Below are 124,927 nucleotides of genomic sequence, written 5' to 3'. Positions count from 1 at the left end.
AATAAAATGAATAAATAAATAAATAGAGTAATAAATATGTACAAACATATATACATATATACAGGTGCTGTGGGGAAGGGAAGGAGGTAAGATGGGGGGATGGAGAGGGGATGATGGCTACTAGTTGATGATCATCATCATCAATCGTATTTATCGAGCGCTTACTGTGTGCAGAGCACTGTACTAAGCGCTTGGGAAGTACAAATTGGCAACATATAGAGACAGTCCCTACCCAACAGTGGGCTCACAGTCTAGAAGGGGGAGACAGAGAACAAAACCAAACATACTAACAAAATAAAATAAATAGAATAGATGTGTACGAATAAAATGAATAAATAAATAAATAGAATAATAAATATGTACAAACATATATACATATATACAGGTGCTGTGGGGAAAGGAAGGAGGTAAGATGGGGGGGATGGAGAGGGGATGATGGTTACTAGTTGATGATCATCATCATCAATCGTATTTATCGAGCGCTTACTGTGTGCAGAGCACTGTACTAAGCGCTTGGGAAGTACAAATTGGCAACATATAGAGACAGTCCCTACCCAACAGTGGGCTCACAGTCTAGAAGGGGGAGACAGAGAACAAAACCAAACATACTAACAAAATAAAATAGAATAGATATGTACGAATAAAATGAATAAATAAATAAATAGAGAAATATGTACAAACATATATACATATATACAGGTGCTGTGGGGAAAGGAAGGAGGTAAGATGGGGGGATGGAGAGGGGATGATGGCTACTAGTTGATGATCATCATCATCAATCGTATTTATCGAGCGCTTACTGTGTGCAGAGCACTGTACTAAGCGCTTGGGAAGTACAAATTGGCAACATATAGAGACAGTCCCTACCCAACAGTGGGCTCACAGTCTAGAAGGGGGAGACAGAGAACAAAACCAAACATACTAACAAAATAAAATAGAATAGATATGTACGAATAAAATGAATAAATAAATAAATAGAATAATAAATATGTACAAACATATATACATATATACAGGTGCTGTGGGGAAAGGAAGGAGGTAAGATGGGGGGGGATGGAGAGGGGATGATGGTTACTAGTTGATGATCATCATCATCAATCGTATTTATCGAGCGCTTACTGTGTGCAGAGCACTGTACTAAGCGCTTGGGAAGTACAAATTGGCAACATATAGAGACAGTCCCTACCCAACAGTGGGCTCACAGTCTAGAAGGGGGGAGACAGAGAACAAAACCAAACATACTAACAAAATAAAATAGAATAGATATGTACGAATAAAATGAATAAATAAATAAATAGAGAAATATGTACAAACATATATACATATATACAGGTGCTGTGGGGAAAGGAAGGAGGTAAGATGGGGGGATGGAGAGGGGATGATGGTTACTAGTTGATGATCATCATCATCAATCGTATTTATCGAGCGCTTACTGTGTGCAGAGCACTGTACTAAGCGCTTGGGAAGTACAAATTGGCAACATATAGAGACAGTCCCTACCCAACAGTGGGCTCACAGTCTAGAAGGGGGAGACAGAGAACAAAACCAAACATACTAACAAAATAAAATAGAATAGATATGTACGAATAAAATGAATAAATAAATAAATAGAGAAATATGTACAAACATATATACATATATACAGGTGCTGTGGGGAAAGGAAGGAGGTAAGATGGGGGGATGGAGAGGGGATGATGGTTACTAGTTGATGATCATCATCATCAATCGTATTTATCGAGCGCTTACTGTGTGCAGAGCACTGTACTAAGCACTTGGGAAGTACAAATTGGCAACATATAGAGACAGTCCCTACCCAACAGTGGGCTCACAGTCTAGAAGGGGGAGACAGAGAACAAAACCAAACATACTAACAAAATAAAATAAATAGAATAGATGTGTACGAATAAAATGAATAAATAAATAAATAGAGTAATAAATATGTACAAACATATATACAGGTGCTGTGGGGAAGGGAAGGAGGCAAGATGGGGGGGATGGAGGGGGATGATGGTTACTAGTTGATGATCATCATCATCAATCGTATTTATTGAGCGCTTACTGTGTGCAGAGCACTGTGCTAAGCGCTTGGGAAGTACACATTGGCAACATATAGAGACAGCCCCTACCCAACAGTGGGCTCACAGTCTGAAAGGGGGAGACGAAACCAAACATACTACAAAATAAAATAGAATAGATATGTACAAGTAAAATAAATAAATAGAGTAATAAATATGTACAAACATATAGACATATATACAGGTGCTGTGGGGAAGGGAAGGAGGAAAGATGGGGGGATGGAGAGGGGATGATGGTGGATGATGATGATGGCATTTGTTAAGCGCTTACTATGTGCAAAGCACTGTTCTAAACGCTGGCCCTACTGAGAGCTCACCTCCTCCAGACCGAGCCCGTCTCTGTACGTTGCCAACTTGGACTTCCCAAGCGCTTAGTACAGTGCTCTGCACACAGTAAAGCGCTCAATAAAGACGATTGAATTGAATGAATATGTTGCCAACTTGGACTTCCCAAGCGCTTAGTACAGTGCTCTGCACACAGTAAGCGCTCAATAAATATGAATGAATGAATGAGCCCCCTCCTTCCCTTTCCCACAGCACCTGTATATATGTTTGTACATATTTATTTCTCTATTTATTTGTTTATTTTACTTGTACATATCTATTCTATTTATTTTATTTTGTTAATATGTTTGGCTTTGTTCTCTGTCGCCCCCTTCTAGACTGTGAGCCCACTGTTGGGTAGGGACTGTCTGTATATGTTGCCAACTTGTATTTCCCAAGCGCTTAGTACAGTGCTCTGCACACAGTAAGCGCTCAATAAATACGATTGATTGATTGATTGATTGAGAACTCACCTCCTCCAGACTGAGCCCCCTCCTTCGTCTCCCCCTCCTCCCCCTCCGCCTTACCTCCTTCCCTTCCCTACAGCACCAGTATATATGTTTGTACATATTTATTACTCTGTGTATTTATTTATTTTACTTGTACATATCTATTCTATTTATTTTATTTTGTTAATATGTTTGGTTTTGTTGTCTGTCTCCCCCTTCTAGACTGTGAGCCCACTGTTGGGTAGGGACTGTCTCTAGTTGCCAACTTGTACTTCCCAAGCGCTTACTACAGTGCTCTGCACACAGTAAGCGCTCAATAAATACGATTGATTGATTGATTGATTGATTGTTTGATTGAGAGCTCACCTCCTCCAGACCAAGCTCCCTACTTCCCCTCCGCCAGTCTTACCAAGGCCGTCTGGTTGGCTGGCTCTATGCCATGACTGCATTCTCCCCGTTCTTCATGGCTGTTCCCATCCCCATTCCCACGGAATCACCCTCTCCTACCCACCTGCCAGAGGCCTTCAGAACTGGGGGAGGTGAAAAAGAAGGGGGGTGAAAAGAGGGAAATCAGCAATCCCATGGCTCCACAGTCCAGCCAGCCCCCGAAATGTTTTCCTTGGATGGGGAGCAAGAGAGGGAGGATTAGGAGGAGGGAGCCAGGAGGCGCAAGGTGAAGGGGGATTGGGAAGATCACTGGGGAACACCAGATGGAGAAACTTTCCTAAGATACCTACCGTGAAGGAACTGCATCAGAGGGGGCAGAAAGAAGGACGGGATAGGATCCCGTGAGCCGTAACAGCAGCCTCTGCCCCCTCTGGCTTTGCATCTCTGGAAAGATGATGAGCACCAGTCACCATCTTGGGTCAGGAGCTATACAGCCACCACTATGTGCCAAGCACCACCCCAAAGCAACCCTTAAAGACTAACCTCCCTTAATCATCAATCATCACCATCAATTGGGAAGCAGCGTGGCTCAGTGGAAAGAGCCCGGGCTTTGGAGTCAGAGGTCATCGGTTCAAATCCCGGCTCTGCCACTTGTCGGCTGTGTGACTTCGGGCAAGTCGCTTAACTTCTCTGGGCCTCGGTTACCTCATCTGTAAAATGGGGATGAAGACTGTGAGCCCCACGTGGGACAGCCTGATCACCCTGGAAACTCTCCAGCACTTAGAACAGTGCTTCACACATAATAAGTGCTTAATAAATGCCATCATTATTATTATTATTACCAAAACCAACCGTGGAAAGGGCCTCACTTTGGGAAGTAGCTAAACAAAGAGGCCCTTTCATCTTACAGCAAGACTCTCTCCCTGCATGTATCCTGTAGCAATGCACTAAATAGTCTATGCCCTAGTGGTCTGAAATTTAATCTCTCAAAACTGATAGTATACCACCTAAGAATGAACAGGTACTAACGAATCCCTTTAAGTAACTGTTCTTTGATTTTTTTCTTCATGCATTGCCTAACACAATGCACCACACACAGTATGCGTTCTATAAGTACTATTGGCTGACTGCAGTGTGTATCGATTTCCTAAATTATAGCAAAGAATAGTTTTCAAAAGCCCCAAGTATTTAAATTCCTTTAATGAGATATGGAACCCATTAGGCCGGTCTGGTTTTCAGCCAGAGCATCCCCCGTCCCAAAAGAATATCAGATGCTTTTATGTGCCTGGTATCATTTTTCAGCTTTTGTTCTTGCTGCCAAATTTTGCTTCTCCAAAGTGACATCCATGTCCTGGGGACCTGGGAAGGAAACGCATCAGCTCTAGGGCAAGTGATCACCTGGTCAGGAGCGAGCCCTCCCGCTCAGAAATGTTTTAAGTTTGGGGTAATTCGGTGCGCTTCCCCAAAATGGGAGCATTCGATGTCATGGTGTTACACTGCCTTTCTGTGACATCAGATGTCCCATATATGTGACATCGTGTACATCTCAAGGTCTGCCAGTCAAGTACCATCAGTTGCTGCTCTAATTGTACTGGATACGCTGCACTACCTGATAGTCAAAGCACATATGAGAGGCCCATAGAGATACAACAATAATAACAATAATACAACTAAATTTTGGTATTTGTCACACACAATGTGCCGAGCGTTGTACTAGGCACTGGGATGTATAAAGCTCAGACACAGTCCCTGTCCCCCCCCATTAGTCCCACAGCCTAAACAGGAGGGAGAACAAGTACTGAATCTCCATTTCACAGGTGAAGAAACTGAGGCACAGGGAAGTGAAGTGACTTGCCCAAGGACACACAGCCAGCAAAGTGGCAGAGCCAGGATTAGAATTCAGGTCCTCTGACTCTTGCCCCTATGCCACATTGCTTCTCTATGAAGAGAAGTACATTACAAGAGTGCTTGCGAGCAAAAAGAGTTAGCTAAAAATACCTCGGTGTCAGAAAACATATTTGGGCACTGGCAAAACTGGACATAGCGTTTTTAATCTCAGACCAGTCTTCAATTAATCAACTGTAATTATCAAGCACTTACTGTGTGCAAAGCATTGCACTAGATTCATTCATTCAATTGTATTTATTGAGCGCTTACTGTGTGAAGAGCACTGTACTAAGTGCTTGGGAAGTACAAATTGGCAACATATAGAGACGGTCCCTACCCAACAGTGGGCACTTGGGAGAGTACAATATAACAGAGTTAGCGGACACATTCCCTGCCCACAATGAGTTTATAGTCTAGAATGGGGAGATAGGTGTTAATAGAAGTAAATTACTGATACGTACATAAGTGCTGTGGGGCTGAGGGGGGTGAATAAAGGGAGCAAATCCAAGTACAAGGGTGACAACAAAGGGAGTGGGAGAAACGGAAGTGAGGGCTTAGTCAGGGAAGGCCTCTTGGAGAATTGAGCCTTCAATAAGGCTTAGGTGGTGGGGAGAGTAATTGTCTGTAGGATAATTAAGCGCTTACTACGTGTCAAGCACTGTTCTAAGCGCTGGGATAGATGCAGGGTAATTAGGTTGTCCCACATGGGGCTCACAGTCTTAATCCCCATTTTATAGATCAATCAATCATATTTATTGAGCGCTTACTGTGTGCAGAGCACTGTACTAAGCGCTTGGGAAGTACAAGTTGGCAACACATAGATGAGGTAACTGAGGCCCAAAGAAGTGAAGCGACTTGTCCAGTCACACAGCTGATAAGTGGCAGAGCCGGAATTAGAACCCACGACCTCTGACTCCCAAGCCCGGGCTCTTTTCACTAGGCAGGGTGAGTGCTCTAGGCCAGTAGCAGGACATGGGTGAGAGGTACATATCTATTCTATTTATTTTGTTGGTATGTTTGGTTTTGTTCTCTGTCTCCCCACTTTTAGACTGTGAGCCCACTGTTGGGTAGGGACTGTCTCTATATGTTGCCAATTTGTACTTCCCAAGCGCTTAGTACAGTGCTCTGCACATAGTAAGCGCTCAATAAATACGATTGATGATGATGATGATGATGATGAGGTGAGCAGTGAGATGGACGAGACTGCGGTATAGTGAGGAGGTTAGCATTAGAGGGGCAAAGTATGTGGGCTGGGTTGTAGTGGGAGAGCGGCAAGGGAAGAGAGGAGGGGGCAAGGCGATTGAGTTCTTTAAAGGGCATGATAAAGAATTTCTGTTTGATGTGGAGGTGGATGGGCAACCATCGGAGGTGCTCGAGGAGTTGGGACACGTGGACTGAATGTCTCTGTAGAAAACAATCTGGGCAGCAGAGTAAAGTAAGGAGTAGAGTGGGGAGAGACAGAAAAGGGACGACAGCAAGGCAGCTGATACAGTAATCAAGGCAGGGTAAGTGCATGTAATTAGAGCACAGCAAACATATCATAGTTTGTACCAACTACATAATTTTGATATACAAAGATTCTGTTTATTACATTGACAATGTACAACCATTACTATTTACAATGCCCCCAAAGTATATAAATCACAATTTAACATTCCACTACTCACAGCCACTATAGTTGAGGAGGTAGCTTTTATTAATGAAATAAACTGAAGCCACATTTCCCATCAGGTGTGTCCTATCAAATAATTTACAAAGCAAAGATAAAAATTCATTGTATGCACAGTATGTACAGTTTTTATTCTTAAAATGGCCATCTAGCTTACAACTTCTAAAAACGAATATTTCCAGAATTCCTGGTACGGCAGTGGATTTGCTGCTGGTTGAATATACTGTTAGACAAAAGTCCGGAAACATTTATAGATTTTACAAAGGAGACTTCCTGTGGTGTCCAGACCAAAAGGTTTAATTTTCCGTTTTTTCCATTTTCCTTTTTTTTTCCATATACTTCCCCCACCACCTACCCTTTATGAATTGTCCCCGACCATCTTCTGGCCAGTGGAGCCCATGAACACGGCCCAGGTTCAACCTGGAACCTTCCGAAGCTGGAAAATCCACCCATTCTGTGGCGATTGGTAAATGACTGCTGCAGTCCCCTGTGACATCTGTTAACAGCTCTAAAATTGCTAAGTTTCCATCCTGGGAGTAGTTTAGGCACTATGTCAGAATAGGAAAATGTTTTGAGTTCTCAGGAAAAGCGCTATATAAAAATCAAAGTTATTATAAGATTAAACTATAATTACTCCCAATTCCACCCAAGTACATGAAATTATTCCTCACAATGAACTTTTGCTTTCAGCATAACGCAAAATGCAGTTGGATTGTGCAGAGGTGTCTTTTCCATCCACTTCTGGATACAAAATCACAACTGGGCCAAAGATACTGTGAAATTTCCGTTCTGAATGCATAAAGTTGAAGAGTCTCTCTACACATTTAAAAAAAGTCCTCCTTCAGAGCTAAATCCATAGAACATCGAGGCCTCGCTATTCTCCGGGAATGGGTCTATCACACAATACTGGAAAAAAGTTACCGCGGTTTCAACCTAAACAATGTGCGACTACCAAAAATGAATTTGGTTCTACTATTTCTGACAGCTGTTAATTTCCCTGTTTCACGTACACAGATACCAGGGTTCATAGATTGCTGAAATAAAGTTCGTTACCCTAGCAGATCAAATCTAGAGAAAGAAAAATACACATCCGTAAATATAGGTTATGACTCCATCACTCTCACAGTTCTATTTGGGGAACTAATCCCTCTTTTGGCCCTGCAGTAAGATTCCTGAGATCAATAATGCTGAATTACTATACAGACCTAGCAAGAGATTTTTTTAGTCTTCAATTGCAGAAAGTCACATTTAAAAATAAATTTCTCTATTAACAGCTGTCCTTTATATTGTGCTTCACTGGGAAAAGTGGAAAACTTGCTTCTCACAGACCAGATGAAGCAAAGTACAACAGAGTACAACACGAAAGCCTTGAAGAAAACTTTTCAAAAGAAATGACACACGGCACGGCTTAGCAAGGATAAATATACGAGGCTGTACGTTTTTCTTCTACCCAATTTCAATTTAGACACCTATCCTCTGAAAACCCACGTCTGGAAAAGTTTACTGCCCACTTCTCTTCTTTCAGGGGACACCAGGCAGCAAGGAACTACAGAAGGGTCTCTGGATGACAATTCAGAAGGAGTAACCTCGGAAGCATTATACTTAAAAAACAAAAGAGAGTGGGTGAAAGGAATAATTTAACAACAAATCTTTTCAGTCTTTAACTCTTGGTATATTGTAAGCATAGCGGACCAGAGGAAATCCTCGACTCTGATAGAAGCAGGCACGCCCACAAGCTTGCACTTGGTCCGAACTGTCCGAAACAAAGGAGTCCTCCTCGTCCGCGTAATCAGAATGAGCGGACTGGGTCCCGCAGTCAGACCAATAGCCATCTGATCTTTGGCAAGGTACCACTGCTAGCGCAGGGCAGCTGTGTGACTTTATTAAGTGTCTGCAAGATACCGGCTTTGTTAAAAGAAACGATTCGCAGCAGTCACACACAGTCAGGTTGCCCTGCAGGTGCGAATACACGCCGCAGTCGTAGTAGAAATCCTGCGTCACACACCCGCCGTGGCTGTTGACGGAAACCGCCACTGATCCGTTTCTCTTGGTGATATGGCGCTTCAGTAATTTCCAGTCTTCCTTGAACTTGGGGTTGAAGAAGACGTAGAGGACCGGGTTCAGGCAAGCCGGCAATGGGAAAAATATCAGAGTGACAGACTTCATTATCTCAGGGCTGATAGAGATCGCAGTGATCAGTGGCGCAAATGAAAAAAACGCCACGGGGCAGAAAAAGATGCAGTTGGTGAAGATGAGCCAGGCAACATGCTTAATCACGCTGGACTGCGAGTTCTCGGAGAGGTCCTCTTTTTCCAAGTTGCAATAAAGTTTAGTGTAGATGATGGCCATTAGCAAAAACGCTAACGAGTTTAGAAGTACCAAGGTGACCGTAAAGCCCAAGGAAGGGGTCTCTCCGGTGGGGAAGGGCAAGCAGAGGGGGGAGGCCGAATATTCCCCTCTGTGGAAGAGCGGCAAGCAACCTGCTACTGTGGCACAGAGAAAAGCAAACATGGCAGCGATCTGGAATTGCTTAAGACGGTTGCTTTTCCCCTTCTGGAAGATCTCCCTCGCAGACAAGCTCCGTTCGATGGCTGCCAGCATCAGCAAAAATATGGCACTTTCGGATGAGAACACCGCAAGAAACCCAGCAACTTTGCAGCCGCCGCCAGTCTCCCACCAAATGCCGAATTCGGCAAATCGTCCCCAGGAGACGGCATCCAGGAAAGTTAATATGCCGGTGTAGATGCCCATGAATAAATTAGACACGGAAATCAGGCCTACGAACAGTTTGGATGAAGGCAGTGGAGTACGTGTCGCAAATATAGTTAAAATGACAAGCAGGTTGAACGACAGAGCAACTAGGAAAATAAACCAGACAGTGAGACGGATCATCCAACTGCCCAGTAAATAGTCACAAGGCTTAAATGCACCTAAATAGAAAAAAAGGAGAAAGAAAGGACCATTTAAAAACTAACAGTGTTGCATCTGAACAAATAACTTACCAAAAGATCAAACCCATTTCATGTGGAACAAACAATACTCAACTGAATGACCCAACACGGCGACTGAAATTGACTGTGGTTTCTAAATATCTCAGTTCTGAATTGTGCTAGATTTAGTTTGGATATTTTCCTCATTGATATTTTGTATATAACTAATGATTTTTGCATAATGTCTCCTTCTCTACACTTCCAATCTGAATTGTGCACAAAGCGTTTCTTTTCCAGTATCCAATTTGCTCTGTGATAGTAAATGAAGAATAAGGGTCACATCTTGTTTATTTAAAACTTCACAAGATAGAAACAAGACTTTTGAAGGGCCACAAAATAAAGTGCTGCAGTACAGTTACTGTGTAATACAAAATCAGTTTTTTTAAAATCTTTGATCTTTAAGTCAGTAAATTGGCCAGCCTTGGTTTTCACCTGACTTTATGGAGTTAGATAAGCTATGCAAATACACTAACCTGTGAGGGAGAACAGTTCTTCACAGAAATGATCAAAGATCAAGGTAAAAGCTTTCCAGGCCTAAAAAACCTGCTCTGACTTAAGGACTCGGAATCATTTGAGTACTAACTTAAGGGCCAGAAAAATAAACATTTCTTTTCTTTAAATTAAATTATTTTTTTCCTAGATTAACAGATATACCACACGTCATTTGTATGAACAGTGGGGTTCTGGTTCTTAGAAGTTTTTCCTACAACTGAATCCAACACTAAAATTTATTCCATAAAATTTATATTAGGACTTTATACAGTCTAACTCGGAGGGGATTCCTGGGGAACTGAGTCTATACCTCTCTGAGATCTATTTAGATGGTTAAAGAGGTTGACTTAAGTATCCAAACCTTGGCTTTAGGACATTAACTTTTTCTGTCATCTATTAACGGATCAGCATATCAAAGTAGAAAGAAAAGGAATGTGACATTAAAAAAAAAGAATTCAAACTTCATTTGCCAAGCAACTAAGGAAAATTTCCCACATTTATTTGTTTGCTCAAACTGAAAATTTTGCCACTTGGTGTTACCTGTTGAGGGGACGCAATGAATTATTGTTTGACTGTGCTCTTCATTTTCCACACTGATTGTGATATCAGTGGCATCAACTGAACCTGAGTATATAAAACATGCATGCTTTCAGTAAAGGAGACTAAGACTGAATTTTAAAATACACTCAATTTCATTTGCTGGTAAAGTATGCAGAAAACCTTGATTTTCCCTATCTTTATAAAACAAAATTGTCCGTATTCAACCACAGGAGAACTGCTATAAAACTAAAGTGATAACACCTTTGCCCCACATAATCCCATACTTAGAGGTTTACATACTCTCCAAAATAAGGGAGAGAGAATTAAATAAAGACAAACAGGATTTGTGCATACTTAAACACCTTTATGTATTTTAAACTACATGTTCTAGGTATGGAAAATACATATAAAATTACATTGCCTTATAGACTTAAAGCCAAACTTCATCCTTTTATTTCATTAATACATGCTGTTACACATTTCCAAAGAAAAACTGGACTTTCCTTCTTCTTCAGGAACATGAGCATGGATTAATGGCATTTTAGAAAACATTCCTCATTTTTGAGTTTTATCAAGTACTTGCCTTTATCATGGCTTAGGGACGCATTATGATCCCGGAGGCTGACATCTCCTGTGTTTGAATTCAAATACGAGTTGCAATCCCAAAAGGCACAGCACTGATAGGCATACGGAACAGCTAAAGACCTAGAATATGGTTAAATAAAAACACATAAGGACCTTTTGAAAGAAGTATGAAATATTAAAAAATACTAAAGATTCTACGTACGACTGCTTCATTCATTCACAAGTACCGTTAGGGCTTTTCACTTCTCTTTCCGCCGTTTTTTCCATCACGATCATTTTCATAATCAAATATAAAGGTTCAACTATGTACACAAACGTCTTTATTAAGTGACCCCTTCAGAGACTTTTGGATGTTCAAGGTATAATGCAAAAGCTATGCATGAACCTTTAAATATGCATTTTTTAGAATTCCCCCATTAACAGTGGTGTTTGTTAAGCCCTTAATACGTGTCAAGCATTGGGGTAGATTTAAGATAATTCAGGTCGGATACCGTCTCTCCCAAATAGGGTTCACGCCTCTCAACCATGTCGTGCCTCTGGCCTGGGAATGCCTTCCCACTTCATATCCGACAATCAATTTCCCCACCTTCAACTATATGTATATACGTTTGTACATATTTATTACTCTATTTATTTATTTTACTTGTACATATCTATTCTATTTATTTTATTTTGTTAGTATGTTGGTTTTGTTCTCTGTCTCCCCCTTCTAGACTGTAAGCCCACTGTTGGGTAGCGACTGTCTCTATATGTTGCCAACTTGTACTTCCCAAGCACTTAGTACAGTGCTCTGCACACAGTAAGCGCTCAATAAATACGATTGATTGACTGATTGATTACTGAAGGTACATCTCCTCCAAGAGGCCTTCCCCAACCAAGTTCTCATTTCCTCTTCTCCCACTCCTGTGTCACCCCTGCACTTGGATTTGCTCCTATTTTTTGCCCTTCTCTTTGCCCTACAGCACTTACGTTCATATCCGTAATTTATTTATTTACATTAATGTCAGTCTCTCCCTTTAGACTGTAAGCTCTTTGTCGTCAGGGAACGCATCTACAAGCTCTGGTATATGGTTCTCGTCCAAATGCTTAGTACAGTGCTCTGCACACAGTACGAGCTCAATAAATACAATGGATTGACTGAGGGAGAACAGGTACTAAATCCCCATTTTACAGAAGAGAAACAGAGTCACAGAAAAGCCAAGATCACATAGCAGAGGCAGGGTTAGAACCCAAGTCCTTTGTCTCCCAAGCACATGTTCTTTCCACTAGGCTACACGGCTTCCCCTTCCACCTATAGCTTAGGTGCTGACAACAAATTCTCTGCAGACGACAAAAAGATTCCCCAAATTCTGCTCTCTATACACATCAGCTTTTTTGAAGGAATAATCATTTTGACTCCTTTTCTCAAAGTCCCAGGCCACTCTGCTGTAGCGTGGAGTCAGGTCTAAAAATGCTCAAGGATGGCAGCTTCCAGGAAACAGACAAAGCAGAGTCTGTCTGATGCTGTTTTTTTGCGGTTTGGGAGCATTTGGTAACTTTCTTGGCAAAAAAAAATGACCTCCAAAACAACAAAAACAACAAAAAAACACATACAACAAACCTCACAACATACCTGAGATTCACAAAGTCCTTTGCAGCCAAAGGTTCCTTCAACTGAAAGTTGCCAGCAAGTTTTAACTGGTTTAGCCCATTTAATCCTTCCGTGGGAAATGAAGTCAATTCATTGAAACTTAAGTCTCTGAAAATGTGAATTTGAAACCAGAGGTTAATATTCCAACATGTTTTCATAAGTAAAACATCTGAAAGATACCATCAAGGATTTAGACATTTAAATGAAGTTCGGGGTACACGAGAGACTTAAGTCACCAAGCCCCCTTGCTCACCAGAAGCAGCTACTGAACAGTTTCGCAAACTAGAAATCAATGCAGCTTATTCAGCTGAGCGGAATGCCATTTACCCTTCTCATTAACAAAAAAGGGAAATATTTTGACAGAGCCTTCGCAGCCAAGAGGCACAAGCGTGACAGTATTTCAGTTTGTAATTACTTTAAGTTGTTATTGCTGTATGAAAGTGCCTACTTACAAGTTAGTTATTGAACCAAGTTTGGTGAATGCCTGACTGTGAACTTCGTGGATCCGGTTTCGACTAAGATCGCTGCAATTATAAAAAATGTTACGTTAGTCTTCCCCTCTAAGATTTCAGGATGTCAGCTATTTGGACAGCTTTAGAGTTGGAAATAGTCTCTGAATAACCTGATAAAGTAGCAAAACTTCCATCTTGATTAATACCATTTTGGGGAACACACCCTTTAAAATAGTTTATTTCCAAGTAATGTACTCCAGACAGCAATTATTTTAGCTGGCTTCAGAACAATTATTAATTTCCTGCACTGTAGAAACTGTTCGAATGGAAAGGATACAATCTGTGGTGGGTGAGGAGGCCGCCTTACAAGTAAGGTGAAAATATGACAAGATTTATATTTTTAACTTATTAAGGCCTAGATAAATGGCAGGCAACCTAAGAAAACCCTTCATAAATATAGGGAGTCTAAAAGATTGCAATTTACATTCAGTTTTCAAGATGGGAAATTAAAAAGACTAGCATTCTTTCTGCCGTGCCTTTTATTACAAGATGAAGCAATGTCCAGAAAGTGTCAGCTTTTTCCTTTCTAAAATCAGATGTTAACAAACCCCTTCCACCTCCAAATTACAGTGACTGTGCCCTACCTAGGCTATTATATCATGCTATCAAACTTGCATCTTAATTTAAATGCCACAAATCAAGCCCAAGTACAACTTTTGAAGTACACCACAGAAATACAACCAGAAGCTTAGTGTACAACATGGCCTAGTGGAAAGAGCAAGGGCCTGGATTCTAATCCCAATTCCACCACATGTCTGCTATGTGAGCTTGGGCAAGTCATTTCACTTTTCTGTACCTCAGTTTCCTCATCTGTGAAATGGGGATTAAGACTGTGGGCCTCATGTGGGAAAGGGGCCGTGTCCAACCCAATTATCCTGTGCCTAACACAGTGCTTAGTACAGTGCCTGGAACATAGTAAGCACTTAACGACCACCACAATTATTATTATTAGCAGTATTATTACTATTAAGTCCCCATCATACAAAACTGTATTTACCTACAACAGTAGGTAAAAGTATCAGTAGGTAAGCCACAACATTCTAAAAGTGGATTATTTTTTAAATGTACTTAAAATTTGAATGCCCAAATCAACCATGTTCTATCTTGGGGTATCATATATTTCCATTCATTCAATCGTATTTATTGAGGACTTACTGTGTGCAGAGCACTGAACTAAGCACTTGGAAAGTACAATTCAGCAACAAATAGAGACAATCCCTACCCAACAGCGGGCTCACAGTCTAGAACATTTTCAGAGTAAAAATGGAATCTAAAGCTTCCAGCACATCTCTAAAAATTTGAAAAGATCTGACCACTTTATGATCTTATAGCCCACTGAATTACTTATGGTTGCCATTTTCATAAGATACCACCAACTTACAGGATACGGAGGGAAATCAGTCCCTGAAAGGTCCCTTCCTTGATTTCACTGATCTGATTATGTTGAAAGGAGCTAAAATAAGAGAAAAAAAACAGATGCATTATGTTGTTTCCAAAGCAGTTTACGATAGCGACCGAGGCATTTATTATTTATTTACATTTATTATGAATGGTAGGTAAGTTCAGCTCTGCAAAGCTAAATGAAGTTAAGGGGTAGCAAGACCATGAGACCATGGGCTGATCTTGTCCCTACCCAAGTGTTTAGTACAGGAATTGGTACATAGTAAGAACTTAAATGCCACAATCATTATTATTATTATTTTTATTATTAGGAAAATAACAAATGGTTAACTCAATTCACAATTTCAGTCAAACGCATCTGACGTTTGCCTGTTCAGTGCCCTAATACTGATTTACAATTACTAAAAAAAGAGGCAGACACTAGACACAGCAGTAAAAATGGACTGGATTATTTGTTCTTATTCCATTTACCACTACAGGAGTCTTCTCAAACAGCCATACCCGTACCATACCGAGAGGCTCTTTAAGAGATTTCTCTCCCCCAAGCACGATAGTCAAATGTATTAACCAGATGGTGAGAGAAAGGTCCAATTTCAAAGCACTTTTAATAGAGGTCTACTAATCAGTTTTGAGACGAATTCCATGGCATTTAATTAAAGAATTCTCCCTCTAGTTTCTTCACGCCATTTAAAAGAGGGAAAAATAAAAAAATTATTTTTTTTTCCTCTGCCTGGAAACAATCTCCTTCTGTACCATACCACATTTCCTAGCTATTAAGATTTCCCTATCCCCTGGCTCATAAATGGTATGGTGCAAATACAATAAGAAGTCAGAAAGAAGACATGGTGAAAATGGATATGCTTCATAATATAAAACAGATCTAATGGATGCCATTGATATATATGTAATAGGCACACCAGAAATAACAAGCCTGTAGCACAAATAACAATGGCATCCTTTAGCACTGTTTTGCATCTGAAATTTTCTCAGTTACATAGGACAGGAATCTGGCCCACCACAATATTAAGAAATCTGTGACTCACTGAGACAAGTTTAAGTTTTCAAAATGTCTCCCGAGCATATATGACACACAACTATATAAAAACAAAACAAGAGAACCGAAGGAAGATTCAATGAGCTAGAGGTTCATCACAACCAACGGCTAAGATCGTGTACACAAACTTCAACTTACATTTCCTCCAAGGCACTGCAGCCGTTAAAACTTGGAAGCTCCTTTATTTCATTGTATGACAAGTCTCTTAAAAAAAAGGAGAAGAAAAAGAAAGGTGAGGGAAGAGTAGGAGAATACTCTTGTTGGAGTGCTATTTTGAACGCTGAAGATGAAAAGCAGTATGAGATCATACTGCTATCGCTGCCCAAGAAAAACAAATCAATGAGTTCTCTCCTCTCCTCTCCCGTGCTTCAACCTGCCCTTTTGAATCTATGGCAGGAAAAACACCCTCCCTCGGCCTCATCCCCTTCCTAGAAAGAGGCCTAGCACACTGAAGAAAACATTAAGGTGGCTAGCTGTTTAAAAACATGTGGTAAAATGCAGCATCCTAGTGATCCAAGAGAATCTCAACACGACAACTTACAAGGTCCTAAGCATCTTCTGCTTCTGGCACAAATTATTGGGAATACTGCTGATCTTGGTACCCGTCAAGGTCCTGTGTGTGTAAAAACATTTCTCAGGTGAGAAGACTCAAAAGTCAATAATGGGTTTAAAACACATATACACACAACACGCTTCGGTCAGAAAGGCAAATGTATACTTTTTTTTGTAGACACTGGGCTCTAAACTCCCTCTTGGAAGATTGCTATAACTAGACTACTTTGCCAGTGCCACTTTGGCTTATCTTTTGGTGTTTGATGTCTTATCTGAAACCTCTCCTGGCACCCCTGTTGTGTTTGTTAATTACACCTAGGATTACCTGTTTGACAACCTTGATTTTTTGCAGTCACTGAAGAGTAGGCAACTGAAGGTGTAGGTGGTGAACCACGCCCACAGAAACCCCCGAAAATTGTGTTTGTTGCTTTGAAAGTTCTTATAAGTGAAAATGGTTCCAAGCCACACATATGGTACAGACATGTACAAACCCAACTACAATTTTGAGTGCCCAAACATCATAATAATAATAATAATAATAATAATGTTCTTTGTTAAGTGCTTATTATGTGACAAGCCCTGTACTAAGCGCTGAAGCGGATACAAGACAATTAGGTTGGACCCGGTCTCTGTCCCACGTGGGCTCACAATCTGTTTCTAGCCCCCTTCTGACTGTCGCACTATCTTTACTCCATGATGGCAGCTCAATCACCAGTCCTGGGGAAAGCAGATATGCTTCATAATATAAAGCAGATCTAATAAATACCACAAATGTGCTTGGAACAGGAGCACCAGAAATAGCAGCCTGTGTCCCAATACACATGAGAACCTTCAGCCCATAAGGAACTTGAAACAAGTAAATGATCCAGTAACTCTGCAGGACTACACTGAAAAGATGCTGGGTTTCCCCTCTCCCCCTTTAGGAGTGGGTGCTCTGTTTTGGCACACTTGGCTTGTAGGGCTTGGATCTTCCCCCAAAGCTGGGGGGAAATGAAAGCCCCCAGGAAGTGGAACAATTGCCATCTGGTGACCTGCAAACAATTGTTTGGGTTATCCCTTGGTTTTCTGCTTTCGATGAAAATCTTGTGACCAAATATTTCTGTAAAGCAAGACTTACACTCTCCTTCAGTCTTTTGGGGAGGGAAATTTGGGCTATAAGAGCCTCTTGTGTAGGATATACCTAGAGACATTTCTCAGTGACCTCATATCACCATTCACTTGTACAAATGGCACAACACAAACGGCTCAGTGCAACTGGTCACTACTACCAGAAAAAGAAATTGAGCCAAATCCTGCCCTTCACAGAAGGAAACTTGGAATCACTTAATGGCCAGAGATGAAAAGTCATGGAAGACTAGCCTCCAGTTTTGCACACATCAATCAATCAATCAATCAATCGTATTTATTGAGTGCTTACTGTGTGCAGAGCACTATACTAAGCGCTTGGGAAGTACAAGTTGGCAACATATAGAGACAGTCCCTACCCAACAGTAGGCTCACAGTCTAGAAGGGGGACACACATGCTACAGATGCGTCTCACTCCCACAATAGATTTATATAAACGCCTCCTCTAGACTTTAAGCTCCTTGGACGCAGGAAACATGTCTACCAAATCTGTTTTACTATACTCTCCCAAGTGTTTAGTACAGTGCTCTGCACAAAGTAAAGGTTCAATAAATTTGATTGTTTCACTGATTGGTAAGTCTTTCCCTACATTCAGCCAAGAGGAGAGTGACTTGGGCCACATCTGAGAGCATGGGGACTTCCATCTTTTCTAGGCCACACCATGTGGCTCTCAGCGAAGAGGAAATCCTGAGCTAGAGAAAATTATGCTGTTCTCTCCCACCCTGCAGTCATGAGAGTGGCTCATAGGAGTGGCCAAAGCACTGAGCCCTTCCCTGGGAATAGGTTTTGGGTGGAGAGAATAAAGCACTAAGGGGATTGAAGGAGATCCTTCTCCTGCTGGCTCACAAGAATGACAATCTTGGCATGTCTGACAGAAGAGAGTCCTTTAAGTCTGTGACTTATTGATAAGTAGAACAGCCATAGAAATCCTAGATGGGCAAGTAGCCAAGGATATTTGATCAACTGTTGCTGAAAGGCCGTGGTATTCTCACTAGCAGCCTATTTATAAATAGCGCAACACACCTCCAGCCCTCAATTAAGGGGTTTGACAGCAGAGACTCGAAACACCACCACTCTCAAATCCAATAAACACCCTCATGGATCTGTGCCCGTTGATTTAAACACTTCCATGAGTGATATAATCTTCTACATCTAAGATCACCAAAAAAACCATATGCTAAGTAGGAGGTCACCATACTAGTAGTATCTGCCATACTAGGCTGAAACCATTTTTATAGTGTACTTCTTTTCAAGGATGAAGTCAATGAACACAAAAGCTTCTTTTCAATGGAGGATCTGAAAACATAAGTATCCCCCAGACCTAATGAAATAGGTATTTTATTTATTTGCATAATTATGAAACATGATACAGTAAAAGGATTTAACACTTACAGGCTTTCCAAATTAAGAGTTCCAGTCAAATTGGGAAACCACTGTACCATGCTTGCACCCCGAATGACTCTAAAGAGATGAGAATTTACTTTCAATTAATTAACGTTCTTCCTCCAAATATCATGCATAACATTATAATTCCTGCATATTTGGGGTGATAGCCTAGACTCATATATACTTGTCAATTTTATATAATCAATATAGTTTTAATCTAGTCTCTCTAGTTTGATAGTAAGTTATACAGATTCCAAACTTAATTCTAACAGATTCACCCACTTTATAACTTGAAAGTAAGACACCCCACAATACCTGTCAAAGACAATAGCAAAAAATCTATTCACAAGATAATATGATTACTATTTCAATTTTTTTCCTGCCAGTTCATCAATACATCATATTTCCTTTTACAGAAAATCTTGTTTTTTTAAGAAAATGCAAACTCTAGAAAATCCCGTGATTGATTTATTACTCCAAAAATTGATTTTATTGAAACTAGCTAGGCTTAGTTTAGGAACACATATAGACAAACCCATTTGCTTTTTCAAATTTTATTGTTGTGAGTTTGTTAAAATGAGACTGGAAATTATTTTATTTTCAATGAAAACATGAACTACTTACAGTGAATGCAAATCAGATAAATTGTGAAATGCTGAGTTCCCAACAAAAGATAAAGGATTGTCGTACAGATGTCTGTAAAAAGGTGAAAAAATACTAGAGCTTTAAAGCATGTTCCTCAAAAACCGTTCAATAATTATAAAAATCATTAAAAATACTTACATGGTTCGTAAGAGTGGATTTCCAACAAATGCTCCATCAGGAATTATAGAAATATAATTACTATGAAATCCCCTGTTAAAACAAAAGTATTTCAAATTTCATTTTTCCAATATAAAATAATCTAAAATTGTATACAATTATGATTTCATTTTCTTGTAAAACACAGTTGATAATGGCAAGTTATACATCTGAACTGATGGAGGAAAAAGAAATCTAATTCTATTTCGTCTGTTTAGATTGAAAGCCTGCTGGTCACTTGTCTCATCCCATTCTGTTAGGATTCTGGGTTGATCTAGGACAACTGGGGCACGGAATGGACATTTCCACTGAAAGTCAATTGTTCAAATTAAGACCACAGGCTGTTTAGACAAGTCAACACATTTAGTTGTAGCTATATGAAAGGAGCACTTGAACAATTCTGTCTTCTATTTCCAAGGGGTTTTCGTTTGTTTGTTTTGTAATTACCTGAGCAAACTAGGTTCAAAACATTAGTCTATTTGGATAAACAAACACTTGAGTAAATAGGCTTTATAGGACACTCCCCACCACAATCAACAAGATTTGTTTTTTGATGGTATTTTTCACCTTTATTATTTCACGGAAGATATTTTCAAGGGTTGCAATGCTAGCCAATAGCTCTGCCAATCCTTAGGGTTTAAAAGTTTAAAAGAGTGGTAAAAATGCCAGAGCTACAATCTTTACAGATCTTTGAATTAGGGCAATACATCACTTAGATAAGATATTTCTAAACTGAAGACGGCTAATGCCATTCTGACACTCATTTTACGTTCTATATGCCTGGAAAAAAAACCCCAAAACAATTTAATGCCATTTTGACACAGTTAAATCTCTACAGTGCTGGCTCAACTAACATCTCTAATTATGCAATTATAAAGGGTATTTTGGTTCCCACAGGTTGTTTCCCACCCTGCTGACTGTGCATTTGATGGTTGAGCAATGATTCCCAAGTAGTAATAGTTGATGGTCATCAAGAGCTCCGTTTTATATCACTAGGTAATGAGTCGAGCCAAATACACTTAAACTTGGTTTGGGAGCCTAGGGAGTCAAGAAAACAAGTAAGTCACAAATACAGAAACACTTACAGCTCTTTTAGGCTTCGGAGGGCTTTAATAGCTTGAGACAACTCTCCCATATTGTTATAACTCAAGTCCCTTGAAGAAATAGAGAAACACAATGATAAAGTAAGGAAGGGTATTCATTCATTCATTCAATTGTATTTATTGAGCGCTTACTGTGTGCAGAGCACTGTACTAAGTGCTTGGGAAGTACCAGTTGGAAGGGTACTGGTTGCAAGTACAGTAGAAAGAGAACCTCTATACCCCATCAGATTATTGTAGTCATCATTATCATCATCATCAATCGTATTTATTGAGCGCTTACTGTGTGTAGAGCACTGTACTAAGTGCTTGGGAAGTACAAGTTGGCAACGTATAGAGACAGTCCCTACCCAACAGTGGGCTCACAGTCTGCCAAGTGCTTAGTTCAAAGCTCTTCAGATTGATCCCAAGCGCTTAGTACAGTGCTCTGTACACAGTAAGCGCTCAATAAATATGATTGAATGAATGAATGATCAGATTATGTAGACTTCTTGATTAAGATCAATATTAGAGGTTTTAACCCCCAAATAAAAAGGTTTTTTTATTAAATGATATAGGAAGATGACTTCAGTATTTGAGGAATTCACAAAATCATTTAAACTAGTCTTACAGATGGATTTAAAAAAATCTCTGGTTTGAACAACAACAAAAAAATGTTTTGCCAGTGTTCGGGCACTTCCACACTTGTTGGCATTAACGCAGTAAGGCATTAAACATCAGTGAGCACTGATGTTAGTAAGGTTGCCACCTCCCAGTGAACATCCTGTTCTCAGACAGCCCAGAAATTCACGGTGCTGTCTTGTGTGTAGAGTAGCCTCCTGAAAGTCTGGAAAGGCAGCTGCTTTGCCTTCTCTTCCGGAGCTGTCTTCAAGATGGCAGTGGCCATGACTGTGGCAGCCAAAACAGCTTTAGCCCCTCAAGCCCAGACTATACCACCTGAGGAGAAGGGTGTGTGGCATTTTTTACCTCTCTTTTTTCAGGTTAGCAAAGATGGCAACCCTAACCAATAGCTGTAATAATGCTGAGGGTTGACATTTTTTAGTTTTTAAAGAATACACCTATCTAAAACCTGCTCTTTTTTCTTTTTTGGTTTGGCTTTTTTTTTTTTTTTGAGGCAAAACAATTCTTTTTGCCCCAAGATTCTAAGGCTTATTTACGTGTACTTAAAACAATTCAATAAATAAATGCCCTCCCTCCCAACATCCGCCAAGCTAGCTCTGTTCCTCCCTTCAAGGCCCTAACATATCTATTCTATTTATTTTGTTATTATGTTTGGTTTTGTTCTCTGTCTCCCCCTTCTAGCCTGTGAGCCCACTGTTGGGTAGGGACTGCCTCTATATGTTGCCAACTTGGACTTCCCAAGCGCTTAGTACAGGGCTCTGCACACAGTAAATGCTCAATAAATACGACTGATGATGATGATGATGACTTAGTACAGTGCTCTGCACACAGTAAGCACTCAATAAATACGATTGATTGATTGATATGATGCTGCCACATTCTCTTCAACCCTCTTCACTGCGACTGAGGCAAGCACCTGCGGTAACTGTTCCTTTCTCTTCAATCAATGAGGACCTCTGATTTCAGAGAAGCAGCAGGGCTCAGTGGAAAGAGCACGGGCTTTGGAGTCAGAGGTCATGGGTTTGAATCCCGGCTCCGCCGCATGTCTGCTGTGTGACCTTGGGCAAATCACTTAACTTCTCTGAGCCTCAGTTACCTCATCTGGAAAATGGGGATTAAGACTGTGAGCCCCACGTGGGACAACCTGATCACCTTGTATTCCCCCCCACAGCACTCAGAACAGTGCTCTGCACATAGTAAGCGCTTAACAAATGTCATTATTTATTATTATTATTATGGTACCCTAATTGTGCTCGCCGGACCAGAGATAAAAAACACTGCCATGTGCTCTTGGCATCCCCCCTACCAGACAGCCAGCTACACTGCCTCCCCCAAACCATCCCTCCTCTGTGCTATCAAGGAGAATCAGTGTGGCCTGGTGGATAGAGCTCGGCCTGCAAGTCAGAACGACCTGGGTTCTAACCTCAGCTCTGGCACATGTCTGCTGTGTGACCTTGGACAAGTTACTTCACTTCTCTGGGCTTGAGTTACCTCATCTGCAAAATGGGGATTAAGGCTGTGAAACCCATGTGGGATAGGTACTCTGCCCAACATAATTTGCTTATATCCAGCTCAACACTTCAGTGCCTGGCACATAATAAGTGCTTAACAAATACCACAGTTATCATCATTATTATTAAAATTATTAAGGAGACTCCATCACCCCCTGCCTCCACTACCCCAAGGGAAAAATCCCCAGAGCATAAAAAGGCCTCTGCAACTCCTCAGGAAGGCTGGTGGCAGCAGCAGTGATTGCTGTGGTTACAACTGTGCCGTGGACTTGGACACCCAAAATTCTAATTCTTCTCCTCTAGTGACAACACACCACTGATTTTGTCTTATTTAGTGTATAACTCTGATGCGTTTCATTATTTAACTGTTCCCGATGTGCCCGTCTCCAGTCCCTTCTTCCCACTTCTATTCCTAGAATGTGAGCTCCCTGAGGGACAGGGACCAGGTCTAATTCTCCCCTGTGTATTCTCTCCCAGAGCTTAATACAGTAGTCTGCACACAGTAAATGCTTATTACTACTACTACTACTACTAATATGGTATGGTAATAATAATAATTGCATTTATCAAGCGCTTACTATCTGCAAAGTACTGTTCTAAGTGCTGGGGAGGTTACAAGGTGATCAAGTTGTCCCACGGGGGGCTCACAGTCTTAATCCCCATTTTACAGATGAGGTAACTGAGGCACAGAGAAGTTAAGTGACTTGTCCAAAGTCACACAGCTGACAATTGGTGGAGCCAGGGTTTGAACCAATGACCTCTAACTCCAAAGCCCAGGCTCTTTCCACTGAGCCATGCTGCTTCTCTGGTAAAGGAACAATAGGATGAATGTGCTCAGAGGAAAAAAAATGATTTTTTTCCTAATAATAATTGTGGTATTTATTAAGCACTTACTATGTACCAAGCACTGCACTAAGCAGTGGGGTAGATTCAGGATAATCAGGTTATACACGGGGATCATAGTCTAAGTAGGAGGGAGCATTTAAAAATGATATCTAATACTATTTTAGCAATTTTCATAAACATGCAATAATAATTATGGTATTTGTTAAGCACTTACTAGGTGCCAGACACTGTACTAAGCACTGGGGTGGACACAAGCAAATTGGGCTGGACACAGTCCCTGTCCCACATGCGGCTCAGTCTCAAATCCCCATTTTACAGATGAGGTAACCGAGGCACAGAGAAGTGAAGTGACTTGCCCAAGGTCACACAGCAGACAAGTGGCAGAGCCGGGATTAGAACCCATGACCTTCTGACTCCCAAGCCCATGCTCTATCCACTATGTCATGCTGCACTTCAGTTAGTTTCTTCAGATCCATCAATGAATGGCATTTATTGAGTACTTTCAGTAAATTCATTCATTCATTCAATCATATTTATTGAGCGCTTACTGTGTGCAGAGCACTGTACTAAGCGCTTGGGAAGTACAAATTGGCAACATATAGAGATGGTCCCTACCCAACAACGGGCGCACAGTCTAGAAGGGGGAGACAGACACCAAAACAAAACATGTAGACAGGTGTCAAAATTGTCAGAACAAATAGAATTGAAGCTATATGCACATCATTGACAAAATCAATAGTAAATATGTACAAGTAAAATAAATAGAGTAATAAATCTGTACAAAAATATATACAGGTGCTGTGGGGAGGGGAAGGAGGTAGGGAGAGGGGACGGGGAGAGGAAAAAGGGGGCTCAGTCTGGGAAGGCCTCCTGGAGGAGGTGAGCTCTCAATAGGACTTTGAAGGGAGGAAGAGAGCTAGCTTGGCGGATGTGCGAAAGGAGGGCATTCCAGGACAGGGGAATGACGTGGGCCAGGGGTTGACGGCGGGACAGGAGAGAATGAGGTACAGTGAGGAGGTGAGCGGCAGAGGAATGGAGGGTGCGGGCTGGGCTGGAGAAGGAGAGAAGGGAGGTGAGGTAGGAGGGGGCGAGGTGATGGACAGCCTTGAAGCCGAGAGTGAGGAGTTTTTGCTTGATGCCTAGGTTGACAGGCAGCCACTGGAGATTTTTGAGGAGGGGAGTAACATGCCCAGAGCGTTTCTGCACAAAGATAATCTGGGCAGCAGAGTGAAGTATAGACTGAAGTGAGGAGAGGCAGGAGGATGGGAGATCAGAGAGGAGGCTGATGCAGCAATCCAGTCGGGATAGGATGAGAGACTGAACCAACATGGTAGCGGTTTGGATGGAGAGGAAAGGGCGGATCTTGGCGATGTTGCAGAGGTGAGACAGGCAGGTTTTGGTGACGGATTGGATGTGTGGGGTGAATGAGAGAGCGGAGTCGAGGTTGACACCCAGGTTGTGGGCTTGTGAGACGGGAAGGATGGTAGTGCCATCCGCAGTGACGGGAAAGTCAGGGAGAGGGCAGGGTTTTGGCATTAACTACTGATTCACTGCCTTACTGAGGTCACAGATTTGCAAGGCATTCAGATAAACCAGAGTTAGCCGAAGAATTGCCCATTTTGGAAAATAGAAATAGCTGAGTTTCAGTTTTCAGCAAGATATTTCTCAAAATTCTATGGAATTTGAAAGATAATCCAAAAGCCAACAAACAAATCTTGTTCTGGCTCTTGGAACTCTATTTGAAATTCAGGGTCAAACAGCCATCATACTGAATCAATTTCAGTACGACACAGGAGTGGGAGGGACTGAGTTAAGGGTTTGGAGTGGAGAGAAAAAACTGCTCAGAATAGGGAATAGATAAAACGAAACTGGATAAGGAGATGAGAAGGTAGGTGAGGAAATCGTTCTACCAAAGTGATGGCTACAAAATCAAGAACAGGGCTTACGGATGCTAGGATAGGTGAGCAATTTGTGTGTGACTTACAGAGGAGGGTGATGCAGTTTGGGGTTAGTCTGCCAATGTGTATTATTTAAAAATCGATACTTATGCTTACATTTCCCGATCAAAAATCTGACTTTCCCTTCTATTCATTTATTGCATGGACTGAATCCCAAAGTTGTAAACCATACAATCATCCACACCAAATTTCTTTTCTTTGTCTCCGGTGGGGAAAAAAAAGACTCGTGTCCTATATCTAAACCAATGAGACTATCAGAGGTAACAAGGTACTTACAGGGTTTCCAGGTTGTCTAATCCATCAAAACATTGCCGTCCTAGGGTTTTTATTTTATTATTATGAAGATGCCTGTGAAGACAAGCATTAAAACAAAAATTACATGCGTCTTGTCCAAAAGTCACTGTTTCAAGTGCTTCAGGCACTGTTAGTTGAATGCTTCAGGATGGTTTAGCAAAATGAAATTTTTGAACTATTGAAACCTAGAGAAGTCTGAGTCACTCTCATTCACCGAAGTTGAAACTTTTGTTTTTCTATTAAGAAGCCAGCGCATTTGAGGGGCGCTGGTTCCCTGAGGTAGAAAAAAAGTTGCCAAAAGGTATCAAATGTAATTCCTATACAATTATCATTTTCATTTGTTAGAAGGGTCAAAAAGACACCCTTTACTGAAATCCTGGCTAAAGCAAATCCTCATCTTGTTAAACAGGACACAGGGAATTCAAAAGTGCAGGTACTTACAAAACAACAAGGCTTGAAAGGTTGGTAAATGCAAAGTCAGGGATGCTTGTAATTTTGTTGAGGGCCAAAGTTAAGGCCTGTAGAGTTGGAAGATTGCTCAGTGGATGAACAGGAACTTCTACCAAGCTATTGTCATCTAGCCACAGATGCCTTAGTTGAGCAAGACCTTCAAAACTATCCTCAGGGACTGAGGTAATATGATTGGCATCTAAACGCCTGAAGGAGAAATGAAAGAATAACTTTTAGTCCCAAATGGAGAAATACGTTGGTGGTGTTATTCCACAATTCGTAGCAGGATTAATAATTCAACAGCCTTATCAAAATGATCCACCACAGAAAAAACTTCATCCCCTCTGCTCCCCAAAAATATTTTGTGCTCATTTCAACTGCTAAAAGATCTTACCACTAGTACTTTTTCTCTTTCAGGCAGATAATCCTTCTCGTTTTTATCCCCCAAATACCTGGAAACATTTAGTTCTCTCATCAGATGTGATTTTACTATGCATTTGGCTATAAAATTCCACCTCATCTCAGACACTCACCAACTTGGGCACACACAAGTACAGGCCCTACCCTCACCAATTCTGAAATTCCTCTATCAGACCACAACCACCTCACTGTCAATCATATTTATTGAGCACTTACTATGTAGAGAGTACTGTACTAAGCGCTTCGGGAAGCAGCATGGCATAGCAGATAGAGCACAGACCTGGGAATCAGAAAGTCATGAGTTCTAATCCCACCTCTGCCACTTGTCTGCTGTGTGACCTTGGGCAAGTCACTTCACTCCTTTGTGCCTCAGTACCCTCATCTGTAAAATGGCAATTGAGACCGTGAGCCCCACGTGGGACGGGGACCGTGTCCAACCCAATTTGCTTGGATCCACTCCAGCGCTTAGTTCAGTGCCTGCCACATAGTAAGTGCTTACCAAATGCCATGATGATGATGATGATTATTATTATTACACTATAACAACTGGTAGACCCATTCCCTGCCCACAACGAGCTTACAGTCTAGAAGGGGAGATGGACGGTAATATAAACTGCTGTGGGGTTGGGGTGTGCGTGAAAAAAGGGTGCAAATCTAAATTCACGGGTGATGCAGAAGGGAGTAGGAGGAGACGAAAAGAGGGCTTAGTCAGGGAAGGCCACTTGGAGATGTTTTTTAATAAGGTTTGCTCTCTTTCCCATATACCCACCCCCTGAAAACCTGTCCTGTTCCCCCCCAGAGATCTCATCTAGCTCATCGCCAATCCCTTTCCCATGTCCTCCACCTAGCCTGCAACTCCCTCCCACCACATTCAAAGGATTGTTAAGATCAAATCTCCTCCAAGAGCCCTTCCCCAATTAAGCCCTCATTTCCCCAGCACCCTCTCTCTTCTGTTGCATCTATGCACTTAGATCTGTGATCATTTGGACATTTGATATTTGCCCCAGCTTACAGCACTTACGTACATATATTTAAATTATGTATTTTAAATTATTTATATTAATGTCTCTCTTCCCCTCTAGTCTGTACACTCATGGTGGGTAGGGAACGGATCTGCCAACTCTGTTAGATTTTACTCTTCTAAATGCTTAGTACAGTCCTCTGACCACAATAAGCACTCAATTAATACCATTGATAGGTTGACTGATAGGGAACAGTTGTCTGACAATGTGAGTCTGTTTGGTTTCAGTGTGATGCGGTGTCAGAAGAGGAGAAGGCTTGTGCCCACAAGCCCATGTGTACCTAAACAAAGAAGATATGGACTGAGTATGCAATACAGGTCTACTTAAAGGGGGGTTTGGTAAGAATGCAACTCCTTGATGAAGGAGATCTAGATGACTTTGGAAATATACACCACATATTTGGACGAAACAGTTTTATCCACAGCTTGAATTTTCCATACCACAGATGTGTGAAAAAAGACCTGGAGATTTTTTTTTTCTACTTGTGCTAGGATGACATTAGCTAATTATGATGCCTTTTAATAAGCTGGTTTTGATTATCACTCCGCATCTGTAGCAAAGGAATGATCTCATTAGCTAAACTTCTATAAGTAGTACTGAAACATGTTAGAACTCTATCATGTTAGCAAAAGAGGCGTAAAGTACATCAAACTACCTTTATCAGAGGCTAACAGGCCAAAAGAATTAGGTGTAACGTACTCCAGCAAAACATAGTTTTACTTCCTTTCGTTTATTTAGGATTAGACTGTGTCATGGCTTTCTTCCCCAAATTAACAGTAGCAATTCGGATTATGTACAAAATGACTCATTTGTCTTTCAAGAATGGGGAAAAGGCATTTGTAACAATAATGCGATTTTCCACCCCACCTAAGTTATCACATTTCAAAAGATTTCTTTGATGTTTTTTTTTTTTTCCAAAGCATTTTGGGAATAACTTCTAGTTGCATATGTATTAACCAGCTCCAAACTTCAGAGCCAACCCTCTGGCTTCCAAGTCAAATCTGGAGCTTCTGGGAACCAAACAGAGCTCTCAAGCACGGGCACCTTTTTGGTTGCGGCCAAAACCCTTATGTACTGGAAACCACAAGGGTGTTGGCTTTAACTTCACCTCCACACTTTTGGGGGCAGGAAGTAGCTGGACCGCTCCACCCCTTTCATTTGGAAAAGGCCAAAGTGGAGCCAAGACGGAGGCTCCACTCCCTGGAAGACACAGTCCTACCCATTCTGAGGACCAGCAGGGCTCCTACGGTCTTCACCGGATAGCGGGGCAAGCTGGAGCTGCTTTTACCCACCTCCAATGCCCATGGAGGTGACCTGTCTCCTCACCCAAAGGTGAACTTCTTCTACTAAAATACACACAAGCATGCACAACACACATATGCACTTCAGCAAGCAGCAATGGCCCCCAGGCAGGCCAGCCAAGCTGGGCCGCTCATCCTGGATGAGTGCCAGGAACAGACTCCATACCAGGGGTCACATGCATTGAGAGAAGGGTAGCATTAGTCTGCAAACCGGGTAGAACTAAGTTCAGTCCCTGTGCCAGGTGGCACAAGCACACTTATCACAGTTCTTGCGGGTGCTACAGAAAGGGAAAGTTCACCCCCACCATGCACCATGGCTGGAACAGCTAAGCGCTGCACAAGAAAAGGAGGAGAGCATGAGAGAGACGATGATAGCGAGCAACTCTGGCATACACTCTCTCCTCTTCCCAAATGGCAACCACCATTCTCTTTCTCTCCTTTCCCCACATTTTCTTATCCCTCTCCCCCTCTCTATTCCCCACTAGAAAATAGCAATATGAACAGAGAACTAACTTTAAATTCTTCTTATTATGATGATTTCATAACTATATCTCCACAAAGAAGTGGCATTAATAAGTATTTAAGCTGTTTGATGGGCTCTTTCAGAGGACTGATTTTGTTTGGCTGTTTTGGACAAAAAGTTACCGACACCTGATAGTTTCAAAGGTACTGGTGCAAGCCTTATTATACAATAGTAATACTATTGAATGAACAAAGAGAATAGTCTCACGATAAATCTGGAAAGAGAAATTTATCCTGCTAGATCTCAAGTATCTGGGGGTTTAGTATGGATAGTTTAAGGATTCTCTCAGAAATTTCCACTTGATGTGGGTGGTAAAAGAATGGAAATTTGCTCATTCTCGATTCAGGCATTTTTTCTAGTTATGTATAAAGATGGAAAAAGATATGACAGGAAAGAGGATGACTTTACACTACAGTGGTTATTTTAGATTCCTTTCAGATTTTCTATCTTTCGCCCCCATTAGCAAAGGTACCCAAGAGTAGTTTATCGTCTCTTGGTGCTAAGCACAGAGGCTTATATCCATGAAAGCAAAGACGGTGATAATCACAGATGGTTAATTTAGGATACCACGTCTACAAAGAGACCACTTAAAATCATTTTCCAAAGAGTGTTTTAAATTACTAAAATCAACTGGTGAAAAGAGGCTTAAATGTTGGGTTAGCGTCCCTCTAGACTACAATCTCCTCGTGGGCAGGGAACGTGTCTACCAACTCGGTTAAAATGACTCTCTCGAGTGCTTAGGACAGTACACAGTAAGCACTTGATAAATATGAAAGATTGATTCATTTTACCCTGGACAATGGTACTGACAAAAACCTGAAAAATTTGGCCAAAAAGTCCATCAAAGAGAATCGGTCCATTGAATTTATGACACTGCATAATTGAGTTTTGACCTAGTATACTCTTAAAGCTAACTACTGTACTGGAAAGGAATTTCAAAATTCCCAGGACTACAGTTATCAAAAATTGTTTTCAATACACACCCACACAATCCTCCTCCCCCCTTACACACATGGTACCTAGCTGCAAAATATGACAATAAAAAATGGTCTTCTCTTGTAAACACTCTAAGGCACTACAGTTCTTATGTCTCAACAGATACACAGGTGTCAGTAATGCCATGAGCTAACATGCGTGCACGCCCTTATTTGCACATAGTTTTAGTTTACATGGAGATCAACATTTCATCAGAGAAATGAAATGTTTTCAAAAGACGGCAGCTTCCTCAGAAATCAGTTAAAAGACTCGTGCCTCTTTTTTCCTCATCCAGTTACACACCTCCGAGAAGATCAAAAGGATTATTTTCCAGGGGAACAAGCACACTGGATTCACTCCTTCAAACATTCATTTTCTTTTGAGATGAAGGGGTGAAATGGGAGTGCAGTAGCCGGTGTATCAAAGGAGACATGCAGTGACCATAATCTTTAAATTGAATCATCTGTGCCTTGAATGGAATTTCTTTAACCTTTTGTCTGTTTCCAAGTTCTGACCAAAACTGCCAATCACGACCATTGAGTTATGCAATGGAAAATAGGATGCTTGGCAATAATAATAATAATGATTGTTACTATTACTATTATTGTATTTTTAATGCTATTTGTTAAGCGCTTACTATCTGCCAGGCACTGTTCTAAGCACTCGGGTAGATACAAGTTAATCAGTTTGGACACAGTCCCTGACCCACATGGGGGTCACAGTCTTAGTAAGAGGGAGAACAGATAGTGGATCCCCATTTTTCAGATGAGGGAACTGAGACACAGAGAAGTTAAGTGGCTTGCCCAAGGTCACACAGCAGGTGAACAGGCAAATGGCAGGGCTGGGATAAGAAACCATATCCTCTGACTTCTACCAAAACACACACACGCACTCGCACACAGATATGCACTTTCCACTAAATGATGCTGCTTCTCTTTAAACGATGCTTATTTGAATGATGTCAAAGAATCACTGCCTACAAGGGGAGGCTCTCAATAAAATGACCTTTGATTTTCCCAAAGAAGAAGTGAAAATTGTCCAAATAAATCCCTAAACTATCTCCTCTGCTCCCGTATTTCCCATTCCCAACCTGGGAACAGCTTGGTCCTTGCTATAAAACCCCATCCCCACTGAAAAAATGTTTCACAGATCTGCCCCTTCCCATATTCATTCATTCATTCAATCGTATTTATTGAGCACTTACTGTGTGTGGAGCACTGTACTAAGCGCTTGGGAAGTACAAGTCGGCAATATATAGAGATGGTCCCTACCCCATCAGGATGGGTAGGGAAAGAAAGAAGAGATGTAGGGTTGGCCCCCACGATTCCTTTAAGCATTTCAGGAAAGGTGAAGACTTCTTCTCAGCTCCAACCGTGAATTTGAGCTGCCAACCTCAATTGAAGTGGAGGTGACAGAAGCTGCAGGCAGAGAGACATCTGTGTCTCCTTCACCACAGCACTGCAAGCCTTCCATGGGTTGGAAATTTCAGGTCCAGTCACTGACATTCAAGCACCAAAGCAATCAGGAAGAGGGTTTGGACAACCAACAAATTGGTCCAGACTCACTTCGAGGTGGTGGGAAAAATGGAAGGGACTAGGGAGATCAATCCATCAGTGGTATTCATTGGGGGCTTACTGTGTGCAGAGCACTGTACTAAGCACTTGGGAGAGTGCAATAAAACTGAGTTGGTAGACACATTCCCTGCCCACAGTGAGCTTTTTAGTCTAGTGGGGGGGAGGGATATTCCGATGTGCTAGGGCCACATCGGACAACTGCTTACACGTGGCTCCCTCCTACCCACCAAAACCTGAAACCTGTTCAACTACTGAGGAAAAAGCACCCATGGAAAACCAGAAGACTGCCTAAATCCCGTGCATTCCAGTCCTGCAGGCCAGGGACATATTGAACTCATGGACTGTCAGAGTTCTAACAGCCTCCCTTCTCTTTGGCCCACATCTGGCCTCCTACACTTTTTTAAAACGGTATTTAAGTGCTTTCAGGAAGCAGTGGATAAAATTCAGGCCTGGGAGTCATAAGGTCATGGGTTCTAATCCCAGCGCTGTCACTTGTCTGCTACGTGGCCCTGGGCAAGTCACTTCACTTCTCTGTGCCTCGGTTACTTCATCCGTAAAATGGGGATTGAGACTGTAAGCCCCACGTGGGACAGTGACTGTGTCCAACCCGATTTGCTTGTATCCACCCCAGCACTTAGTACACTCCCTCGCACGTGGTAAGCGCTTAACAAATACCACAGTTATTATGTGCCAGGCACAGTTCTAAGCGCTGGGGTAGATACAAAGTAATCAGGTTGGGCACAGTCCAAATCCCCATTTTCCAGATGAGGGAACTCACGCACAGAGAAGTGAAGTGACTCACCCAAGGTCACACAGCAGACAAGCAGCAGAGCCGGAATTAGAACCCAGGTCCTTCTGACGTCCAGGCCTGTGCTCTATCATTCATTCAATCGTATTTATTGAGCGCTTACTGTGTGCAGAGCACTGTACTAAGCGCTTGGGAAATACAAGTTGGCCACTAGGCCATGCTGCCAGTGGGCTACCTCTTTTTCTGTATCTTTTGGATCAGTGTTCCTCACCAGTCCTGATGGATTACCTTTCCCAATAAGTTCATTCAAGTCCTAAAATTTGCAGGGAGAGCCTGAAAAAAAGCTAAGGGAAGATCGTCAGATTACAATCTCTGCACATCCTGGGCAGGAGGAGAGGGTCTCCTCTTCTACCCTCCAAGTCACCCCAGGCAAAACATTTTCAGCTTGTTTTGGTTTCTACTCAGCATGGCCCTCTGAAGCCTTGATCAAATGCCAATTTGCATGTAAGCACTGTGCAAAGCCAAGTTAAATATGACCGCTGCCCTCTTGAAATTTATAATCCAAGGTAGACAACCCAGAACTGGACAGATTAAAATACATATGAATAACATTAACATTTTGTTCAAACAAAGGGGTAAGTGACTGTCGAGGGAAGGTTAGTGGAATGAAGGTGAAATGGAGACGACCTTAACTACTACCCATATTGATGGGTGGAATAAGGGAAATTTCTTCTTTTCCCACTAAACTGGAAGGGAAGAGGTGCGATTTCAGCATCTGTTAGGTTGGAGGGAGTGTACTGTTTGGTCCCCCTCATTTCAAAATAGTATTTTAAAATACAAAACTTTTTTTGTAAGTTTTTCACAATTTCAGTGGCTTAGCCGGAGGCTGACTGAATTGCTGATGCTGATAAAGGTAATCAACATCAAGAGTACAGGCCAACTTGGGCCAAATACAGTGTGAAATGAACTTTGGTCTTTTAAGTACTACTTAAAAACCACAAGGAAATCACTCATACAGCTTAGGTTAGAGATCAGATTTTAAAATAGGAGTCAAGCACTGATAAGATTGTTTTACATAACAACAGAATTTCAATTGTACCTAAGTTCACAACTACACCCACTTTACTAACAAGATCACTAACACCTTGATCCTCCAGAAACAGAAACAGTGCCTCCAGAAATAGGCACTTTGGAAATAATGTTCTATTGTGTATAGGAAGATATTCCAAGCCTCTATTTAAAAATGGCATACTCAACTTCAAAAATTTTGAAAATATCAAAATGGTCAAAGACAAAAATGCAGTATGGACATAGCCCAGCATACCCAGTTTTCTTTGTTCAATTTGGGGGGGGGAATCTTGGTTCTGAAAAAAGTCCTATTTAATTAAGTTACTCAGATTTAGTTCTGTCATTCCTACTACCCATTTCTATTATTATAACATAAAAATTAAAGAACTACTTACAAAGACTGCAAAGCACCCAGATCTCTGATGGCTTCACTGGGAACGGTTTTCAGTTGATTGTTCTGGAGAGTTCTGTAGAGAAATCTTTTGTTAGTAAACCAGACCTTCACCATAATACCAATTAGAAATTTCCAGAGCTTTTTCTTTTGCAAGAACAAGATTTCAACAAAGCAAATACCTGAGAAATAAACAAAACCATGTAAGGTTTTTGAAGGCAGGGGTCAGGTTATGTAACTATTGCCCTCTCCCAAGCCCCTGGTATGGTGCTCTCTGCACAACAGGCACTGCATAAATACCACGACTGATTGATAAGGATTGGATATTGAAAACAAAAGCTAAAATCGGCATTAGTGGAACTAGTCAGAATTGTCATCATAGTAGTAGCAGCAGCATTTCTTGAGTATCTACTTGGTGCACTATACAAAACACTGAGGAAGTACAGAATACAAAAATGATATGCTCCTTGCCCAGAGGAACTTATTACGCCCAATGGGAAGACAAACATAAAAATACTAAAAGACTCTATTGATCAAAGTAAATGACACCCATATTACATTCAATCGTATTTATTGAGCGCTTACTGTGTGCAGAGCACTGCACTAAGCGCTTGAGAAGTACAAGTTGGCAACATATAGAGACGGTCCCTACCCAACCCATATGTTAGAAATGAGGCAGCTGTAAATAAATTCTTATATGTTAGAGATAGCTGATGGCATGTTATGCTCAGGGTGCTGGAAAATCAGTTGGAGGAAGCTAGGAAGACAAGATGGGATTTTAAAAGGACTTTATATGTGGGGAGAGCTGTGGCCTCTCTGATATGGGGATGGAGGGAATTCCGGACCAGGGGATCAGACTAAATGGGGGAGAAGGGCAGGAGAGTAGAGAGCGAGGTACATCTAGAAGGTCGCGTGAATGGAGTTGGGGAATAGCAGGTTAACTGTGGGCCTTGTTAAGCGCTTACTATTTGCCGGACACTACACTAAACACTAGGGTGGATAAAACCAAATCAGGTTGAACACAGTCCCTGTCCCATGTGGGGCTCACAGTCTCAATACCCATTTTATAAATGAGGTAACAGGCACACAGAAGTGAAGTGAGTGGCCCAAGTTTCCACAGCAGACAAGTGGCAAAACTGGGATTAAAACCCACGTCCTTCGGACTTCCAGGCCCAAGCTCTATCCACTGTGAACACATTGATAAAGTGGGGCCAAAAGATAGTGATCTTTGATGCCAGTGGTGAAACATTTTTGTTGGATGCTGAGAGAACCAGGAGGGTCAGGGGAGGATCTCGAACGGAGAAGTGAGGGCCGAGTCAAGCCTTAGGACCACGATCTGTAACACGGCATATAGTATAGATTGGAGGGGGCGATTATTGGATGAAAAGCAAAAGCAGTTAGAAGCAGTGTGGCCTAGTGGATAGAACACAGGCCTGGGAGTTAGAAGGACCTGGGTTCTAGTTCAGGCTCCGCCACTTGTCTGCTATGTGACCTTGGGCATGTCATTTCACATCCATGCCTCAATTACCTCACCTGTAAAACAGGGATTAAGACTGTGAGCCCCATGTGGAACAGAGACTGTGTTCAACCCAATTTGCTTGTATCCACCCTAGCGCTTAGTATAATGTCTGGCAAATGGTAAGGGCTTAACAAGTACCACAATTAACCTGCTATATTAGCTTGTATCTACCGCAGCGCTTAGAACAGTGTTATGTTGCCAACTCGTACTTCCCAAGCGCTTAGTACAGTGCTCTGCACACAGTAAGCACTCAGTAAATACGATTGAATGAACAGTGTCTGGCACATAGTACAGCACTTTACAAATACCATTAAAACAAGCAAACAAAAGCAAACGCCATCCCATTACTAAAACCATCACCACCACCACCTCCACGTGTTTGCTAATCATAAGACACTCTGCTAGGCATAATAATTAGGTTGGCAGTAGAAGTTATTGTTAACTGTGATCAGTAAAAAGAAACACACTAACAGGTACTTTGCGTAATTAACCAATAGGCCTGAACCTGTCATAACTCTATAACTAAATCAGTCTCGTACAGAATGAAATCTCTCTAGACAGTTGGGTTGCTGTTTAGTCGCGTGATTCGATCAATTCGATTCGATTTTGATTAAAATCCTTTCTTAGGCAATTTCAGTGGTTCATATCAACTTTAGGAGTTTGTTGATTTGTATTCTTAAATCCTCACTGACTTGGAAGAAACAGAAAACAACCAGATGAAAAGAACAGACTTTCAAACAGTTGTGTATTCCAGGGCCACTCTCCTTTGGAATTATTGGCCTGAAACCAATATCCTAAAAAGCAAACAAAAGTAGTAGCCGCAGGGTAGTGCCTAGAATATTTTCTCCACTAAATATGGTTTTGATTTTATACATTAGCCATACAATACATTGTAACATTTCATTATACTCCCAATGGGGCCAGGCTTTCACTGGCCACAATTATGTAGAATAGACTGGGAAAGACTCGCAAGACACAATATTGTTTGAACTCCCTCCCAACCCCCTAAATCGTCCCCCCTCCCTCTCCACCTAATGGAGCCATGTGTAGTTTTTCAGTAACAGCTCACTAATTGTGGAAAGAAACCCGACGTAATTAGCACTGAAATTCAGAACTTTGATAACTTACAAAACTTTGAGTTCCTTCAGCCCAGACAAGGCCCTTGGATGGATAAAAGAAAGATCATTGCCAGCCAGTCGTCTGGAAAAAAACAAAAGAATAATTTAAACATAATTTTTAAATATTTTACCTAAGGGGGAAAAGATACATCATTCCATTTGCTCAGGAATCTTAAAACATTGAAAGCCTTCAAGTTACTTATTTTGATTTCTGTACTCCTAAACCACAGCAACTCATTATTACTGCTTTCGATGTATCAACAATATTAAGTCTTTTCCTTTCCCCTGTCCCCTTCCCCACATCTCCCACGGCATGTATTTTTACTTTGCACTTTAAATAGAACACTACTGGGGAATTAAGAAACACCCTTCTGAAAATGCACAACTGAATAGAATAGTAATTAATAATAATAATAATAATAATTATGGTATTTGTTAAGCACTTACTAAGTGTCAAGCACTGTTCTAAGCACTGAGCACTGTTCTAAGCAATAGAAAGCAAGGCAATGTTGCAAGTAGTAGTTGTGAGTGTTCACACAAAGTTGGTCAAAGGTGAATAACATAGCGTGAGTTTTCTTTAATGGGATACTTTACAGGAGTGTAACCCCCCAGGTTATAAAACCGAGAGTGCGTTTTTCGGTTAGACAACATTACATTTCCATAGTGCAAAGTTGAATTTAGGAGAACAGTTAAGCAGCTACTTGGAAGCAGAACTGTTGAAAGTACATTGGGCTTTGTTTAGGAGATTTTTCCAGAACCTCTACATCCAGTACTTCCACTCCTGAAAATCCTGGCATTTTGGGACACACCCTAGACCTTGAACAACTTCAAAGTCTCCCGGCTTATAGGTTTGGGGCTTGGAGCATTAATCTCTATCTCGCAATGTACATATTCTAAGCCCCAGGATGACCTAGAGGTTTAAGTCTTCTCCCCTCCCTGCAATCTCCTTACTTTCACAGTCATTAAGTCATGAAAATATAGAGAGGTTTCTTCCAATCCCAAAGCTTAAAAATCAAGTTTTGGGGCCCCCAGCCAAGTTGCTATTCGTCTTGTTCGTCCTCAGTGTTTGATTTACAGCATCTACACGTATTCATTCATTCAATCGTATTTATTTAGCACTTACTGTGTGCAAAGCACTGTACTAAGCGCTTGGGAAGTACAAGTTGGCAACATATAGAGATGGTCCCTACCCAACAGCGGGCTCTTGGATATATACTCTATATTCTATTTAACACTTAGTTTAGTATTCTGAACACTAAGTACTCATTGCAATTAACTGATTAATTGATATACTAAGGAGTTGCTGCTCAGATTTCCCGCCCACTGAAAACTATCCTATCCAATGCCAGGTACAGTCCTTCCCCACATCTTGCCTTGGATTTACCTCATCCTTCCAAGGCCTAGTGAACACTATAACATTTAAGGGTGGCAAGTCTCAAATTTAGTTTTGAATGTCCTATTTAAATGTTTTCTTAAAAAAAAAACAACAAAGAAAAACTATCCTCCAGGTGCAGGTGGAAGTCCCACTGGGCTCCTGATACTTTCTTTTAAGCCGACACCAAGAGATCTTACTACAGCTCTGATGTGCCAGAGACCACATAGTTAAGAAGCCAAAATTAGCAAAAGAGAAAGCCATGTTTCATTGAATCAGAGGTAGAAGGAGCTCATCTGGTCCAGATCCCATCTCCTCACAGCTGAGTGATCATACAGGACAGAGGGATGCTTATTCTTTTTAAAAACATCTGCTGGGGTGAAGGGCCCACTGCCTCTCTTGGGACCCTGTTTTGGTGTTTCCTTACTTATAGGGGGGAACTCATGCCTATGTCCAACCAAATCCCTTTGGTTGGGGTTTTGGCCCATCTCCTTTCATCTGTCTTGAGGGGAAATGAGGAATGACTCAAGTAAAGCAAGTGGTAACCACCACCTTCCCTTCTCCGAACACGCTCTGTGTGTGCCAGACTATGGAGGTTTTTTTAATGGTTTTATTAGACACTTACTACGTGCCAGGCACCATACTAAGCACTAGGGAAGAAACAAACACAGTCCAGGTCTCACCTGGGGCTGACAGTCTTAATCCCCTTTTTACAGATGAGTTAACTGGAGGCACAGAGAAGTCAAGTGACTTGCCCAAAGTCACACAGCAGACAAGTGGCGGAGCTGGGATTAGATTCCCAGGTCCTTCTGACTCCCGGGCTCACGTTCTATCCAATAGGCCACACTGCTTCTCTATAAATTGTTGCTAAGTGACTGCAACCGCCACGATGCTTCCCTGGGAACCAGCATTGGCTCTCCTCCCCAGTACCAGGGAGCTTCCATCCCATCCTGCCTTAGACCATGTCTAATTTCCACTTCTGCTGACTCTCTCGGTACTTGGTACAGTTTTCTGCACATAATAAGAGCACTTCATTAATATTATCACTATTAACGACTGGGGTCAGAGTCCTTCCTATAAAAATCATCCATACACTTCAAGACTTATGATCCTGAGGCAGCTTCTCTTCTTTAGACCAAACAACCCCCAATTTCTTTAACTTCATAGGTTCTATTTTCCAATCCCTTAAATCACTGAGATTTTCTTTATACCCTCTCCAGTTCCATGCAGTTTTAAAAAATCAATGCACCAAAACTAGACAGTTTAAAATTGATCTGATCAATGCAGAGTATGGTAGAAGGATTGCGGCTCAGATTTGAAGCATCTTTCCACAAAAAACCCCAACAACATTGGATTGGATTTAATTGAGGGAAATAAATTGGCATTATGCTGTAGATGCACATTCTGCTTCTAGTCAATTAGGACCTGAGGGTCTTTTTCTGCCCTGTCTAGCCAGCCTGGCTCCACCTTGAGCATGTAATTTTTTTTTTGTCACAACTTTGTGCTTGTTCCCCACTGAATTTCATCCAGTTTTTTAAGGTCCCTTTTCCATTTCACTGGGACACTTTAAATTTTATTTTCTCTTTCAAAGAGCTGGCAACCACACTCCAGTCAGTATCATCTACAACATTTATGAGACTGTCCTCAACTCCTCCACCCCAGTCACCATTAGACTTGCTGTCTAGCCCTGATCCCCAGACTTGATATGCCCTATCTTCCCGTTCTTCCAGCCCCGGTGATGGGCAGGGAATGTGTCTGTTTATAGTTATACTGTACTATTCCTAGCGCGTAGTACAGTGCTCTGCACAATAACTGCTCAATAACTACAACGGACTGACTGAGCCATTAATGATAAATAACTCTTTGGCTGTGGCCCTGGAGGCAATGTTCCTTTCTTCAAAATCTGAACAGAAAGAGACCGTGAGCTTGTGTGAGGTGGGGACTGTGTTCAATTTGATTAAATACCATCACCATTATTATTAAAACTGTGCCGTAAGGTGAGCTTCTTTGGAATTGTTCTGATTTTTTTTCTTAGTACTATTTTAAACAGATCCACATCTTCGATGGGTTCTTGCTGTTCAGTTCAATCCTCAATGTGCTAGTAATCCCAATCCTGGACTTTAATAATAGTAATGGGTTGATGTTCTAAATTCCTGGAAATCCTCAGTTATCACACATTTTTAAATATTTCATCCAGACCAAAATAGCTGTTTTCTTCTTTCCCAAATTATAACAAAGTAATTATACTTTTACAAACCTCAGATAATCCATTTTCCATTTTATATTAGGACTGTCACAAAATGTAACAATGAAACTTCACAACATTCCTAAAGGAAGACCCAGCAGCACAGTGATCCAAGGAACTAATTGCTGGGAAAGGTAGAAAGCCAATGTGCTTCTTAGATTTTTTTCATTTCTCACCAGGGTACATAGATTCCCCTTGGCACTGAATACATGCCTCTGTAAATTCACCTACGGCTAGTGAGTTGCCATAATAAAATCCTTGTGGGAGAACAACGGAACTCTGTGGAAAGCTGAATTCAATAACCTCACTGATCAACCGTGCTCTGTACCTTTCATAACTTTGACTCAGTGTTAACTGAAGTGGGCTCTATGAATGGTTAAAGATCCCCAGTGGTTTATGAAAAATGTCCTGAAGTCCAGAAGATACCACCAAGGTATGAAAGAAATATTGGGCCGTGATGCGGTGGGGGCTAAAAATAGAGTCTAAGAGATGAGTAACCATTTGAAAATGAATATTTTTGAAGAACGGGGAAAGAAACTTGGATTATTCAATCTGATAAAGAAAACAAAGTCTTAGTCACACACTCTTCAGATGGGTAAAGTGCTCTCACCCTAAAGATGGCGAGCAGATTTTCTTCACTGCTCTGAGGTCCTGGGAATTTGCAACCGAAATGATTCCAGTAGGATACTTCTGGATAGGATAGGTCATGGCTACTTTAAGGATGGGAGTTACTAAATCAATCAATCAATCAATCAATCGTATTTATTGAGCGCTTACTATGTGCAGAGCACTGTACTAAGCGCTTGGGAAGTACAAATTGGCATCACATAGAGACAGTCCCTACCCAACAGTGGGCTCACAGTCTAAAAGGGGGAGACAGAGAACAGAACCAAACATACCAACAAAACAAAACAAGTAGGATAGAAATGTACAAGTAAAATAAATAAATAAATAAATAAATAAATAGAGTCATAAATATGTACAACCATATATACATATATACAGGTGCTGTGGGGAAGGGAAGGAGGCAAGACGGGGGGATGGAGAGGGGGACGAGGGGGAGAGGAAAGAAGGGGCTCAGTCTGGGAAGGCCTCCTGTACTAAAGACTGTAAACTCCTTATGGGTAGGGAGAGAAGCAGCGTGGCTTAGTGGAAAGAGCCTGGGCTTGGGAGTCAGAGGTCATGGGTTCTAATCCCGGCTCCGTCACTTGTCAGCTGTGGGACTTTGGGCAAATCACGTAACTTCTCTGTGCCTCAGTTAAACTCATCTATAAAATGGGGATTAAGACTGTGAGCCCCATGTAGAACAACCTGATTACCTTGTATCTACCCCAGTGCTTGGCACATAGTAAGCACTTAACAAATACTATCAATCTCTGTCATATTGTACTCTCCCAAACACTTAGTATAGTGCTATGCACATAGTAAGTGCCTAGTCAATACAACTGATTGAATTATGAAGCACTGGAATAGGTTGCCAAAGGAGTCCTTCTTTCATTCAATTCATTAGTATTTATTGAGTAACTACTGTGCTAAATGCCTGTTACAAAGGTAAAAGTTATGATTCTTGCCCTCAAGGAGCTAACAATCTAATGGGAGAAACAGCCAGGTATAAATTCTATAAATAAAAGTGGATTGATTGTCCATCGTGTCTGGATGAAAGAAACATGATTTTAGATTATTCATTCATTCAATCGTATTTATTGAGCACTTACTGTGTGCACAGCACTGTACTAAGCGCTTGGGAAGTACAAATCGGCAACGTATAGAGACGGTCCCTACCCAACAATGGGCTCATAGTCTAGATTATCAGAAAGCAAGGAAGTCTTGACCAAGACATGAAGGAAGCTGGGGAAAACAGATATGGAAGAAGGTTGAAACAGTTAGATATCACAGGGAGCCCAAATCAGGGAGGGAAAAAAAAATCATGATGAAAACTGAACTTTGGATGACAACCTGCACAAGAATCTTGAAGAAGAGTGGTGGCAAAGATGAAGTGATTGAGACTACGAGCTGCCCAGGTGGACTGCAAACTCCTTGTGGGCAGGAAGCGTGTCTACCATCTCCTTTATATTATCGTCTCCCATTACACCGCTTAATACAGTGCTCTGTGCACAGTTAAGTACTCAATAAACATGATTGATTGATGAGAGAGAGCATTTTGGTGCATTTTCTAATAGCCTCCGAGTTTGACCCTTCCATGACCACAGAGTGGCTGGGGAAAACCAGTCCTTGAAAGAAACTTTTAAATAAAACCCCAGCTTCCAAAGCCAAGGCTACTTTGCAGAGGGATGGGTGTTGGGAGTAAAGGAGAGAAGAACATTTTTACCTGGTTATCAGCTGGGAACAACGGCAAGATGAGAACATTGTTTTTTTTCCCCCCCTCAATGTGAGAAATTATGAGATATCCATAAGGTTTGGATTCAGTCAAAAGCCAAAGAATAAATCAGAACTCATACCTCAGATGATCTTGGAAGCTAAAACTATTTTGAGAATATACTTTAACACTGAAGTATGTTGGGGATAGTTTTAAAATATAGCATTTTATAGAATTCTTTCTCTTCCTGAAGGTATCTTTTTTAACACAGTTAACTTTTCCTCCCTTTTATTTTAGATCCTTAAAAATCCACAAAATTGATACAATGTACATTTTTCCTAAAGAAAAAGAAAAGACTGATGAAAAGAAATAAGAATGGCAACTTAGGAAACAGGCCAAGTGATAAGGCAAGTTATCAACCAGGTTGCCTGGGCAACTGGATCACCTTTGGCAAACTGAAATCCCTCCTCTGCCCAACCCACAGTCACTCCTTAAACTTTATCACTTCTAGTGCCAGGGGAAAGGAAACGATGGGGCCAAGGGAGTCACAGGTTGTGCAACCCATTTAGTAAGTTTTAATAGTGAACTCCTCCTCAAAAGCACTGTACAAATTCATCTCCTAATCCTGGAGGATTTCACACCTTTGCCTTGCCAAATAATACCTCAAATGGGCTTTAGATCAAAGGAAATAGGAGAAAAATAACCTTCGGAGAATGTAAAGCCACACTGGCTAAGGCACCATCAATTACCATTTTCTGTGGTACTTATTAAGCGCTTACTATGTGCCAGGCACAGTACAAAGCACCGGGGTAGAAACAAGATAATCAGTTTAGGCACAGTCCCTGAACCCCACGGGGTTCACAATCTAATTAAGAAGGAGTACAGGAATTGAAACCCAGTTTTAATAACAATAATTGTGGTATTTGTTAAGCACTTACTTTGTGTCGGGCACTGAACTAAGCACTGGGGTGAATACAAGCAAATCAGTTTGGGCACAGTCCCTGTCCCACATGGGGCTCACAGTCTCAATTCGCATTTTACAGATGAGGTAACTGAGCCACAGAGAAGTGAAGTGACTTGTCCAAGGCCACATAGCAGACAACTGGTGGAGCTAGGATTAGAACCCATGACCTTCTTACTCCCAGGGCCATGCTCTATCCACTACGCCGCAGGTAACTGAAGCACAGAGAAGCAGCATGGCATAGTGGATAGATCACGGGCCTGGGAGCAAGAAAGTCATGGGTTCTAATTCTGACTCCGCCACTTGTCTGTTGTGTTTCCTTGGGCAAGCCACTTGGCTTCTCTGAGTCTCAGTTACCTCATCTGTAAAATGGGGATTGAGAACGTGAGCCCTACGTGGTACTGGGACTGTGTCCAACCCAATTTGCTTGTATCCACCCCAGCGCTTAGTACAGTGCCTGGCACAGGGTAAATGCTTAACAAATACCACAATTATTACTATTAAGTGCTTGCCCAAGGTCACACAGCAGACAACTGGCTGAGCTAGAACTAGAACCACTCTGCTTCCCCATGTATGTATGCCGTTCAAAATGACATACATCTTTTTTGAGGATCAATTTTGTCATCCTCTGGGGAGGAAGCTCTTTTCTCAATAATAGTAGTCAGCTGCCACTTAATGTATATTTTCTTTTGCCTCCAACAGCCCCAGGCATAGACAGAAGTTGAGGCTCCAGGCCAAGAGATAGGATGGCTGCTTGTGAGGTATGGACAGGACTGCTGAATATGATTTAGTCTTTCAGCCACATCAATGACTTCTGCCATTCTTACTATCCATCATTATCCACACTCCTTGATCTTAAATGATGAAAGGATAAAAGTGATATGACTGTGGGATAATGATTTCCACATTGTGAAGGCTGTGGAGAGGGTAATATATAATTGCTGCCAACAAAACCCACAAGAACAAAAAAAAAAAATAAGGGGCCTCCCCTTGAGGCTTGGAAGTAGTAGTTGCAAAAACAAAATCAGTCAATCAATAGTATTTGAGTGTTTACTGTGTGTAGCGCACTGTACTAAGCACATGAGAGTAAAATACAACAGATTTGGTAGACAAACTCCCTGCCCACAGTGACCTTAGAGTTTAGTGGGGAAATGGCATTTATATTTTTAATGTCATCTGTTAAGTTCTTACTCTGTGCCAGGCCCTATATTAAGCCGTGGCGGAGATAAAAGTTTCAGGTTGAAAACAGTACCTGTCTTACATGAAGCTCACAGTCTTAATCCCCATTTTACAGATGAGATAACTGAGGCACGGAGAAGTGAAGTGACTTACCCAAAGTCACACAGCCGACAATTGGCGGAGCCGGGATTAGAAACCAGGTCCTCCGAACTCCCAAGCCCATGCTCTGTCCACTAGGATATAATGCTTCTCGACATACTTCTTCACATATCAAGTGATGAACCTGTGAAAACTTGTCTGCTGTGCAGCCTTGGGACCGGGACTGTGTCCAACCAGATGATCTTAATTCTACCCCAGTGCTTAGCACATAGTAAGTGCTTGCAAATACCATAATTATCCCAGACTGAGTCCCCTCCTTCCTCTTCCCCTCCCCATCGCCCCGACTTACCTCCTTCCCCTCCCCACAGCACCTGTATATATGTTTGTACATATTTATTACTCTATTTATTTTGCTTGTACATATTTATTCTGTTAATTTTATTTTGTTAATATGTCTTGTTTTGTTGGCTGTCTCCCCCTTCTAGACTGTGAGCCCGCTGTTGGGTAGGGACCGTCTCTATATGTTGCCAACTTGTACTTCCCAAGCGCTTAGTACAGTGCTCTGCACACAGTAAGCGCTCAATAAATACTATTGAATGAATGAATGAATGAGTAGGCTAAAATTACCAAAAGGTTCAAGGTAGATTTGGATAAATTAACCAATGAGAGGCCTGCAAAAGTTAGAGATAATCAATGACACTTACAGAGTGCTTAGCATGTGCAGAGAACGGTAATGAGCGCTTGGAGAGTACAATACAACAGAGTTGGCAGGCAAGTTCCCAGACCACAACAAGCTTACGGTCTAGATGGAAGCGCTTAGTACAGTGCTCTGCACACAGTAAGCGCTCAATAAATATGACTGAATGAATGAATGTTACATGGTAGGGTCCTAGCTAGGAGGGTGAATGCTGAGGCAGCGTGGCCTTGTGGAAAGAGCCTGGGCCTGGGATTCAGAGGACTTGGGTTCTAATCCTGGATCCACCATCTACCTGTTGTATGACCTTGGGCAAGAAACTGAACTTCGCTGCCCCACACATACCTTATCTGTAAAATGGAGATAAGACTGTGAGCTCCATGAGGGAAAAGGACTATATCCAATCCGATTATCTTATATCTACCCCAGAGCTTAGTACAGTGCCTGTAAGTGTTTAACAAATACCATTTAAAAAAAAAACACGTGAGGGTGCAATCATCACTATTGAGACAGAAGCGCCCGTTCTTCATTTAGTGTCTGCAAAAAGGGAAAAGGGTAAAGAGTAGTGGATTTTGGAGAGGATGGAGACTTCAAAGAGGCAACAGGCCAGAAAGTTACCATTTTCGGTCAATTCAACTCTGCTTAGAAACTCTACAGTATTTTCAGTGACTTGAGGAGAGTGAGGCTTGCAATTTACTATACTGAGACCTCCCTGAGGGCAGGGATCATGTTTACCTACTCTATTGTACTGTACTCTCCCTGTTGCTTAGTACAGTGCTCTGCAGGATAAGTGCTCAATAAATTTGACTGATTGATTGAGTTCTCTCCCTCCCAAACAGCTACAAATGATTCAAAGAAATTGAAATTCTTCCTGCAAATACTATTTATGTTTTCCATTTCCCCTGACGGAAGCCACTAGTAGAACTTTGAGGAAAACAAGAAAAAGTCTCTGCAAAATACCCAGCCTAAGCAATAATTAACTCAGCTATACCCCTCGTCTTCAAAGTTATTGGGCCCTCAATGCACATCATATCTTTTAAACTCATTTTATTACCAAGGTGTGGAAGTCCAGTTTCTGCCTTGTAAATGGCTCTGGCATCATTACAGTCTCCTTTCAAAAGTAACACCTACAGTGTGTGCATAAAACACGTGCCCTGACTATTCACTAGACACACTTTTGTGAAGATGTCAGGGGGCTTCTTCTCGCCCACAAACAATGCCTTAATGTGAACATGCTGTTTTAAATATATATATATGTGTATATATATATATGTATATATATATGTATATATATATATGTGTATATATATATATATATATATATATATATATGCTGCTGTTTTAAAAATATAGCATCCTCCTATTTTTCACTCTCCAATTCTACCAATATTTTGGCTGTGATCATAAGCATCTGCCTGGGAAAACCCTAAATCCATGTTTTTCTGGAATTTTTCTCATCTACAATTCATGAAGGCCCAGCAAATATCCCCAAAGCAGATGTGCTTAGAGCATGGCAGGGGTAGCAACAAGCCCAAAATTCAGCAACCTGAGACAGAGTCTCCCTGTTGAACCCCTGAAAAGCCGAGTCAAGGTTGTATAAAAACAAGAGAAGCAGTGTGGCTTAGTAAATATAGCACAGGCCTGGCAGTCAGAAGGTCCTGGATTCTAATCCCAGCTCCGCCACTTGTCTGCTTTGTGACTTTGGGCAAGTCACATCACTTCTCTGTGCCTCAGTGATCTCATCTGTAAAAATGGGGATTAAGACTGTGAGCCCTATGTGGGACAGGGACTGTGTCCAACCGAGTTAGCTTGTATCTACCCCCAGAGCTTATAATGGTGCCTGGCACATAGTAAGCACTGAACAAATACCACAGTTATTATTATTATTATTATTATTAATAGAAGCACTAAACACTACCTGCACCCTGAATACAGTAGTAGTCAGCCAGTCATCAACATTTATGGAGTGCCCACTGGGGAAGATCACTAACAAAGGTACAGGAAACAGGAAAAATGATCCCTCCTCTCAAAGAGCTTGTAGGCTATAGAGATCTGTACACGGATGTTGAAATTAAAGATGCTAGTGCCTGAAACCTGTTCACTTCTAATGTTCCTAATTACCTCAAGCTTGTATCAAAAAGAGAAGCCATGCAGCCTAGTAGATAGAGCATGGACCTCAGTTCATTCATTCATTCATTCATTCATTCATTCAATCGTATTTATTGAGCGCTTACTGTGTGCAGAGCACTATACTAAGCGCTTGGGAAGTACAGGTCGGCAACATATAGAGACGGTCCCTACCCAGCAATGGGCTCACAGTCTAGAAGGGGGTTCTAGAAGTTCAGCGCTTAGAACAGTGTTTTGCACATAGTAAGTGCTTAATAAATGCCGTTATTATTATTATTACCTGGGTACTAATCCTGCCTCTGCCACTCTTCTGCTGTGTGACCTTGGGTAAATCATTTCACTTTTCTATGCCTCAGTTTCCTCACCTGTACAATGGGGATTAAGACTATGAGCCTAATGTGGGACAGAGACTGTATCCAATCCAATTAACTGATATCTAACCCAGTGCTTCATAGTCATTCATTCAATTGTATTTATTGAGCGCTTACTGTGTGCCGAGCACTGTACTAAGCGCTTGGGAAGTACAAGTTGGCAACATATAGAGACGGTCCCTAGCCAACAGTGGGATAGTGTCTGGCACATAGTAAGTACTTAACAAATACCATAATTAATAATAATAATAATGATGGCATTTATCAAGCACTTACTATGTGCAAAGCACTGTTCTAAGTGCTGGGGAGGTTACAAGGTGATCAGGTTGTCCCATGTGGGCTCCCAGTCTTAATCCCCATTTTACAGATGAGGGAACTGAAGCCCAGAGAAGTTAAGTGACTTGCCCAAAGTCACACAGCTGACAATTGGCGGAGCCGGGATTTGAACCCATGAGCCCTGATTCCAAAGCCTGGGATCTTTTCCACTGAGCCACGCTGCTTCTCTATTATTATTATTATTATAAGTCACTTAGTCTTTCTGGAAGTCAGTATCCCCATCTATAAAATGGAATAATAATAATACCAACCAACCAAGAATAGAACTAGACCTGGGTTCTAGTTCTGGCAAACTGTGAGGGAAATTTGAGGCAGTATATGTAAAAGAATTTAGGGTTTTCAAGAAGAAAGTACCTCTAGTTTCCAGTACCTCTAGAGGTAGAAGAAAGTCCCTCTAGAAACTAGAGGTACTTTCTAGAAACTTTAATATGGTATTACCGAATTGCACAACTATTAACTGCATTACTGCTTCACACTTAAGGTGGAATTTAAGATGAAAAAATACAGACTCAGCATGGCCTTGTGGAAAAGTGGGGGCCTGGGAGCCAAAGGACCTGGGTTCTAATCCTGGTTCTGCCACCTGCCTGCTCGGTGGGCTAGGATTTATTTATTTTACTTGTACATATCTATTTCTATTTATTTTAGTTTGTTAATATGTTTTGCTTTGTTCTCTGTCTCCCCCTTCTAGACTGTGAGCTCACTGTTGGGTAGGGGACCGTCTCTATATGTTGCCAACTTGTACTACCCAAGCGCTTAGTACAGTGCTCTGCACACAGTAAGCGCTCAATAAATACGATTGACTAACTGTGCCTCATTTACCTCATCTAAAAATGGGGAATGAAGATTTGTTCTCCCTCCCCCTCTGACTGTAAAGCCTGTGTACGAAAGGGAGTCTGACCTGATTAGGCTGTACCTGACATTAACGAGGGTTCTCGGCCCTAAATCTTGGCCAAAATTGCCCCCAGAAGCACTCTGGAAGAGCCCAGAGGTCAGCTTCTGTTTGGACCTAAAGCCCTCCAGTTCTCCCATTCCTCTAACACAGGTTTGGAAGCATCCTGCTCAACGTTCCCCAGATTCCCGCCCTGCTATTATGGACACCACCTTAAACTGAAGCCCAGGGATATAGGGGTCACTGGACACTAGCCTACATTGAAATTGAATTGTCACCGTGCACGGATGTTCAGGCTAATGCCTGAAACCTGTTTGCTTCTAATGTTCCTAACTACCCTGGAATTCAGAAGGACCTGGGTTCTAGTTCTGGCTCCGCCACTGGTCCGCTTTGTGACCTTGGGCAAGTCACTTAACCTCTCTGGGCCTTGGTTATCTCATCTGTAAAACAGGGATTAAGAATCGAGCCCCATGTGGAAATCGGATTGTGTCCAATCTGATTATCTTGAAACAACCCCAGTGCTTAGTTTAGTCTCTGGCACAAAGTATGTGCTTAACAAATAACATTAAAAAAAAATCTGGCTCTAACCAACTTTTTCTGGATCTAATCCTTTTTTTAATACTTTCTTGTAATGTTGTAAGCACTTAACACATACACTTAAAGAAAAAATGAAAAAGTATCTATGGGATATAGTGGACTTTTCTTCTCCATGAAAATACCTTAAACTCAAAGAAATTGATTATTTTTTCTCCTGTATTTATGGCAGTGCTCAGCTCATAGGCATGCAATACTGTTCCGGCGATGATGATTAAGGAAGACCATTATCTAGGTTAGCTGGTTCAGGGACTATTCTGCATAGTAATTAATAGCTGTGGTAGCAAAGATATTTATTAAACATCTCTTGAGTGCAAAGCACTGCACTCAGCCTTTAAAAAAAATGGCAGTTGTTGGGCGCTTACTCTGTGTCAAGCTCTGCTCTAAGCACTGGAGTAGATAAAAGATAATCAGTTTGGACACTGTCTCTGTCCTACATGGGGCTTCCAGTCTAAACTGGAGGGTGGAGGATGTAATCCCCATTTTACAGATGAGGTAGCAAGCCAGAGAAGTTAAGGGACTTGTGAAAGGTTACAGAGCAGACAAGTGGCAGAGGTGGGATTAGAACCCAGGTCCCCTGACGGCTAGGCCAGTGCTCTTTCCACTGGGCCACTCTACTTCTAGCCTTGGGTGATAAAGCCAAAGGAAACCGCGCTCTCTGCCCACAAGGAGTTAAGTCCTGTCTGGAGTATCCCTGCTAATCTACTGATTCTGTGGCTTACTAACCTTTAGACTTTAAGTTTGTTGTGATCAGGGAACATGACTGCTAACTCTCGTGCCATACTCTCCCAAGCGCTTAGTACAGTGCTCTCCACATATAAAGTGCTCAATAACTACCGCTGATTGACTGATTGATTGTGGAGCCCTCAGGCCTGAAATACTGCTGAACCTTACCTTCAATCACCAGGCTGATGCCCTCCAATAAATGTCATTATTAGAGTTTGAACCTGGGTGTGAACCAAGTTAAAACCATAAAACTATTAGTAATCTTTCCCCATATTTACTTGCACTTGGACGCACCCTCTGAATCAGATTTATTGGCTTCCCACAAATACACTCCCTTTCCTCAATCAAATCCCTTTGGTATTTACAATTTTCTTCCTGTGGATGGCCAACTCCTCCACAGTCTTTCTGCACCATAAAATTCATTTTCCAGTTGTATATTTTAATTAAATGAATGTACACAAACTAGAAAGAAAGAGCCCTTAGTAGTAAGTCACTGTACATGTACAACTTTCTCTTAAAAGGTTTCATATTCACATACTACTAAATCAAGATTTAGGGGGGTTATTGTACTAAGTGTTCATGACCCTGATACAGAAAGGTGGTTCAATGGGAACACTGCGTCCTAGAATTACCAAGTTCCCCTTACTGCATAGGAAGTTTATTTTTAAAAAGCCAGAACAGTGTAAAGACATGACGGGATTTTACACACATCATGTAAAATAAACTTGATCTTTCTGTCTATAATTTTACGCTTTTATACTAACTGCTGTTTTTATATTCTGAAAATGAAATTAAAGTTCTTAGTCAAATGACAGGCAAGTCTGTTGGACTGATATCCTAAACGACGCAGCTGACGTCAAAAGGAAAGTGTGACTAAATATTTATTAACTATTTTTGAAGGTCAGTTAAAAATGAAAATAAATAATCTAAAATAAGTAAATCAACTAAACACTTGAGAATATTTTTTCAATGAAAAACTGCATCAAGTATAGTTTTCTGAAAACATACACAGAATCTTGCTACATCTTTTCCCATTATATCTTGTATAAATGCTTCATTGCTGTGGCTAGAAAAATGCTGATATGTTCCTAGCATTTTCTGTGTTCTATCAAATTCAGGAGTGTAGCACATTTTGGAGTTCACCTCATTTGTTGGGGTAGCCAAAACTCTTGTTGGTTGGATCCTTACCCTTGTCACTTAAGTCTTACAATCACTATCAAATAACTTTCAGATGAAAATTAATTGACCAGAGTAGGGTCACATTTGAGCCACAGAAAATACCGTAAGGAATAAAGGCATAATATGGGGGCAGGTGGCACTTTTGAAAATGGGAAAAGGTATATATCTGAAGGAATGGCATAGAAAAGGGAATAAAAATGTTTTTGAATTTATCTGCTCATGTGGGGGGAAAGGAAGGAGGGAGGATAAAATTCACATTCACAGATTGTGAGCCCCTCAAAGGACAGGATCCATGTCTAATTCCCACCTGTATACTCTTTCCCAGCATCCAGTACAGTGCTCTGTACTAAACAAACGCTTAATACTTACTATTACTACAACTTCTACTTGTTCAGTCAGAAGACACATTTCTAATTATTCTTAAAAATTAAGATTTGTTCTATGTTCTGAAAAGGTCTTAAAATCTGGAATATTTGAGTGAGATGGCAGCACCCGAGAACTCTCAGCCATGATTCGGGAAAAATAAAAGAAAGAACATAACCTGGGCACACTGGATTGTGGAGTCAACCTCAATTGGGTTCCAATTAAAAGATTACCCGGCAGAATGAATTACCCTTATGTGGTCATTTGAGATTTTCAGAAATTCAAGATTTACAACTATGTAAAGCAAAGATTAACCAGGTCTGATTCGCACTCCACCTCCCCTCTATATAATACCTTGTATAATTTACAATAAAATACAATTCAGAGTAGTTCTTGCACAATACAACCAGCCAGCACGGTGAAGAGTCTCTCGATTTCTGCTCTCAACTTTAGACACACCCCACAGCTTACTATTGTTACACAATGGTTGTATGCTTATACACCCACCTGGTTGTGTTTTACCACAATTACTTCTGTAAAAAGAGAACAATCCAACAGTCCATGAGAAGGTGATGCTTTGGCTTTAAAATGTCACGTGAAACGTGAGCAGTGGGCAAGGACTTCCGAGGATGGGACCGAGAGAAAGCAGATATTTAAAATGGAACGCTTCTTACTTTCCATTTTAATAATAATAATAATGATAGTATTAAGCGCTTACTATGGGCAAAGCACTGTTCTAAGCACTGGGGGGATACAAGGTGATCAGGTTGTCCCACGTGGGGCTCACAAGTCTTCATCCCCATTTTACGGATGACGTAACTGAGGTCCAGAGAAGTGAAGTGACTTGCCCAAAGTCACAAAGCTGACAACTGGCGGAGCCGGTATTTGAACCAACGACCTCTGGCTCCAAAGCCTGGGCACTTTCCACTGAGCCACGCTGCTTCTCAATTGCGTACAAATTATTTTTTACTGAGAACTATGGAAGAACAAAATGATCCCAATTGTTTATAAAAGATTTCTCCGCATTAACAGTTAGAGAAGGGGATAACAGTATCCACACATGTGTTCATAGTAGTTTAAATAAATGTTTGGGTGCATAAGTGCCTTTACGTCGATATCAGAGAGCCCTGTCCATACTTTGGAGGAAGAGGGGATTAAAAGAGACAAAAGTGGTGCAAAGGGAGGAAGGAATTACTCCTCTTTGATTTAAAGTCAACTGCTCTGTAACTGACCTGCTCTAGACATACCTGGAAATTTGAATATAAGTTCTTCTGGGGCTGTAATTGCTTTGATCTTACTAATATCAAACTGTCACTTTCTTTTCCTCCTCCACATATGGGCACTTCCTGTTGATTACATAGTGCGCCTCAATTCATTTCCCTGATTGTTGCTTCTGTTCTAAATGTCTAATATTAGTTGGATGAAAAATCAAACTTAGAAAAGGGGTGGATGGAATTTCACAAATCGGTGTGACAAAAGTGTTGTGCTTATACTCTCCTACCCCGATTACCTTCACCAATAACATATGCCGCCTACAGAAGGATTTTTTGGAAGCTACATTTAACTGTCCAGTAACTCCTTCTTTGGAAACAGTGGTAATTATGCTGCTACCTTGTTATCTTTGGATAACACTGTAATTAAAACATGTCATTGCTGCCTTCACAGTTAATTACTGCAAAAAAGTTCCCCATAGGTAGCATTTGAAGTCCTAGCTTTCAAAAATAAAGTTCAGCACTTAGTTACATTCAACAATTTCTTAAAATGCCACTTAACCCCCCTCCCACCTCGCTGCACTACGGTTTATATTTCTTTTCTCTTTATATAGAAGCAAAAAAAAAATAGCATTCAATGGAATACTTACAATTCTTCTAGAAAGGGAAAATTTTTAAATGCATCTTCTGGCAACTTAGTGATGTTATTCATGCTGATGTCCCTAGGAGAAAAAAAATACATATAATTCAGGGAACAATTTTTAATTAACATTAGAAGTCACAAGGAAGATATAATGAATGCCAGGATTATGCAAGAAATGAGAAGCAGCATGATTTAGTGTAAAGAGGATGGGATGTGAGTCAGAGGACCTGAGTTCTAGTCCTAGCTCAACCACTTGTCTGCTGGGCGACCTTGGGCAAGGCACTTAACTTCTTTGTGTCTCAATTCTCATCTGTACCTCCAATTTAAACTATGTGCACCATGTACCAGAAACTGTGTCCAGCGTGGTTATCTTGTATTTACCCCAACATTCTGTACAATGCCTGACACACAGTAGCACTTAATACCAATAAAAAAAAAAACCCATAGCTGGCCATGTTCATTAAATTCATGAAAAATGTAATACAAAAATACTGAAGAGAATGAAGTTTTTATTACCACTCAAAGAAAATTGTCTTCTGCTTCTCCCCAAATTTTCTTCTACCAATATTTTGAAGCGATGCTTACGAATATCCTCCCACCCTGCTCTTTTATTATTATTATTGTTTTTGTTAAGCACTTACTATCTACCAAGCACTCTTGTAAATTCTGGGGTAGGTAAAAGTTAATTAGGTCGGACACAGTCCCTGTCGCACATGGGCTCACAGTCTAAAAAGGAGGAGGAGGATTTAATCCTCATTTTACAGACTATGAAACGTGGACCAGAGAAGTAAATTGCCCAAGGTCACCCAGCAGGTAACCGGCAGAGCTGGGATTAGAACCCAGGTCCTCTGACCCCCAGGCTCTGTTCTTTCCACTAGGTCACATTGTTCCTTGCCCTAGGACGTGATCTGATTAAATTGCCTATAACCTGTGGGTAAATTTGGCCACCCAGTGTTCAAATATTCCTAGTGTTGTTCCTATTCAAATTAAATAAATAAATAAGCTTATTGGGCCTTGACAAAATGAAGACCTGCAGGCAATGTGGCTTCTGGAGCTATTGACAAGAATAGTAGGAACATGTCCAAGCTCTACCACAGTCCTATTTTCTGCAAAACCTATAAATAGTCCTTGAGATAATAGTTTTAAATGGATTTCATTTTTAGCCCAGGAACAGATGCAGACGAGTAGCAAGTGCACACATGACAGGTATTCTGACAAATTCAAGTTTTCCCCCTTTTCAAGGCAGCAGAGAAGAGCAAACTCACTGAACGATGCAGTTCGAGGGTCAGTCATTCAAGCAGCCATGAAACATTTTATTAACCATTTCCTTCATTTCCTCTTCTCCCCCATTTTTGGCCTGGAAGGAGTTTTGTCATTCAAAAGGCCATACACCCTACATTGTTAAAATCTGTCCACGCATTCCCTTTCAGCAGAGTCTTCTGACGCGAACCCAGTGAGTTACTTCAGTGGAGTTAATCAGCAGTTTCATGTGATCGTCAGCCTAACACTAACCATTTTCCTCCAGCTAAGGCAAGAGAAATGCTGTCTGTCAGGGGCCTCACACCACTCTCGCACCGAGTTGTTCACTACGGTGGATGGTCATATGGTCTCTCGGTTCCACAGAAAAGCGCACAAGAGCCCCACATGCCCCCACCGGCAAGAATGGAGGGATTTTCGGTGGCAGGCAACTACGAAAGATTTGCCAATGCAATCAAGAACCCAAGCACATTACTTCTTTCGTCAGTGTACACTTGTGTAACTTTTTCGTGAAACAAACCAAACAAAAAAAAGGCAGAAATGACCACACAAAACCACTTTCACTACGTAACTCAGGGATAGGCAATTAATTACATTCCCTCTGCGAGTGAAATTGCTTTTGTTTCCAAAAGCTTAAGTGCTGGCCGCACTGGCAGTAGCTAATAAGCTGCCCCGCCGGAAAGAAGCCAAGTCACACTGAATTGGCTCTGGACTTACTCCTGGTAGATGAGGTTGGAAAGGGTCTTCTGGGAGTTTTTTGTTTTGTTTTGTTTTTTGAATGGTACTTGTTAAGCGCTTACTATGTGCCAGACACTGTACTAGGCAGCAAGTTGCAGCCGTGGGTCAATGAAACCATCCAAGTCTGATCCAAATCGGACCCAAATCCATCAGATTGGTTTTGGGATTGAGCAAACCTGTCCTGGGGGCTCAGGACCTGTGGCCAAACTGAAACCTGGTCAATTTCTAAGAAGTTGGGGTGGAAGAGAGAGAATTCGCCACATCTGGGTTTTCCAAGAAAACTGTTAAAGGAGACAGTCTCAACCCATGAGAGCACACCTAGATAAAAAGAGGAGCTGGCTCGATACCTACCCCACATATGAGCCATGGGGCATTTTGTAAGATGAAGGAAGAAAACTACTTTCCAATAATCAGGTTCCTGAGATTCTCCTAACACAAACACACAAGGATGTTCATGAAAATTTCATAGAACTGATTGGTTGGTGGTGCCCACTTCTCCGAGAGGACAGCTGTTCTTGAAAAAGCTGTTCATGAAAAAGCTGTCCTCTCGGAGAAGTGGGCACCACCAACCACTCAGAGCCATCAAATTCGGGGAAATATTTCACCAATTCCTTCTTAAAACACTGGGTTACAATCTAATAAATATGGTTTAGCCCAAAAGCTCCTGAGGGCTAGCAGCCACAGAGCTTATCTTCTGAAGGAATGAAAACCTGGGAGCATATAAAGATCATCTTGCTTCTCCAACTTTATTATTGGATATGTTTTCAGCCAGACAGCACAAAAGCTAAAAACCCACTCAAAAAACTAGAATTTTATATTTTCACAAAAGAAGATTCAGGGTGTTTCTCCAAAATGTGCTTTTGCATTTTAAACCTTTATTTAGTTCTCAACACTTTCTACCAGGATCAGTTCACAAAAGCCTGTGGGAATCATAAAAAAGTTCTCCTTGGTTTGAATGGACACCAAGTTTTTCCTCATTAGACTGTCAGGTCTTTGAGGATTGGGATTGTGTCTATTAGCACTATTGTACTCTCCCAAACCCTTAGCACAATGTTCTATTTACAGTAAAGGACTCAAATTCATTATGGCAGGGAACATGTCTACCAACCCCGCTATACTTTATTTCCCCAAGAGTGCTCTGAAAACAATAAGTGCTCAAAAAAAACCATTGACTGATTATTTGATTTCTATGTTTGATTTAGTCCTGAGCAGTTTTTAAAGAAAGAGAGGAAGAAAGGGAAAGAGAGAGGGCTAGCGAGTGAATACGACTGTTATGGTCAATTTAGCTTGGACAGATTTTGGGGAGAGGGACAGAGAGAGAAAGAGAAGAGGAAGGGTGGGAGAAAAGGGGGAAGGGAGGGAGAGAGGAATAGTGACTGAGTACAAATTTGTTCCTAGTTCATTTGAAAAGGGGAGAGGGCAGGAACTGACTGGCAAAGCACCATGTCTGCTGTCGTCCCTTCAAAGCCCTACTGAGTGCTCACTTCCTCCAGGAGGCCTTCCCAGAATGAGCCCATATTTTCCTCTCCTCCTCCCCATCCCCCCCGCCCTACCTCCTTCCCCTTCCCGCAGCACCTGTATATATGTTTGTATAGATTCATTACTCTATTTTACTTGTACATATTTACTATTCTATTTATTTTGTTAATGATATACATTTAGCTTTAATTCTATTTGTTCTGACGACTTGACACCTGTCCACATGTTTCGCTGTCTGTCTCCCCCTTCTAGAATGTAAGCCCGTTGTTGGGTAGGGATCGTCTCTGTATGTTGCCAACTTGTACTTCCCAAGTGCTTAGTACAGTGCTCTGCACACAGTAAGCACTCAATAAATACAATGAATGAATGAATAATGGCACTGTTTTTGTGGTGCTGAGCGTACCCACCGCATGGGCACCTAAGCTCGAAAACCACATCTGGCTCCCGAATCTGAGGCCTGTTTTAGGGAAATGCCAAAAAAAAACAGATGCCAGAATAAAGTCATTTATTTAAAAAATTCTGATTTGGAGGATGCATCGCCACCAATAACCATTCTGCCATGGTGTCAAATATGAGTGTTTCTGTGATGCTGACCCTTATTGCCTCAGTGGTTGAAAAGAATACGACTTTGCTTTTCCCAAGATCTATAACTTCAGAGATGAACGGGCAGCACTGACACCTGGGGGACCCCAAAAAGGGAAGAGAAGCACTAAAAATGTAATTAAAAGATTCACAAACAATTCTACAAGACATAAGGTGGGTCTGTTTCAAAAGGTGAATCTGGTTTCCGTGATGCAACTGGAGGGCAGTGGAGTTGGCTGGGCAGGAAGACTGACCATTGGTTCTTCCCACCTCATCACTGACTTTCCTTCACAGCCAGCCAAATGGAAATCGGATACGCCACCCTAGGGAAAGCTTGGACTGAGCTCAAAGGCAAAGGTCCAGAATTGTTCAACGGTCTGGTTCATTCCACTTTCCAATGCAAAGTAAGCCCAACTCCAAGATTCCAGCCTCCCACCTGGCCTGAAGAACTCATTGGCAGGACAGGGCATGAAAATGATCCAGATTATAAGTCACAGGTCAGAGGACCTTCCAGTACAGCCATATCAATCAATCGATCGTATTTATGGAGCACTTACTATGTGCAGAGCACTGTATTAAGGGCTTGGGAGAGTACTGTACATCAGACCAATGAATAAAAGTCAAGACTTGTGGTTCTTGCCTACCAATAATCAATATCATAAGTCAAACACTGATGGTATATGTGCTTTCTAAAACCACATGAATCTCATTTGGTTATACATCTGCCTCATCAGCCTGAAAGATCCTTGAAGTTATGGTCTCAAATCTTCTTTCTGGTTCCTTATAGCACCTAGTAAAATGCTCCTTGACACATAGGTGGTCAATAAATACACACTGGATAGTGATGAAACTGAACTTAACCTTATTCTCCCGAGTTCTTCGCTTACTATACCCTCACTACAGAATATCACAATGGTCTACCAAAATTACAATACACGCAACAGACATTCAAATTGCTGGTTATTTTGCTCCAACACACCCAACCCTCTGATATTTGAACTGTTGAAATTAGCAAAAGAGTTTTAAATATAGTGATTAGCAAGATCAGAAATAAAAGCAAAGAGGGCACTGCAAGATAAACAAGTTGCTACCAGCCAAGATGCCAATACTAACTGGCTATAAAAATGTACAAGGCCAAAGTTGCTTAAAATGAAGCGCTTGCATACTGTCAGTAGAAAGGGCTCCTTAGATTGCATTGGGTTTTTTGTTTTGTTTTTAAGATAAACTTCACGAATGCTAGAGTGTCTATACAGTAAAGAAGAACATCATGTTTCAACAAAGCACCTTTTAAAGTCCCTGTAAAATGCTCCCTAAGCAAGCTGAACCTGTTTGCTGATGGTGGATAATAGTGTGTAATACTGGATGCGCCATTTAATTCTTTACCTGGTCTGGGCCTTCTGCCATTAAATTATTTCATTTATCAATACAGGATGATTAGGTAGTGTTATCTAAATTTGAATAAAGTCCTCCTAATTGTCGGATCAAATAGCATTCCTGATTTCTTATTGTTGATTAGGGCTTGCATATTTACTGTCAGGCGAAACAAATAAATCCCATACCGCATTAATGGGGATCAGACAAGCTGGCACTGGGTACTGAAAGCAGGCGTTCCAGTGTATCACGCTGAGATTTCTCAGTTTGTGGCACAACGAGTTGAGATTCACCAAGCAAGGATCGGTATTCCACACAGACTCTGCCAGTCACCCATAGTGTCGGGCCATTTCCCGACAGAAAGGATAAAGCCTGGACATGAAATGCTTTGTTCATAGTACTGGTGCTGCAGTATAGCCTGGAGAACATCACAACCGCAAGCTAAATATGTCCATTTTCACTTCTAACACTGACCTACAATAAGAATGATTTTAATAATTGTGGTATTCCTTAAACACTCAATATGTGCCAAGCAAAGTAGCAAGTGCAGGGGTAGATATAAGATTAGCTGGTCAGACACAGCCCTGTCCCACTTGGGGCTCACTGTCTAAGGGGGAGAGAAAATAGGTAGGAGAGAAAATAGGTACTTAATCTCCAATTTAGAGAAAGGGAAACTGAGGCACAGAGAAATTCAGTGACTTGTTCAAGTTCACCCAGCAGGTAAGTGGTAGAGCTGGGATTAGAACCCAGTTTCTGAGACCCAGGGCACTGCTGTTTCCAGTAGGTCATGGTGCTTCATGAAATGTTTTTGGGCAAAATTTCAAAGATTTGGTATCTCAGTGTCCTCCTCCAGAAAATGGAAACAACATTTCCGACTTTTTCAGACATCCAAAAGTTTAAGGGACTCAAGGTTCATAAAGGAATAAAATTTGCCTAAAACAGAGAGCAATTCAGTTTTAAGACAAGTAAATGTGGCAGCCTTCACTTGCACCTGATTCATTATGTTTAACAGTATACAGATGAACACTTTCTAAATTGCAGGAGTTTAACAGTTGGGAGAGACCTATTACATCATTTCCAAAGCTAGTATTTTATACTATGATTATCTGTCCTGAGGGTGAAGCAACACAATAGAGCAGACATTGAAGTTAGGGTATGTCTTACACATGGACCCCAAGCCCAAGGGGTTAAAACACACCCATCTGCCGCCCCCCCACCCCCCCACTAGGATCAATCAATCAGTCATATTTATTGAGCGCTTCCTGTGTGCAGAGCACTGTACTAAGTGCTTGGGAAGTACAGGTTGGCAACATATATGTATATGTCACATCAACATAATACAGAATAGTTCATTATACATACTCAAACGCTCAAAACATGCATTTTTCTAACTTCACATTTTAGAAAGTTATCAGTTCAATAATTTTAAATAGCAAGTGTAATTAACAGATCACAAGACGTATTCCAAAATAGAGCATTTCGGTCTTTTGAAACGCCTCTCTGGTGAAACGAGGATGCAGCATGTTGTCTTTCCTTAAGGAACAGTCCAGATTGATTCATTAAACTGAACTCAAAGAAAAGGGTAAAAAAAAAAAAGTAGGAATGTTGCTTTCTTTCCTGTGTAGTAGTTTGATCAAGTGTTTCGGCACCTGGCATTTATAGAGAACATGCTAAGATTAAGGAGCAATGTTTTGTTCCATTTTTCGGTTGATGTTCTCAAATACTCTTTGGGTGTTAGCTGCGGTACTGCAACCTGAGGATTTTTCTCCGCTAGACCGATGGAAGCCACATTACTGCAGGTGTCTTTTTGTCTTAAAGAAGCTGCATCCAAATGGCAGGGGTTCGCTGACACCACTCAACGGTTCTGGGCATCTTGAAGCAGACATCTCACCATCTTACACATTTTTATTCAAATAAATAAACTATTAAAAATATCAAAGAAAAACAATGTGTGCTTGCATTGTGAGACTAATGAGACTACTGGTGTTTGTACTTCTGTCCATTCCTGGTGACTTTCATAAGATGTTTGTTTACTTGGTTAGAGAGTTGATAACAACATAACTACTCTTGGTAACTACCCTTTCATTCATTCATTCATTCAATCGTATTTATTTAGCGCTTACTGTGTGCAGAGCACTGTACTAAGCACTTGGGAAGTCCAAGTTGGCAACATATTCATTCATTCATTCAATCGTATTTATGGAGCGCTTACTGTGTGCAGAGCACTGTACTAAGCACTTGGGAAGTCCAAGTTGGCAACATATAGAGACAGTCCCTACCCAACAGCAGGCTCACAGTCTAGAAGGGGGAGACAGACAACAAAACAGAACATATCAACAAAATAAATAGAACAAATATGTACAAATAAAATAAATACAGCAATAAATACGCACAAACATATATACATATATACAGGTGCTGTGGGGAGGGGAAGATACAAGGTAATCAGGTTTCCTCTTTCATTCATTCATTCAGTCGTATTTATGGAGCGCTTACTGTGTGCAGAGCACTGTACTAAGCGCTGGAGGGGATGCAAGGTGATCAGGTTTCCTCTTTCCTTCATTCATTCAGTCGATTTATTGAGCGCTTACTGTGTGCAGAGCACTGTACTAAGCGAAGCAGCATGGCTCAATGGAAAGAGCACGGGCTTGGGAGTCAGAGGTCATGGGTTCTAATCCCGGCTCCACCAATTGTCAGCTGTGTGACTTGGGCAAGTCACTTAATTTCTCTGTGCCTCACGTACCTCATCTGTAAAATGGGAATTAAGACTGTGAGCCCCACATGGGACAACCTGATCACCTTGTATCCTCCCCAGTGCTTAGAACAGTGCTTTGCACATAGTAAGCACATCACAAGTGCCATCATTATTATTATTATTACCCTGGCCTTACTCAAGGATGTTATATAGACAAAGACTTCCTAAGGACATACTAGAAAAGGTTCTTTGGGGAAAACTGCAGGACATATACAGTCGCTGGCCATTCTAATTTTTTTTTAAAAGCTATCTGGTGATATATCAATAGCAGACAAAGGGCAGACCAGCTGAAAAACCAGACAGTCCAGTATAAAATCTGATTGAATGCCCCCCCGCCCCAACTTCTGGACGAGGTTGAAACACTCAATTGCTAAACACTGCTAAGCAAAGACCATTGCTTATTATTAAGGAAATACATCCAGAGTAAATAAATGTGATTGTCTAAATTGTTTACATTCAATCTTTTAAAAGATCTCAGTTCTAGTAGTTCAACCACCTACTTCTTTTGTTCCCTTTTACTCAGACGACGAAATTTTCATTTGGATTACACACCACCACTCATGGAAGTGCACTGAGCTGGAATTAGAGAAAGCAAGCCATCCTATCTTCTCTTTGGGGAAATTTTTTGACAACTCTCTCCTTGAATCATGTCAAAACCCTAAATTCTGCCCCAGTTTAACTAAGAATGGAAACCAAAGTGCATTTTATATCTTTTTAATTCTCCCTCTCCCCTGCCCTTTGTATTTCAGCAATGACTGCACTCCACAACCTAATTTCCAGAACTGAGTGAAAATCAATCAATCGTACTTAGTGAGCACTCACTGTGTGCAGACCACTGTACTAAGCACTTGGGAGAGCATAATTTAACATTATAACAGGCTAATTGCCTGCCCACAACGAGCTTATGGTCTAGGAGAAGTAACCTGGAAGCAGGCCTTAGTGATATAGTTACCACTCTGCTGGTCTCAGAGTGTTAATTTTAATACCTGGTTATAATTGCAGTATTGGTTAAATACTTACTATATCAAGCACTATGCTAAGCTCTGGAGTAGATACAGGATAATCAGACCAGACAGGAGGAATAACAGGTAATGAATTCCCATTTACGCTTAGAACAGTACTTTGCACATAGTAAGCACTTAACAAATACCATCATTATTATTATTATTATTTACAGATGAGGAAACTGAGGCATAGAGAGATTAAGTGGCATGCGCTAGGCTACACAGCACTGATGAGAAAGCAAGTCAAGTAACTACAATTGCAGAATTCTGAATTGAATTTTAGAAATAAGTGGTTGATAAGCCGCTGTGTTGTTCTCTGTAAGTGAATTTTTCTTTAAATAAGTCTACCAAAACCAACACTCTTAGAGGAACTGCATGCTGAACTGTACGTACATGCATAAATAAATATAAAGTGAAAGGTAAAATAACACTGTACTAACCCTGAACATTGCTAAGGATAAATGTCCAAAAGGCACTTTACAATAAGCATTATTTCCCCTTTTAATATATAAGCCTGGTCAAACAATTCTGATTCACAAAATACAATGGAACTGGCAGGACTAAGTTGATGGATTAAGAGAATTCTAGGAACTAAACTATTTATGCTGTACCAATAGCGAAAGCCTCGTCGTTTAACGTGGCCTTGTAGTTTAAAATAAATCAATTTATCCAAGATTTACCTACGAAAGTTCTAGCAAATCTCAGTTGCTTTCGGGTTATACACGTATTTGAAAAAGCATTGGGCTCCCAGTGTCCAAGATTGCTGTGGGCAGGGAATGTGTCTGTTAACCATTTTACTGTACTTTCCCTTGCGCTTAGTAGATTTGTCTACACACAGGAAGCGCTCAATAAATCCGACAGATTGAATGATTGGTTGACTGATCTTTTAGTTGAATTGGGAGAGATGTTTACTAGTGTTTAATGTGTTGAGCAGCAGCGTGGCTTAGTGGAAAGAGCACGGGCTTTGGAGTCAGAGGATGTGGGTTCTAATCCCGGCTCAGCCACTAGTCTGCTGTGTGACCTTGGACAAGCCACACAACTTCTCTGTGCCTCAGTTACCTCATCTGTAAAAGGGGAATTAAGACTGTGAGCCCCACGTGGGACAAACTGATTACCCTGTATCAACCCCACCACTTAGAACATTGTTTGGCACATAGTAAGTGCTTAACAAATATCATCATGATTATTGGAGAAGCAGTGTGGCTTAGTGGACAGAGAACGGGCTTGGGAGTCAGGGGTCGTGGGTTCTAATCCCGGCTCCACCACTTATCAGCTATGTGACTACAGGCAAGCCACTTGGCTTCTCTGTGCCTCAGTTACTTCATCTGTAAAATGTGTGCTCTGCACACAGTAAGCACTCAATAAATGTGATTGAATGAATAAAATAGGGATGAAGACTGTGATCCCCAAATGGGACAACCTGATTACCTTGTATCTACCCCAGTGCTCAAAACAGTGCTTGGCACACAGTAAGCACTTAACAAATACCATAATTATTAAGACTCCAGGACTCCAAAATAATTCTGCATAAGAGTTGGCTACTTCCCCTGGAAGCTGAAGATTCATTCATTCACTCAATCATATTTATTGAGCGCTTGCTGTGTGCAGAGCTCTGTACTAAGCGCTTGGGAAGATTCATCTAAGGGATGGGGCTCAATCGATAAAGACCCGATTCTGTGATGTAGCCAGAAAGTTAGATGGCCCAGGTGCACCAAATTAGAACATGGGCTTGCCCCAGGGACACATCAGGCATCGACGGTAGGCAGAACGTCATTCTTGGGAGGTGGCAGAAACCTGAAAAAGACGCTTGGCTTCTTCGAATGGTATAGGCTGGGGAGAGAGAGGTGTAGTCTTCTCCGAAGGTTTCCCCTGCTCCTACACAGCCTTCCCAGCCTCTCCACTGCCCTCCTCACCTGGACTGCGGGGCATTCCTAATAATAATAATAATAATGATGATGGCATTTGTTAAGCGCTTACTATGTGCAAAGCACTGTTCTAAGCGCTGGGGAGGTTACAAGGTGATCAGGTTGTCCCACGGGGGGCTCACAGTCAATCCCCACTTTACAGATGAGGTAACTGAGGCCCAGAGAAGTGAAGTGACTTGCCCAAAGTCACACAGCTGACAATTGGCGGAGCCGGCATTTGAACCCATGACCTCTGACTCCAAAGCCTGCGCTCCTTCCACTGAGCCACGCTGCTAATCTCCAGGCAACTACCGGCCGTGGAATTGATGAATCTACGGCTTGTACTACCCTGATGTCACATTAAGTCAAAATAAATTGGACAGAGACAAGAATTTAGCACCAAAAAGCAATTTACATCTCCTTAGGCCTAGTTATATGAGGTCATGATCTTACACCACGACTACACAGAAGCAGTTCTCTCTCCTCAGCCTGGGTGGCCCTCAGATCTGATGGTGCACTAGCCTGTTTGATGAACCAAACGGCCCGTTTTTCTTTCCATGGGAAGGGAATAATTCTCTTGTGGAATGGGGGGTGGGGGGCTGCTTAGAGAACAACTGGAATCATCAGTCTAGGTATGCCCTCCAGGGCTAGTCAGGGCTGAAGTCTGATGCTACATAAGGCAAGGAACTGCCTCAGGGCACAGTATGGAGGGGGAGAGCAGTGAGGGTGACAATAGGGGTACAGTTCAACATTTAAAGGCAACCAGCCTAAATAGGAAGCAGCCCCTATGTGAACAGGGCCCTGGGAGGGGAATGCAACGCTTCTGAAACAATGGGGGGGTACGTCACAGTCTCCCCACCAAGAAACACGCTATGGGCTGCCACAGCAGGTCACTAATCCGGATGCACATGCAGGTCATGTATTGCTGTCTGTGAGCTCACTGTGGGCAGGGGATGTGTCTGTTTGTTGTTTATTCATTCATTCAATCATATTTATTGAGCGCTTACTGTGGCAGAGCACTATACAAAGCATCTAGAAAGTACAATTCAGCAATAAGGAGAGGGAAACCCTGCCCAGACAGGACTTACAGTCTAGAGGGGGGGTGACAGACATTAAAACAAGTAAACAGGCATCAATATAAATAAAAAGAATTATAAATACATACATATATAAGTGCTGTGGGGCGGGGGGAAAGAAAAGGGAGTAAGTCATTCATTCATTCATTCAATTGTATTTATTGAGTGCATACTGTGTGCAGAGCACTGTACTAAGCATCTAGAAAGTACAATTCAGCAATAAGGAGAGACAATCCCTGCCCACACAGGGCTTACAGTTTAGAGGGGGGGTGACAGACATCAAAACAAGTAAACAGGTATCAATATAAATAAAAAGAATCATAAATGTATACGTAAGTGTTGTGGGGCAGGGGGAAAGACAAAAGGGAGTAAGTCATTCATTCAATCGTATTTATTGAGTGCTTACTGTGTGCAGAGCACTGTACTGAGCGTTTGGAAAGTACAATTCAGCAATAGAGACAATCCCTACCCACATACTGTACTCTCCCAAGTGCTTAGTACAGTGGTTTGCACACAATAAGCGCTCTATAAATACAAATGAGTGAATGCCAGAGATCCGTGAGCACATGCAAGGTACAACTTCATGACTTCACACAGGATCAATCAATCAATCAATCAATCGTATTTATTGAGCGCTTACTATGTGCAGAGCACTGTACTAAGCGCTTGGGAAGTACAAATTGGCATCACATAGAGACAGTCCCTACCCGATAGTGGGCTCACAGTCTAAAAGGGGGAGACAGAGAACAGAACCAAACATACCAACAAAATAAAATAAGTAGGATAGAAATGTACAAGTAAAATAAATAAATAAATAAACAGAGTAATAAATATATACAACCATATATACATATATACAGGTGCTGTGGGGAAGGGAAGGAGGTAAGACGGGGATGGAGAGGGGGACGAGGGGGAGAGGAAAGAAGGGGCTCAGTCTGGGAAGGCCTCCTGGAGGAGGTGAGCTCTCAGCAGGGCCTTGAAGGGAGGAAGAGAGCTAGCTTGGCGGATGGGCAGAGGGAGGGCATTCCAGGCCCGGGGGATGACGTGGGCCGGGGGTCGATGGCGGGACAGGCGAGAGCGAGGTACAGGATGCCACATATGCCCGTGAGGCTGGCATAAAAAGACATCATATGGAATGGAAGGAGGTGGTGAATTTGTGTCTGCCTCAAGGCAGCCAAAAGCCTAAAGCAGGAATTGTGGGTCCCTAAATTTTGTGCAAATGTTTCATTTCCATGCTCCCCAGTTTGGAAATACTTATTACCAGTCAATCTGGCTGAAAAACAAGATAGAATTTATTTTAACTTGGTGGGGTAACACAAGTGATCTGAAAAAAGTTTGAGAAAAGGTGTGAGACCAGAATCACTTTAGGTAAATGATTTGGGAGAAGAGGTTAGGAAAGAAGAAGAAAGATTATCCCTCTAGAATCTGGATGCTTAAATAAACAGCATTTATTTAAGTGAGCTTTGCTGTACCTGTACAGTCCCCTTTATTTTGACTTTAATTTTGATTCTTTTTTTCTATTCTAATGGTCAGCCTTACTGTTTTCCTCCAAGCATATTTTCCCGGCCCTTCCAGATACAGTAATTAGCTCTAATGCACCCTACTCAAGTGCCAATCAAACCACCACCAAGATCTAAGAAAACAGTATCATTCCTGTATGCAAAGGCTATTATTTTAAGTTATCATTTGAGTCACTACAAGCCAGCAATTAAGCAATGACACTTGGCACGTAATTCTCAACGTGAAAATAAGGATTGTGTAGTCCTGATAATTGAACTGCAAGTCCGAGTGGGACTGCAGACCACACCCTCTTCCTGGGAGGAAAAAGGAGAGTGGAACAAGAAAAGGGGGGAAGAGAATGGGAAGAAATGTTAGCTGCGGGGAGTTTTGCAAGTTAAAGCCCTCTGCTTTTGCAAATTCTGCAAATTTTGCAAATTCTCTTCTCTCTCCTCAACTGGCTAAGAGCCCCAAGGAGACTGAGGCATACATAAACAACCACACATTGTACATATTTATTACTCTATTTATTTATTTATTTTACTTGTACATATCTATTCTATTTATTTTATCTTGTTAGTATGTTTGGTTTTGTTCTCTGTCTCCCCCTTTTAGACTGTGAGCCCGCTGTTGGGTAGGGACTGTCTCTAAATGTTGCCAACCTGTACTTCCCAAGCGCTTAGTACAGTGCTCTGCACACAGTAAGTGCTTAATAAATACGACTGATGATGATGATCCACACCCATTCAGATCACAGTATCAGTCTGGGACCAGATACTTTTAGGCAGCTCCAAACTACAATGTGTCCACCCTGCTCTATTAAAGATTGACCGGGGAGATAATAATAATAATTGTGGTACCTGTTAAGCATTCACTGTGTGCCAGGCACTGTACTAAGAGCTGGGGTGGATACAAGCAAATGGGGTCAGGCACAGTCCCTGTCCCAAATCGGGCCCACAGTCTCAATCACCATTTTCCAGATGAGGTAACTGAGGCACAGAGGAGTGAAGTGACTTGTTCAAGGTCACACAGCAGGCAAGCAGAGGAGCAGGGATTAGAACCCACAACCTACTGACTCCTGGGCCCATGCTCTATCCACTAATCCATGCTGCTTCCCCATGCAGGGCGGTCCCTGGAGTAGATAAACCAGTGCTCTGAATTTGGTCCAGGTCTGAGAAGTAACGGTAGGATTGAGAAGCAGCATGGCTCAGTGGAATGAGCCTGGGCTTTGGAGTCAGAGGTCATGGGTTCAAATCCCAGCTCTGCCAATTGTCAGCTGTGTGACTTTGGGCAAGTCACTTGAGTTCTCTGTGCCTCAGTTCCCTCATCTGGAAAATGGGGATTAAGACTGTGAGCCCCACGTGGGACAACCCGATCACCTTGTAACCTCCCCAGTGCTTTTATTTTGTTAATATGCTTTGTTCTGTTGTCTGTCTCCCCCGTCTAGACCGTGAGCCCGCTGTTGGGTAGGGACCATCTCTATATGTTGCCAACTTGTACTTCCCAAGCGCTTCGTATAGTGCTCTGCACACAGTGAGTGCTCAATAAATACGACTGAACGAATTGAATGAATGAATGAATGCTTAGAACAGTGCTTTGCACATAGTAAATGCTTAATAAATTATTTATCATTATTATTATATGGCTATAAGGTGTCCAAGGGCATGCTAAATAGCTTCCTTATGGCCCAGGATTCATTGGCTGATGGCCTTCGGGACCCTGAAACTTTATTTTTAAAAAACTATTTTTTCCAGCCGCAATCAGCACAGTTAATCAAGAGCTGATAGCCACAAATGATGTATGAATAGAGGATGGGAAAGACTACAGGTGCTTGCTCCTAGAAGTCTCCCTTTATGCCCTAAGGAGAAGAAGCGTGGCTTAGTGGAAAGAGCACGGGCCTAGGGAAGACCTAGCTTCTAATTCCAGCTCTACCACTTGTCTGCTGTGTGACCTCGAGGAAGTCACTTCATTTCTCTGTGCCTCAGTTTCCTCATCTGTAAAATGAGGATTCAACACCTCTTCTCCCTCTTCCTTAAACTGGGAGCCTCACGTAGGGCCTGATTATCTTGTATCTCCCCCAGTGTTTTGTACAGTGCTTGGCACATAGTAAGCACTTAAACACTACAATTATAATTAAATATAACATTTCTAGCCTAAAGAGAAGACAGGAGAAGAACCCTGAAACTTGGAAAGAAATCTGACTAAGCATAATATGAAACAAAAAGCTCTTCAAAAGGGGATATGTTGGCATTACATGATTACAAGAGCTCTTTCGCACTGTGCAATTCCTTAGTCACAATCAAGACTGTTCTATTAAACTGGACGGTAACATCATTCAGCAACATGGCTTACAACACACTCGTTTGTAAAATCAAGTTCTAAGTACAAGAGCTTTCCTTGGAGGATACAATCCATTTAGCCAAGTGCTACTTTTAATAATCAAAATAAATTCTTCTAGTGCTTAACTTAGTCATGCACTTACAAATTCTTTCTAGAGCCACTTCAAAGGAGCTCAGTAATTCAGACACAATTGCTACTGCAATTATGAAAGTTTGTTGTTAGGAGTCAAATCAGAGCAATCTATTCTCATGGACAGAAGCTACAATTTGCAAAAAGTCCTTTTACCAGGATTTGCAAGGAATTTCAACCTCGAAATAGAAGGAAAAAAACACGCTTTGACGGAGATGGCAAGTTAATGGAATAGATATATATATATATATATATATATATTTATTTATATATATATATATATATATATATATATATATATATATATATATATATATAACATTGTACTATTGATATGGGGCCAAACAGAGTCTGGTCAGTCCTGAGGAAATATAATCTGTTAAAGGCAGAGTTGTTCTTGAAACAGTTTATATAATTGCAGCTTAATACCTTCGGAGGACGAAATGATTATTACACTATTTTTAGATTATGAAAGGCTCCTTGACGTTTCAAAAATGTAGGCACCAATGAGATCTTGAGCTCAATTCTTCCCCCTGCGATGGACCAACTAACATGTAACATTTCAGGTCTCTCATGGTTTTACCCCCAGGAGATGGGCAAAACCTTTCAAAACAAGTGAAGCAGTGTGGCTCCGTGGAAAGAGCCCGGGCTTTGGAGTCAGAGGTCATGGGTTCGAATCCCGACTCCACCACATCTGCTGTGTGACCTTGGGCAAGTCACTTAACTTCTCTGAGCCTCCGTTACCTCATCTGTAAAATGGGGATTAAGACTGGGAGCCCCACGTGGGACAACTTGATCGCCTATTCTATAAAATGGGAATGAAGACTGTGAGCCCCCCGTGGGACAACCTGATCACCTTGTAACCTCCCCAGTGCTTAGAACAGTGCTTTGCACATAGTAAGTGCTTAATAAATGCCATTATTATTATTATTATTATCTGCTCCCCCCACATTCCTCCTGGAAGAATAGGGTTATAAGATATGGTTTTGCCCATCCAAAGTATTGATGTGGCCAAGGGTGAGGACACCCAGTTGACTTTCTCCTGCCCCTCTCCCTCCCTCTCCCACCCTAACTTTCTCCCACCTAGAAACCCCTTTTAAAGCCCCCAGATGGGAGTCCATCCGACTGGACCTGATGGTTTAGGAGATGGGACTGAGGGCCCCATCCTCTCTTCATCTATGCCTCTCTGGAGCATGTGGTTGTACTCCAGGAAATACTAGGAAGACCTGTCCATAAGATATGTGCCATAAGAACTGACCCTCTAGATTGTAAGCTCTTTGTGGCCAGGGGATGCATCTGTTTATTATTGTATTGCACTCTCCCAAGCACTTAGTACAGTGCTCTGCACACAGTAAGCACTCAATAAACACAGTTGAATGAATGGATGAAGAACAGTGGTATTTACTGAGTGATTACTTTGTGCAGTACACAGTGAGGACTATATTAAATGCTTGGGAGAGTGCAGTACAACGTAGTTGGTAGGTTCATTCCTTGTTCATAAGGAGCTCACAGTAAAACTGTCTTAAGACCACAAGAATTACCACCCAGAAGGCTCCTAATGGTCCCTTTAATAGCTTTATCTTTAGAAAGGAATCTCTTGTTTTTTTGTTTTAATCTCACAAACACCCTACCCTTTATTGGCACTCCACAGGGGATGGTATACCGATATGTCTGGCCTAGGATAGGTACAGGTCAGCTACTAAATATTTTTAAGTCAAATGATATTCTTCCACTTTATTTTTGTCTTCTTGCTGGCCCCACCTAACATTTAGGAAGTAATATGAGTCTTACAAGTTGGGGTAAGTCTTAGATTTGGGGATGCCAGAGAAGGAACTTGGCATATACCATAAACAGATGTTTATGTAGTTGGAGCCAGCATATCCAATGTAAACACGTAAGTCAGTCCAAAGACATCATATATTTTATTTTAAAAACTTTTTGTGTCCTAGTAATTTATTTCTTAAAAATAGGTAATGATTTTTGGATGAAATATTTTAAAAACAAATTAAAATTGTACAAGGAAGTTATAATCATCCTTGTATATGGGTAAACCAAAAATATAGTTCTCCTGTACTTTCTAGTGTTAAAATAAGTTTTACGGCAATGTCTGGCAGTGATTGCACAAAATAATGTGTCCTTTTAAAGTGTTTCATAAACAGTGAGTTCAGTTAAGGGAGTGGAAAGTTACTTCTACTGAAGTCAAATTCAGACACAGTACTTCCTGAAAAAATAATATGGTTAAAAATCCTAACCAATTTAATTACATTATAATTAGGGTGTGGATTTTGAGGGCTTAAAAAATGCAATTCAGGATGTAATTATCGGATTTTTTTAATGTGGGTAAAAGTGGGTTTAATTTATTTTCATTTTTAGTTTTATTTTAGCTTTTGCGATTCACACAAAAAAATCAACACGGCATGTGCTTCTTCAGGAATATTACTCCTTTCTAGCATTTGCAAATGACTAAAAGAACTCTTGGCATCCAGCTACCTTTGATTAATAGGATATCATATTCAAACATCTTAATAATGCCCAAACCTTGGCTTTGAGGGTGAGGCTCAATATTAAAGCGAGAAGAATGATGTCACTCACATAAGAGATCATCATCACCATCAACGGTATTTACGGAGTGCTTAACTGAGTGCAGTACTGAGCACTTGAGAGAGTACAACAGAACTGGCACATTCCCTGCCCACAGTGAGTTTACAGTCTAGAGGGAGACAGTCATTAATATAAATAATTTACAACACACAATTTGCTCCTCCAGCTCCATAAATGCTGTGAGGTTGAGGGTGGGACAAATATGAAACACCCAAAGGTTTCAGATAATAATAATAATAATAATGTTGGTATTTGTTAAGCGCTTACTATGTACCAAGCACTGTTCTAAGCACTGGGGTAGATACAAGGTAATCAGGTTGCCCTGCGTGGGACTCACAGTCTTCACCCCCATTTTACATATGAGGGAACTGAGGCCCAGAGAAGTTAAGTGACTTGCCCAAGGTCACACGGCTGACAAGTGGCAGAGCCAAGTGTGCTTAATCAGGAAGGCTTCCTGGAGGAGATGTTACCTTTCTAAAGCTTTGAAGGTGCAGAGAGGTAGATAAAGGAGCGAAGTTTGAGGGATGGGCTGTTGTAGGAGATCAATAAAACAAGGTATGAAGGGACAAAAAAAAAGATAAGCAAAAATGAGCCACAATGCTTACAAAACACAGAAACCCTAGATTCTTTACTAAGTGGAGTAAAGGAAATCTCCCATAAAAAGATATTTATGATGCCTTTATAGTGGGTCTTTCCAGCTATCACATTCCAAAATGCTAATTCATAATTCTAACAATTCTACTGACAAAGGTGAAGTGGGAAGAGCTTCTCACACTTATGCTAAGTTGGCCTGTCAACCATGGCAGGTAAAGTCAGACTTGTAAATAATTTAAATTTGTTTGTCAAATCCATTTTGGCAGTGAAATGGTTACTAAAGTCTTTCAAATATTTAGCTTGAATACCTATTTAACAATTTGAGAGAACGTTTAAAAAACAATTCTGAGTGTGCACACAGAATTACCTTAAATTATAAAATACCCTGTCTAGTGATGATTACATACCTATTTTGGGATTTGGGTTTTCACTGACATTGGCCTTTCCTGGTTCTCCTCCTTTCTCTATGTGAAGGACACTGTACTGTTTGGGAGAGTCCAATATAACAGAGTTGGCAGATGTGTTCCCTGCCCACAAAGAGCTGCTTTGAAGAATACAATAGAGTTGGTGGATATGATCCCCGCCCACAAGGAGCTTACAGTCTAGATGAGGTGGGGGGGGTGGAGACATTGAAACGAAATTACAGATAGAGGAAATGGCAGGGTAGAAGAATAGAAGAAAATGTACCTGAGGGTAGGAGTGACTATTAAGTGCTTATAGATGCACCTGCACAGACAGTGCAGAAGAGAGAGTGAAGAGGGAAAATGAGGGAAATCTTTGCTCAGGGGTCAAGTAACTCTGAATGGAAAGGAAAGGGTGCTTCTTGGAAATACTTTGGAGGAAAAGCAACAGGATTTGGCAACAGACTGAATCTGAGATCTGAAAGAGAGAAGTGGAGAATATTGCCAAAGTTCGGGAGTCAGAGATGGGAAGGATGGTGGGGGGTGTCAACTGAGATAGGGAATACAGAAGGAGCAGAGGATTTGCGAAGATGTAAAGTTCAGCTCTGCTTTCAGAAATCCTTGCCACCTGAGGTCACCGCCCTTGAGACGGGGACACTCAGCTTCAGAGCAGCTTGGGTTGTTCTGGAGAGGGCCACAACTGTTCATTTCCCACAGATTTCCTGCCCCCTCCCCCTCGCCACAGAGAATCAGGGTAATGATGCTTTAGCCTGACTCTGGGATTTCACTAATGCCCGTTGCATTCCCCCAGAATAATGCACGCACAGAGATATTCAAAAAGACTCCAGAAACCAAACACAGACTTCAAACTCGAATTATCTATGTACGTTCGTTTTATGAGCTGCTCCAACACAGCCATAACTACATCTCCAATGAAAATTCTCTCTGAGAACACAACAAGCACATTTCACAAAACTTACATGTACGGTTAGAGAAGCAGTGTGGCTCAGTGGAAAGAGCCCGGGCTCTGGAGTCAGAGGTCATGGGTTCAAACCCCGGCCCTGCCAACTGTCAGCTGTGTGACTTTGGGCAAGTCACTTAACTTCTCTGTGTTGGGTAGAGACTGTCTCTATATGTTTCTAACTTGTACTTCCCAAGCACTTAGTACAGTGCTCTGCACACAGTAAGTGCTCAATAAATATGACTGATTGATTGATTGATTCTCTGTGCCTCAGTGACCTCATGTGTAAAATGGGGATGAAAACTGTGAGCCCCCCGTGGGACAACCTGATTGCCTTGTAACCTCCCCAGAGCTTAGAATAGTGCTTCGCACATAGTAAGCACTTAACAAATGCCACCATTATTATATACACATGGGGAAGCAGCATGGCCTAATGGTTAAAGTACAGAACTGGGAGCCTGAAGACCTGGATTCGAATTCTGACTCCACCAGTTGCCTGCTGTGTGACTCTGAGCTAATCATTTAACTTCTCTGTGTGTCAGTCTCCTCAACTGTAAAATGGGGATTAAATACCTGTTCTCCCACTTACTTGAATGGGAGCCCCTTGTGGGATGGAGAGAGCATCCCACCTGATTAACTCACATGTACCCCAGCACAGCGCTTGATACATAGTAAGCGCTTACCATTAAAAAAGGTTATCCTTCCCCCCGGTCCTTCTCCAGGAAACTTTAAAATGCTTCATATGGGGAATCAATTATTTTCATATCATAGAATAACAATAATAAGACTGGGATTTGTTAAGTAATTACTGTGTGCCAGGCACTGTATTAAGTGCTGGGGTGGATACAAGCAAATTGGGTTGGACACAGTCCATGTCCCACATGGGGCTTAAAGTCTTAATCTCCATTTTAGAAATGAGGTAACTGAAGCCCAGAGAAGTGAAATGACTTGCCCCAAGTCACACAGCAGACAAGTGGCAGAGCCCAGAGACTGTCCCTATATGTTGCCAACTTTACTTCCCAAGCGCTTAGTACAGTGCTCTGCACACAGTAAGCGCTCAATAAATACGATTGATTGATTCTAAACTGTGAATCTGTTGTTGGGTAGAGATCGTCTCTATATGTTGCCGATTTGTACTTCCCAAGCGCTTAGTACAGTGCTCTGCACACAGTAAGTGCTCAATAAATACGACTGAATGAATGAAGGGGATTAGAACAGCGGTCAGTCCTGATGCCAAACTCAGATGATGTCCGGAGTGGAGAATTCTGCTAAAACAGCAGTTTAACAGAAAGTAGGATCCATGGCTTAACCAAACATCACTGAACCATTTTTATTCCAACAAGCACAACTCAGGAGAAATTATGAATTACACTTTTTTGAAGAATTTTAAAGGCCTTCATGTATAACGTCAAAAAAACTCTATTTTTAATTAGAGTATTTCACACCAAGCTCTTTCACAAAGGCTTTGCAAATGCCTTTATAAAACTGATTAAATACAAAAATACACAGCATAATTACTCTATAAAACCCATCCCTTAGTGTCTATGCGTAACAGCAGTGGGGCTGAGTTTTCTTTCTGCCCTACACTACCACAAAAATAAATTGTCACCACAACATCCTTGTGGCCAAAAAAAGCCATATTTGCCTGCAGTTAAATCCGTCTGCAGCTGCCCTGTGGAAAAAGACAGCCAATAATTGGCTTCTTTCACCTCTGTTAACCAAGAACAAAAGTGTCATTCAATTTCAAAATGGACAAAGTGCATCAATAGATGGTCAGCTTGCTGAGCCAATGGGGTGGAATAACAATAACCCTGTAGCATTTTCCTTTTTCCTTTTGTTTAGCCTTTCAAAGCCCTTAATTAAGACCTGCACAAAGCACCCCTACGGGCTTTTTTCAATGAGGCATTACACGCCTGTTTTCTTGTATTTAAAGGTGTAGAGGAGGGGGTAGTAGCAGGGATTTTCTGAAACACATTAAGCAAAATACACAATTTCCACTTATTTGCAATTGAAATGATATTTAAGCTCCAAAAACTTAACAGTATCACCTGTAACAAAGAAGATTCCATTTCAGATTTGGGCATAATTAGAGAGGTGGAATGGAGGGACAAAGGAAGGACAGAATGCAAAGCTAATGATAGAAGTTTACAAAATAAAGTAAAGTAAAATAACTGGCATTAATTTCCAAAAATTTAAGTTCACAAACTGAAAGCAAATGGAAGCAAGATTATCAAAAATTAGGAGTACACTGAAAAAGTCAACTGAAGCTATACCCTATCTATGATTCAGGAAACAAATGTTGAAATGGAAGATAATGAAACTGTACTGCTCTATGAAACAAAAAAGCAGTATTTTAAAAGTTTTGTGTAGAAAATGCACCTAAAAATCATTGTTCCTACAACATTCATGTGTATGAAGATATTTGCCTAAAAAAATCCACTTTCCAATAGGAAAATGTGCTTAATGAATCACTTTCTGAGTTCTCCCCTGCAAAAAGCACTCTTGATATATATGAACCAGAGAGCTTCTGATCAGAAAACTGTATCTTCAGTACTTTCACAAGTTAAAAAGTTTGTGTCCACTGGACAGGGGTGATACTAAAAGGAGGTGGTGTGTTTTAACTGGGGCGAAAAAAAGTGCCCTGAAATATAATCTTCCCTGGCTTTAAACCAGTTTGGAAATAGCTGGTCCTGAACATAGCCTGGCTTCCTTTCCCTCTCTCAAAAATACTCCGAGTGACAGCTTAAAGTGATGGCTTTTTTTCCACAATTCACCAAATGGGAGGGTCAGGTAGGATTCGCAAGAACAAATCTCTCACAAAGCCATCTTTCTGGGGAGTTGCTGCCAATCCATCTAGTGGAATGTGGTCACTATTCTCTTGTAAATGTATATATTCTCTACAGTTCATGACAGTTCATGAACAGCTTCCACGCCGTGAACTGCAGAAAACATAAAGGTAGAGTGAAAACGCTACCCATGTACAGTAATTTTCAAAGACAATTTTCCTTTGGAAGATTTAACAAACCAGTCTCAAATTTTGGTGACCTTCTGCGCCTAGGTCACTTGGAAGCAGTTTATGCACAATATTTTGGTACTCCAAGAAAAAAAAAAATGAACACCACTTTTCTACCTGGTTTGGTCTATATTTTTCCATCACATAGCAAAATGGTAATAGTGCGTTTTAAAAATTTTAAGAAACTCATGCTTGACTCTTTCATCCCATCAAGTCTGAGAGGGTTGGGTCTAAATGTATTTGGATATTAGCCCTAACTGACTTGACTTGGTATTATTTGTGAAGAGACCATTTATGCCAGATGTAGACTAAGTTCAGGTTTGTCTTCACTGGCATATACTTGCAAGAATATCAAAATAGAGCAAAATATTCTCAGTTAGAAATCAATCATGCAATGTGATTTACTGAGCACTTACTGTGTGCAGAACACTATACTGCGTGCTTGAGAGAGTACAATGAAACAGAATTTGTATTGTAATGGTACTTATTGGTATTTATTGAGTGCTGTGTGCAGAATATTGTACTAAGCACTTAGGACAGTACACCACAACAGAGTTAGTAGACATGCTGGTTGACACAAGGAGTTTACAACTAAATCCAGGCTCATTTGTTTTAAAGTTTAAAAGGGGCTGGTTTGAAGCAGGACCAAAAGGATTTGGCTGAAATTGCAGTACTGTTTTTAAAGTGTTCAGTTCAAATTCTTATTGAGCCATGAAAATTACACACTTTCTCCCAACTTTCTTCCTGTCTCCTCTACACACACACACACACACACACACACACACACACACACACACACACACACACACACACTTATAATTAGGACTAGGTTTCTTTGCATTACATGTCAAGAAAAATGAAAACAATTATACTCTACAATACTGAATTTTAGAAAGATAATTATACCCATTTCCCCTACCATTAAAAATCAACCTAATGATCCCCTCGTATGTCCAACACCCCTTTTGCTGCCATCTAGAATTATGGAAATTAGCCAAAATTAACCATGAATGTTTTACTGGATGTTTTGAAGTGTGCTTTTTAAATCAAACAAATGAAAAAATCCATTAATTCAACAAAAATTTAACCCAAACCCAGGAATGACCAGCTTAGGGTAATAAATCAAACTATGTCAAGAAGTCCTTTTATTACCTTCATTTAAAAGTGCTATCCTTCACTTTAACACTGTCCTGATATTTATACAATGGGTGTAAAATAATTATCACCTATTTAATTCTAACGAGATTTTAGGATTACATTGATAGTTATTTTGGAGAAATCAGGTCATTGAACTTTCACTAAAATCTACCTTATCTTTCCTGGCACTCTCATACATTTATATTGTCAAAAGATGACTTCACAGGCAAGGAACTTCCTTTTGAAAGCCTCAATACTCCCATCTTCCCTGATCCTCTAGCCCCTTAAGTCCTTGCCAATCATTTTGTTGACAAAATTGAAATCATCAGACCCAAATCACCCCAAATATCCCATTCCCTTGTTCAACTCCCTCTCAGCCACACAACTACTCTCTTCCTTTCTGGCCATCGCACAAGAGGAGAGCTCCCACCTGTTTTCAAAATCTATCCTTTCCATTTCTACCTCTGATCCCGACCCTTTTCACTTTCTAGAAACACTCGTACCCAATCTTGTCTCATCTCTGACTGCCATTTTCAATCCTCACTCTCTGATGGCTCCTACTTCTCAGCATTTAAACATGCTTAATCTTCCCTACCTTAAATAAACGACTTCTGGATTCTAGTGCACCATCTCCTCTTCTCCTTCCTCTCTCTCTCTGGCCCACAACTCACCAAACGAGTGCCACCAATTCCTCTCCTCCTACTCCCTTCTCTTGACCTTCTCTACATGTTCCACCCCATTCATTCTACTGAGGCTGTTCACTTCAGGATCATCAAAGAGCTTTTCCTCCTTGCCAAATCTAACAGGGTCTGTTTTGTCCTAATCCTTCTCGACCTCTCAACTCCCTGACACTGTGGACCCTATCTTCTAGAGACACCACCGTACAAACTTGGTTTTTCCCTCACAGAGTTCTGGTCTCACTCTCTTCATATCTATATAGCTTCTTCCCAGTCTCTTTTGCTGCCTCTTTTTCTGTCTCCCACTTTCTAACTATGGGTATCCCTCAGAGTTCTGCCCTGGGTCTGGTTCTTATCTCAATTTCTGCTAACCTTCCTTAGTGTGGGCCATACCCACCTCACTAGCTCTGTCCTCTCTCCTCCGTAAACTCTCGTCTCCTCCCACCTCAAGGGCAGCTCTATATGAATAATAATAATAATGATGGCATTTGTTAAGCACTTTACTATGTGCAAAGCATTGTTCTAAGAGCTGGGGAGGTTACAAGGTGATCAGGTTGTCCCACGTGGGGCTCACAGTCTTAATCCCCATTTTAAGGCCCAAAGAAGTGAAGTGACTTGCCCAAAGTCACAAAGCTGACAATTGGCAGAGCTGGGATTTGAACCCATGACCTCTGACTCCCAAGCCCGTACTCTTTCCACTGAGCCACGCTCCTTCTCTGTATGACTATGGATGTCCCCACGGGCACCTCGGGCTCAGTTTACTCCGAGTTGCATTCCTCACCTCCCCTTTCAAATCTTCTCCTCCACATAACTCTCCCATCATAGCTGATACCACCTCGATCCACTCTCTTTCAAGCCCATAACTTTGGCATTACTCTTGACTCCTCTTTCATCCCCATCCGATTTTGTCACCAAATCGTATCAGTTCTTCCTCCATAACATTTTCAGCATCCACCCTTCCTCTCCATCCAAACCTGGTGATACTTGGTCCAGGAACTTGTCATATCTTGGCTTGACTACCAACTCCTTTATACTGTACTCTCCCAAGCACTTAGTACAGTGCTCTGCACACAGTAAGCCCTCAATAAATGATCAGGAAACTACTACTGGCTGACCATATCACAGAATCTCCACCTCCAGTATCACCCCTCTCCAGTCTAAACTTCTCAGCTCACACTCTTCGTTACTTCACGCTAACTCACTGTACTTCACTCTCTTCCTCGACTTTTTGTTCAGACTCGGATCCTATAAATCACTGTTCTCTCCATATTCAAATCATTTCTGAATACAAATCTCCTCCAGGAGGCCTTCCCCGATTTATCTCTAATCTCCCCATTTTGTATTCCCCAACAGCCATTTCTGCTGTTCCACTCCACCTAAGCAATTAAAGCACCCACAACATCCTTAGCAGTTCTGTACATATTTTATGTATTCTATTACTTCCTCCTCCCTGCAATTTATTTTAGTGTCTCCCAAGCTAGCCTGTAAATCCCTTTAGGCAGGGATCATGCAGAGTAATTCTACTGTACTCTCCCAAGTCCCTTAGTAGTGCTTTCCACACAGCAGGTGCTCAATAAATGCTACATATAAATCTTGGGGTGGAGGGAAATCATAATCTTTGTACACGGTCCCTAATATTCTGCAGTAGAAAGGATAAAAGGTCAATTGTTGAAATCTAACCATTAATAGAACATAGCGTTAGGAAAAAAAAACACCTAAAGGTGACGATGGTACTTTCAGTACACTTCATCAGAAAGCAGGCAGTTCATAATTCTGTACTTAAACCTACACCTGAAAGGTGAGTCAAGTTATTTCCCATACTCTCTCCTACAGAAGTAGTGTTAAAGAAGTTTTCCTCAGTTTCTTAGGCCCTTGCTTAGGATACCAGATAAAATTAATTCTATATTAAAAAGCAAATCAGGTCATTTCCTATACTCTCTCTCCTAAGGAAGTAGTGTTAAAGAAGTTTTCCTCCATTTCTTAGGCCCTTGCTTAGGATACCAGATAAAATTAATTCTATATTAAAAAACAAAACTAATACAAACCCAGAACCTTGGCAGAATGACTAATCCTGGGCAAACTTCAACTTCTGTTTAGTACATTCTGTAATTTTCACTGCCTGGGACATTAAATAACAGAGCAGCGAATTGTCACATAATATTCCGCCTTTTAACTACGCAATGCTGCCAACTGCTTTAAAACTTATTTCAAGTTTTGTTTTTCTCTTAATACTGGCAGCCAAGAAAGGGATAATAGTTAATGACTTGGTAAAAGAAAAACTACCTAGAATCTGAGAAAATGTTTCAATCAGTAATTTAGTTCACTGGAGTAATAAAAAATGGTCCTGCTTTTCAAGCATATGGAATTTTTCTTATTTAACTTGCAGAGAAATGCTTTAATGCTAAGCAAACTCAGCACATCTAGCAGCAGTAATGTTTTAAGCACTGGGACCTAACTTAAGACGCCAAAGGTATAAATTATGTTTTAAAGACAGCTTCAGGCAAAGCCTTGTTTGGAATTGCTTACTGAGCAACAATGTTTCTCCAAACAAACTAAATGTTTAAGAGGCTAAAGGGCAGTGAAGGCAATTATTGGAAGGAAATCTCTCACTAAGCCAGAAAGGAATAATTAAGCTTGTGCATGGTAAATCACATCAGGGAGGTGAACAATAAAGTAATCAAGTGTAAATGGTGACACAATCTATCTACAGGGTTTCTGAAAAGAAATTTAGGTTGTGGGTAATCTGGACTATTGTTGTTTAAATGCCACAAAAATAAGACCTCAAAATGTTATTCATTCATTCCCTCTTCATACAAATGAGTGTGCTTCTTGTGGGAGGCCAGAAATTAGTTAATCCCTCAATTAAGGCAAATATACTGAATCATCCAAAGTAAAGCACTTTCTTGGTAATTCACAAGAAGGGAGGGGACGCAACATTATTCACTCTCCTATCTACACTTTTAAATGTGCCACCGCAGAAACTATGTAAATAACTATTAATTTTTGCCATTAAATCAGGAGAAGCACAGCTTAACAAAGCCAAAGTATATATTAAAGAGTATGCTTTAATTTGTCATTCTCAGATATTAGACTTTTTTGTTCAAATATGTTAGTAGTTATTCCAGATATGATTCTGGATATAGAGCACAAAGTATTGTAAACTGTAGTCAGAGCAGACAGAATAGAGTGACTATCGAAACGGGTTTCTCTTTCTTAGGAAATAAATTCAGATGGATTGGTCTGTCAAATAGCTCTCTCACAGCAAATAGATGACTATGTTAAATTAAAAATATAAAGATGTAGGTATATCTAGGAAGAGTATTTTCAACAGACCATAAAGTTTTTTGTCTTTAAGACTACTCACCTACCTTCCCAATAGGTCTGTTCCTTTAATCTAGTTCTTTATTTACACCTAAACATTTTTAAAGGTTTCCTCATTGTGTAAGCACAGATGAGAAAGGAAAAATTAAATATCAGTCCCACAGGTGAGTGTGTCATTCGTTTTCAGACTTGATTGTAATAGTTTTTTGTGGGACAAGATAGTGGCTAGAATGCTGAAGCTGACCTGTATTTTTGTTCAAAGATCACAAAGTCTGAATCACTATTTGATTTGGAGAAAAAAAAAAAAACCTTTCATGTAAGATCACCCCAAAAGGAGCCAAAACACACAAACTCACAGTGTGAGGGCCACATAAGAGCATGGCGTAGTGGATAGAGCATGAGCCTCGGAGATCAGAAGGTCATGGGTTCTAATCCCGGCTCTGCCACTTGTCTGCTGTGTGACCATGGATAAGTCACTTCACTTCTCTGTGCCTCCATTACCTCATCTGTAAAACGAGGGATCGAGACCATGAGCCCCACATGGGACTGGGACTGTGTCCAACCCAATTTGCTTGTATCCACCCCAACCCTTAGTACAGTGCCTGGCACATACCAAGTGTTTAACAAACACCACAATTATTGTAAGAGCCAAAGCTCTAACACAAGTCTGTAAACTCCTAAACCATATCGATTATGAAGCAACAAGGCTTAAGCAAAGTTGTCCTTTAGTTCAAAGACAACATTGCACACAATGTAACCATAGGTAAGTCTCACACTGAGAACCTCCTGTGCACCTGCACACAGTACCCAGTGAAAAACATCAGTGATGTTTCCTGGCTCCTCGCCGTTCGGGTGTGCATTGTTCAGCTAACACTGGTTAATAGGAAAAGGAAATATTTTACTGCCACCTGGTCAAGTGCTTGAGTTGTTTTGTTTTTTTTTTATGGTATTTGTTATGCGCTTACTACGTGCCAGGCATTGTACTGAGTGCTGTGGTACATATAACCTAATCAGGTTGGACATAGTCCCCATCACGCAAGGGGCCCGGAGTCTTAATCCCCATTTTACAAATGAGGCACCTGAGGCACAGAGAAGTAAAGCGTCTTGCCCAAAGTCACACAGCAGACAAGTGGCAGAGCCAAGATTCGAACCCAAGTCCTTCTGAGTCCCCGGTCCGTGCTCTATCCACTAGGCCACACTGCTTCTCATTGTTTGTTCTCTTTGATTTTAAACAATTAAATGCATTTATTGAGCAGCTGTGTGCACAGCACTATACTAAATACTTAGCAGAGTGTAATGGAATTAGTATACATGATCACTGCCCCGAAAGAGACTACACTCAGGGGGTGGCGGTGGATACCTGAAAAAACTGTAGATAGGAGGAAGCAATAATACATAAGAAATTGACACAAATACTTTAATCAATGAATCAATCATATTTTTTGAGTGCTTACTGTGTAACAGCACTGTATTAAGCGCTTGGGAGAGTACAATATAATGAGTTGGTAGAAACATTCCCCGCCTACAACAAGCTTACAGTCTAAGGAACATTAGGGTTGATGGGTGCTTGAGTGCTGAGGTGGCAAGGAAGTGCTGAAGTGGCAATTGGGGGATATAAAGTGGGAAGTGGGAAATTAAGACAGGTTTCCTAGAAATGTGATTTCAAAAACGTGGCTCAGTGGGAAGAGCACGAGCTTGGGAGTCAGAGGTCATGGGTTCTAATCCCGGCTCTGCCACAAGTCTGCTGTGTGACCTTGGGCAAGTCACTTAACAGTGCTTTGCACATAGAAAGCGCTTAATAAATGCCATCATTATTACTATTATTCTCTGAGCCTCAGTTACCTCATCTGAAAAATGGGGATTAAGACTGTGAGCCCCACGTGGGACAACCTGATCACCTTGTATCCCCCCAGTGCTTAGAACAGTGCTTCACACATAATAAGCACTTAACAAATGCCATCATTATTATTATTATTATTAAAAGGGTTTGGAAGAGGAAGAGAGTGGTGGACTGTCAGATGGCATGAGGGGATTTCAGGCAGAGGAGAGGGAATGAGCAAGAGGCAGATGCCGGGAGAGTCAAGAGTAAGTACAGGGAGTAGGATAAGCTTGAGAGGGACAGAGAATTTGAGTTGAGATGCAATGGCAGAAGAGTGGACATGTGGGAGGAAGAGAGCTGACAGTGCTTCAAAACCAATGATCGGGAGGTTCTACTTGATGCAAAGAGGAGTGGAAGTTTCTGAGGAGCAGTGTGTCGTTTGCAGAGTGATTTTTTTTAGAAAAATGACCTGGGAAGCACAATGAAGAATAATAATAATATTTGTTAGGCATTTACTATGTGTGGAGTACTGTTCTATGCACTGGGGTAGATACAAGGTAATCAGGGTGTCCCACATGGGGCTCACAGTCCTAATCCCCATTTTACAGATGAGGCAACTAAGGCACAGAGAAGTTAAGTGGCTTACCCAAGGTCACACGGCAGACAAGTGGCGGAGCCGGGATTAGAAGCCATGTCCTCTGACTCCCAAACCCGTGTGCCTTCCACTAAAGCCACGCTGCTTCCCTAGTATGGTAAGCGTGGTTTGGCAAGAGGAGAGAATGAAAGCAGGGAGATCAATGAGGAAGCAGATTTCCTTAAATTCAAAGCACACAACAAGCCTGAAATGATAACACAAAATACTTCAACGGGGGAACTGTACAACCCTGTTTGGTCTGCAGTTTATTCAACATTCAGCACTGGTATGTTGGTAGATTTGCCCTTGGATCAGACTATTTTTTTTTCCCCTGAGTTCCTTTAATTCATTCATTTATGCAATTGTATTTGAGTACCTAATGTGTGCAGGATACTCTGCACTTGGGAGAGTACATAAATCAATCAATGGTATTTATTGAGGATTTACTATGCTGAGCACTGAACTAAGTGCTTGGAAGAGTACCATATAGAGTTGGTAGACATGTTCTCTGCCCACAATGAAAAGAAAAAAATCTAAACACCCATATATGATTTCATAAAATATCAACATGATCTCACAGGTGGTCTACAGGACAGAGCAGAGGCCTGGGAGTAAAAAGGACCTGGGTTCTAATCCCGGCTCTGCCACTTGTCAGTGTGTAACCTTGGGCAAGCCGCTTCACTTCTCTGTGCCTCAGTTACTTCATCTGTAAAATGGAGATGAAGACGGTGAGCCCTATGTTGGACAGGGACTGTGTCCAATCTTCTATCTATCCCAGTGCTTAGAACTGTGCCTGGTACACAGTAAGAACTTAAATACAATTATTATTATTATTACTATTAAGTGGAAGAGCTGGGATTAGAATCCAGGCTTTTTTTTTATTCCCAGGCCTGCACTTTTTCCACTAGACCACCCTACTGCTCATTTGACCCCCTTTTTCAGTCTATGGGGGTTGACAATAGTGGGGGTGGGGGAGGGAGTCAAGTACTAAAAGGAGTCAGATGACTGAAGACAGGGGGTTCATTCATTCATTCAGTCATACTTATTGAGCGCTTACTGTGTGCAGAGCACTGTACTAAACGCTTGGGAAGTACAAGTTGGCAACATATAGAGATGGTTACTACCCAACAACAGGCTCACAGTCTAGAGGAGGGACACAGACAACAAAACATGTGGATGGGTGTCGAGTTGTCAGAACAAATAGAATTAAAGCTAAATGCACATCATTAACAAAATAAATAGAATAGTCAATATTTACAAGTAAAATAAAGAGAGTAATAAATCTGTACAAACATATATACAGGTGCTGTGGGGAAGGGAAGGAGGAGAGGAAAAAGGGGGCTTAATCTGGGGGTGATAGGGGGACTCCCCTTCACTACAACCCATTACGTTCCAATTGACCCTAAGTGTTGTCCCCAGTTCAGGGAGCCATCAATCAATCATACTTACTGAGTGCAGAGTGTGCAGAGCACAATACTAGGCGCTTGGGAAAGTACAATATAACAAAGTTAATAGACACATTCCCTGCCCACAACGAACTATTAAAACTGTCCTTCTCATGGCCCTGTACTCACAAGTCATCCACTTTGCAAATGGAACACAAAATCTAATAGTCTTAAATATAACACATCCTCGTTAAGTGCTCAATGAATACCACTGATTGACAGATTTTGATAGAGAAAACAGTCAGACTGAATGACATCTGCAACAAAGGAGCAAAACTCGGAGAGATGATAGAATAAAATGCTATTGGAGGCCATCAAATGAGGGTATTTTTCTCCTCATGGGACCGTAGTACAAAAAAGGAAAAGGCTAAGTCGAAGGGCATTGACAGAACCGAAAATGGATATGCTTAGCAGCACTCCTGGGAGCATTAAGGACTGACTGAATCAAATGAAAGGTGAAGAAACACAACGTTTGTGGATGAACTGACCTCAAATTTGGAAGATGCAAGCAAAATCGTTGTAAATGATGGCTTTTAAGTGGAACCATTTTAATTTGGAGAGGGTGGTTATCGGCTTTTTGCAAATATGTTCTGTAATAGTCATTCAAACTCAAGAATTAGGCCAGGGTTACTTTAGTACAATCAGTTCTGCTACAATGCATGTTTTCACTGCATGAGTGGGATAGAATACAATGAAAGAACTAGAGAACAACAACAAAGGTCTGTTCTGGTACAACCTGATCCACAATTGGTCTAGGTAGATTCAGTGGTGGAAGAAGCATTTCTGTGTGTGGATGTATGGATGGTCAAGATGTGTGATGCTGCTAAACTTGCCATCCTCCAACTTGGCCTTACTGTTCAATTCCATATAGTACTTTGTCTTTATGTTTCTGCAACTTTACAGTATTTAATCCAGGAGAATAGCATTAAGTGGCAAGGGTGGACGGCATTCCAATGCTGACGGACAGAACGATAAAACAGGAATTTGTATCAAAAAATGTCAGTTGCAGTAGAGTGCATTTTAAAGCCATCTACCCTAACGGATTAATTTCGATTAAATCAATGGTTCCTGAACTTGATTTTCCCATATCATGAAGGTCTTCAAGAATGGAACCCCAGAGCTACAAGAGAACAGATTTTATTTTAATCCTATCATTTACTGTTGCATGTAAGATGATTCAGTTTTCAATAATTTGAAGGATCAAAATTGGGATCCATCTCAAATGATGGCAGCTCAAAAAAATGACAGAGCGTGAGCATTTTATGTCCCATTTGTTTGCCTCCAATCTCATCCTACAAGAAATAGTTCAGACTTAATCTTACTAATTCAACACATTAGTTCATTACTTGAAAGAATTAGTCGGTATCAGAAACCATGTAAGAGTGTCTAATTTCCTCTACATTTTTCTTCAGAACAGAGACAGCTTCACGTTCATTTGAACATTATCCATAGGAATCTGTTCCAGTATGAAGGGTGAAGTGAAATAATTTTTAATTCTACAGTCTTCTGAGTTTTTCAATTTTTCCTTCCTTCTTGAAAGAATTAAAATCAAGAAGCTTCTCTATCAGGTCACAATTTCAGGCTGTTTCCTTATCAGCAAGCTTCTCCAGCATTCATAGTTCATCGTTGTGCCTTCACTATCCTGATAGTCCATTTCAGGCTCCTTCTTACCTTCCCTATAATTCCAAGACCCCACTCTTTTCTCCCTGAAATAGACCCTTCAACCAGGTCTCCTCCTGGTTTGGAAACACCCCAGCCTGGTTCATGGCAGGGGCCTGAGTTGGCATTTATAAGCCCACTGGCATTTCTAAATTCAGTACTGCGGCTTGCCTGCACTAAAACTTTTCCTCTCGCCACCTTTTTAAACAGAGTGCAAAAAGTTAACTTACCATAACCTTTGAAGGGCTCTAATAACAAATTCCAGGATTAACAAGGCGGCAAGCAAATGAGAAAACCTAGTTAGTGATCCTGTGTTTTTAAGATTCATCCATTTGAACAAGTCCAGTTCTAGTAACCTGTGATCGTATTATACACTGGGCTAGTAAACACACCTAAAGGTTATTCTGTAAAAGCAATGAAGCTTAGTAACATGAGACTTCAGCACAGCTCTTAGAGAGTAAATTGGAGAGGCTGCTGGGACTCTCTACAGCGGTAATCATTTTTTTTAGCTCGCTTAAATGAGAGTCTTCTGGAACTCTGGAGAAGAAAAAGGTTACAGATTATGAAAGTTAAAACCAGCTTCATTTAGACAAGAGGGTAAGATATCCTCAAAGGCACAGGGTTACCCTTAAAAAGATTGCCCTTTGAAATAAGGGAGGAAATATTTAAAATTAGGAGCTTAAACAGAATAATAGAATAGAATTGCAAACAGAATTCGAGCCTGGGATAAGCTTGAGTTAGTAAGGTGTAAATAACAAGAAAATTTATTTCAGTCTGTAAAGCTATAGGGAAGATTAAATTAGGCATACTTAAGGGCAAAAATTCAGATTTCTTTAAAGATTTCGAGGTCTAATCACAGCACCTTGGATTAAAATTCCAGTTCAATCTACAGCGTACACCCCAATATATGGAAAATGTAGAAATTCTATCATCACTAAAATAAAAAGGCACATTAATATTACAGAATAAATGCCATTTAACTTAGAAGTTAAATCCCCCTTAGACCGTAAACTCCTTGTGTGTAGGGAAAATGTCTACCAACCGTGTTATAGTGCACCTTCCCAGGCACTTAGTACAGTGCTCTGCAGAGAGTAAGCACTCAATAAATGCCACTGATTGAAGTTTCTAAACCTTCCCTATGCCTCAGGTACCAGCTGGAGACCAAAATCTGAAGGAATTCAGCATTTTAGGATAACTGACAGCTCACCCTCAACCACATCAAACTAGAAATAAAGGACACAAAGAGAGCAGCTACAAATTAGTCCCTAGTTCACAAAGTATTCATATTGATTTCCTCAGAGCAGAATGACTGCCTTGGGTCCAGTAAGATGAATTCCGAAAAAAATTTCCTTTTCCGGAACTACAAGTACTCAAAATATCTCAGCACTATGGCAACAGATATGAAGTAGGCATTTCACCTGTTCTTCTTTAAAATGTCCTCCCCCCAACCCCCACCTCCACACCTGCAGTCCATTTGCCAATTTACATGCCTACGATCCAGGCATCTGACACCACTTGCTCGACTGAACAAAAACTATAAAGGGGTTCTTTGGTTGAGTGTAACGGCAACTTTTAAAGGGTCAAAGTAGAAGTGCTTGCCCCGGGTGAAGATGGAGTGGTCCCCATTTCGTGGACTGAAAAGGAGGAAATAAACAAAGACAGACTGTCCCCAAGGCATGTTCCAGTGGGAACCACACATCTGTGTTCCCATCTTGTGTCTCCCTGCCAAGCAAATACCACTCATCAAATATCGAGGAGCAGTGTACAAACATATAGCAAAGATAAAATGTCCTCGAGTGAAATGTATCATAAACAAAGGAACAGGGCCTATGGAAACAAACCACACTATCAAATTATTAAAATTGATATTTGAAATTGATTTGTTCAACCAACTGGATTCTATTCCCACAGAAACAAATAGACAGTGACATGAAATGGGACTCGGATTACTGAGAAAGGTCTTGTGGTTAGCTTACAAACTTGCCAATCTACCATGAAGTCTACTGCAGCATACTCTTACAGATCCACAGTCTGTTTGCATAAGGCAGGAATGAAATATTCCATATGTTTTCTTTGTCAGTAACATGGCTATTGAAAGCCAGACCACATTAGTCTCCCTGCTGAGGGACTGGGTCAGACTATTCATGTGCAACCAGGCAGATGTCAAGATGGTAATGGGAAAAATTTCTAACAATAAAAAATTTTAAGAATGAAGTTATAAAATGCACCATTGTAGGTGAAAGACTTAGCCAGACTAAATGGCTAAATGTGTGTAGTAGCTTCATCAAATTTAGAAATTTAGTTTATAAAATCCTTGGGTCCGCCACCAAAAAGCCTTTTACATTTTTAGAAAGCACGGGAAACATTTAAGTTACCTACCAAGAATACCAACTTTAGCTTTTTGGCTTTCTAAGAAGATACATTAGTAAAGAGAAGCAGCATGGCTCAGTGGAAAGAGCCCAGGCTTTGGAGTCGGAGGACATGGGTTCAAATTCTGCCTCTGCCAATTGTCAGCTGTGTGACTTTGGGCAAGTCACTTAACTTTCTGTGCCTCAGTTCCCTCATCTGAAAAATGGGGATGAAGACTGTGAGCCCCCCGTGGGACAACCTGATCACCTTGTAATCTCCGCAGTGCTTAGAACAGTGCTTTGCACATAGTAAGTGCTTAATAAATGCCATTATTATTATTATTATTATTATTATTAATGCTTTCAGTCCTAAGATGCAGTAATAATAACATCCTGACTCAGCTTTCCCACCATACCGAGACAATAAATTCTCACAAAACTGAATGGCAATCTGTACATCAAGCATCTACTAAAAACAAAACTTAAGAAGCACTATCCCACCATTTCTGTTAAGAGGAGCTAAAATTTATTTCTCTAAATATTAAAGTGTTTCTTTCCCTATTATTCATATAATCACGAATGAGGCTTTAAGGATCTTATAATTCTAAATGGATAATTGTGCTTGCTTTCAGAAGAACACTTGTGATCTTCCCTCCTACATAATCAGTAAGATCCATGTGGGACAAGGACTATGTCCAACCTCATTAACTTTTCTCTATCCTTTGCTTAAAACAGTAAGCGCTTAACAAGTACCATATTTGTTATGATTACCTTTGAATGAAGATGAAAAATTTGAAACTTTTGAAAGACATTTTAGGCTCCTCCAAGTTGCACAGAAGGCACTATTCTAGGCTCTTCTAAAGAGAGAGGAAGAAGACTGGGTAGAAATACACATAGCATCAAATACCCTGTGGGTTTGGGAACTGAGAATAGAAAATGATCAGAAACCATGAAGAGTATTCTGACTTAGATGATTTGACCAAACTGTGAGGAATTCATCTGTTTGGACTAGTGTAATTTCCTTCATCCGTACCAAACCTGCTACACCAAGGAGTTTTTGTTTGTTTGTTTTAATTTAATCTCAACTGATGTATCTTATCAAGCACCAGGGACACCATGGTTTAGCTCAGTGTCCCTTCAAGATGTTCATTCAGAGAATGGCCGCTTCAATGGGCAAAGTTCCTTGTGGACCACCTCCGGAGAAAAGGGTGAGGAAAAAAAAAAAAGAAAAAGAAGAAGAAAAATCTCTGTTCAGCTCCATAGTGGACCATTTTTAGCATGGGAGCACAAAGCAGCAATCTCTTTCTAAAAATAGCCCTGAAAGCCCCCTGCAGGGAATCCACACTCAGGGACAAGACTGAGAGCAAGGGAGACACGGACCACCAGTGACCTGCAGTCAGCACTAGAAAAAACAACCATTTCGTATCACCCGTTATTTTGCTCAAGTGATTCCTGAGAAGTACTAATGTCAGCCTGAGAGGGCACATGAAGAGGTATTTCTTGAGATCAATTTTAGATCTTGTGCCATTCAAACATAATTTATTGATGGCACTGTTGATGGAATTGCAGTGATACCAAATTAGATGGGTAAGATGACTCTGACCAACTGCACTTGGATTTATACCCTTTATTCACCCCACCCTCCACCCTCTGCCCCACAGCACTTTAATAATAATAATAATAATAATAATAATAATAATAATAATAATAATAATAATAATAATAATGGCATTTATTAAGCACTACGTGCAAAGCGCTATGTTCTAAGTGCTAGGGAGGTTACAAGGTGATCAGGTTGTCCCACGGGGGGCTCACAGTCTTAATCCCCATTTTACAGATGAGGTAACTGAGGCCCAGAGAAGTGAAGTGACTTGCCCAAAGTCACACAGCTGACAATTGGCAGAGCCGGGATTTGAACCCATGACCTCTGACTCCAAAGCCCGTGCTCTTTCCACTGAGCCACGCTGCTTCTAAGTACATATGTACACTTAGGTACATATCATGGCCTAGTAGACAGAACACAGGCTTGGGAGTCAGAAGGACTTGGGTGCTAATCCCAGCTCCACTACTTGTCTGCTGTGTGACCTTGGGCAAGTCACTTCACTTCTCTGTGCCTTAGTTACTTCATCTGTAAAATGGGGATTGAGACCGTGAGCCCTATGTGGGACAGGGACTGCATTCAACTCAATTACCTTGTATCTATCCCAGCGCTTAGAAAAGTGCCTGGCACATAGCAGCTGCTTAAATACCATTAAAAAAAAATGGTAATTTATAGATTTACATTAATGTCAGTCTCCCCCTCTAGACTGGGAGCTTGTTGTGAGCAGGGAACATGTTTACCAACTCTGATAGTTGACCCTTCCGAGTACTTAGTACAATGCTCTGCACACAGTATAAATATGACTGAAAAAAGGATGTAGGCATGCACAAGATCATTCAAAGAAGAAGAAAAAACTGCAGAAATACAAAGGGGAAAACGGTCTATATAAATACGAGATTATAAGCACCCTCTAGGAAAGGATCAAGTCTAGTAATTTTTTAGATTGTGAGCCCCATGGGGGACAGGGACTGTGTCCAACCCGATTTGCTTGTATCTACCCCAGTGCAAAGTATAGTGCCAGACACACAGTAAATGCCCAGCAAATACCACAATAATTACCGTAATTATTACTATCGTACCTTCCCAAGTCCATAAGACTAAGTGACCAAATACTGCACTGCAAGATCTGGAAATCATAATAGGTCAGAGGGTGAATAAAGGAACTACTGTCATCAGAATTTATTGAGCATCTACTCTTGTGTATTAACATTGGGTTTTGAGGGGAGGACCTTTCCTCCATGAATGACAACTGGATACGCATCCATAAGACAGAGTGTTCCACATTGGGCCCCCAAATTTGTGTAGGTTTATAGAAAACTTGGAGGAGAAAAATAAAAATTATTTAATATTTGGTGCCTTGTTCCCATAAGGAAAAGCTATCACTAGTGAATTTATACCCCCTTCATAGTTAATAATATAATAATAATAATGATGGCATTTATTAAGCGCTTAAGATGTGCAAAGCACTGTTCTAAGCGCTGGGGAGGTTACAAGGTGATCAGGTTGTCCCACGGTGGGCTCACAGTCTTAATCCCCATTTTACAGATAAGGTAACGGGGGCCCAGAGAAGTTAAGTGACTTGCCCAAAGTCACACAGCTGACAACTGGCAGAGCCGGGAATTGAACCCATGACCTCTGACTCCAAAGCCTGTGCTTTTTCCACTGAGCCACGCAGCTTCTCCAAGCAATGTGGGATTGCTTCTCCAATATGGGAGTGTATTGCTCCCATAAGGAAAAGTTTTCACTAATGAATTTATACCCCCTTCACAGTTAATTCTGTAAGTCTGCTCAATTTATTTTGACAACTCTGAAACTATTTTTATGCCTGTCTCCATTAGACTGTGAGCCCCTTGTGGCCAGGGGACTTTTTTAATGGTATATATTAAGTGCTTGCTATATGCCATACCCGATCTAAGCCCTGGAATAGTTACAAGATAAATCCAGTTGGATACGGTCCATGAGCCACACGGGGCTCACCATCTTAATCCCCATTCTACCGATGGGGGTTAATGAGACAGAGAGAAGTGATGTGACTTGCCCAACGTCACCCAGCAGGCGAGCAGTGGAGAGACGAGTGTGGCATATCACTTCACTGTTTTGAATCGCAAGGGCCTTGTATATTGTGCTGCACCGAGTGGGACCTTAAAAACTGCTAATAAGAAGCCGAGAAGCAGTGTGACCTAGTGGAAAGAGCACAGACCTGGGGCTCAGAGGACCTGGGTTCTAATCCTGGCTCTGCCACTTGTCTGCTGTGTGACCTTGAGCAAGTCACTTAACTTCTCTGGGCCTCAACTGTCTCATCTGTAAAATGGGGATTAAGGCTGTGAGCTCTATGTGGGCCATGTACAGTGTCTGGCACATAGTAAGCACTTCACTCATTCAATCGTATTTACTGAGCGCTCATTGTGTGCAGAGAGCTGTACTAAGCGCTTGGGAAGTACAAGTCAGCAACATATAGAGATGGTCCCTACCCAACAACGGGCTCACAGTCTAGAAGGGCCATTCTACTAAAGAACTGGGGGGGTTTCACCCAGAGAATAAAACACTACTGGGAAAAATGAGGGGAAAAGAGAAGGTCAAAAAGGATCACGTTCGTGACAGTGAAAAACTGTTCTCTAACACAATCAATCAATCAATCAATCAATCGTATTTATTGAGCGCTTACTATGTGCAGAGCACTGTACTAAGCGCTTGGGAAGTACAAATTGGCATCACATAGAGACAGTCCCTACCCGATAGTGGGCTCACAGTCTAAAAGGGGGAGACAGAGAACAGAACCAAACATACCAACAAAATAAAATAAGTAGGATAGAAATGTACAAGTAAAATAAATAAATAAATAAATAAACAGAGTAATAAATATGTACAACCATATATACATATATACAGGTGCTGTGGGGAGGGGAAGGCGGTAAGGCGGGGGGATGGAGAGGGGGACACACTAAGGACAAGATCGGGGGCAATGGGCTTAAATTGCAGCAGAAAGGATTTGGATTAGACATTAATTAGAAAGAACTTTTCTGACTGTCAGGGTTGTGAGAATGGGACATGCTGCTATGGTAGGCTATGCCATCTTCCCCGGAGGCTTTTTAGAAGTATCTTTCTGAGGTGGTTTGCAGGCAGTCTTGCCTTAAGGCAAGATGGTAAACTAGATAACTTTGCAAGATTTCTTTATGCTTTATGATCTTAGTACCCGTAAAACCATTCTGCTCAGGATTCACCACCTATTTGCTCTTTCAACTATTATTTTTTTTTTCAAGTGGCAGATGGAAATAAAACAAAGATGTTCACCGGTGTACAAAAATCTATTTTTCCAAAGTCTTTGGAAAAGACAATGAGTACTCTATCTCCTTTCCCACTCTTTTTAGAAGCAAATAGGCAGGATAAGAATTATAAAATTCATCTAGCTACATATTAAAGCAACTGATCAAGCTTCTTAGGATAGTTATAGATGTTACCACATGTTCTAAATTATACAGTGGTTTGTAGTAAAGTTTCACATCTCAATGGTTAAAGTACCTGAAAGGGGGTTGGGGAGGTGGAAGGGAAGTCAGGTCTGAAGCAATTCCAGTCACATTCTTTCACAGTGCCTAATGCAGCTCCAAGGTAAAGTAGCTGTCTCCGGGCCAAAGTTATGTCACTCTTATTAAAGTCAATTTTCCCAAATAGAAATGTTAAATTGCTGCAAAAGGGCAAGTAATTCCTTCTCCCGATGCCTAGAGTGGAGTGCGATCCCAACAGCCGATTCAAATTTTCAAAATAAGGCTTTGTCATGAACGCACTCAGAGGAAAGGTCACCCTGTCAGCGGAGAGCTGCATTCATTCATTTTCACTCAATCGTATTTATTGAGCGCTTACTGTGTGCAGAGCACTGTACTAAGCGCTGAAGGCTCGGTCGGGATACTGCACTCACACTCCTGCTGTTTAAATTTTAAAATACACGAAGCCCTGAGTTTGGTAAAAACGTCACATATAATCAGCCTGTTCCCTAAAGCACACTATCCTGAGTTCCAGATTTCAGAGCTGTGTTTGCTCTCTGGGAGGCAAGCACGGCCTTATCTAGCTCCCAACCCAGACTGGAGGTAGAATGCTTTCCCCTTCAGTGTTATTACAAGTTGAATATTTTTACTCTGTACTCCATGCCACCGGGAGCTTCGGGTTTCTCACTTCAGGGCTAGAAACAGCAGCAAGAGACTTTGGCGGAGTAGCGACAAAGCCAAGCCTTGGGATATTTTCAGCTCAGCGGCCTACTCCTGCGCCTCAAAAACTGGGGGGTTACTGACAAAGGGGGATCAACACAGAGGATAGCTAAATGCCTTTTCGCTCAGCAGTTGGAAGTACTCAAGTGACTACGCTGCAGTGGCTGAAAATAAAACTCATAACCAGAATTCTAATTGACCACATACCACAGAAGCAAGTTTTGGAATGGTTTATAGATCTTATTAAAAATATTCCCAGCTATGTCATAGCTTCTCAATATAGTTTAATTAAAATTTCTTCACGCATTGATAGAACCAATGAAAAAGGCTATATAATTACATCTTGCCACTTAAATGGGCATTTACTACAGATTACCTTGTTAACATCTGTATAAAGTTGAGACAGAACTTAATACCCTCATCCGAAACTAGAAAATCGTGTGTTTTCTGACAATATAGCACCATTCCCTTCTAGACTGTGAGCCCACTGTTGGGTAGGGCCTGTCTCTATATGTTGCCAACTTGTACTTCCCAAGCGCTTAGTACAGTGCTCTGCACACAGTAAGAGCTCAATAAATACGATTGACTTCCAAACTCTGCTTTCTGCCCCTCCCAGTTTCAGCCAGTACAGTGGCCACCCAGTATATGGCCTGATGATCAATGTGGCCTGTTTGAAAGAGCAAGCGCCTGGGAACCACTAGCACTCGCACAGTGGATAGAGCACGGGCCCGGGACTCAGAAGGTCATGGGTTCTACTCCTGGCTCCACCACTTGTTCATTCATTCATTCAATCGTATTTATTGAGCGCTTACTGTGTGCAGAGCACTGTACTAAGCGGTGCGACCCTGGGCATGTCACTTCACTGATCTTGGCCTCAGTTATCTCATCTGTAAAATGGGGATTGAGACCGTGAGCCCCACATGGAACAGTGACTGTGTTCAACCAGACATGAAACGGTGACTGTGTTCAACCGGATTTGCCTGTAGGCACCCCAGCATTTACTACAGTGCCTGGCACTTAGTAAGTGCTTAACAAATACCACAATTATTATTAAAGGCCCTGGGTCCTAATCCCAGTTCTACCATTGGGCTGTTGTGTGACTTTGGACAAGTCACTTAACTTCCCTGTGCCTCAGTTAACTCATCTATAATGGGCATTCAAAATCTCTCTTCCCTCCTTCTCAGACTGGGAGCCCCACACGGAACGGGGCCTGGGTCCAACCTGATGATCTCGTCTCCACCCTTGCGCTTCATACAGCGCTTGGCATGGTAAAAAACTTAATAAATACCACAGTTGCCGTTATTATTAATCAGGTGCTGAAGACATAAAAGAAATGTCGAGAAAGGTCTAAGACACAGTGACTTCTATGGCCAAACATTGATATGCTAAAAGGTACTCCCCGATTTTTTTTTAGGTGCAGCAACTTAAAATTAGGGTTGTTTTTCATTTTCACCTAAGCATATCACCTTACTGACCAAGACCAGGACAGAAAATTAAGAAAAAAAATGCTACTCAAGAAATGACTCATTTGGATATTTACAGGAAAAGTAGAGTTCAACATTAGCAACCCCCCGGCAAAGCCAGACAAAGAGCTGTCCTGACAAGTCTCTAAAAGCAAAACCTCTACAACCTAATTAAACACAAGGCCTTCCTATCAGGGGCACCACAAGTTAAGGTTTTCAGTCAAGGACACAGCTAGCAAGCTTTACTTTTCTAAATAGTTTCCTCAGGTTCACTGCACATTAACAGATTTCATGTAGCCTGTATCAGCTGGCAACCTTGTAAAACAAAACTAACAAAGAATCAGTTGAAAAGTGTACCAAAGCATCTGGCAAATAAAGGAGACCCTGACATTTCTCCGCCCTCAGAACAATCCACATGCTAGCCTGGGAAGCCCATATTTTAAACCCAACTCAGATTTTACAATTAAATGCTTACATTTGATCGGGTCCAACCTCCGGTAAAAACAAAATACAAAACAAACAAACAAAAAACTAACTAAACTCTTTCTTCCAGACATAAACAAGTGCCCACATTTTAAATACTGGAGCAGTTGTGGAATATACTCCTGGATATACAACCTCTCCACATTATCAACTTTATCTTGACATTAAATACTCGAATGGCCCAGTGGAACAAACACTTTGTTTCACTAGAAGTCCCGCAACATTCGGGTTTTAAAGATGTTGACATAACACTGCATATAAAATGCTAAATACTGTTTAAGAGCCAATGATCTGTTCCACTATGCGAAGTGATAGTTTAGGGGAGAAAGGGTCTTAGCATGAGAAAAGTGATCCTGTTGAAGAGATTTTGCAATTCCAGGATGAAAATTTTTTGAAAAAAAAAAAAAAAAAGCTCCGTAAGAGCTTTCCATTTACAAAATAAAGATTTGAAAGGCACTACAGGAAAGAAAAAAAAAAGACTTTCAAGTAGTGGCGTTAGAAGCATAAAGGATTTTAATGCAATAGTAAACAAACCCCAGGGAAGGACTGGGTGAGATAATTCCAAAGAACCACACACACAAAAAAAGTGCAGAATCCCTGGAAATTTCAAAACAGAGCCAGCCAATTATAATTTTTTGAACGAAAATTGCAAGAGATAGGCACAAATTGTATACTTTTAAATTTGGGGTGGTTTCTTACTAATCATTCATTCATTCGATCGTATTTATTTATTTATTTATTTTACTTGTACATATCTATTCTATTTATTTTATTTTGTTAATATGTTTGGTTTTGTTCTCTGTCTCCCCCTTCTAGACTGTGAGCCCACTGTTGGGTAGGGACCGTCTCTACGTGTTGCCAACTTGTACTTCCCAAGCGCTTAGTACAGTGCTCTGCACACAGTAAGCGCTCAATAAATACGATTGATTGATTGATTGCTTACTGTGTGCGGAGTTTAGCATTCTACAGTACAAAACAAGTCCTTTAACTTTAAATTAGATAACCAACACAGGGTGAAATTGTACAGAAATAAAATGGTTAAACTATCAGCACTGAAAATGGCACCTTAACTTACTCCTCCGTTTCTAAACGAGATTCTGTGTCAAGTTCTCTGGTCCCTGCACTCACTCAATCACGGTTTTAATCATCCATAATTGAAAAAGCAATAACGGGCCGTCTTCAAACGCTAACCCATATATCTGTATGTGCACTGACATTCATACACGCGCGGGACTTTAAATCAGCAATGTCACCGGTATGACAAATCACTCCAAGCAGCAAGCGACAGGAAAACAGGAATCCAGACAGACAACCATTTATGAATTTATCCATAATTGAAAAAGCACTAATGAGCCGTCTTCAAATGCTAACCCATATATCTGTATGTGCGTTGGCATTCATACATGTGCGGGAATTTAAATCAGCAATGTCACTGGTGTGACAAATCACTCCAAGCAGCAAGCGACAGGAAAACAGGAACCCAGATAGACACCCATTTATGAATTTATCCCTACCATGAGACTACCTACACTGGAGGGTCATTAATCAGGAGTCAGACAGCCTCCGCTGTACAAGGCGAATCAGTCTCACAGACAGAACCATCAGTTATTCTCTACCACAAACGGCACATATTTAGAGACCCCAACTCAGCTGCAGATACATATGGATGTTAAACAATGCAATATACAGTACATGCATTAAAAGATTTAACAGCTCTTTCACTTCCACAGGTGCTACACATAGTATGACCCAATGCCTCAGTTACCTCATCTGTAAAATGGGGAATAAGACTGTTAGCCCAATATGGAACAGGGACTGTGTCCAACCGAATCATATCCTATCTTACCCAAGCCCTTAGCTCAGTGCCTGGCACATAGTAAGTGCTTAACAAATACCGTTTAAAAAAAAAAGAATTATAAAAGTAGAAAGAGCATAGGCCAGAGAGTCAGTGGAGGTGGGTTCTAATCGCTGCTCTGCCACTTGCTTTTTGTGTGACTTTGGGAAACGGTGCCTCGGTTTCTTCAACTGTAAAATGGGGATTAAATTCCTGTTCTCCCTCTACCTTAGTCTGTGAGCCCTATATTGGCCAGGGACTGTGCCTCACCTGATCATTTCGTATCTACCCCAGTGCTTGGTACGATGCTTAACAGATAGTGAGCGCTTTACAAAGATCACTCACTATTATAATTGCACACCCACCATTCAACAGAGGATACGCTACACTCCGAGAGGTAGCAAGCAGTTTTAATAGGAGTGTCGGAATGACTGGATTATGGACAGTGGCTCCAACGCTATAGGTCCATGATATTTCTTGAGCACTTACTCTGTGCTTAGCACTGTGCTAAGCGTTTGGAAGCATAACAGAGTTGGTCGACTTGATCCCTGCCGTTAAGGATCTTACGGTCTAGCAGGAGATTTGGGGGGCATGGCACCTAACTGCCTTAGTGCCTCAGTTTCCCCCTTTAACTGAGGTCCCCGCACATTCCTGCGGAGCGATAGCTCTTAGGCCAAACAAGACGAAGCTTGTGAAAAATGTTGGCAAAACTGTCCTCAAAACGGTAACAGAGCCTGCGGTTTCCGGGCCACCCTCCTCGGTCCCGTTGCCTGACAAACCATGACGGTAAGCCTGCTGATGCACGGAATCCTGCGGAAACAGTAACTGGAACTGTTTCACAAGGAAGGTGGTCTATTATGTCTGCAGCACCTTAGAAAAAAATGTCCCAGATTACCACTTTAACACGGTTTATCGACTGGTAGGAGGTAGAACCCCTTCAAAAGAATTCCATCATCGGCACCAGAAGGACAGTGCTCTGCACACAGTGAGCGCTCAATAAATACGACTGAATGGATGAACGAGGGGCAAAAATCACCTCTCGGTTCTCCTTATCTTCAGGAGTGATCGGGCCTATCGAAACCTTGTCAGATCTTTTCAAAGTAGAGTTAAAGACACTGCAAATGGGAATCAGGCACAGGGTAAGCACTCAATAAATCAATTGATTGAATCGCCCCAACAGAAGTTTCTTAGCACAAAAGCGCGTACAGCATTTTTGTCCTTCCCTACCTTTGGGCTCTCCCACTATCAGACCTCTACACTCCTAAGCTTTTAGTCACATTTCTACCTATTTGATCACCGTGGGTGTGCCATGTTGTCTTAAGGAATATCGCTCGCTTCTCTTTCCTCAATCCGTGCTCGGCCTGTTTATTCCCCCTCTCCGCACGGAGACCAGAACTTTTACAACTTATGGGTGCTCTTCCTCCAAAACACACCCCAGGCCTGCTCGCTTGATGAGCGGGCTGGATTTCAAAATGACCGATTCAGTTCTTGGGCAGACGCCAAAGCCCTTCGCGGGATCCCTGAGGGTACGGGATGGGTTGGTTCTACGGCTCGCTGGGGAACAACCCACAGACTGAGCTTTATTTTAAGGAATTCGCGGTCACAGCGGGACGTCACCAGAATGGGCTAAAAACCACCTTCCCCCTCGGGACTTGCCTGACATACTAGCCATTCTCTGTGTCCACAAAAAGTCTCTCCCATCCCTTCTCTAGGAGTGGATCTATCAGAGAAGAAGACGGGGACGGGCCATTCAGGTGGTTCTCCCGAGAGAAGCGGTCCTTTTCAACTGTCTTGTCACACGCCGCCTTCGATTACCAACGGGTTAAACAATCCTTTCACCCTGGTGTATCTAACAACTCTCAGTCCCCATAGGGAACTCTAGCAAAACACACACATGACGACAAGCACGGAAAATCTATTTTTTAGAGCTTTTTCTTTTTTAAAAAAACTCAAATCGGTGGCCTTGAAATATCTCAGAGTTCCGACTCTATGGGTCACCCCTTGGGGACTGGAATTAATTAATCAATCGTATTTATTGAGTGCTTACTGTGTGCAGAGCACTGTACTAAGCGCTTGGGAAGTACAAGTTGGCAACATATAGAGATAGTCCGTACCCAACAGTGGGCTCACAGTCTAAAAGAATGATCACCCTGCGGACGCTGAATTCACTGTCCTCAGAGGCAGAATCTGGGTTCAACCTTACGGCCCTGCAAATCCACATTCTTCCAGCGCTTAGTACAGCGCTTGGCACACAGAAAACGCTTAACCGAACCCGTAATTATTATTACTCTTCAGCTTTCTATTGAGACTGTGAGCCCCACATGGAGCAGGGACTGTGTCTAACTCGATTTGCTTGCATCCCCCCTGTGCTTAGTACAGTGCCCGGCACACAGAAAGCGCTGAATACCGTAATTATTATTACTCTTTAGCTTTCTATTGAGATCATGTGCCCCATATGGGACAGGGGCTGCGTCCAACTCGATTTGCTCGTATTCCTCCCTCACCCCCCAGGGCTCAGTACAGTGCCCGGCACATAAAGAGCACTTAAATACCATAATTATTATTATTCTTCGGCTTTCTATTGCCATTGTGAGCCCCACATGGGACAGGGACTGTCCAACTAGATTTGCTCGTATCCCTTCCCCCCCACCAGGGCTTAGTACGGTGCCTGGCACAGAGTAGGCGCTTAACAAATACCACAGTTACTATTAGAGGAGCAGCGTGGCTCAGTGGAAAGAGCACGGGCTGGGGAGCCGGAGGTCGTGGGTTCGAATCCCAGCAACGCCACTTGTCAGCTGTGTGACCTGGGGCAAGTCACTTCGCTTCTGTGGGCCTCAGTTCCCTCATCTGTAAAATGGGGGGGAAGACTGTGAGCCCCACAGGGGATAACCTGATTACCTCGTGTCTACCCCAGTGCTTGGCACATAGTAAGCGCTTAGCAACACCAACATTATTATTATTCTCCTAACATCCGTACCCTTTCCCGATCAAAACCCCACCTCCGAAAGGCTTTGCTACGAGAGCGACTTGGAGCCAGGAGAGGTCTGCGGTTTTCCTCCGGCTGGGGGAGGAGAAGAGAACAACAACAACCAAAAAAACCCCAAATCCCGGGGAGGGGTCCTATCGATCCCAGCCAGCTTGGAGGTGGAGGATTTGAGGCGTCAGATCTCCGTACCTGAACGTGACAAGATTCAAAGCGCATTCCTGCTGATGCAGGTGCTTCCTCCCCGCACGTGTTCGAACACACCAGAATCCAGGTGCTTCCCCGCTCGCCGCTCCACGGCTTGGCAGGGGGGCAAGAAAAATTCCCAAACTTTCCTCGGGTGTCCTAGCCGGTTACAAGGCTTGGCTTGCCAGAGGGTGGCTGGACTGGCATCTCGGGGCGGAGGGGGGCAAAGGAAGGCCCAACGACACGGCCCTGCTCCTCTGGTGGGTCCGTCCTCGGCCCCTTCCCCGGTAAGACCCCCCCCAGACTCACTAATAATAATAATACTGATCATCATCATCATCAATCGCATTTATTGAGCACTTACTGTGTGCAGAGCACTGTACTAAGCGCTTGGGAAGTACAAGTTGGCAACATACAGAGACAGTCCCTACCCAACAGTGGGCTCACAGTCTAAAAGGGGGAGACAGAGAACAAAACCATACTAACAAAATAAAATAAATAGAATAGATATGTACCAAGTAAAATAGAGTAATAAATATGTACAAACATATATACATATATACAGGTGCTGTGGAGAAGGGAAGGAGGTAAGATGGGGGGATGGAGGGGGGAACTGATGGTATCTGTTAAGCGCTTACTACGTGCCAAGCGCCGTCCTAAGCGCTAGGAGAGATACAAGGTAGTCAGGTTGTCCCACGTGGGGCTCACGGTCTCAATCCCCATTCTGCATTCACTCAGATCGTGTTTATTGAGCGCTTACGGCGTGCAGAGCGCTGTACTAAGCGCTTGGGAAGTACAAGTTGGCAACATACAGAGACAGTCCCTACCCAACAGTGGGCTCACAGTCTAAAAGGGGGAGACAGAGAACAAAACCATACTAACAAAATAAAATAAATAGAATAGATATGTACCAAGTAAAATAAATAGAGTAATAAATATGTACAAACATATATACAGGTGCTGTGGAGAAGGGAAGGAGGTAAGATGGGGGGATGGAGAGGGGGAACTGACGGTATCTGTTAAGCGCTTACTACGTGCCAAGCGCTGTCCTAAGCGCTAGGAGAGATACAAGGTAGTCAGGTTGTCCCACATGGGGCTCACGGTCTCAATCCCCATTCTGCATTCACTCAGATCGTGTTTATTGAGCGCTTACGGCGTGCAGAGCGCTGTACTAAGCGCTCGGAGAGTCCAATTCGACTTTCAATTAATCACAAGAATAACGACGATGGTACCTGTCTGTCTGAAGCACCGTTCCAAGCGCTGGGAAGGTGACCGGGCTGTCCCACGCGGGGCTCCCGGTCTTCATCCCCATTTTCCAGATGAGGCAACTGAAGCCCAGAGAAGTGAGGCGACTCGCCCAAAGTCACCCAGCTGACAAGCGGCGGAGCCGGGATTAGAACCCATGACCTCGGACTCCCCAGCCACTCTTGCCGCTGAGGCACGCTGCTTCTCCGGGCTCCGAGGAGGCAGGTCCCGGGGTGGGGTGGGGGGAGCTGGGTGGGAATCCTGTTTCCTGAGAAGACCCCAGGAGGTTGGGGTGGGGTGGGGGGGTCCCCGTGGGACAGAGAAGCATTGTGGCTCAATGGAAAGAGCCCGGGCTTGGGAGTCGGGGGTCGTGGGTTCAAATCCCGCTCCACCCATTGTCAGCTGGGTGACTTTGGGCAAGTCACTTCACTTCTCTGGGCCTCAGTTCCCTCATCTGTAAAATGGGGATGAAGGCTGTGAGCCCCCGTGGGACAACCTGATCACCCTGCAACCTCCCCAGCGCTTAGAACAGGGCTGTGCACATAGTAAGCGTTTAATAAACGCCATCATTATTATTATTATCATCATCAGGTTGTCCCACATGGGGCTCACAGTCTTCATTCCCATTTTCCGGATGAGGGAAACTGAGGCCCAGAGAAGTGAAGTGACTTGCCCAAGGTCACAAGGCTGCGAGCCCGCTATTGGGTAGGGGCCGTCTCTATATGTTACCAACTTGTACTTCCCAAGCGCTTAGTACAGCGCTCTGCACACAGTAAGCGCTCAATAAATACGATTGAAAGAATGAAAGTGGCGGAGCGCGGATTCGAACCCATGACCTCTGACTCCCAAGCCCGTGCTCTTTCATTATTATTAGCGTGGCCCGGTGGAAGGAGCCCTGGCTTGGGAGTAAGAGGTCACGGGTTCAAACCCCGGCTCCGCCACTTGTCAGCTGGGTGACTGTGGGCGAGTCACTTCACTTCTCTAGGCCTCAGTTCCCTCATCTGTAAAATAGGGATGAAGCCTGTGAGCCCCACGTGGGACAACCTGACCACCTTGTATCCTCCCCAGTGCTTAGAACAGTGCTTTGCACATAGTAAGCCCTTAACAAATGCCACTACTATCATCATCATCATTATAATGAGCCCATTTTCATCATCATTATTATTATTATTGAGCCCCCCGTGGGACAACGTGATCACCTTGTATCCTCCCCGGTGCTTAGAACAGTGCTTTGCACATAGTAAGCACTTAACAAATGCCACTATCATCATCATCATCATCATTATTATTATAATGAGCCCCCCATCATCATCATTATTATTCATTCATTCATTCACTCGCATTTATTGAGCGCTTACTGCGTGCAGAGCACTGTACTAAGCATTTGGGAAGCCCAAGTTAGCAACATCTAGAGACGGTCCTTACCCAACAGTGGGCTCACAGTCTAGAAGGGGGAGACAGACAGCAAAACATATTAACCAAATCAAATAAATAGAGTAGCACATATGAACAAGTAAAATAGAGTAATAAATCTGTACAAACATAGATACAGGTGCTGTGGGGAGGGGAAGGAGGTAAGTGGGGGGTGGGATGGGGAGGTTGTCAGCTGTGTGACTTTGGGCAAGTCACTTCACTTCTCTGGGCCTCAGTTCCCTCATCCGTAAAATGGGGATGAAGACTGAGTGCCCCACGTGGGACAACCTGATGGCCTTGTCACCTCCCCAGCGCTTAGAACAGTGCTGTGCACATAGTAAGGGCTTATCAAATGCCACTACTATTATCATCATCGTCATCATTATTATAATGAGCCCCCCATCATCATCATCATCATTATTATAATAATGAGCCCCCCATCGTCATCATCATTATTATTATCATCATAATGTGCCCCCCCCCCCCCCCCCCACCGTGGGACAACCTGATCACCTAGTATCCTCCCCGGCACTTAGAACAGCGCTTTGCACATAGTAAGCGCTTAACAAATGCCACGATTATTATCATCATCGTCATTATTATTACAAAGAGCCCCCCATCATCATCTTCATCATCATTATTATTATTATTATAATGAGCCCCCCCCGTGGGACAACCTGATCACCTTGTATCCTCCCCGGCGCTTAGAACAGCGCTTTGCACACAGTAAGCGCTTAACGAATGCCACGATTATTATCATCACTATCATTATTATTACAAAGAGCCCCCCCATCATCATCATCATCATTATAATGAGCTCCCCCGTGGGACAACCTGATGACCTCGCATCCTCCCCGGCTCCTAGAACAGCGCTTTGCACATAGTAAGCGCTTAACAGATGCCACTATAATCAGTCATCATCATCATCATCATTATTATATTCATTCACTCATTCATTCGCATTTTTTGAGCGCTTACTGTGTGCAGAGCACTGTACTACGCGCTTGGGAAGTACAAGTTGGCAACATAGAGAGACGGTCCCTACCCGACAGCGGGTATAATGAGCCCCCCATCATCATCATTATCATTATTATAATGAGCCCCCCATCATCATCATCATCATCATCATTATCATTATTATAATGAGCCCCCCGTGGGACAACCTGATCACCTAGTCACCTCCCCGGCGCTTAGAACAGTGCTGCGCACGTAGTAAGCGCTTAATAAATGCCATCAGCATCATTATCATTATTATTACAGTATGCCATCATTATGATCATTATTATCATGATTAGAGGTGGGGGCAGAGCGGGGGAGACGCTCCCCTGGCCTCCCCGTCCTCCCGTTTCTTTCTCCCTCCCTCCCCTTTTTTTTTCCTGGTCCTCCTCCCTCCCGGTCCTCCTCCCTCCCGATCGTCCTCCTTCCCAATCCTCCCTCCCGGTCCTCCTAATAATAATGACGACGATGATGATGATGGCGGCATTTATTAAGCGCTTACTCTGTGCCAAGCCCCGTTCTAAGCGCCGGGGAGGTTACAAGGCGATCAGGTGGTCCCCCACGGGGGGCTCCCAGTCTTCATCCCCATTTCGCAGATGAGGGAACCGAGGCCCAGAGAAGCAAAGTGGCTTGCCCAAAGTAGCCAGCCAGCCAGCCAGCCAGCCAGCCAGCCAGCCGCCAAGGGGCGGAGGCGGGTTTAGACCCCCCCGGCCTCTTGACCGCCAAGGCCGGGCGGGCTGCTGCCACTGACAGCCCCGCTCCTCCCTCCCTCCCTCCCTCCCTCCCTCCCTCCCGAGCCGCCGCCGTCCCGCTCCTCCTCCCTGTCCTCCTCCCTCCGTCCCGGTCCTCCTCCTCGTCCTCCCTCCCGATCCTCCCTGTCTCCTCCCTCCCGATCCTCCTCCTCCTCCTCCTCCTCCGTCCCGATCTTCTCGGTCCTCCCAGTCTCCTCCGTCCCGATCTTCCCGGTCCTCCCTGCCTCCTCCGTCCCGGCCCTCCTCGCTCCCGCTCCTCCCTACCTCCTCCCTCCCTGTCCGTCCTCCTTCCCTCCGGGTCCTTCTCCCTCCCGCTCCTCCTCCTCGTCCTCCTCCGTCCCGCTCTTCTCAGTCCTCCCTCTCGGTCCTCCCTGCCTCCTCCCTCCCTGTCTCCTCCCTGTCGGTCCTCCTTCCCTCCGGGTCCTTCTCCCTCCTGATCCTCCTCCCTCCGTCCCGGTCCTCCTCCCTCCGTCCCGGTCCTCTCTCCCGATCTTGTCTATCCTCCCTCCCGATCCTCCCCATCCTCCCTCCCGATCCTCCTCGTCCTCCCTCCCGACTTCCGAGTCCTCCCTCTCGGTCCTCCCTGCCTCCTCCCTCCCTGTCTCCTCCCTGTCGGTCCTCCTTCCCTCCGGGTCCTTCTCCCTCCTGATCCTCCTCCCTCCGTCCCTGTCCTCCTCCCTCCGTCCCGGTCCTCTCTCCCGATCTTGTCTATCCTCCCTCCCGATCCTCCCCATCCTCCCTCCCGATCCTCCTCGTCCTCCCTCCCGACTTCTCGGTCCTCCCTCTCGGTCCTCCCTGCCTCCTCCCTCCCTGTCTCCTCCCTGTCGGTCCTCCTTCCCTCCGGGTCCTTCTCCCTCCTGATCCTCCTCCCTCCGTCCCGGTCCTCTCTCCCGATCTTGTCTATCCTCCCTCCCGATCCTCCTCGTCCTCCCTCCCGACTTCCGAGTCCTCCCTCTCGGTCCTCCCTGCCTCCTCCGTCCCGGCCCTCCTCGCTCCCGCTCCTCCCTCCCTGTGGGTCCTCCTTCCCTCCGGATCCTTCTACCCTCCCGACCCTCCTCCCTCCGTCCCGATCCTCCCTCCCGCTCCTCCTCCTCGCCCTCCTCCGTCCCGCTCTTCTCAATCCTCCGTCCCGGTCCTAACTGCCTCCTCCCTCCCGGTCCTCCTCCGTCCCGATCCTCCCTCCCTGCCTCCCTCCCGGTCCTCCTCCCTCCGCCCCGATCTTCTCAGTCCTCCCTCTCGGTCCTCTCCGTCCTCCCTCCGTCCGTCCCGATCTTCTCAGTCCTCCCTCCCTGTCGGTCCTCCTTCCCTCCCGGTCCTCCTCCCTCCCGATCCCCCTCCCTCCTCCCTCTCTCCCGATCTTCTCTGTCCTCCCTCTCGGTCCTCCTCCCTCCCTGTCCTCCCTCCCGGTCCTCCTCCCTCCCCTCCCTCCCTCCCGATCCTCCTCCTCCTCCGTCCCGATCTTCTCCGTCGTCCCTGTCTCCTCGCTCCCGCTCCTCCCTCCTCCCTCCCTGTCTCCTCCGTCCCGGCCCTCCTCCCCCCTCCGGGTCCTCCTCCCTCCCGATCCTCCTCCCTCCTCCCTCCGTCCCGGTCCTCTCTCCCGATCTTCTCTGTCCTCCCTCTCGGTCCTCCTCGCTCCCGATCCTCCCTCCCTGTCCTCCTCCTCGATCCCCCCCTCCCTCCCTCCCGATCCTCCTCCGTCGCAGTCCTCCCTCTCGGTCCTCCCCGCTCCAGATCCTCCCTCCGTCCCGGTCCTCCTCGCTCCCTCTTCCCCCGTCCTCCCTCTCCCTCTCCGTCCTCCCTCCGTCCCTCCCTCCCCCGGTCTCCCCGTCCTTCCCCCGACTCACAGGGCCTGGGTGAAGGGGCTGAGGCCGGGGGGCAGGGCGGCGAGCCCCCTCCCGGAGCAGTCCACCCGGCGGGCCCCGTCGCAGCTGCAGGGGGCCGGGCACCACGACCCACCGGCGCCGGAGGGCCCGGGCCCCGGCCCCAGGGTCAGCCCCAGCGGCGGCAGCAGCGGCAGCAGCAGCAGCAGCAGCAGGCCCAGCAGCGCGGGGCCGGGCCCCGGGCCGGGGCTCCCCATCGCTCCCGGGGGCCGCCCGACCCTTCCCCGGGTCCCAACGGCGGGCCCGGGCCGGGCCCTCCCCCTATCCACTCCGGGGGCCCCGCTGACACGGCCCGCCGCCGCCCTCTAGCCCCGGGCCGGGCCGGGGGAAGGCGGCCCGGGCTGCGGGGCAGGACGAAGACGACGGGGGCGGGGGCGGGTCCGGCTCCTCCCCGCCGCCCCGGCCATGGCGCGCCCCGCCGGCCACGGGCTCCCCTGCTTCGCTCCCCTGCCTCGCTCTCCTCGCCCCTCCCGCCCTTCGCACGCCCGCTCCCGCAAGCGCCTATGCGGCCGGCCCTATAGGTGACATGCAAAACGGCCCCCTCCTCCCCGATCGCCGTTGGCCCGGGCCGCTCTCGACCTCATTGATATGCACCCAGGCCGGCGGCCATTGGCTGGGCGCCCCGTAGGGGGCGGGGCCTCGGCGCCTATGCAGATAGACCTAGGTATCGTGCGAAACGGCCCCCTAATCCCCGATCGCCGTTGGCCCGGGCCGCTCTCGACCTCATTGATATGCACCGAGGCCGGCGGCCATTGGCTGGGCGGCCGTAGGGGGCGGGGCCTCGGCGCCTGTGCAGCTAGACCTAGTTATCGTGCAAAACGACCCATTCATTCATTCATTCAATCGTATGCACCGAGGCCGGCGGCCATTGGCTGGGCGGCCCGTAGGGGGCGGGGCCTCGGCGCCTATGCAGATGGCCCTAGGCAGCGTGCGAAACGGCCCCCTAATCCCCGATCGCCTATTGGCCCGGGCTGCTCTCGACCTCATTGATATGCACCCAGGCCGGCGGCCATTGGCTGGGCGCCCCGTAGGGGGCGGGGCCTCGGCGCCTATGCAGAGGGACCTAGGCATCGTGCGAAAAGGCCCCCTAATCCCCGATCGCCATTGGACCGAGCCGCTCTCGACCTCATTAATATGTAGCGAGGCCGGCGGCCATTGGCTGGGCGGCCCGTAGGGGGCGGGGCCTCGGCGCCTATGCAGCTATACCTAGTTGTCGTGCAAAACGACCCATTCATTCATTCATTCATTCATATTTATTGAGCGCTTACCGCGTGCAGAGCACTGGACTGAGCGCTTAGCACTGTACTATCCCCGATAGCCATTGGCCCGGGCCGCTCTCGACCTCATTGATATGCACCGAGGTCGGCGGCCATTGGCTGGGCGGCCCGTAGGGGGCGGGGCCTCGGCGCCTATGCAGAGGGACCTAGGCATCGTGCAAAACGGCCCTCTCATCCCCGATCGCCATTGGCCCGGGCCGCTCTCGACCTCATTGATATGCACCGAGGCCGGCGGCCATTGGCTGGGCGGCCCGTAGGGGGCGGGGCCTCGGCGCCTGTGCAGCTAGACCTAGAGCTAGCTAGAGCTAGTTGTCGTGCAACGACCCATTCGTTCATTCATTCATTCAATCGTTCATTCATTCAATCGTATTTATTGAGCGCTTACTGTGTGCGGAGCACTGGACTAAGCGCTTGGGAAGTAGAGAAGCAGCGTGGCTCTGTGGAAGGAGCCCGGGCTTTGGAGTCAGAGGTCGTGGGTTCGAATCCCGCCTCCACCCACTGTTGGCTGTGTGACTTTGGGCAAGTCACTTCACTTCTCTGGGCCTCAGTTACCCCAGCTGGAAAATGGGGCTGAAGACTGTGAGCCCCCCATGGGACAACCTGATCACCTTGTAACCTCCCCAGCGCTTACAGCAGTACCCAGACTGAGCCCCTGCCTTCCTCTCCCCCTCCCCATCCCTCCCGCCCTACCTCCTTCCCCTCCCAACAGCACCTGTATAGATGTTTGTACAGATTTATTACTCTATTTATTTTATTTATGTATATTTACCATTCTATTTATTTTATTTTGTTAATATGTTTCGTTTTGTTGTCTGTCTCCCCCTTCCTTACAGCCTTACCTCCTTCCCTTCCCCACAGCACCTGTATATATGTGTACGAGGTAAACACGTTGTCATTCATTCAATCATATCTATTGAGCGCTTACTGTGTGCAGAGCACTGTACTAAGCGCTTGGGAAGTACAAGTTGGCAACATATAGAGACGGTCCCTACCCAACAGCGGGCTCACAGTCTTCATCCCCATTTTACAGATGAGGGAACTGAGGCCCAGAGAAGTGATGTTATTTTATCGTGTTAATATGTTTTGTTTTGTTGTCTGTCTCTCCCTTCTAGAGTGTGAGCCCACTGTTGGGTAAGGACTGTCTTCTATGTGTTGCCAACTTGTACTTCCCAAGCGCTTAGTACAGTGCTCTGCACACAGTAAGCGCTCAAGAAATATGATTGATTGATTGATTGATGTTGCCAACTTGTACTTCCCAAGCGCTTAGTAGAGAAGCAGCGTGGCTCAGTGGAAAGAGCCCGGGCTTTGGAGTCAGAGGTCATGGGTTCAAATCCCGGCTCCACCAATTGTCAGTTGGGTGATTTTGGGCAAGTCACTTCACTTCTCTGGGCCTCAGTTACCCCATCTGTAAAATGGGGATGAAGATTGTGAGCCCCCCGTGGGACAACCTGATCACCGTGTGACCTCCCCAGCGCTTAGAACAGTGCTTTGCACATAGTAAGTGCTTAATAAATGCCATTATTATTATTATTATCATTACAGTACTCTGCACACAGTGAGCGCTCAATAAATATGATTGATAGACTGACTGACTGAAGTGCCTTGCCCAAAGTCACACAGCTGATAAGTTGGAGGAGCCGGGATTAGAACCCACGACCTCTGATTCCCAAGTTTCCAACTTGCTGCTTCCAAGTTGCTGCCAACTTGTACTTCCCAAGCACTTAGTCCAGTGCTCTGCACACGGTAAGCGCTCAATAAATAAAATTGATTGATTGATTGATTTCCACTAAGCCACGCTTTGCGACTCACCCAGACACGGGTGCCGGTTCTTCGCGGTTTCCGTACTTCCCTCCTCCCATTTCCCCCCCTTTCCACTGCCAAGATCTGGGGGCTTTGCTTGAAAGATTTCTTTGTCAATGCCCGACGGGGTACCAAAGTGGACCGTGAATAATTTACGTTTGAGGGAGAAGGTGAGGACCACTGCGATGCTATTTAAACCACACTCAGGTGTCTCTGAGCTTTGCGTAGTGCTCCGCAAACAGTAAGTGCTCAATAAATACTATTGATCGATTGAATGATTAGCTTCCTGGGAGAGAATAAGACACCAGTAGTGGCTAGTTTCAGGATGTTATCCTGCTGGATATTGAGCTTAAAGATGTGTATATTTGTAAATTACTTTATATCTGTCTCAGATTGTAAGAATCTTGGCATCAGAGACCTTGCCTTCTCCCTTCTCCCAAGTTTTTGGGCTTTTTTAAAATGGTATTAAGCGCTTTCTATGCGGCAGGAACTGTTAATGATAATAACGGCATTTATTAAGCACTTACTATGGGCAAAGCACCGTTCTAAGTGCTGGACCGTTCCAAGTGCTAAGGTAGATACAAAGTAATATCCTGCTGGATATTGAGCTTAAAGATGTGTACATTTGTAAATTACTTTATAGCAGTCTCTTTAGATGGTAAGAATCTTGGGATCAGAGACCTTGCCTTCTACCTTCTCCCAAGTTTTTGGGCTTTTTTTTAATGGTATTAAGCGCTTTCTATGCGGCAGGAACTGTTCATGATAATAATGGCATTTATTAAGCACTTACCATGGGCAAAGCACTGTTCTAAGCGCTGGACCATTCCAAGTGCTAAGGTAGATACAAAGTAATATCCTGCTGGATATTGAGCTTAAAGATGTGTACATTTGTAAATTACTTTATATCTGTCTCTTTAGATTGTAAGAATCTTGGGATCAGAGACCTTGCCTTCTACCTTCTCCCAAGATTTTTTTGGTTTTTTTTAATGGTATTTATTAAGCGCTTTCTATGTGGCAGGAACTGTTAATGATAATAATGGCATTTATTAAGCACTTACTATGGGCAAAGCACTGTTCTAAGTGCTGGACCGTTCCAAGTGCTAAGGTAGATACAAAGTAATCAGGTTGGACACAGTCCACGTCCCACATGGGGCTCACGGTCTCAATCCCCATTTTACAGATGCGGTAACTGAGACACAGAGAAGTGAAGCGATTTGCCCAAGGTCACACAGCTGACAAGAAGCACAGCTGGGGATAGAGCCCAGTCCTTCTGGGCTAGTACAGTACTCTAGACACAGTGGAGACTCAAATATTATTGATTGCTTCTTGGGCGCATCTTTTATTTTTGTCTCTTTTTCTATGTTTCATTTTTGTTTGTTTTGCCTTACGTTCCGCAGCCCTGTCGCTTCTTCGCCCGGATTCCTTTTCCTGGCTATTTTTTTTTGTATTTGAGCAGAGGGCTGGGATGAGCTAAACTCAGAGTTCCCCTTGGAGTGACATTCTGGGGAAGCTTCACTAACAGGCTAGGGAAACATTTAAATTCACAGATGGGTCGGAGAATGCAAGTTTGGAAGGGAAAACTGGAGAACTGCCATCCTTCTTTAACTCAGTAGGCCCTATAGAAATGATAAAAGATAAACAGGAGACAGATTGGGCATATTAGCAGATAACATGACTCTCTGCCCGGCAGGCATTCAATAAACAATGGAAGGAATGTTAGAGATTAAGGAATGACAACTTTCCACATGATAATGAAAGGGTATTGAATCCGCCTGGGACAGGCGGATCATCTTCCTCAACTCCTCGGCATTTGCATACATAATTCACCTTATTCTAACTCACCTTTCTTTGGTTGTTAAAATCTAGCTTTGGACGCTTTGGTGCCTTTTTTAGAACGCGGGTGCGGAGTTCTCGATAAAACCTCCGTCAGAGTTGGTGAAGGTGGGGGAGAAGGGATTAAAATGGGAGAAAATGGGGCTTGGACTGGAAGCAGTTGCCGCGGGACGTTAAAGCCAGATGAAGACCCAGAATCTACTAGAATTACTAATCTACTAGAATTAGAACTAGAGCCTTCCTGAAGGAGAACGCGGAGCTCGGAGTTTTGTTCGTTATCGGAGCGGTGCCCTTGATTTTGGGTTGGGGTGGGAGAAAAGAAGTCCAGAGGGGTAGTGGAAAAGGAGATCAGAGAGGTGAGTTTAAAGGAAAGAACTTCTTTCCACTCGTCATCACCATCATCGGTGTTTGTTCATTCATTTATTCATTCATTCAATCGTATTTATTGAGCGCTTACTGTGTGCAGAGCACTGCACTAAGCGCTTGGGAAGCGCAAGTCGGCAACATATAGAGACGGTCCCTACCCAACAGCGGGCTCATAGTCTAGAAGGGGGAGACAGACAACAAAACAAAACACATTGGCAGGTGTCATCAGAATAAATAGAGATAAAGCTGGTGGCACATCATTAACAAAATAAATAGAATAGTAAATATGTACAAGTAAAATTCATTCATGCATTCAATCGTATTTATTGAGCGCTTACTGTGTGCAGAGCACTGTACTAAGCGCTTGGGAAGTACAAGTTGGCAACATATAGAGACGGTCCCTACCCAACAGTGGGCTCACAGTCTAGAGGGGAGGGTATAAGTGCCCGAATATTTAGTAGAGGTGGAAATGTTGACAAGAGGGGGGAAAATAGTGAGTGGAGATGAGGAAAGGCTCCCTGGAGGAGATGCAATTTCAGAAGGACCTTGAAGATGAGGAGAGCAGTGCTCCTTCTAGACTGTGAGCCCGTTGTTGGGTAGGGACCGTCTCTATATGTTGCCAACTTGTACTTCCCAAGCGCTCAGTACAGTGCTCTGCATACAGTAAGCCCTCAATAAATACGACTGAATGAATGAGTATGAAGGGAGAGAGGAGTCCGGGGAGAGGGGATGTGTAGATTGGCTTGATAGGAAAGAAGCGGGTGAGCTGGGGTGTATTGGGAGTGCAGCAGGATTATGGCACTACCCATTATCCACCAAAAAATGGAGATCGCAGAGAGAAAGAGCACATGCTGGTAGCTTTTAAAAGTTAAGGGAAAAACAGCGAAAAGAGAGCTGATCAACAGAGGTTGATATTGGGCCCAATAATAATAATAATAATTTCTAGACTGCGAGCCCACTGTTGGGTAGGGACCGTCTCTGTATGTTGCCAACTTGTACTTCCCAAGCGCTTAGTACAGTACTCTGCACACAGTAAGCGCTCAATAAGTACAATTGAATGAATGAATGAAATAATAACTGTGATATTTGTTATGCACTTTCTGTGGTGCCAGGTACTGTACTAAGCACTGGGGGAGATACAAGCAAATCAGGTTAGATACGGTCCCTGTCCGACATGGGGCTCATCGTCTTAATCCCCATTTTACAGATGAGGTAACTGAGGTGGAGAGAAGTGAAGTGACTTGCCCAAGATCACACAGAAGACAAGCGGCCGAGCCGGAATTAGAACCCACGTCCTTCTGACTCCCAGCTCCGAACTCTAACCACTATGTCACGCTGCTTCTCGATGGGTAGATAGGGTGGTTATCCATCCAGTTTTTAACCCAGACTGTCTGTTTTTCAGTGGGTCTGTCCCCAGCCCAGTAGGGATTATGATGCCGGGCGTCTTGGTGTCCAGTGGTTTTATTTTCAGCTTCCAGTCTCCCTCCATCTTGGCTTCTGCCTCCATATTTCTGGAGCTTGGAAGCGGTGCCTATGTACGGAGCAGCCTGGGTGGGAAATAAAAAGCCTCCGGAGCAAGCGAGGGAGTGTTAGAGGTGCCACTCAGATCAATACTCTAGCTTTACTTCTGCTAAATGGTGTGGATAATGTCGGTGTCTACTCCAATCAATCATATTTCTTATTTATTATTATAATATTATTAATATTATTATTATAATTTATTATTATTTATTTACTGAGCACTGTATTAAGCGCTTGGGAAGTACAAGTTGGCGACATCATCACTCTAATCACAAATGAGGAAACTCTAGCTTTACTTCTGCTAAATGGTGTGGATAATGTCGGTGTCTACTCCAATCAATCATATTTATTATTTATTATTATAATATTATTAATATTATTATTATAATTTATTATTATTTATTTATTGAGCACTGTATTAAGCTCTTGGGAAGTGCAAGTTGGCAACATCATCACTCTAATCACAAATAGTCATGAAAAATAGCGTGGTCTAGTGGAAAGAGCACAGGCCTGGGAGTTGGAGGACCTGGATTCTAATCCTGCCTCTGCCACTTCTCTGCTGTGTGACCTTGGGCAAATCACTCAACATCTCCGGGCCTCAGTTAACTCATCTGTAAATTGGGGATTAAGACTGGGAGCCTCACGTGGGACACGGATTATGTTGAACCCGATTAGGTTGTATTCACTACCCCAGTGTTTAGTATGGTGCCTGGCAGATAGTAAGTGCATAATAAATAATACTATATATATATATATATATATATGTACATTAAATATATATTATATTTAGTCACAGTAACAAAGATAGAAGTGGTGGAAAAGCATTCTTTTTATTTTTAGCAACTTCACTGTGCAGTGAACAAGTGGGGTCCTAGGTAACTTGATTACCTTGTATCTCCCCCAGCGCTTAGAACAGTGCTTTGCACATAGTAAGCGCTTAACAAATACCAACATTATTATTATTATGACATCCTGGAAATCGATGGGAGTAGATACTGAATCGCTTCTCAGGATCTCACCTGGAGAGTTTCCAGTACTATACCAATCTTTGCTATAGGAAAGGATAGAGTCAAGCAGAGGCATACCCATCCCATTCCTAGCTTGGACAGTGGCTAGTGAGTGGAAGGCAATCGGCTACAAGTCCAGCGCTTAGAACAGGGCTTTGCACATAGTAAGCGCTTAATAAATGCCATCATCATCATCGAGTCAAAACTCACCTGTGCTGGGCAGCAGCGGCAGAGTCGAGGGCAGAGACTAAAGTTTACTGCGTGGAAGGAGGCGACGGCAAACCACTTCCATATTTTTACCAAGAAAACTCTCTGGATACACTACCGGAACGATTGCGGATGGAGGTGGGACGTTCTGGGAGAGATGTACATATTTATTATTTTTTTTTATTTATTTTACTTGTACATATCTATTCTATTTATTTTATTTTGTTAGTATGTTTGGTTTTGTTCTCTGTCTCCCCCTTTTAGACCGTGAGCCCACTGCTGGGTAGGGACTGTCTCTATATGTTGCCAACTTGTACTTCCCAAGCGCTTAGTACAGTGCTCTGCATACAGTAAGTGCTCAATAAATACGATTGTTTGATTGATGGATTGATTGATGTGTCCGTGGAGTCACTATGGGTCTGAAATGACTCTACAACATAAGACGAGACGATGATTCATAATTAAGAGAAGCAGCGTGGCTCAGTGGAAAAGAGCCCGGGCTTTGGAGTCAGAGGTCATGGGTTCAAATCTTGGCTCCGCCAACTGTCAGCTGTGTGACTTTGGGCAAGTCACTTCACTTCTCTGGGCCTCAGTTCCCTCATCTGTAAAGTGGGGATTAAGACTGTGAGCCCCCCGTGGGACAACCTGATCACCTTGTAACCTCCCTGGCGCTTAAAACAGTGCTTTGCACATAGTAAGCGCTTAAGAAATGCCATCGTTATTATTATTCTTATAATTCTTTTCTTATGGAATTTAACCAGACCATCAGCAAAACCCAAATCATCTCTCTAGATGGATAAAGATTTTAAAAAAACCAAAACAAATAATTCTTATTGCGTCTGAGATGCTGATAGCTTTTGCCTATTAATTAGGTACTGTGTCCAGTTCATAGAAAATTGGGGTAAACATATTTTCTCCAATATATACATTTTAGTATTCTTCTCCTTTAGTTGCAACCCTTTAGGAATATCATTATTAAAGAACCGCCACAGAGAGAAAAAGAATGGCAAAGAGAGACACAAATGTAGACAGAATAAGATTGTACTTCCCAAGCGCTTAGTACAGTGCTCTGCACACAGTAAGCGCTCAATAAATACGATTGAATGAATGAATGAATGAAAGGAAAAAACAAAAAAAAAACTGTCCCTTAAAAACTTATCATTTCTTAAACTGCAATTCTCTCGAAGATCACAGGGTCAGAGGACTATTTACCCACCAAGAAGCAATCTCCAGAGTGCTTCTAGTGACGGCAACCAGTTTGAAGCTGAGGAAAGCAGAAGAGTAAAGGAAATCAGCTAAAACAGAAATATTTTGGATGATAAACTGAGAGTATTACCATATTTCTTGCTATAAAGTAAGACCACTGTACTTTATAACATAAGGACCAAATTTAGCCAGAGATCTAAATAGTGAAATAAAATATACATCCGGATCACACTGAATCATCTTACGTACCAAAGCTGCTAGAACAAAAGGGAAAAAAAAAAACCCTAAAAGTTTTGTGTACATCTTTTAACAACTTGGATGGGTCAAGAGTCTTACAAAACAATCCCCTAAACAGATTGTGGAGAGTAATATAATGAATGGGTGTTAGTAGAAGAAGGTGCTTAATGTAAATAGGTGAGAAATATGGCTAAGGGAGAAGTGAAGCTAACTATATTTTTGAGGATCAACACTCGCAATTAATTATTTGTTGAGCACTTACTACATGCAGGGCCCTGTAGTAAGCATCCAGGAGAGTACAATACAGCAGAGATAGTAGATAGGTTCCCTGCCCACAACGAGCTTACATTCTAAAGTGGGGACAGATATGAAAACAAGTAATTTATGCTTCTTTACATAAGTGCTGTGGGGATGAGGGGGGGGGGTGAATTATCAGATACCTAAAGCGTCCTGATCCAAGTGCCAACACTAAACTATACTACTTGTCAGCTGGGTGACTTTGGGCAAGTCACTTAACTTCTCCGTGCCTCAATTACCTCATCTGTAAAATGGGGATTAAGACTGGGAGCCCCACGTGGGACAACCCGATCACCTTGCATCCTCCCCAGCGGTTAGAACAGTGCTTTGCACATAGTAAGCACTTAACAAACACCAAAATTATTATTATGATTATTGTTAAAAAGACTGTGAGCCCACTGTTGGGTAGGGACTGTCTCTATATGTTGCCAATTTGTACTTCCCAAGCGCTTAGTACAGTGCTCTGCACACAGTAAGCGCTCAATAAATACGATTGATGATGATGATGATGATAATCTAGATTTTCAAAAGTCAAAAATCTCTGAAACGGTTGCTCTTAAACGAAAAGCTCCACACTTTATCCCGATAGCTTTACTAGGGTGAGGCCAGGATGATACAGAAGTCAGCATCCTCCCTTCAACCCTCACTCTCCTCATATTTTAATCGGAGATGTTGGCACTCTGTGATTTTTGGTGCCCTTGATCCTCTGGCTGAACTCCCACTTGGTTGGCTGCCACTTGAATTGCAGCAACTGAACCAACTCCCGCAGATAGAAATACAGCAATGTCACCTCAATTTTGTATCTTGGTTTCAGTTACCATCAAATCACAGATTGCTCATGAGTCCAAGAGTCCTTACCGGTCCCACAATCAGTATGAGAGACTTATAAAGGGTGATAAGTATCTAGCCTATAACCTGACTTCTTGAGAACTCACTCCTGTTGTTTTCTTCTATCTTCTCCCACCTCCCCTTCAAACAGGGCTGAGTAGTCTTCATCCAGAGACAAATATGAAAGTTTTGAAAACCCCTCAGGTTTTTTCTTTTATTTCACCTTATATTTTAAAAAAACAACAATGTCGTTAACTCTGATATTTAAATATTGTGCCGCACGGCTGGGATGGTAGAATCATTTATTTCTTCTAGACGGTGAGCCAGCTGTTGGGTAGGGACCGTCTCTATATGTTGCCAACTTGTACTTCCCAAGTGCTTAGTACAGTGCTCTGCACACAGTAAGCGCTCAATAAATACGACTGAATGAATGGATTTATTTGAAAGAATGCCACGGACCCTAAACTCGGATATGACCGAGCCTTTCTCTTCAGCCACAAGTTGAGTAAAACGACACAGGTTCAGTGTGATGAGTTTCCTAAATCTAGAAGCTTCGGGTTTCCAATTGGACTGGGGAAATAAAGTAAGAGATTTGTTCAGAGCCTCAACTTTTCATCTTAAAGTGACAGACGGTAAACTTCGAAAACCATTTTCTCTCATTAGTTTGGTAGATGAAGATGTGATTCTATCTTTGGTTCCTGGAAATTAGCTAAACAGTCATAATGCAGAGATTCCTTCCTCACTTTCCATTGCTCTGAAGTGCACTTGAGCTCAAATTCTAACAAAGTGTTCACCTGAGACGTTTTTAACCGATAGGCTCGCCGTTACCTTGGGAAAGCTTTCAAACTTCACGGAGCTTCTGGGTAACAAATGAGGGGAATAGGACATAGTAAAAGCATGGGCAACTTTTGATTCCTCCAGGATATAAGAATGATTGGGAGTCAGAGGACCCACTTTCTAATCCCGGCTCTGCCACTTGTCCGCTGTGTGACGTCGGGCAAGTCACAACTTCTCTGTACCTCAGTTCCCTCGTCTGTAAAATGAGTATTAAGACTGTAAGCCCGTCTGTAAAATGAGTGTTAAGACTGTAAGCCCCAGGTGGAACATGGACCATGTCCTCCATCATCATCATCAACATCAATCGTATTTATTGAGCGCTTACTGTGTGCAGAGCACTGTACTACGCGCTTGGGAAGTACAAATTGGCAACATATAGAGACAGTCTCTACCCAACAGTGGGCTCACAGTCTAAAAGGGGGAGACAAAACCAAACATACTAACAAAATAAAATAAATAGAATAGATATGTACGAGTAAAATAAATAGAGTAATAAATATGTACAAACACAGTGCCTGGCACCCGGTAAGCATTTAATAAACACCATTAAAGAGAAATATATAAATAAATAACAGTGCTTTATAAGGAACAAAGCTCTTAGTCTGTTTTAGAAAACATGTCATATTGTGCGAGATAGTTTGTGATTTTATGTACCACTTAGCTTTTTATTCTTCCTGCAACTTGTAATCTCGAAAACATCAGTAAAAACGTCCAAAGATTAATTGAAAGGAAGAACACAGTCAGGCAAGATCTGCAGGATCCACTCTTAAGGGCTGAAAAACGGCTATACCGAAGTACTTTGGCAACATCTAGTGGCAACACAGACAAAGGTAATGCAAGTTGTCCAAGCACTGATCATTCAGCGGAACAAAGCAGGGCAGCTGAAGTATTTACCCTTGGGGAGACAGGAGTGTTGGAGAAAGATAAGCATTTACTAAATCAGTTCTTTTCCTCACAGAACTTAAGAAGGGGATTTTATTAACTCCGAAATGAAGAGCATGTACCGGCCTGCTCGGCGATATGTAAGCCCCCTTCAATTCAGAGCTAATAAAAGCCCCTTCTTAAGGATGTACTTACTACCTGAATTGGGAGGGAAAGGACTGGTAGAACAAATGTTTTACTTTCTCCAACACTCTCGCCTTCCCCTAGGGTAAATACTTCACGCTTGCCTGCTCTTTTTTTTTTCTGTCAGCAAAAATATCCAGTATGCACCCAAGCATCCCTGGATTCCTTGACTTTAGTTTTCCCAAGTGCTTTCACATTACTTATCCTCTTTTATTCCTCAAAACCTCTTAGGGAGGAAGGGCAAGGTAGTTGGTATTACCACCTTTTACGGATGAGGAAACTGAGGTAAAGAGAAATTAAGTGAATTGGACCAAGTCACGCAGCAGGTCAACGGAAGAGCTGGGTTTCAAATCCCAGGTCCCAAGCGCCATGTAATTTCCACTAGACCAAGCTCCCTTCTCTGCCTGAGTCAATTTATCAGTGACATTTACTGAGGGCTTACTGTTGGCAGAGCACTGTATTAAATGAATGGAAAACTACAATAGAGGTGGTGGACATGATCCCCGCCCACAAGGAGCTTACAGTCTTCAGGAGGAGACGGACATTAAAAAAAATTAAGGTAGAGGAAATAGAGTATAAAGATATTTACGTAAGCGCTGGGGGGACCGGAGCGAGTATCACAGTGGTTAAGGGGTATCCAGCCAAGTGTATAGTCGACATGAGGGGAGGGAGGATGGGGAAATGAGGGTTCAGTCAGAGAAGACTTTTCATTCATTTGATTCACTCAATAATATTTATTGAGGGCTTACTGTGTGCAGAGCACTGTACTGAAGCAGTGTGGCTCAGTGGAAAGAGCCCGGGCTTTGGAGTCAGAGGTCACGGGTTCAAATTTTGGCTCCGCCAACTGTCAGCTGTGTGACTTTGGGCAAGTCACGTAACTTCTCTTTGCCTCAGTGACCTCATCTGGAAAATGGGGATTAAGACTGTGAGCCCCCCGTGGGACAACCTGCTCACCTTGTAACCTCCCCAGCGCTTAGAACAGTGCTTTGCATGTAGTGAGCGCTTAACAAATACCATTATTTTTATTACTCAGCATTTGGGGGAGTACAATATAACAATAGACACATTCCCTGCCCACAACAAGCTTACAGTCTAGACGGGGAGACGGACATTAATATAAATAAATTACAGGTTTGTACATAGGTGCTGAGGGTTGGGCGGGGGTGGGGGATTCATTCAATCATATTTATTTAGCGCTTACTGTGTGCAGAGCACTGTACTAAGTGCTTGTGAACGAAGGGAGCGAGTCAGGGCGCCACAGAAGGGAGAGGGAGAAGAGGAAAGGAGGACTTGGTCAGGGAAGGCCTCTTGGAGGAGATGTATCTCCAATAAGGCTTTGAAGGAGGAGAGAGTAATTGCCGCTAGTCACTCGTACCTCTCCCGGGAGGTGAATGGGCAGGTAGCCACTTTCCTTCTTTACTGCTCTATCTGAACTCATGTCTCCGAGTCATTTTTCCTATCTGCGTCACCACGCTGGGTAACAGAACCCTGCGGCCGATTTACACCGATTAACCTATTTTGCACCCTACTTGTTGATAACACAAAATGAGGGAACTGAGGCCCAGAGAAGCGAAGTGACTTGCCCAAAGTCACCCAACAGACAAGCGGCGGAGTCAGGATTAGGACCCACGACCTTCTAACTCCCAGGCCCGTGCTCCATCCACTATACCATGCTGCTTCTCAGCCCTTGTCAAAGCAAACTAAGTCCGATGGCTACAACCGTGTGGAGAATACCACTGATTGACGGATTAACTGAATACGGAAGACCTGAGGAGTGGATGAGAGATGAAATCGAGAGATAAGAAATCAGAAGACAAATAGCCTCAAGGTCTTCAGCTCCCTGACACTTGAGGACCACAGCCCTCCAGCCAAACCAGCCCTAACATCTTCCTGGATTCCAAGCTAGCTCTCTTCCTCCCTTCAAAGCCCTACTGAGAGCTCACCTCCTCCAGGAGGCCTTCCCACACTGAACCCCCTCCTTCCTCTCCCCCTCCCCATCCCCCCACCCTACCTCCTTCCCCTCCCCACAGCACCTGTATATATGTTTGTACAGATTTATTACTCTA

At 42.8% G+C, this 124,927-nt stretch overlaps 1 protein-coding gene across 1 annotated transcript; it reads right to left on the bottom strand.

The window, feature by feature from the left end:
- Positions 1-6,663: 6,663 nt before the first annotated feature.
- On the bottom strand, positions 6,664-110,787 carry LGR4 (leucine rich repeat containing G protein-coupled receptor 4). Its single transcript, XM_038765211.1, has 19 exons — positions 110,691-110,787; positions 110,345-110,510; positions 54,612-54,683; positions 37,309-37,380; positions 34,666-34,737; positions 26,631-26,846; positions 26,172-26,243; positions 20,945-21,013; positions 19,842-19,913; positions 19,683-19,754; positions 19,065-19,133; positions 16,537-16,608; positions 16,134-16,199; positions 14,922-14,993; positions 13,481-13,552; positions 13,011-13,136; positions 11,397-11,518; positions 10,814-10,897; positions 6,664-9,721 (listed from the first exon to the last, which is right to left on the bottom strand). The coding sequence occupies exons 1-19, from the start codon at positions 110,785-110,787 to the stop codon at positions 8,445-8,447; spliced, it is 2,940 nt and encodes a 979-aa protein (XP_038621139.1). The 3' UTR covers positions 6,664-8,444.
- Positions 110,788-124,927: the final 14,140 nt, after the last annotated feature.

This window comes from Tachyglossus aculeatus, chromosome 22, assembly GCF_015852505.1.
Source record: "Tachyglossus aculeatus isolate mTacAcu1 chromosome 22, mTacAcu1.pri, whole genome shotgun sequence".
NCBI lineage: Eukaryota > Metazoa > Chordata > Mammalia > Monotremata > Tachyglossidae > Tachyglossus > Tachyglossus aculeatus.
This window is presented reverse-complemented; position numbering and strand designations above follow the sequence as displayed.

What these genes read in the sequence shown, in the direction of transcription:
- LGR4 (XM_038765211.1), bottom strand. Translation starts at nt 110,787, where the DNA reads ATGGCCGGGGCGGCGGGGAGGAGCCGGACCCGCCCCCGCCCCCGTCGT. An exon ending in TTCCCCCGGCCCGGCCCGGG is followed by an intron (nt 110,511 to 110,690) that starts GCTAGAGGGCGG and finishes TGCTGCTGCCGC; the next exon opens with TGCTGCCGCCGCTGGGGCTG. An exon ending in TGCAGTGCCTTGGAGGAAAT is followed by an intron (nt 14,994 to 16,133) that starts GTAAGTTGAAGT and finishes CTCTTATTTTAG; the next exon opens with CTCCTTTCAACATAATCAGA.